Raw genomic sequence first — 115,043 nt, 5'->3', positions numbered from 1 at the left:
ATTGGAGACGGGGTGGGGTGGGGGGTGGACCCACTCCCCACACCAGTGCTGCCCAGAATGGCAGCCCCTGGCCCCAGGGTGGCCACCTGCATTGGGATGTGCAAGACACATGACTTTGAGGCTTGGAAGGGAGAAATATAAATACCTCATTAATATTTTAAGATCTTGATTACATGTTGTGATACTTGGAGCATAGTGGGTACATAAAACATATCATTACATTAATTTTAATAGTCCTTTCCGAAGTGGCTACTGGAAAATTCTAAATTGCACAGGTGGGTTTCTCTGGGACAGGCCCACTCAGGGTAAGAGCCAGTTGCCAAGAGACCCATCATTGAAGAGTGTTCTTCGTTTGGTAGCTTGGGGTCTGGAGGATGACTGCCCATCACCAGGACCCTGTGTAATGACTCGTGTCCCCCAACATTAAGACTCGCAGCTACGGGGGCCTCCTGCTCTAGGCAGGGGCTCTCCCTCCTGTTCTAAGCCACTTTCCTGCTGGTCAGTGTCTTGACTGCTCACCTGTTCAGAGACTGGACCCTCCACACCTTTCCAAGCCCTGAGATCGCTGTAGGTCAGTGAGCGTTTCAAGTACCATCCCGGGAAGCTTCCTGGGAGCTCTACAAGAACTGCCTGTGAAGGAAGCTCTGCCCTTGGGGGTTCCACTTGGAGTTTTCTTCTCCCCAGAGGACTTAATGAAACATTAGAAAGAAAGAAACCTTCACAAGTTTGAAGAACTGGACCTCCAAACCACCCACTTGCGCAGAAGCAGCTTGGAGCCTTCCAGTAAGTTCTGATTTCCAGGTGCTCTGTGTCTCCTCCTGACGTGGGGCCGTGGGACTCCAGAGGCAGTGGGCCAGCCGCATGAAGTTCAAACTTCTGAGGTTCTCTAATCTGAACAGAGAGACCCCCATCTCACAGGCCGGCTGTGAGAGTTCATTGGGATCATGTACAGGGATCACATGACTGGCTAAAGCCCCTTCAAGTCAGGGGCGGGTCACTGCCATCAGTTGCTAGGGAAGAGGAATGACTCTCAACTGATCCATCCTTAGGAGTGAGTTTTGCTGTTGTAATAAAGTACAAAATAACCATCACTTGGATGTTTGCTCCTGTCTCATCCAAGAGTCCACCGTAAGCAGACCACGGTGCTGATCAGTTTCCCTCACTGTTACAAGTAGCCTCAGTTAAACTCATTATAGAGAGGAAAGGCTAGGAGTCTGCAGTCCATGATGGCCTGGCCCTGACTGTGTGAGGCAGCACATCATGGCAGGGGCGCACCACACAGCAGAGCCGCTCCCCTCAGGGCAGCCAGGAATCAGAGGCAGGAAGAGGGGGACAGCAGGTCCCAGTGAGCTGACTTCTCCCACCCAGCCACGCCTCTCCAGTGGCACCACCCTGGGGACCGACTCTTTTAACATATGGGCCTCTGGGCACATTTAAGACCTAAACTCTTTCAAAAGCCAATGAGAAAGTAGAAGGAATGTTAAAGTCAGGACAGAGTGGCTGCCAATCGTCAGGGATGTGAAGGCCAGTGGTGGGGGGCGGGGGCCATGAGAAAGGCTGTTGGTGTGGAAGGTGGAGGTGACCATTCCATCACCAGGGAGGGGCAGGTCACTACCCTGTTCCTCAGTCATTTCTTTTCCTGCAGAAGGCGGGCGGGGGGGGTGGGATTTGAGAGAAAAGATGTAGCCATGAGGTGGTACCTGCACACAGAGTGGTGCTGGGAGGGACTTCCAGCTGCTGCCACTCAGAGGGAAAGTGGGCTAGGGTCCCAGGGCAGGAGGGAATAGAGAGGGGCAGGGATGTCAGGGTGGGGTCTTCCTCCAGGGGAGCAGGTGTTGGGTGCAGTTCCATCTGGCTGCACAGTAGGCGGGATCCAGATGGCCCGGATCTGATCAGGCTGATCTCCGTAACACGATCCAGGGACGGGAGACTGGGGAAAGGAGAGGAACTGACACCTTCCCCAAGTGCAGGAGGCGGACATGCTGGACCTCGGGCAGAGGGAGAGGCAAACGGGGGCATGCTCTGAACCAGGGCTGGCTCCCTGGTTTGGGCGGCTACATGCTGTAAGGAAGAAAGTGTCCCTGTTTGGGGAAACTCATGCTGCAATGCACAGGGAAGATGGGTGCGGTGGAGGGAAAGGGAGAGAGTGAAGGGAGGGGGGAGAAGTAGAGATACCAGCTTTCCATTACTGTAAAAACAAAAACAAACAAACAAAAACACCTGAAGAATCAGCTTATAAAGAGGGAAGGTTGCTTTGGGCTCCCAGTCTTGGAGGTTTCAGTCCTGACTGTCCTGCTGCTCTGGACCATGGCGGAGCCCGTGGTGGAGCATGGCTGCTCACCTCATGGCCAGGAGCAGAAGGGCAGGGAAGAGACGAGGGTCCTGCTCTTTCCGTGGAGGACAGGAAGTCCTCCCACCTGGCCTCACATCTTAAAGGCTCCAGCCTCCCCCCAAGTGCAGTCCAGGACTAAACCTTTAGCACATGGGCCTTTGGGGAAAATTCTGCTAACCCTCAGCAGCACGAGAGGCAGGAAATGGCGTCACATGTTAACAAGTGGTGAATCTTGGCAAAGATTCTTTGCATTGCTTTGGCAAGTTTTCTGTAACTTTGAAAATACTTCAATACATGACTTGGAGATAATATTTTAAAAACCTCTGGCTGATTTCTAGCCCCCTTACTTCTGTGAGCAGGCATGCCACGGACATCTTTCTCTGAGGACAACTGCCCCATTCTTTCCGGCCCCTGCATGTCTTCCTGTCTGTCCCCTATCGCTGGACACTGGGTTGCTGTCACTCCCCCACACTGCAGTGAGCAGCCGTGCATGTCTCCCCGTGCACAGAGCACACCTGTCCCTTCAGAGTGCTCCTCTACTGCAGCAAATACCCTCCTGGCGTCTCGCGCAGTGGCATTCACGAAGGCCAGGGTGGGCCAGTCTGTAGACCAAGTGCCCAAGCAGGACACCCCCCACTGCTCAAGCAATCTCAGGAGCCTCATCTCTAAGCATCAACAGTATCATCCTTGGAAAAAAGGAGGACAGTAAAACACGATATTCCTGAAACGCCCCTCTCCATTCCCAAGAAACCTGGCCAAGTGAGGAAAAACAAGAGCAAGCCTGCGCTGGAGTGTCCAGACACGGTCCCCTCCCAGGAATTAGGTGAACCAGGGCTGCCTGTAGAAAGCGGCTCTCTTGCCACAGTCCTTGGAGTGCTGGTCCTACAGGGGCAAACCAAGCTAGGCTGGGGTGTCACTGCTTCTGTAGCCTGACTCATAAACCCCTCTCCCTGGGGCAGCTAGGCAGGATACAATGCTGTGGACAGGGCATGCCCATCCAGCTGGCCCCAGACAGCCACGTGGGATGGCAAAGCAAGCACCAGAGGCACCGTGGGAAACAGGAGCGCCTGTCCAGCCATCGCCACTGGACTTTCTGGCAAAGCACCTGTCCAGCCCGTCACCATCAGATCTTCCCCAGAAGCATTTCTCCATAAACCTTACATCTCACAACCCATCTCCAGGTGACATTTTTGCTCTCACAGCAACTACCCTACAGATGTGGGCGGTACCACACGCCCATCTTCACACATTGGCCTGATTTAACCTTGCCTCTCCCTCCCTGGCGTGGCACCTTCAGAATTCAACCCCACATGTGTCCCCACACAGGCCAGCCACACCCTGTTGGCCATTCGCCAGTCTTCACCAAGTTTTGACTGTGTGATCAGCCTCAGGGACATCCTGAGGTCTGACTCCACTGACATGAGCAGGCCATGAGACGGTGAGGGGTCAGGGCAGGGAGACTGGCAAATGCTGCCAACGTAAGGGCCCCTGGGGGCATCACAGGTATTTCAGCAAAGTGAGGCTGGCCTTTTGCTAGCACGGGCAGCTGGTGGGATCCGGGAGCCCAGGACACAGTCATCAGAATCCTCCCAAATCACACTGTTCCAGTTCTTAGGGTACCATGTTTTCTCAAACAATGCCCCCCACATGAAAAGCTTGCAAGGCTGTGAATCTACTCCATGTTACACTTCAGAATCTGCAGCTGTGAGGGGTGCTCAAGGCACCCATAGGAAGACCCTCTGAGCAAGCCTAGAGGTGAGACCTGAACCCAGAGCTGTGACTGCTAAGGTCAACCTGTGTGGTCATAAACAGTACCCACAACTGCTGGTGGCCAGCTATTCCTGTCCCTCAGCCCAGATCTTTGCCTTGGATAGAGGAGCAAGGGTGGCACAAAATTCAACACCCACTATGAAGTGTAGACATGTAGACCAATAAAACCAGAGTTCAGAAATGAAACACCACTTTTATGACCAACTGATTTTTTTAATATTTATTTTTTAGTTTTCGGTGGACACAACATCTTTCATTTTTATTTTTATGTGGTGCTGAGGATGGAACCCAGCGCCCCGCACATGCCAGGCAAGCGCGCTACTGCTTGAGCCACATCCCCAGCCCCTGACCAACTGATTTTTGATAAAGGTGCCAAGGCAGTTCAACAGTTCAATGGGGAAAGGATGGACCCTTCAACTAATGGTGCTGGAATACTATGTCCATAAGGGGGAGAAAAAAGAATTTAGGCCTTTACCCCACACCATACACAACTTGAGATACATCATAAACCTCAATGCAGAAGCTGAAATTATAAAACTTCCAGGAAAAAGTTATAGAAAATCTTGATGCCCTTGGATCAAGTGGAGATTTCTTAGACATGATGCCGACACACAAATTATGAGTTAAAAGAACTGACAGAATCAGGCTGTACCGACATCAAAGTCTCTTGCCCCTCAAAAGATCCTGACAAGAAAACATCAACTTGTGGGCTGGGGCTAGGGCTCAGTGGTAGGGTGCTCACGTAGCATGAGTGAGGCACTGGGTTCCATCCTCAGCACCACATAAAAATAAAAGATAAAGGTATTATGTCCACCTACAACAACAACAACAACAACAAATATATATATATATATATATATATATATATATATATATATATATATATATATATAAATAAAATATCAATTTGGAAAAGGAAATCCTGAAGTATTAAAAGAGCCAGGCAAATGTTAACAAAAACTTGCTGCCTGAATATATAATGAACTCTTACCACTCAATAATGAAAAGAACTTCATCTCACTGGAAAAAAATGAAGATGATGGAAAACACTGTAAAGACACCAGGTGTTCTCTGATGGTGAGAACGTAATGAGTGCTATAATCGATATGACCATATGGTCTTCGCAACCGCTTTGAACGTTTTTAGTTGGATCCAAATATATCCATGATTCAAACTTATTTGGTTTCTACAGCCAACAGTTTGCCATATAGATACTTTACACAGTAGCATGAACCAGGAACCTGGTACACCTGAACTTAAAGGGAGGAAATCACAAATGGGGGGAGGTAATGTGCAACTACACCTGAAAGTCATTTCAGTATAACATCGTCATTATAATGATCTTGTTTAAAAAGACAAATGACTCAATTTAAAGATGGACAAAGGATTTGAATGTGTTTCTATAAAAAGATAATACAACTGGCCAATAAATACATGAGAAAATGCTTGACATCCTTAGCCATTGAGACTACTTCACTGCTCTAGCCTTGCTGAAATCATTTTTTTTTTTTGGGGGGGGGGGTTTGAACCCAGGGGCACTTAACCTCTGAGCCACATTCCCAGCCCCGCCTTTTATATTTAGAGAGCCTCTAAGTTGCTGAGGCTGGCCTTGAACTTACAATTCTCCTCTGTCTGCCTCCTCAGCAGCTGGGATTTCAGGTGTGGCTACTGCGCCCAATCTACCTTTGCTAAAATTCTTAAAATGTGATGGCTGACGGCAAGTCAAGGAGGTGGAGGAATGGGGACTCTCTCCTACGCTGTGGGAATGCAAAGTGGCCCAGCCCTTTGGAAGTTTATTGAAATGTTAAAAAATGGAGGTACTACAAGGCCCAGCAATTCAGCTCCTGGCTACAAAAGACAAACAAAAACAACTCTGTACCCAATGGCAGGAGGACACGGGAGGGAATCCCATGGTGAGCCAGGAAGCCAGCGAAGGGAGGGGCCACTTTCACAGCTCAGGAAGACCTGTCTCAGGGCTTCACTAGCCTCACCTGGATGTCCGGAGGACACGCCCCCGGTGACCTGACCACTTCCTACTAGGTGCTGCCTCTTAGAGCTTCCCTCACCTCCCACACTGGGGACCAAGCTGCCACACAGGGACCCTTGGGGTACAAACATCTGAACCATGGTGGCAGGACTGGATGCTCTGGCCATAGGAACTCCCAGTTCCCAGTCCAGGAGGCCCCGTAATCTCAAGTTGACCACATGGTCCTGCGGCAGTCAAGAAAAGGGCTTGTGTCCAAGAGCTGCTGGCTCAGCAACCTACTAGCCAATGCAGAAGGCTGATGTTGCCGCTGCTGGCCCCAGAACCAGTTTCTGACAGGGTCCACCCTGGCTCTGCCCCTCACACGACTCACACCCAAATCGTCATGACCAGTGGAATCTGACCATGTCCAGAACCTTCCCTGCGTGAAGTTCTGGAGAAGGGAGATTTTAGCTTCCAGCCTCTGCTGTGAGAATGGGGCTAGGTTTTGTCTTCCTCCAGGACATACTTCATATTCCTCGAACCTGTACTTCTTACTGTTCACTGAACTACATCCAATACATCATCTTCTGTGTCTGGCTTCTTCCACTGCGTGACTCCATCTGCAAGGTACCAGCAGCTCCTTCCTTTTTTTGGTACCAGGGATTGCACTCAGGGGGACTCGACCACGGAGCCACAGACCCAACTCTATTTTGTATTTTTATTTAAAAACAGGGTCTCACTGAGTTACTTAATGCCTTGCTGTTGCTAAGGCTGGCTTTGAACTCGCAATTCTCCTGCCTCATCCTCCCGAGCTGCTGAGATTACAGGCATGTGCCATGGTGTCTGGCATCTTTTTCCTTCTTAATGGCTGAGTAGTGGTCCCTTGTCGAGCTGTACCACCTGTGTCCATATGCACATCTTCTTTGGAGAAATGTTTGCTCAAATTCCTAGTCCATTTAAAAATTGGGCCATTTTTAATTTTTTCAGTTGTAAGGGCTCCTTATGCATTGTAACAAAATCCCTTGTGCTTTTTTAGTTGCTAGTTTTATAATATAGTTTGATTTGGGTTAAATCTTTTTTTTTTTTTTGTAGCTTTGAAACCAATTTGTCAAGTTTCATAAAAATTCTTGAATTCTTGGACTGGGGCTGTAGCTCAGTGGTAAAGCACTTGACTCATGTGTGAGGCACTGGGTTCAAACGTCAGCACCACATAAAAATAAATATATTGTGTGTTCACCTACAACTAAAAAATTTTTTAAAAAAATTCTTGAATTCTTTCCTGACAATGTATTTGGGGGGCACTAGGAATGTAGAGGTGCTGTTCTTTCCTAGCATGCACAGGCCCTGGGTTTGATCCCCAGCACTGCCAAAAACAAAACAAAAAATCCATATGTATTGATTAATCTGAAGAATATTGAGTTTTCCCATTTGTTACATTCATTAATATGGTATCTTTTCCAAACTTTTAGCATTTTATCCATAATTATCCTGTACAATTTTTGGTCAACTTAATTCTGGCTACTGTTTGTCTGTTACAGCTGAGGTTTTCCTTCTTTTGGAGATTCCTGGGTGGTTGTGCTGGCACATGAGAAAGCTATTGGTACTTCTATGATTACGCCTGCAACACGCACTGATCTACTTCTCAAAATGCAGAGGCTTTTACAAAGATGAGCATATCCGCAAACAATTTTTGCTTCCTTTTCAATCTTGATTCCTCAAGAAAATACAAATGGCCAATTACATTGTCGAAGGGGGAAAAAAAAGGTCCACATCAGTAGAGGGATCCACACGTTTCCTGCAACAACTCTTGCTGTGGCCTTGATCATTTCACAGCTATTCTTTGAGAAATGACAAGAAGCCACTTATTTCAGACGAGATCGGGCGCGTTCAGGGTGGTATGGCCGTAGACAAGAAGCCACTTATTTCAGAAATGCCTTTTGAATTTATTTTTTAATTGTAAAATATATGTAAAATTCTTTTTATGTATTTTTTATCATTTATGTATTTTTATCATTATTTTGTATCATTTTAACCATTTTGTAAGTGTACAGTTCAGTGGTACTAAATACACTCTCCTGGTTGTGCAGCCATCCTCACCACCCATCTCCAGAACTTTCTCATCTTTCCCAACTAACTCTGCCCCACTCAACACTGACCCCACTGACAACACTTCTCCCGGCCTGGAATCCACCACGCCGCTTTCTTTCTTTGGAGACAGGCCACTTTAAACTTCCTGAGTGGGGTCAGAATATCTCTCTCTCTGTGACTGGCTTACTTCACTCCACAATGTCCTCAAGGTCAGCCACGCTGCAGCAGATGTCAGAATGTCCTTCCTGTCCTAACACAGCTCACTCATCTTTCCCTGTAGCAGTGGCCACCAACCACCAACGTGAGTGTACAGCTCCCTCCAAGCCTCTGCTCTGGTCCTCCTGGCCACACTCCAGCGGTGGAACTGCGGGATAAGATGGCCATCCTCTGCTAAGAACCAGGCAGGCTTTTAAGTGACTTCTCAGTTTGCCAGGCTCAACAACCTCCACCAATATTTGCAAACTAACTGAACACACTTTAGGAGCCTGTTATTCTAAGTACGGACCCACCTGGTGGACAAACTAGTTCAGGGGCTCCAAGGCCTTGTCAGGCTGGGCCTCATGGGGTCCAGGGCTCTCTGCTTGGCCTCTGGGATGCCACACTTGCTCACTGGCTTCCTCCTTTCATTCCTCCCCAGGCTCCTTGTGAACCTTTTCACTCAAACAGTGAACAGCAGCGACTCCATTCCCTCCAGCTGCCAGACCTAAGCCCAAGACCCTGCCCCCAGCTCCTCCCTGGGCACCATCCCCTTGGGGATCTTTGCCTAGGGATCATGGTAGAAGTCCTCTTACAGTGAACCTCTCTTTGTCCTCCAAGACTAGTCTCTGTAAAGGGACAGTGATCCAGGTTGCCATCATGGCCTTGGGCCATAGAACCAAGTGATGTCACAAGGGTTGGCCATCAATAGCAATGTTCTAGACATCCAGTCTGGACACTGCTTGTCGTCCTGTGGCTAGAGTCGGGAGGGTGCAAAGCTGACGAAAAGAAGGTGGATACAGGAGTAAGCACGACCCTGCCAATGGCAGAGAGGGGTGAAAATGTGTTGTGGGTGGGAAGCAGGGCTTGGGGGCCATGTGGATCCCTGCTGCTCCCAGGATGGCCCAGGCAGCCCAGTGAGTGGGGGGTGGTCACAGAACTAGAAAATGGCTTTTCACTAAGGTGAGCCCCCTTCTCCCCCCATGCCAGCCCCAAGGACCTTCATGAGGCGTCCCCTCTTCAAAAGGCTCCCGCTGCAGCTTTCCTGGGCCAGCTCCCACCCACTCCGGAGGGAAGCCTTCCCTGGCCGCCCCATGACCAGGTGAGCGCTGGGCCTCTGGGCGGGCCCTGTGAATGCCTGTGTGTGTGTCTGCCCAGGCCCAGCAGCCAAGACGCCCCCTGAGACCCTGGGATGGGAGACAGAGGCGCTCTGCACACCATGTCCTCCCGCAAGAGTCACAGGGCAGCACAGAAGCACCCTCTCCACCCAGAAAGTAAAAACAAAGGTTGGGGCTCGGAACCCCGGGCGAGGGGAGGCCTTCGCAGCGCTGGCGCCCTGGGGTTGCTGACCGTGCCTCCAAGAAGGCTGCCCGGGAGGGGAAGCGTGGCAGTCCCGCCGCCTGGAGCCCAAGGGAGGGCCTACGGGCCTCAGGCGGCTTCCCCCTGGGCTCTGCCCTCGGGCCAGGGCGTCTGCCCACCCCGCCGCCCTGCCCTCTCCTGCCTCCCCGTGCGCCCCTGCCTTTCCTGTCCAGGCCCCATCGGCTGCCCTCCCCCCCCCTCCGACCCGCGATCTCTGCTCGCCACTGGGGGCCCAGGACACACCTTGGCCCGCCCGCAGGCCAAAACTACTGGACCTGGGAGCGCCACGGCCAGGTGCAGCTGCGGCTGGAGAAGAACTCGCTGGACTATGAGGCGCCGCTCACCGTGCACGACATGGTCATGGACACGGCCATCAAGTACGCCGACTACATCGCGCTGGGCTCCAAGCACAGGAACGGCTGGCACACGCTCACCTACATCGAGTACTACGAACAGTGCCGGCGCGCCGCCAAGGCCTTCCTCAAGGTAGGTCCCGCGCCGCGCCTGCGCGCCGCCCGCCTCTCTGCTGCGCCTGTGCACCGAACCCCTGCGCCTGCGCGCCGCTGCGTCCCTCCCGCGCCTGCGCGGCGTCTCTCTCCACCGCGTGCTGCTCCGAGGCCGCCTCAGAGCTCAGGATTGAGAGCCTAAGGCTTAGGATCTGGGTTCCAGGCCTAGTCCCCGTTAGCCCCTCTGTGCCTCGTTTTCCCCATGTGAAACCATGTGAAACTCAGGGATTGTCTATTAAAAAATAAACAAATATATGCAAGATATATTTACATATAAAATGTTTTATGTTATACATACATGAAATGCGTTTTATATCTTATGCAAAAAATAAACTCCACAACTAAAATAGTAAGAAGTTATACTCAGGTATAACTAATTAGAACAAATAAAAAGTTTTCATGTTTTATATATCATACATAAAATAATGTGCATATGTTGTATGTGTAGATATATAATATGGATATTTATATATTTATATGTATATATGTCTATTATACATTTACATATGTGAACATAATTTTATACATGTTTTATATATTATATGTGTATATTTGTTTTATATATTATGCATATATTTCTTTTTTAAAATATTTTTTAGTTGTCAATGTACCTTTATTTTATTTATATGTGGAGCTGAGAATCAAACCCAGTGCCTCATGTATGCTAGGCAAGTGATCTACCACTGAGCTACAACCCCCGCCCTATATGTATATTTCTATGTGTTTGTATTGTGTGTATGTGTGTGCATATTTATTTATTTATTTATTTATTATTTTTAGATGTAGATGGAAACAATACCTTTATTTTATTTGTTTGTTTTTATGTGATACATACATGAAATGCATTTTATATCTTATGCAAAAAATAAACTCCACAACTAGAATAGTGAGAAGTTATACTCCATTTATATTCCACTTGCCAGGGGTCAAACCCAGTGCCTCATGCATACTAGGGAAGCGCTCTACCATTGAGCCACAACCCAGGCCCCTTATTTATTTATTTTTAACAGTACTGGGATGTAGAATGCCCAAACCCAGGAGCATTCTACATTTTAAGACAGGGTCTTGGAGCTGGGGTCATAGCTCAGTGGTAGAGCACTTGCCTAGCATAGGTTTGATTCTCAGCACCACATAAAAAAAATAAATAAATAAAACAAAGGGATTGTGTCATCTATGACTAAAAATATTTAAAAATTAAAAAAAAAAAGACAGGGTCTCATTAAGTTGTCCAGGCTGGCCTCAAACTTACAATCTGTTTGCTTTAGCCTCCCAAGTAGCTGGGATTATGGACATGTATCACCAGGCCCAGCTGTATTAATATACATTATATGCAAAATATACTATGGTTTATGTATTATGCATATATAGCATATATCTTACACACATGAATGTTTTATATATTCCACTTATAAGTATATTTTAAATATGGGCTGTGGCTGTGGCTCAGTAGTAGAGCAGTTGCCTAGCATGTGTCAGGCACTGGGTTTGATTCTCAGCACCACATAAAAAATAAACAAATAAAGTAAAGGCATTCTGTCCATCTACAACCACCAGAATTTTTCTTTTAATAAATGAATACATATCTTAAATAGGTCTAATGTATTCAATATATCATATGTTTATATGTTGACATTATACATTTGATTCTTGTATACTAGATTAATATACACTGATGTTTCATGTATAAATATATGAAACACTCCAGAACCTAGTTCTTGGTGGGGGCTGGACTTGCACGCCTGGGTAGCTCCCCACACACTGGACTTGGCACTGCCATCAGCTGTCATTCTGAGGATGGTTGTTACTGGGTCTCTTCTCAGGTCTTTCCTGACTGTCCTTGTTCTTAAAACCCACCTCCCTATGCCCTCTGCGACATGGTTCCTTTGTCACTGCCCAGCCCTCATGGCCGCCGGATCCTGTGGTCATTTGTGTTTAGTTGGTCTGTCCCATGAGGATGAGAAGTGGGGACTGCCTTGCTCTGGCGCAGCTCCCTTCTGGTGTGTGTTGATGTATGAACACCCGTTTTTCAGGTTAAGAAAGGGACCCGAGTGATGCCCACTCAACACAATGAATAGCTGCAGTAGGTGACAGTGATCTGTGACCCAGAGGAAACTGGGGCAGAAAAGGGATTAGAAAGCGCCAAGGACGTGGTTGAAATTTTAAAATATGATGGCCATGGAGAGAGTCTCGGTGACAGAAGGTGACATTTCAGCAAAGACCACAGGAACTGGGGAAAAGAGCCACGGAGGAAGGAGCAAAAGCCCTGAGGCAGAACTGTGTCTGGCGTGTTGGAGGCTCAGCAAGGAGCCCCTGTTGGAGCAGAGGAAAGGGGAGGCAGGTGGGGGAGTAGGGCTGGTCCTTGGGGGCCTTGTGGGCTACAAAGAGGACTTGGACTTTAACGCCAGGAGGTGGAAGCTGTGGAGGGCTGGCTGGGAGACTTTGGGCAGAGAAGAGACAGAACTTGGCTCAGATGCCCACTGTACCCGCTCTGGCGGCTGTGGGGAGGAACGCAGGGAAAGCAGTCAAAGTGGAGATGAAGATACTTTGGCAGAGATGGAGGACAGGAGGAGTGATCAGATTTGAAGGTGGAACCAACAGAATTTTCCGTGGGTTGGGTGTGTCAGACAATGAAAGGCACTGAGAGTGACCAAGACGTCTCACCTGCGCATCATGGAGATGGAGCCAAGGTCGAATGAGACTGTGGAAGGGTGAGAGGAGGGAGCAGGCATGGGCGGGGAGACATCAGCATTGCCACTGTGCTGCGTGGGGTCTGGGCGAGGAAGCAAAGACAGGCTGCTGTATCCAGGAGTCTGGGGTGGAAAGGAGAGACCCTGCCCAGGTCCGATGGGACCACCTGCCCAGTCCCCAGCCAGGGAGTGGAGCCCCATGTGTGCCCTGTTGGATTGTCAGTCATGTGCGCAGGCAGAGCTTGACCGCCGGCCATCCACACCAACATTTTATCTGAGAAGGTCAAAACAATTCAAACCTAACAACCGGGAGCCACCAAAACCTCAGCCTGGGGGGGGGGGAGACTGAAATGACGACACTGTGTCACTGAGAAGTTGCGTTTGACATCGTAGGGAAATAGCTGAAGGCCAGGAGAAGGGCCAAGATGCGTGGTGTGTGGACACAGTCAAGTTAGAAGAGCAGAGCGCAGAGTGGCCTGGCTCCACAGGATTTTCAGCATAAAATGCCAGAGCATGTTGTCAGTATCTTCTTGAGCTTCCTTAATCTCTGGGCTGCTGGGCTTTGGGTCCAGAACATGCTCTGTGGTGGACACTTGTCTGGGCCGGCAGTATTCCCTCCTGCAAGTTGTGACAGCCAAAAATGCTTCCAGGTGTCACCAAATGTCCCAGGGGGCAGAATCACCCTGGTCATGACCCCCATGAGTATATGGAAGCTGGTCTGTCATGAAGGCTGTCTTAGGAAAAAAGGACCAATGTTCCTCCGAGTGGGGATCCCCAGATTCTGGGCTCCCAAGCTTCCGGGCAGGTTGGGCGTGGTGACAGCCAAGCCCATCTGTGCCTGACAAGCTGTCCCTCCTCCAGCTGGGCCTGGAGCGCTTCCACAGCGTGGGGATCATGGGGTTCAACTCTGCGGAGTGGGCCATCGCCAGCATCGGAGCCATCATGGCAGGGTAAGGGGTACTGGTCTCTCTCCTGAGCCATTAAGGAGGAAGGCCACCAGCCCTCCCCCTTGTAGATGGTGGGGGTCTCATGGCAGAGTCCCCAGGACAGGGAGAGCTGACCTCCACTCCAGCTTAGGCTGTGCTCAGTGGGATTTGTCTAAGTGCCAGTCTGGAGCTCAGCTCACCTTCCAGACACTCTCTCCCCAGCAAACTCACACACCGCCTGTGACGCCCCTCTCCCTCCCCTCCTCCAGGAAGCCTTCCCTACCTCCCAGTCCTCAGGATTCCCCCACACTGAGCCCTCCCTCCACTAATCCCGAACACTGGGGGAATCCCTTAAGGACAGGCCCAGGCTTGGGCCATCCTTGAGTCCCACCTTCAGGGTACATCATGGTGGTTGGGGTACCGGGGACTCCCAAGAACCTTCTAGTTCTCCAGAGCACTCCCCAGCAGGCCTTCAGCTCCTGGATTCTGCTTCCAGAGGTTTCTCTGTTGGCATCTTGTCCACCACCTCCCCAAAAGCTTGCCAGGTCATCGCTGAGAACACGGATATGGACATCTTTGTGGTGGACAATGACAGGCAGCTGCAGAAAGTCACCCAGGTTAGTGACACTCTGGCCTGCGAAAACCAGGAGGCACACCAGGGGGCACAGTGCAGGCAAAGGCACGGGCCTCACCCAGTAATGAGGGGAGTCCCCTGTGTGTCCCATGAGTGGACATGACGTGCCACTCACCATGGCATTGTATAAGTGTAGTCACTGCCTCTGGTTCCAGAGCATTGTCACTGCCCTGAAGGGACAGTCACTCCCCAGACCTGGAAGCCAGCCATCCACCTTGTGTTTAGGGATTTGCTTGTGCAGATTTGTCACCTAAATGATATCATGCAACCAAATCCACGGTGGGGGACCTGACTGTCCACAGTGCGAGGCTGAGCGGCAGCGAGGTGCTCTTAGGCAGGGGCTCTGAGACCTTGCTCCCTGCTCTGGGTATACACCCAAAAGATTGGAAAATAGGATCTTGAAGAGAGATCTGAACCCACCCCGAGTCACAGTGGCATGATTCATAGTATTCAGGAGGGGGAAGGAACCCAAGTGTCCATCAACAGATCAATGGACAAATTCAGAGTGTCCAGCCAGACCCTGGAGTACCACTCAGCCCTGAGAGAGGACAGGCTCTGACACACATTGCAGCACGGGTGGACCTTGAGGACCTTGCACTCAGCAAGAACAGAACCAGAAGGACACTGGGTGTGGCTTTACTTATGTGAAACATCTAGGATATACAGATCCATGTGAAAGGTGGCTTCGTGGTCACCAGGGCTGAGGAAGGGGAATGACTGCTAATGGGCATGGGGTTTCCTTTTTGGATGAAGGAATGTTCTGGAACCAGGTCATATACACAGCATTATGAATGTGCTCCTGACTTCGTCTGCTTTAGAATGGTTCAGGGTGGTACGATCACACGTTATTTTGCCACATTAAGGACATGGGGGACCCCCTCTTCACCTCTGGAAGAAGCCCCGGACAGCAGGAGCCTGGGGGCTACTTGCTTCCATGCCCTGCTGAGCGCAGTGTGCCTTCCAGATCCAGAGCTACCTGAAGCATCTGAAGGGCATCGTGCAGTACAAGGATGAGCTTCAAGTGGAGCAGGAGAATCTATATTCAGTACGCCCCAGCCGGGGAGGGCGGGCAGGCAGCCACAGCTGGCCAGGGACCAAGAGCCCCAGCCTCTGGCCTGGGGCCGAGGACACTGGGCTGTGGGAGACAGACTCCTTCCAGGGGCTGCCTCTGGCCCCAAGAGCCTAACCCACAGACCTCTCTGCAGTGGAAGGAGTTCCTGAACCTTGCAGGAGACATCTCAGATGAGAAACTTGACAGGGTCATCGACTCCCAAAAACCCAACCAGTGTTGCACCTTGGTCTACAGCATGGGGTCCACGAGCCTCTCAAAGATTGTGATGCTCAGCCATGACAATGTGAGTGATCTGCCTGGAGGGGGCTGGAACCTACCTGCCTGTCCCCAGCTGGCCATGTGGCTACTCCTGGGGATTGAGACTAAAACAGCCTGCAGGTGACTAGTCAGTTGCCCTTCAGATCACCTGGACCACGGCGGCCACCGTCCAGAGCCTCTGTTATAAGTGTCCCCCGGAAGGGCAGGAGGTCCTGGTGAGCTACTTGCCACTCAGCTACATCAAGGCCCAGATTTTCGACATGTGGGTGGCCATCTTGGTGGCGGGGACACTGTACTTTGCCCCACCAGAGGCTGGGAGAGTGGGTATGATTCCACGTCCCCCTGGAGCGGTGAGTGGCCTCCTCTCTCCCCCCTTTCTCTTCCCGCTTCTTCCCTCCCTCGAGGTCGGTGGCTAGGGAGGGCTCCCTGGGTGGGGGGCTCGGGCCAGAACAGAAATCCTCACCCTGCACCCCCTGGCTGTGCGGGCTTGGCCCTTCCCCTTTCTGGGCCTCAGTTTTTCCGTGTGCAAGGCACGGGGGGTGGAGCAGACGTCAACCAATGTCACTGAGCGTGACAACATGTGGCCACCACTTGGGCCAGAAGGGCAAGTGCAGGCAGCTGGACTGAAGCACCAGGAGTGGAGTGGACACGCCCTCAGGGCTCTGGGCATGTGAGCTGAGCCACACCGCGGGGTCCACCGCGCGCGAGAACAGCAGCCTAGAAAGGAAGGGAATTCTGTGGGGTGCCATGGCCAGGCCCATCATCCCAGCGGCCCGGGAGGCTGAGGCAGGAGGGTTGCAGGTTCAAAGCCAGCCTCAGCAACTTAGTGAGGCCCTAAGCAACTCAGGGAGACCCTGTCTCTAAATAAAATATAAAAAAAAAAGGGACTGGGATATGGCTCAGTGGGCAAGGGCCCCTGGGTTCAATCCCTGGTGCCTGGTACCAAAAAAAAAAAAAAAAAAAAGGAAGGGAATTCTGACACCTGGTGCAGTGTGCGCAGACCTTGAGGACAGTATGCTCAGTGAGAACCGGTCACAGAAGGACTCACCCTGCAGGACCCACCCACAGGAGGTCCCTGGAGTCTCCAGATCCACAGACAGGAAGCAGCACGGTGGGAGCCGGGGCTGGGGTGGGGTGTGGTGGTGAATGGGCAGTTTGGGGAGATGAGATCACTCTGGAGATGGATGGTGGGGACAGCTGCATGGGCATGTGACTGTGCTTTTGCCACTGAACCTAGACCTAGTTAATGAGGCTGGGCGAGGTGGCAAGTGCGTGTGGTCCCAGCTGCTCGGGAGGCTGAGGCAGGATTGCTTGAGCCCAGGAGTTCAAGGCCAGCCTGGGCAGCACGCTGAGAACCCCATTTCAAAAAAAAAAAGAAGGAGAAGAAAAAGAAAAACAGGTTAACATGGTGAATTTTGTACACTATTAAAAACAAAAGCACAGCAGGTCCCCAGCACAGGAGGTGAGACTCCCTTCCTGATGCGCCCGTGTGAACACAGAGGTGCACGTTGCCATCAAGCGTCACACTAACTGCCCTGGGACCACTGTCTGCAGACCTCCAGGGAAGGAGCGAGGAGTGGACAATTTCAGCTTTCTGGGCCAAGAGATCAATTAATGGTGTTTGTAGACTTAGGGAAAGAACACGTTTTCACAAATTTCTTGAGGGGAAAAAAGGCAAGTTTTTATGGACATGAACATTGGAATTTCATGTCGTTTTCATTGTCATGGAGCCCTGCTGGGGGTGTGCTAGGGATGGAGCCCAAGACTTGGCGCCCAGCCCCTGTGTGACAATTTTCTTTTAAAATTTAAAGAGTAATTAATTTTAAAGAATTAATTTAAAACCTTTAAAAGAGCCAGGTGCAGTGGTGCACGCCTGTAATCCCAGTGGCTTGGGAGGCTGAGACAGGAGGATCACAAGTTGAAAGCCAGCCTCAGCAATGGCGAGGCACTAAGCAACTCAGTGAGACCCTGTCTCCAAATAAAATATAAAATAGGGCTGGGATGTGGTTCAGGGGTTGAGTGCCCCTGAGTTCAATCTATGGGGCCAAACAAACAAAACGTTTAGATGATACACAGTTGTCAGTGTTTCTGGATTCAGCGTGACCATTCAATCCGTGGATCCCATCAGGGCAATCAGCATTCGTACCGCCTTATGCACTGACCATTTTTGTGTTGGGATCCTTAGGCAATTTTTTTGTTTGTTTGTTTTTGGTTTTGTACCAGGGATTGAACCCAGGGGCACTCAACCACTGAGCCACATCCCTAGACCCTTTTATTTTTTGAGACAGGGTCTTGCTAAGTTACTTAGGACCTCACTAAGTGCTGAGGGTGGACTCGAACTTGTGATCCTCCTGCCTCGGCCTCAAGAATCATTGAGATTGCAGGCACACGCCCCCGTGCCCAGCTCTTCTAGCAATATTTTAAAAGTACATACATAATGACCTGCACAGGTGCCAGTGACCCTGGGTTCATCTTAATCAGTGTCTTGCTCTCCATCCTTCTCTACTAATATTCTGGTTGAGGTCATGGCAGAATCTTTCTTGGTAAGAGAAGACTTTAGGGGCTTGGGGGTATAGCAGCGGTAGAGCGTTTGCCTCCCATGTGCAAGGCCCTGGGTTCAATCCTCAGCACCACATAAAAATAAATAAATTAATTAATTAAATAAAGTTATTTTTAAAAAGAGAGAGAGAAGACTTTAAAATGTTGCAAAATCAGTTTATCCCGCCTCCACTGCCCCCGCCCCCACCCTCCCCTGGCCTCGCTCTGTGTGTCGCGTGCTTGTCTCTCCCCGTCTCAGCCTGGCCCTCTCCTCTTGGCTTGCTCTAGCCCTGTGCCCGTCTCTGTCTGGAGCTCTGTGTCTTTCTCCCTCCCTCTCTGTTTCTGTCTCTCTTCCTAGCACCATCTCTGAATGTCTCTGTCTCTCTCTCTCTCTCTCCCTCCCTGCCTCTATCTCTTCACTCTCTCCATCTCCTCCTTTCCCCTTCCTTCCCTCCCTCCCTCCCTTTCTCTTCCCCCTTCTCCCCCCCCCCCTCGTCTGCCCTCACTGCCTCCCTATGACGGCCTTGGGCCTTCACAAGCCCTCCTGGCTGCATCTCCATCCCTATGCCAGGGCAGATGCTTCTGGAGCCCACTCCTGCTCTGGATGTGGCCACCACTCTGTCCCTATATCCTTCCAGCCCTACCCCAGCTCCTAGCCACCATCCTCAGGCCGAGAGTTCCAAATCTGTAGCCCTAGGGTGGATGGAGGGCTGGACGTGGGCAGTGCTGTCCAGTTGGGGAACCAGCATGGCGCCCCATCCTGTCCCATGCAGGGCTTCCTGATGGACATGCTGCAGGAGGTGCAGCCCACCACATTCTACGGCACCCCATGGATCTGGGAGAGGATGCTGGACAACCTCAAGACCAGCCAGCTGGACTCCTCCACCTTCCGCCGGAAGCTGGACTGCTGGGCCATGAAGCTGGGGCTCAACACCAACAAGAAGAGGATGTTTGAGTGAGGCTGGGCACCCGCAGGGACGTGGGGTGGGCGGCCGAGGCCACGCCAGGCTCCCGTGGGTGTGCTTCTCAAGGCAGGTCCATCCCCCGCTGTGCTTCCGCTTGGCCAAGATGCTGACGTTCAACAGAGCCAGGAAGTTCCTGGGCCTGAGTCACTGCGAGCAGTTCTTCAACATTGGCCTGGGGCTCCCCATGGCCACCCTGGACTTCTTCCTCAGCCTGAACATCCCCATCTTCGAGCTCTATGGCCTGTCCGAGGGCACGGGCATCCACACCCTCTCCAGCCACCAGGCCTTCCGGCTGCCAAGGTGGGTTCTGGCGAGGACCTGGATGCACCCGGGGCTTGTGCAGTTCCCGAGTATGGCTGTCACCCCAGCCAGCCTCCCATCTAAGGAACATATGTCCCGAAGTACATGACCAGTACCCTTTCTGGGTCCGGACCCGAAGCCCTTTGGGTTTGTTTTTGATTTGAAAATCATTATTATTGTTTTTACTAAAGGTAAAAATAGTCATCTTTGACTGGTGTCTCTATGAGCTGCTATTAAAAGTGACCTCCAAGCACAGTAACCCAGGACAACATCTCATAGTTCCTGTGGGTCAGGAATCTGGGAGCTGTTTCCTAGGTCCTGAGTTTGGGGACAGGCTGCTGGCCAGGGCCATCTCTCCCAAAGGCCACTGGAGCTGGAGGGTTCTCTGCTGAGATGACTCCCTTGCAGGCTGAAGCTGGAGGCCCCACCCAGCTTCTTGCTGGCTCTTATCAGGAGGCTTAGTTCCTTTGCTATGTGGCCCTCACCCCAGGGCTGCTTGAGGTTCCTCCTGTCATGGCAGCCAACTTACCTCAGAGCAAGAGATCAAGGTGAAAGGCATGATGTCCTCTGGGACTAGGGCTCTGAGAGTGGCCAGATTTAGCAAAAACAAAAAACAAAAAAACAGGACATCCAGTTAAGTTTGCACTTTAGATAAACAGTGAATCATTGTTTTAGTATATCCTATGTACTATATGGGCCATTCTTATACTAAAACCAAAATTTGCCTAACATTCAAATTTAAGCATGTGTCTTATATTTGATCTGACCTTAGAAGTGGCACTTGGTCAGTTCTGCCACATCTCTCCAGCCATGGGAGACACCAGACCTATCACCATGGGGGAGGGGTTTCACAAGGATGTGAACACCAGGAGGCACCGGGACCTTCAGTGTCCCAAAGGGGCTCACGGGGGAGGTTTAGCAGGGGATTTGGGCAGTAGTTGTTTCATGGCAGCTCCTGGGCTGGGCAGAACCCTATACTGCAGGACCCGTTCTGGGTGGGTGGCTGACAGGGGCCCTCCCAGCTGCAGGGCACTGAGGGTGGCAGGTCCTGACCTCAGTCGTCCGTCCGAGTGGAGGGGGACGCTCTGGCGCTCGGCCTGGAGCGGGTGCAGCGCAGCCTGCTGGCCGTCCCCCTGGAGCGGTGCAGTGCGGTCTGCTGGCTGTCCCCCACCCTGCCGCCTCAGCCTTCGTACCTTCACATTTTTTCTCGTTGGCTTGCAGGTGGCAGGCCTCTCACTGTGTCCTCAAGTGACCAAAAAAGAAAAAAAAAACAAGCAGGAGTGTTCTCTGCAGCCTCTTTAATAAGGGCACTAATCCCACCTTGGGCCCCGCAAGTCCTGATCTGACCCAGTCACCTCCCACCCCGTCTGCAGGGACCACCCCGGGGAGTCCGGGTTTTAGCATGTGAATTTTGCCAGAAAGGGCACAGCTGGGGCCTCAGCGATGAGCACCTGGCCACTGCTTGGCCCCAGCTGAGTGTCCAGCTGGGTCTCCTGGGAGAAAGCAGGGCAGGGATGGGGGTGCCCGCATGTCCTGGTAGGAACCTGGAGCTTGGGGAGGCGAAGGGCCAGGTCTCCAAGCAGCTGAGCAGCAGGAGAGCCCCCTCCTGCCCCAGTATTCTGGATCCTACTTCTCCTGCATGGAAACCCGCAGCAGCAGCTGGCCCGCCCTAGAGGCGTCTTGCTGTGTCCCCTGGGCTGGGGGCCATGAGATCACACTGGCAGTCTCCCTTCAACCTTGGCTCTGTGCCTTGTGGGACTCTAGGTCCCAGAGGAAGCCAGGAACCCTTAAAAGGGGCTGCGCACAGGGTGTGGCACCTGGCAGCGTCTGACCACCCCCCTCCCCTCCAGCTGTGGGAAGGGGCTCCCCAACACCCACACCAAGGTGAAGAAGGAGAACGAGAAGTGCATTGGGAACATCTGCATCTGGGGCCGGAACATCTTCATGGGGTATCTCAATGACAAGGAGGGCACCCAGAAGATGATGGACTGCTACGGCTGGATGAACACCAGGGACCTGGGCTGCTTGGACGTTAATGGCTTCCTTTATGTCTTGGGCAATGTCAAGGGTGAGGCAGGGTTGGGCCTGTGGGGCTGCCATGGATGGTGGTGCAGGTGGCATACAGCACAAGGCCACTTAGGGCCAATACTGGGCTTGGAGGCAGGGCCCCCCTTGTGTGCCTGGGCTGCTGTTCTGCAAGCCGGGGCTGCTGTGGGACGGTGTCTCCTACCTGATCTGCTGCATTGGCCTCCACGGTGGCCGACTGGATGTGGCTTTTCAGAGTTGACCCTCCTCCCTCCCACATGTAGACCTCATCACCCTGAGCTCAGGGGAGAAGATCAACCCCCGCCCCATCGAGGAGCGGGTGAAGATGCAGATCCCCATCGTGCGCCACGTCATGGTGGTGGGCCAGGACGCCCCGTACCTGTGTGCCCTCCTCACACTGAAGGTGCCTCGGACAGTCTGGGATGGCGGCTGGTTGGTGGGAACTGCTGTCCTGTTGCAGGAAGAGGAAATCGAGGCTCAGAGCTGGGGGGGTGACTTGTCAGTCCCCAGCACGGAGGGCCCCCCTGGCTCTGAGGGCAGCGGAGCCTGGTGTTTGTCCTATGGCCTTTCTCAGAGTGGGTGGAGGGCCACTGCTCAGGGATGCCTGGTCCAGGACCTCGGCCACACTCCGATTGTAGGGGAGAGTGGGCTCTGGGGACCGGAGGTGCTGGCCTCCACAGGGACAGGAACTCCCCAGGAGAGCAGCATCCCAGCCACGCCAGGCTCGCCCTCTCCAGGAGGGGAGCCCTGCACACAGGGGACATCCCCTCCCTCCTCCTGGAGGCAGCCAGGACCTGGGTCTGGGAGTGAGTGCTGTCGCAGTGGATGGGCTGGGTGGAACAGGACAGACGGTCTAGTGACCGGTGACCCACGGTGGCCAGCCCCTGGCCTGGTGTGGTGGTGGGTGTGGATGGTTGGGGGGCAGCCTGACCCCGGCCCCCTCCACAGTGCCAGATCAACTCAGAGACTGGAGAGCCCCGCACAGCACTGACCAGCGAAGCCGTGGCTTTCTGCCGGAAGCTCAAGAGCCAGTCCACCAGGCTGACGGACATCCTCCACAAACGCGACCCCGTTGTCATGGAGTTCATCAGCCAGGGGATTAAGGCTGTGAATGCAGGGGCGCCCTCAGAGAGTGCCAGGATCATCAAGTGGGCCATACTGGACACAGACTTCTCCGTGGGTGGCGGGGAGCTCGGTGAGCAGATGGTGGGCCGTGGTCCTGGTTGGTCACTGGCCTGCCAGCTCCTCAGACATGGGGGATAGGCCTTGACCAGCAAAACCTCCCCAGCCCCGTGCGTGTGTGGGATGCGATGAGGAGGCTCCTTTCCCCAGGGCTTCCTCTGGAATGGAAGAGGCGCTGCCCCCAACGCTGCACCCCACCCTGCATGTGTCCACATCTGATCCAGACTTTTGGTGCAGTCTCCACCTGAGAGTGTCCATGGAGTCTGGATTTTGTCCTTGAAGTGTGCCCCAGGGGTCATTTGCACCCTAGGACCTTGAACACTTTTGTCAGAATGCTCCAGATCTCAGGGTGGGGTCCCCACACCTGCCCCCGGTTCCCTTCCGATGGCTCCCAGTAGAGCCTCCAGCTCCCCAGGACCCGCCCTCTACACCCTGGAGCCGCTCGCCCTGCTGCGTGGGGGCCTCCCAGGGGCAGGTCCACTTCATACCTCTGCTCTGTCACAGGAATCACGGAAAGACTGAAGAGGGTGGCGGTGGCCAAGATGTACCAAGCGGAAATCAATGACTTCTATGAGGATTTGGGTTAATGACCAGGAGGCTCTGCTGGGCTGCCTTCTCCGCAGGTGGCCTGACCCCTGCCTCTCTCCCTCCTGTTGACAGTCCAGGGCTGATTCCCAGAGGAAGGGAAAGTGCCTGTAGTGAGGCCGGTTTGAAGGAAACTGGCTCTCTCTGGACAAGTGCTTTACAGTTTCATAATAAACTTGGTTCACTAGGGCGGCTCTCAGCTGGGACGATCCTGCCCCCGGGGCATCCTGGGTGGTGTCTGGGCACCTGTGTCTGTCAGCCTGGGGAGCTGATGGCCTGGAGTGCTCAGCAGGAGGAACTGCCCGCCCAGCTCTGAGATGTCTCAGTGCTGAGAGGGACCCTGGGCTCAACCAAGTCCTCACTCTGGCTTTGAGTGGAGGTCCTGGGAGACTCAAAACTGCTGCATTGGAGCCCACAGGCTTCTTGCTTTACTCCCAAAATGATTCATGTGAGAAGCCACTGAGGGGCAGCTAGAGACTGGCTCCTCCACAGACAGGGGCCACTGCTGTGTGCCAGTGCCCGAGGCACAGGTGCTGGGTGAGCCTAGGTGCAGGGAGGAGGGGACACCCAGGTTCACACACTGTACTCATGAGGAACACTTAGGGGACTCATGGTTCAAATGGTGCACATTAAACCCCACCTAGAACCCAACCATTAGAAGAGATGTGGAAATGAGCTCAGAGCCAGGCACGGTGGCCATGCCTGTCATCCCAGTGAGTTGGGAGGCTGAGACAGGAGGATTGCAAGGTTGAGGCCATCCTTAACAACTTAGTGTCAGCCTGTCTCAAAATGAAAAATAAGCAGGGCTGGGGGTGCCAACCTCAGGAGCTCAGATCCAAGACCCTCCCCCAAAGCTGCATTAGTCTTCGCAGGAAGGGCAGGGGCAGAGGAGGCTGCAGCCCTCATGTTGGGACTGCAACTTTTGGCTGTTGACTAGGAGAAAGGAGGACACATGCTCCTCGAGTGATCCAGGGCTCAGCTGTGTCCTGTCCTCCGGCTGCCACCTGCTGACAAGTGGTCTCCATCCATGGCTGCTACTGGGGGCGGGGTAGTGGCAGAGGGTATTGCCAGCAGTGCTGCTCCATCAACAGGCTGGCTGTCACCTGGACTCCTGCCAGGGGTGCCTTTGCCCCCATTTTCTTTTCCCGCCACCTCCACCTCCCTATTCACCTCCCCACCCAACCATGCGCCTCCATCCTCTGAAGTCAGGCTCCCCTTGCCACCCAGACCTTGCTGCCTGCTTCCAAGGGGACAGCCGAGCAGCAGCAAAGGCCACGTGCACCCTGGGGGGCTGCGTCTGCTTCTCCAGGATGCCAACCCGTCACACTGTCGACCCCACCTGCAGCCCACCAGGCTTGGTGCCAGCCTTCCCTCCCTCTCCTGGTAGTGGGTCTACAGGCACGGGGACAAGAGGACTGTGCACCTTGTCCCGGGACACCACATGCATGCAGAGGGCTGCTTTCTCATCTGACTTTATTTCACTTTTTTTTTTCTATAAAACTCCTCCATAATTTCACAATTTAACCAAAAAAAAAAAAAAAAAAGTTTAAAATTCAGGACAAACAATCCTGTAACTCATTACAAACACAATTCTCCTTATTCCTTTTTCCCAGGAGTTGGTCTCAGGCCGATTAAGTGTCCCAGTTCCTCAGTTCCTAGAGACATATTCTGGTAAAAACCCTTGCGGGTGAGAAAGGCTTGGACACCCTTCGCTGCCCGGCATCGGTTTACATTTTGCTCAGGAGAAAGTGAAACACAGGGATTTGCACCAGAGCAGGCGGCTTTAACATGAGACACATGGCAGTCACAGAGTGCCGGGCCCTTCCTATGGAAGCGTCCCCAGAGCCCAGCGGGGGTGGGGAGCAGCAGGAACCCTGTAGTCAGGTCCTGGCTGCCCGGCACCTCCATTGGTGGCCACAGGGCCAGTCCTGGGCCCATAGCAGCTCCAGGGGACAGTGGCGAGGCCTTCCGGTCAGAGGAGGTAACTGAGAAATGGGTCGAAGCTTCCGGAGGCCACGGAACTGCAGGAAGGACTGGACGCTGCTGCCGAGGGCAGGCAGGAGGGCTTCCCACATTGCTGTGAGGACCGGACAATCCCACCAAGGAGAAAGAACGGCCCCTTGGGCTGAGGGCCCACTGGTGACCTGCTGCTTCTGCACCGAGGACTGAACAGCTGCCATCTTCCCAGCAGCCTATGCAGGGCCGGTCTGTTCTGTCCATGTCTTGGAGTGTTCCCAGAGAAGGAGACGTCCCACTCTGGAGTACTGGTGGCCTGCCCTCCTCCTTTTGAAGGCAGTGGGCAGGAAAGTGAGCGCGGGAGAGTCGGTGCTGAGGCTTCCTCTGAGTTCCTGGCCTTTCCCCGAGAATCTGGGGCTCTCCCCAGCTGGAGCTGGGGTCCCCCCAGGGAGTGTTCAGGTCTGCTTGACAGGCAGACCCAGAGCGAGGACAAGACGAGGGACCCTGCCGCCTCCTGTGTCTGAACATCAGCAAGCATCTCGAGATGGAGACGCCCACCACGGGCTGGAGAACTGGGGGCCACCGCAGGCCCAGTCCTCCTTCCCACGCCGTGTCAGGGCGCGAACACTGGAACAGACTCTGAAGCTGGGGGTCGGGGTGTGGAGGAGCTCTGGATCAAGGTCTGGGAAAACCCAGAGTTGGCTGACTACAAGGGCTCCGGGCCTGGAAAGGCGGGCCGGGCAGAGCTGGACTGGCTCGGTCCTTGGAGAATCCCAGGTGCACAGTTCAGCCTCCAGGCGGCACCCAGGGTGAACCGTAGCCATGGAGGCGGAAGTCGCACGAGGAGAGGAGCCTGAGGCCTATGCCCGGTAGGGCCCACACCCCAGCCACAGGCTGAGTGCACACGCACCTCCAAACCACAGACTATCCCGTCTTATTTGGCAAAAGCTCATTTTTTTTTTTTTTTTCAGTTCGAAGACTTGATTAACAGAAGGGGAGGAAGAGAATCCTACAGGAGGAGCAGCCCAGAGGCTAAGCGTCTGTCTCTAGAGACTGGGTACCCACCTGAGGAGCTGCCAGGGAGGGGCAGCTCCCCCAGTGCCCTGAGGACTGGCCGCCCTGTGGTCATGTTCACTGGCTCTGGGAGCCCCGGTAGGGGGGCAGCGGCATCCTTGGACCCACAAAGTGGGGGTTCCTCTGTGCCCTGGGAGGCCAGCCGGCAAGAAGACCCACGGAGACATCTTAACCTATAAGCCCCACCTTACCCCCCCACCCCCCACGTGCACCGTGGCCACAGAAACGCACATTGGAAACTGCTTCTGGACACACAGCGCGCACATATATATACTATACATAGAGCTGCACAGCACGGAGGCCTGGCACAGTGAGGGCCCACACAGGACGCAACGCCGGCTGGCACAGAGGGCAGCGTGGCCCAGCCTGGTGCAGACACAGACAGAGCCTCCCCAGGTCCCAGGCAGGCTGCGGAGGTGGCCCCAGCTGCTCAGAGAGGCCCAGACAGAGAAAAGGCGGCACACAGCCCCCATGGAGCTGGGGACAGAGCCACCATTTGTTTAGGGGGCTGGTCCCTAGGTCGGATGAGGGGCCCTCAGTCATACACATTCCATGGAATTTTCTTCCTCTTTCGGGAGCGAGGCCCAGCGCTGCCTTCAACATAAACCGCATTCTGAGGGGAGCCCGGGTGATGGTGCACATGAGGCTGGGAGCCGCAGCACTGGCCCGACCCCTGGGCGCCAGGTTCCCAACAGGGTGGTGGGTGGCAGGCTGGAAGCCACCCAGAAAAGTGCAGCTGGCTGTGAGGGCTGAGGGCAGGGCGGTCACTAAGGCAGTGCTGCGGGCGGGCAAGTCAAGAGAGAGGAAGGCAGGCAGGGCCTGGACATGGCCTCCCAGGACCCTGGCGGTGGGGGCCTGGCACCTGGCCCAGGGTCATGTGGCCACGGCCTCCAGGTAGCTCTGCAGCTTGCGCACGGTCGTCTCGTCCAGAGAGAAGAGATCGAAGTCAAAGGTGGTATTGGTGACATTGAAGTGGCCAGTCTCCTCAATCAGGTTCACGATCTGCAAGGCAGAGGCAGGTGGCCTTGGGTCAGGAGGCTCAGGGTAGGGTGGCCCCATAGACCCCCAAGAAGGGAGGCTCCGGGGTAGGGTGCTCGTGCCCCACCCTCACCAGGCAGTACCTGCTGCAGCACATTGCGCTCCCGCAGTGCCATCAGCCTCCGGTGCAGCTCCACCAGCTCGTCTGTGTAGGCCTGGGAGGGCGGGAGCCTCAGCGCAGCCCCCCAGCCCGCCCGCCCCACCTGCAGCCCCTCCAGCACAGTGCCTGCCCCCTGGGGGGAAAGCACCTCCTTGGGACCTGGGGAAAGGCCACCCCCTCCCGAGGACAGTCCAGCTTTGGGGGCTCAAAGCCTCTAGGCTGTGCCGCCCACCCGGCCCACCCCGCCCGGCCACCTTGTCGTAGGCGCCTTTCTTGAGGATCTTCTCAGGCTTGCTGCAGGGCTCGGGGCTCCTCCGGCCTGATGCCTGCGGGGAACCCAACCAAGGTCCCTGTTGAGCTCATTCCTTCTTCTGACCAACCCCTCCAAACCCTCCCAGGAGGGCCACAGAGACCTCATGTGGGGCCTGGGGGTGAGGAGCTCACCTTGCTGTTGGGTGGGGGGGGCTTCTGCGGGGGTGGGGGCTCACGACCAGGCAAGCAGGAGTCAGCGCTATTGTCACTCTCACTGTCACTGAAACTCAACCTGAATGACAGACAAGATTGCACGTCAGGTGTAACGGCCACTGGCCTTAAGACAGTGCCCTGTACTCAGGCTGCGGTGTTGGCACCAGCCTGCGCTGGGCTCCAGGAGGCCGAATGGAGGAAGGGTGTGCCCATGTGAGGTCACCACTGCCAGACAGGGTGTGTCAGGAGTTGGCCCTTCAGCCCGGCTCTGCTCCTTTCCAGAAGGTCCCACCTGCCAGAGGATCTGCCCCATGCAGGGCCCTGATGCCCAGCGGGGCCACAAACATGGGGGTGTCTGGTGGTGATGAGAGGCCCTGGGGGGGAACTTCCACCTCTGCCTCAGTTTCCTCATCTGTAAAAGAGGCTGTGTGATCACATGGGAGGTAACGAGCACTCTACAGTGATGGCCACAGGCAGGCAAGAGGTGGCCTCCTGGGAGCCCCGTGGCCCTCACCCTCTCAGTGTGGGTAAAACACCCCAGCCCAGACCTGCAAGCTTTTCCCACATCTCTTCCAGTACAACAAGAGGGGTGCACAGAGGGACCCCCGAATGGCCCTGTGGGCGCCACCCATCCCACTGCCTGGATCCCTGTTCTGTCAGGGACTCTGTCAGGGCTGTGCAGGGAGCCCCCGACAGACATACTCAACACACTTCCTCTCTTGCCTCACATAGGCCCTGCCACTGGGCAATGTGCCCGAGGCTGTGCGGGCTGGAGCCAAGCAGGGTGCACTCCACCCCTCTGTGCCGTGATCTGCTCCTCCCGCTGTCCAGGAGCAGTCAGCTAGGCTCTGTTGGGCCCTGCTCTGAGGCTGAGAGCTGGAACCAGATCTCTCTTGTTGCCAAGGCAACGTGACAGCTTCCGCTTACTCCTTACTTCTGCTTCTTCCCATGTCCAACAGGTGGTGGCTGGACGCCATCACAGACCCAGGGTCTCTCCAAGGAGCACACTAGGACAGGTGGGGCCTTGCCAGCACCTGCTGCAGCTTCCCAGCCTGTGTGGGCCTTCCCTGACAAGCAAGCTGTCACCAGGGCCTTTCACAAATGCCCCTGGGAAGTGGACTCAAGTCAGAAGGGCTGCTTCTCATTGGGTCCCCACACTGTCGTAGGCCCCTCCAACAGGACTGTGTCTGTCTGTCTGAGCTCATGGCTCTGTGCCTGTGCAGAATCCACATTTGGCATCACCACACGAGGCAGAAGCCTGCTGCTTCTCCTGTCCTGGGAAAGTCACAGTTCTCCCTGCACCCAGGAACTGAGTCCCCTTTGGTGCCCAGGCCTGAATCTTTCTACTGGGCTCCTCTGTGCACATGGGATGGCAGGGAGCCTTGGCACATGGTGGACCTGTGTGAGCACCCTCCTGGCCCCAGCACTCCAGAAGGGGGTTTTAATCAACAGCACAGAGGGCTGCACGTGTCCATTAAGCCTTCTGTGGTTCATGAAGCCCACTGATGTAGACTGGCATCCACCTCTGATTTAAAGAGGGCCCAGTGGCCTCAGCTGATCCCAGCCCCTGCCATCCAGCTGGCACTCACTGCCCTGACAGGGCTCAGAGCCTCCCCTGATACCTAGGTCCTGAAGCCAAGGCCAGGATTTGCTCTAGGGCATTCCTGATCTGGAGGCTAGGAACACAGAGCTCCCCCACCCCAAGTGGACCTCTCCAAGCATCAGGGGCATCCAAAGGACATACTCATCCCTCACTGGGAGAAGGCCAGACACTGCCCTCCATGCAGGGCATCTCAGGTGGCCCTCACCCCACCACACATGTGGGGAGGGCTGAGGGGTCCTTGCAGAGGACCAGTGTGCTCCCCGCCCCATGCCTCCTATAGCACTGGTAGTTGGACAGCTGAAACGGAATCCTCCTTGCCAGGCAGCCACACCTTCAGCAACAGGGAAAGGCCCCCTAGGAAGGAGAGCAGGCCCAGGAGGCCCACAGCTCTGGTGATTAGGAGAGGACAGTTGACCCCAGGGCCGAGGCAGGATGAAGCTGCCCGGGGCCCAATGTCCAGCTGGCTAGGGTGTCTCCCCATGCTGGAACTTGACCCTGGCTTGGTCCTCCTGAGAGACCCCTCTGGTCCTAGCCCCCCTCTGGCCTGCCGGTTTTTGCCAGTGCCAGGAATGGACACCTGGGGCCACTGGCAGGAGAGAAGCAAAATGGGCCCTGATAGTCACTCTGGTCACCACCAGTGCCCAGTCACCTGGAATCCCGGCCTGGGTTTGCCTTGACGGTCGCCTCTTCGCCTGATGAAGAGTCATCCTCGTCGGACTCCTCAGACTGCAGGTCTTCCACCATCGAGCGTAGGGGTCCTGGGGAAGAACGAGGCGGGGAGGTCTCTACTGAGACCTCTTGACACTGACCCCCCCCCAAATGCACAGTCTCCTCTGGAGGTCCCTCCTGCTAGGAGGGCCTAACGGCCAATCCCTAAACACTGCTCCCCGCCCTTCAGTGTCCCATTCCTAAAGGACCCTCTGCCTCTTCCCAATCTCTCCCTACCTTCCTGGCCCTCCTCGCAGGTCTCGGGTCCCTGGCCTGCAGCAGGACCACAGGGCCCCTCCATCACGAAGCCACTGGATCAGATATTAGAGGCTCCCAAGAGCTCAGGACAAGCCAGCTTCACTGAGGAAAGCGCAGGAGCTAGAGCGTGGGCTTGAATGCTGTGCCAGGAACCAGAGACCCCTGTCCAGCCTGCGACCCTATTCAGGCCTACCCAGCCTCTCAGCAACCCTGTCTGTTGCTCCCAGCCCACCGTCCTCCCCTTTCTCCAGAGGCGCCTGGTTCCAGTCCCCTACAGACGGCATCTTGGTTTATATTCCTGTTGCCAAGGCAACAGAGGGACACAAAGCCCTCAATTACCTTGGTCACATGATGCCGCTTCAGTAGGTTCCCCTCCCTAACCAGCCGATAAGCGTGGGCTTCGAGGACCCCATCCCCCAACCTGTGCCTGAATTCCAGGTCAGACCCTACACTCCCCCCACTCCACCCCCACCAAGGGATTCCAGCTGGAGGGGAGGAGAGTCCAGTCTGCAGAAAGCATGAACCTCCGATGGGGGCGGGGACAGGATGGGCAAAAAACACAAAGCTGCCCACAAGGTACTTTTGCTTGGGAGGTCCCAGAGAGGAGGGTCCCCGGGAACCTTGAGGCCCCCATCAGAAGGAGCTACAGGCCTGAAGCCTGTGGAATGGACACCTGGGGCCACTGGCAGGAGAGAAGCAAAATGGGCCCCAAAAGGCCGCAGGTCTGCAGATTTACTTCTCTTTTGCTTTTACATACAAACTCCCCCCCACCACCAAAACTCAACAGACACGGGTCCCCAGGACCTGCTCAGACATTCCATACTAAGGAGCCGTGTCAGCCCAAGTCAGGCTGCACAGCCTCAGGCCCTGGCTTTCTGCATCCCCGGCCAGCCCCCAGTGTGACTGTGGCAGCAGCAGCTCCCACTATGTCCCGCCTCCCGCCTCTGCGGCCAACCCTCAGGCATGCAACAAGCCCCCTCAAAACTCAGTCTCGTGAGGGAGTGTCTCGAAGATCATCTTCTCTGATGACGAACCACATACCCAGCGGCCTACGCGTGGGGGCTGAAGTTTCTCTGCCCGCCCACCTCGGCCTCTGAGCCTCATCACACACCTTGGCTGTGGTTCTGAGAGGGCTCAAAATCGGAGTCTGAGCTGGAGTCCGAGCTGGAGCTGGAGTTGGACGGGCTGGACTGGGCGGACTTCACCCCCATGGTGGGGGCGGGCAGGAAAGGAAGAGGAAGAAAACAGTCATCTAGCAGGCCAGAGGGAAGAACGGGCACACATGCCCTCTGGCGGTGCAGATGCCAACAACCCCCCTCCCACGGTGTCCCCCAGGCACCCTGACCCTGCACAGGACCCACCAGCTCTGGTGCCAGAACACAGCTGTGTGGAGGGGCCGCCTTTCCACATGGAGGCTCCAGCAGCAGCAGCAGCAGCTGCAGCCCCCCAGGCAGCTTGTCCATTGGCCCAGGAGAACAGGAGCAGGTGCTGGTCGGTGCACAGTGGGGACAGGGAAGGTGACGAGGAGGCCTGGCTTCTCATTCAGACCCACAGCTATTCCCACCCCAGGGTTCCTGGGGCAGCACAAAGCCCCACCTCCCACCCAAGTGTCACCACCACCCTCCAGCCACACGCATGTGTGTGTGCACGCATAAGTGTGACAGACACAGTGGAAGCTGGCTCATGCTTCCTCCTCTTCCTGAAGCTGTGCACCCAGACTCAGCCACCAGGGGGCAGTCAAGCCAAAGCAAATGTGACAAGGCGCAGCAGGTCAAGTCCCAGCAAGAAGTCATAAGTGGCCAGGAGTCAATCACACAGACACCTGCATGGGGAAGGGGCCGATCCTGGGTCTGGTCCCTGCTCTGGGTGTGGGTTTCTGCAGATGGCTACCAAAGGTGTGTGTGGCAAAGCCTGGGCAGGAGACCAGGCCTGAAGCTTGGGAAGCTGCCCAGACCTTGGGGAGGCCACCTCAGACCCACCAAACTGCTGCTCAAACTGGGCGCCGGCCCTGCCCCTTGGGGGACCAGATAAAGGAATTAAGTACACGGAGCCCTCCCCTTGTGGAAAGGGGAGGGGAGGGCTGGAGGGGGAGAGGGGAGGGAACAGAGGCAGCCAGCTAGTCTGGATTCTGTCAGAGGGACTAGAGCCATCAGCCCTGAAAGAAGATGCAGGAAGAGGAGTCCCTGACTCATAGGGACCAGGACCTCTAGTGCCCAGGATCCCATGGGGTTCCAGGCCAGAGGGGAAGAAAGGGCACACATGCCCTCTGGCAGTGCAGATGCCAACAACCCCCCTCCCCCGGGGTCTTCTGTCCCCCATGGCATGTGGGACCAGGGTAGCCTTACCCTATGAAAGCGGCACCAGGAAGGCACTAGGTTTTTGTTGGCTTGGTGATCCAGAGTGCAATCAGGCTGCCTGGGGAGGGCACACCTCCTGAACTCTGTGTGCTCCAGGGTTTGCTGCAGCCTCTTCTGACCCAACCCAGCCTCTCCAAGCCTGCCACACCAGTGTCCCTATAGGCCCACCTTCCCCAAACTGACAAAGGGTGTTCTCTGGGACCCAGGGAATGGTGTGGCCCCAGGAACCCAGCAGAATAGTTTCCCATTGGCCACTGTTCATTGTAGGAACACTTGGGGGAAGTCCAACAGACCAGTTGGGTTCCCCCACAAAACCTGGTTCCAGGAACGCCCCTCCCAACCCTGGATGGGCCTAGAGCCACATGGATCCTCTTACATGTACACCCTCGTGTCTGTGGGGGCAGAGTAAGTGATGGATAAACAGATGGCCACTGCCTTGGGTCCCTGTTCCAACCAGCTGGCTTTTTTACTTGGGCCAAGGCAGCCCCCAGTTTTAAGTCTCAGTTTCCCTATCTGTAAAGGAGCTGTCCTGCCAACCTCTGCTGAGCACATGCAGGTAGGAGCCAATCGTTCTCTGGCCTTTGGGGCAGAGGGAGAGTGTGTGAGCAGGGCTGGGAACAGGCAGGGCAGCAGGCCGGCGCTGGCCCAGCCCCCTTGCACCCATGCCTGTCTATGGAGTGGTGTTGGGGGCCAGAAGTGGCGTCCAGCCCACAGGCTGCTCCAGTCAGTGGGGCCTGAAGAGGCGAGGACCCCAGAGCCCCTGCTCTGGCACTGTGTCCAGCAGAGTCAAGCCAGTGGAGCTCACAGCCATGCTTGCCATCTTTCTCCCACACGAATCCAAGGACAGGAAGAAAAGGAAGTGGAGATGATTTAAAAAGCCTAGAGTTGGTGTGGCTGACAACACTCCGGTAAGCCCAAAGTAGCTGGGCCATGTCAAGTGTCCAGGAGGGGCATGGCCTATCCTCTTCCCTTCAGAGCACAAATGGCCCCGAGTGGACAGGACTGACTGAATCATTCAGTCCTGCCCCAAGAGCCAAGGAGACCTCCAAGCAACCGCTAGAGGAACTGCGGAGCTGGGCCTAGGCACGTGCCCAGTGGGCTCTATGCAAGCCGAGTACCAGGACAGCGGGGCGAGGGGTGTCGAGGTATGGTGACTCCAACTTTCTGGCAGTGAGGCCACATGCAGCCTCCAGGCAGGGAAGGTCTGAGATAGTCAAGAAGAGGCTGTGTAACTGCCATTGGGAGGCTTTTCTTTGCATCTTCTGCCACAGAAGTCTGTGCTCTGCCCAAGCCCTAGGGCTGGGAAACATCAGAAATCACTGGGCACACTGTTGGTGGCCTAGGGGTCAGTCTGCAGGGACCTTGGATGGCTGAGGCACCACTCAGAGGTCACTTGTTACGTGGGCTGCTCACCAGTCAGAAGCCTCAAGTCTCCTGGGGCATCTCTGGCCTTGGGACCATAGTGCTCTCAGGCCACAGGCTCAACATCCAGCTCCCCACAAATGTCTGGTGGTTGCTGACGTCAGCATAGAAACCTAAGGTGAGGCTATTGACCAGGCAAGCCCTATGGAGCTCCAGCCCCCATCTCTTGACATATAAGCTGGGCTTTGGCTGCTTTCGCCTGGAAAGGCCTGGTTATGGGACTGGATCTCACCCAGCACCAGCTTCCTGACCATTTCCCTGGCATGGGCAGGAAGGGACTGAGACCTGCCCAGAGCTCTGGCTGCTCCACAGGATAGGGAGGAGGACAGAGAGGGCACTTGCAGGGCAGGGAGGGCAGGAAGGGTAGCCCTGAGGTGGTCCAGGGCCTCTGTGATGCCTGGGATCCTCCCATCCCAGGAGCACTGGTGGGTCACCAGCTGTTGAGAAGCTGGGTGCTCAGTCTTGCCAGCTTGGTGGGTGCCCAAGAAGCAGGGGTGTGTGCCATGACCCACAGGATGGACAGCAATGCCCAGCAGGTGCTGTTATCTCCAGTAAGGTGCTCTTGGAAGCCACACACTCACAAACCCAGCACTGCTAACATAAAGCCCCTCTGACCTCTTCTCCAGGAACCACCTCCCAAGTGCAGCTCCATGCAGCATCCCTGAAGGTAAAGCTCCCGCCTTAGCGTGAGTACCATTTGGAAACCAAAAAAGCCACTGGGGCCATGACCTGGGCACATTTTCATTCAGGTATGTCACATGGGGCCTCTGAAGACAAAGCCAATAGTGGAGGCTGATTCAAGATCCAGCCATGAGGCTGAGGGCTGGGCTCTAAGTCCTGTGGCACAATGTCCCTGCTAATGATCCTTAGAGGGTCTCCTGGACACACTGCTGCCAGACAAGCCCAGCACTTCATAGGGACAGATTGCTTGCTGAGAGCAAGCCAACTACGAGTAGCAGTGTCCCTGCTATGTATTGGTCAGCACAGGTGGGTGGGAAGGGACCAAAACTGGGTGCAGTTCAGTCACCATCACTGAACATCCAGGCAGGGACAGCAAGACTAAAATTCCTGGGGACGCCCAGTTAGCAGAGGGAGTGCATTCCTCACTGGGCTGGCCATGCAATGGCCGGGAAGGGAGGGTCGGTGAGACATGATTTTCTGCCTAGCTCCAAGGTGACCACCGGGGCCCTGGCCTGTGCAGGGGGCTACAGGAGGATGACAGAACTAAACCAAGGCATATGCTTTACCAGAGCTGCCCACAACCCCATCCAGGATCCACTAACTACCATCTTTATAGAGGCAGCTCTCCTAAGCAGGCCCAACTGCCTGACGGAGGGAAGACTGAGGCCCAAGCTGCGGAGGCTGGACCAGTGACACAGAGAAGGAAGAACTAATAGCCCACCAAGCCCTGGACTTTGGCTCCAGCCTGTTCCTCTGCCAGCATTCCAGCCACGGGCAGCCAGTGAGTGGCCCAGCGCCCCACCATCTGCCCCATGGGTGCCCTTTCCTGGCTGCCCCCAGCTGTGCAGATGCACAGACAAGATGAGGGGTGGAGAAGAGAGCGCTCACCTCTGACTTGAAAGAAGCCTCATCCTCCGAGTTGGACTCCTCCACCTCCAGGGCCTTCTTGGTCTCCCTGGACTCGCTCTCGGCCTTCATCTTCTCTCCTTTGGTACTGCTCTTATCCTTAGGCGGCTTCTTATCCGGGAAAGAGGAAGACGAGGTGCGGGGCGAAGTGCTGGGGGCACTCCGGGACCCCTTGGAGCTGCTCTTCTTCTGCTTTTTGGCACTGGGCTTTGGCGAGTCTGCGGCAGCCGGCCGCTTGCTGGAAGCCTTGGGCAGGACCGGGGGCTGGGGTGCCCCCTTGGGGGACATGCTCTCCAGCTTGGTCTCCTTCAGGGCCATCTTGGGCTCCTTGAATGCAGCCTTGGGAGGCGGGGCCTTCTCTTCCTTGGGCAGCCGGCCCTCACCCAGCTTCCGAGCAGCCTCCTTGGCGCCCTTGGCCTGCTCACGCTCCAGCTCCTTGGAAGAGCTCTTGCTCTCCGAGTCCTTGCGGGGTCGTTCTCTGTGCTCCTTGGTCACCTTATGCGTCTTGGGGGCCTTGCTGCTTTCTTTGTTGGCGTCCTGCAATGCCAAGAGCAGGGAAGGCACAGGGCAGAGACAGACATGGTCAGCCGGCATCTCGGGGCCACCCGGCTCCGCCACCCCCAACCCCTACAAAGTATGATCCACCTGATTGAGACTCAGCTAGAGAAAATCTTCCATAAAGCGAAAAAGTAAGGCAGCAGGTGAGTTTTTTAAATGGAGCTGTCCCTTTAAACTACTGGGAAGTGTCAGCAGGTCCCGGGCGACTGCAGGCTAAGATCCCTTGGAACTGAGCTGACTTCCCTGAGGGATTCAAGAAGAAGAGCACAGTGAGTCAGATGCAAGCAGGGCCACCTTGGCCGCCCCGCCAATGCCTGTAAGCTGCCCCTGGCCCAGGAGGTCCGAGGCTCGCCTGGCGCCAGAGGCTCCAGTGGCCTAGGGAGCAGGCCCTGCCCATCTTCTCTGGCCTGCAGGGCGCATCCTGTGTATTCCCTGTTGGTGGCTCTCGGCCTTCCTCCCGGGGCCCTGTGGGACCCTCTCCTGCAGGTCTCCCAATCCTCAACTCTCCAGCCTTGCTCCCGCCAGTCCTCAATGCATGCCCGGGGCAGAGCCATTTATCTGATTTAGGCAATAAACACTTATTGAGCACCTGCTGGGTTCCTGGGTACTGCACAGAACAAACAGCATCCAGGTCTCTCAGAATTGAACTGCCTGAGCTGTTCTCCTAAAACAGGGAGGACGTTTCCAGGTCTCTGTCTGGGTTAATTCAAGCATTTAGGCAGGGGACTTGGATTTGGACAGATCAGTGAGATCTATGAAACTCTGGGGACAGAGGTGGAACACAGGCAAAGCTGCCCTGCCCAAGCCCCCAGGGAGCCTGGGCAGGATGTTACCTCTGTTATATCTCAGGGCAAGGGCACAGGCCTGGTAAACGGGGAGCACTCTCAGTCAAGGGGGACACTATGGCCAGTGCCTGTGACTGATAGCATGGTCGATCACTAGGCTGAGCTCTTTGTATGTGTGTATTTTCCCCATGTTCCTTCCCCAACACAGCCAGTGAAGAAGGCAGAAACCCCATCTTCCCTATCAACCCTCCATAATCACCCCATATGTCCCAGGATCTTGGATGGGTGCCTTTGTTGTGGGCTGATGCAGGCTCCAGCCCTCAGGTGGAAAGGTGCACGGTGGGCCCCAGAGTTCTCCAGATGAACACTTCTCATAGGTGAAGAGACCAACAGCAGCCAGACCCGAGGGCGGCCCATAGCACCCTTGGAGGCTCCCATGAGTCAGCCAAGAGCATCATGGAGGAGGGAGGTGGGCACACAGAGTAGACAGCTGGCCAGGTAAACACTCTGCCACCTGCTCTCAGAGCCACCTGTGTATCCAGGGACAGACAGAGCTGCCTCCACATCTCTGATCTGTGCAGCGTGCTGTGTCTTCTTGCAAGTCCACAACCCAAACGATGTCAAAGGGTTAGAGACATTTCCTGGAGAAGGGCAGGTCATGTGACTGAGTCCAGCTCTGACATCCCACGGTAGTGGGAAGGGATGCACATACCACAAGCTGCCAGAGCCAGCTGGGACCATGGGCACTCCCAAGGGGCATACCCCTTCGGGCTGGCACATGGAAGGGGACTCCAATACCCACAAGCTGCTAGGGAGGCAAAAAATAAAGGAAGGCACATAAAATCCCCGCCTCTTCTCAAAGAGAGTACACATGCCAGGCCATAGGAGCTGGGCCGGTGTGACAGAAGGAGAGCAAACCTCAGGAGCATGTTGATGGCATCTAAAGTGGCTCCCAATGTGTGCCACCAGGGTCTTCTGAGAGGGAAGAGCCTACACAGGTACCTGTGACCCTGGGTTCTCTGAATTCATGTTGGATTTTGAAAACACGTGAAGGTAGAGATGAAGATCATGTAGCCTCCTTCCCAAAGATGCCCATGACCTCAAAATGGTTAAAACTGACTTTTAGTGAAAGATCAACCGGGCAATTGCCTGACACCCAATAAGGCACCACGGGAGCCCCTTTGTCTTCAGGTGAGCAGGTCTGGTGTCCAGAGCTCCTCCTAGTGTGAGCCCAGCAGGCGGTCCAAAGGGCTCTTCAGAGGCTCACTCCTGCCCACCTTGCCACCTGGGGGAGAGGAGGCAGTGGGACTACCAGAGACTGACTCAGCCCTAGGAGCAACAACGGGATCGCCAGCAGTACCCTGGCATGGGGGATTCTGATGGGTGAGGCCTAGGGCCCTTCAGCCTCAAGCACGCGGCTGGCCACCTGTCTCCCTAGGCCCAGGTAGCAGAGAACCAATGTGGGGGCAAACAGATGCCCAAATGAAGGGAGAGGCTTCTCATAGGCCTGTGCCTGTAAGGATGGCACACAGATGATGGTTCAGAAGCTGGGACCATGCTGGTAAAACCAGGGCTTCTTGGAGAGTTGTCAATGGAGAAGAGCCCTGGTGGACCCTGTGCTGCATTGGAACACCACACAGAGGCTCTGAGAGGCAGAGGACAGAGCTAGAGTGCCTGCCTATTGCTCTGAGCCCAGCAGACACACCCTTGGGCTGCAGGATCCCAGGGGTCCAGCAAGAGATGTGGCCCTGCCCCCTGGGAAGGCATTTCTTCATAGGGCTTTAGGTGGCCTTTGTAGCACCCACGCATAAGCAATAGCAACTTCTTCCCTTCCTAGATGTCATGGACTTCCAAGAATTGTGGGGTGTCTGGAACAGAAGCTGCTGAGATCCCTAGTAGGGAATGGTCTGTCTGGGCCAGAGGGTGGAGGGGAGATTCCCCAGGGCCACATTCCACACTCAAGATGCTGACAAATCTGATGATTTCCGAGACCTACTGGCCTTGTGGAAAGAGCCAGAGTGACCCTGTCTGGGTGGTGACTGCCCCAGCAGTGCTCATAGGTAAGACGAGAAGACTTCCTAAGAGCTCTACTCATCCCACAGGGGTGCCCCAGGCTCACAGCACCCCACATTAAGTGAAGCAAGAAGAATGCCAAGAAGATAAGTGCACAGTGGAGTGGGTCAGACACATGCCAACCAGCAGCTGCCCTGAGAGCCACACAGAGCTTGGATTCCCAAGAAGGCTGAATGGAGCAGGTGGTCGCAGAGGAACACAATGCAGGCTCAAGGGTTTATATGCATTTATAAGCACATCACAATATCATCCAAAGCATTTTATAGCTTGTTCTTCAGGCAGCCTGAGTGCCACCTGCCCACCTGGGCCAAGATAAGATGATAGACATTTCTTCTTCAGAGGATTTCAGCTCAATCACCTACATCATGCCCCCACTGGCCACCCCCACGCAAGCTTTTCTCTGTGGCAAGCCGCTGCTGAGAAGCGAAGCCAGGAACAGCCGAGGGTGGGAACCTCACTCAGGAGACCGGAGAAGGTAGGCAGCCACAGCCTGCAATGGAAACTCTCTGTCCAACAATGGCCTTTGAACTGAGCAGTCATAAGGCCCAGCGCTGGCTCAACAGGGAAAGGAGGGTGCTAGGTAGGGCCTACAGCCTCAAGAGGAACAGGTGAAGGGCCCTTGATGACCTGCCCTATTCCTTGTGATCCTAGGGAAGCGGCAGTGAGCAGCAAGGTGGAGCAGAGAGCTCAAGGTGCAAGATGCCAGGGAGAGGCCAGGTGCACAAGGCCCAGCACGGCAGAGGGGGTGCCTGGCTGGGACCTGCCATGGCTGGGCCCAGCGCTCTCACGTGACTGGGCCTTCCACCTCACTAACCTTGGAGCCGTGGGATGGTTTGGTCTTCTTGGGGTCAGAGAAGGCAGAGAGTGGAATTGTGGGTAACATGGGGTAGTCAGGGCTGGGCCTGGACACCGTTTCTGCTCCTTCGGGCATTACCATCACCTAGTGACAAAGAAGAGACAGATGTTATCAATGAGCAAGGGGCGGTGGCAGCTGAAGGCCAAGGAGCTTGGTTTGTGGGGAGGGAAGAGGTGGAGCTAGAGCCACTTTCCCAAAAGAATTGTGGAAGGGCCGGGTGCCAAGGGGAGGGTGAAGCAGGCTCAGTGTGCAGAGCAAAGAGAAGCCTAGGATCCCAGGATGGCTGGGCCCAGCAGGGGTCACTCGGCCCCAGGCACAACGAACAGGAAGGCCAAGCCAAGAAGACTTGCAGAGTGTGCCAAGAAGCCCTGAAGGCGGCTGTGGCCAAAGCCGAGGCTAAGCACTGAGATTCAGAGCCCACAGGCACAGCCAGGAGAGGGAGAAGGCAGGTGGACACCAGGGCAAATGGCCCTACAGCAGTGAGTAGCTTCTGAGGAATCTGCCGGATGCGATGTCAGCAGATCACACATGTCCTAGGGGATGAGTCTTCCTCCCGCCACCTGCAGCAACTGAAGCTGACTTAATCAGAGCCTGCGGCCGCAGGGGTCTACAAAGCTGCCCCATACACAGCTGGGAGGAGGGAAGTGCCATCCTGCCCTTGCTTAGAAGGCTACAGAAGAGGAAGGGCTCAGGTCTTTCCAGGAAAGTTGCTACCTGCCTGGCAGCAACTAGGACACCTGCTGCAGGGCCACAGTACTTGGGTAGGTCTCCAACACCAACACTACAGGTTTACACGGCGACGGGGCCAGCCACTCAGAGAAAGCCTTCTAGATGGCAGCAAGATGGAACAAAATAAAAGGCACTTTTTAAAAGGCCTTAATTCAGGAGAAGCACCACTAACAAGCCTGAGCACCTGGGATTCCTTACAAGCCAACCCTTTCATCTGCAGACACCACGGGACACTGGGCTCAGAGAGGGCAGTAGAGCCTTGGGGCTATCTCTCCCGTGAGCTGCTCATCAGAGCCCCCTGCCCACAACACTTGGGCATGCTGCCAAGGACACATCTGCCCCCAGCCGTGCCCTACCAGCCCAGTTCCCTGAAAGCATGCCACGTAGGATCCTCTGTGCCTTGGCTGGCAGCTCCACACATGCACAGCTTCACAGAGGACAGAAGCCCGCCCCAATCACAGATGGCTCCTGGAGCTTTGGCTGGCGCACTCCCAGACCTTTTTCCTTCTACTCCTGTGGGAATTCACCTTCCCTCCCTTCAAGTTAACTAGACCAAACCCTCCAAGGAGAGCTTTCTCTGCCCTCCGTGTGTCTCTTTGCTAACCAAGATCCTAAGAACAAAGGAGAGGCGCGTGGCTCAGCCGGCTCTGCTATTTCCTCCACAGGGTGCTGCTGCGAGTTCCTGGCTCCCTGACAGAAACACAGGCCCTTGGCCAATGGGCAGAAGACAGGAGACAGCTCTAGGGGTATGGGGCTGGCTCTGACTTGCTAGGCAGTGGGAAGCCCTGCTCCAGTTGCTTCCAAGGACAGCCTGAGTTCCAGATCACCAAGTGAGACCCGGTGAAGAGGGAGTACAGACGGCAGCTTGGCTCCTTCCTCCAGCTCTCCCAGCACCAGCAGCTGCACAGACAGGGCTGGGGCCATTGCTGTGGGGTGGCAAACACTGTCCCTGAGGACACTAAGGAGACTGGAAGGCCTAGCACAGGGGCACAGTTACCTGGTCCTGGAAATCACCTGGGAGGGCCACCGTCCCATAACCAGGCTGCTCCTAAGGCTAGAAAGCGCTGCTCAGCCGTCAGCCCAGGAAGACCAGGAAGTTTCAGACTGGCCAGCCAGCTCCCCTGGGCAGCCCTCTCCAAGACACAGCACCTGGCGGAGACCACTATGTGGACCTTGGCCCAAGTGCCTCTCTGGGGTCCAGCAGGTGCCTTGGGCCACTTGCTGCATCCAGAATGGCCCTTGGCAGACTGAGCCAGACCTCCTCTCCCCTGCTGGCTCACCTGCTCCTCCCCGCCCTGTTTTTTATGTGTTGAGGTGATGCCCTCAGAGTCTCCACTCTTCAGAGCACAGGAAATGCCTCTTGCAGAGGCAAAGAGGCCTAGGGACGCTGACTACTTCCCATAGAAATGTGACTATGGGCTTTCAGGGGACGCCCACAAATGCATTGTGGAAACACTGTGGAAAATACACAGCCACAAAAAGGTGGTGGACAGCAGAGTGGGGAGGTCTCTGGGACCAGCCCTCCCCACACCTGGTCCCCCTCTGCATAAGCCCTCCTGCATCCTGCAGCCTCCCCAGGCCCTTGCCAGCCAGAGCAGAAACACAAGCAAAGCTGTTACTAAGAACACAGCAGGACTCAGGGCTTCCTCAGCCTTCCTCAGCATTACTTTTATTTAAGAAGAAAAAGTTCCTAAAGACCCAATTGTATAGAACAAGAAGGCAGGAGTTATGCCCAAGCCCAAAGACACACGCACACACACACACACACACACACACCATGGGTGCCCCACACAAACACCCCCCCACACACACATGACACATACACATCCTGTAAAAACACCATCAGAACACACCTAGGCAGGCACACACCACAACCCCCCCGACCACACCACATATATTCTATACCATCAACACACCAGACATACTTCCCAACACATGCACACATGTGTGTGGCCCAACCATAGCGTGGAAACAGGGTGGCTGGCATCTCAGCATGCTTGGTGACCCTGGGTCACCAAAAATGGCTTTGATGTCCCATGACCAAGCCTCAGCCTATACTGGCCTCCACAGATGGGGCAGCCAGCAGCCACGTGGCCTGTCCTCCTCCTCAGCCATCAGCACCCTATGCCCTGCCCATCTCCAAAGGCTGTAGAGGCACCTGGAGGACTGTGCTCAGGCCACCACGTGGAATTCCAAGACAGAAGTGGCAGGCAGTGTGCACTGACAGAGTGCCTCCCGAATGGCCTGGTGCCCAGCAACAGCCCTGCTCCGTCAGCTAAAGGGTGGCACAGGCCTGGCCACGTGGACAGACCGGCCTTGCACCCAGCTTCACACCACATGCAGGAAGATGCCAATTACCCACAGCCACCCAGGAGACACCAGGACAGCCGGTGCCTCAACTCCTCATCTACAGCTGCCAACGCCCAGCACTGGCTGGGGAGCCCCCGGGGCCGTACAGCTGGGCCAGGCAACAGCTGTGTGACGAGTACTCACACAGCCCAGCCCAGGAGCCAGCAGAGCACCCTGGGCACGCGCAGCAGCTACTGGGCCAGACAGGTGGCCCGCAGCAGGTCACACTCACCCCGCCAGCCATCAGGAGCTTGTACCGGAACTCGGTGGTGGGGTTGTTGAAGGTGAGCTTCTCGCAGCGCAGGTGGTTCACAGGTGGGTTGCCCTCCAGGTTCAGGAACAGGTCGTAGGTGAAGCACACCTTCCTCGGCTCCTCCTTGAACAAAGGAAACAAGGAAGTCCGTGTGAGGGGCGGGTGGCAGGCTGTGGCTGCAGGACAGGGACGGCTGCCAGCTGCCAGCCCTGCTTGCTCCTTCATCCAGTTCTGTTTTTCTTGCCCCCAGATCCTCCTCTGCTGCTTCTCCTCTTCCATCACTCAAATAAGCTAACTTACCACTCAGTGGACAGAGCAAAGGAGGCCTCAGGAAACAACAGTCATCAGTCACAGTGTTCCCTGGCACTTACAAGAAATGCTGCTGTTGCATGCAGCCTCACGAGAACAAGCTCCCTTCAGCCTCTCTGTGTGGCTGGCAAATGGGGAAACTGAGATTCAAAAACACACAGCTTGCCAGGGGCAGTGCTGAGGCCTGACCCTAGCCAGGAAGGAGCCCAAGACACAGGCTACAGCCCAGAGCAACTGGTGGGCACAGGTTAGTAAAGAGGAGTGTGAGAACTCTCTGGTTCCCAGGAGGCTTTGTCCACACCACCCTGCACTGGCCACCCAAAAGGATGGGAACATGATTCTGGCATCACCCCCGGCACGGAATAGTACCCAGCGTGAAGCAGGCTCTCAACAGACTTGTGAATGAAGAGTTCACGAGAGGCATCCATGAAGAAGGGACAGACCGAGGGATCTGACGCCAACAAAGAAAGATGAGGGGGTTCCTGGGAAGGAAGCTCTTTCAGTAGCCCTGGCGCAGCCTGGGGATGGCTTTTCCACAAACATGACAGAACAAGTCATTTTCCTGCTCTTTTTCTCAAGTCCCACCCCACCCCACCCCAAATTACAAAACCTTAAGGCCCCACAAAACCTAGATCTGTCCCTGCTGCAAAGACATCTGACTGGTTAGAAAAATGGGTGACTGGGGAGTGTGGGAGAAGCTGTGAGGCCAGGTGGGGAATCCCTTTACCAGCCACCCCTCAGCATCCATGCAGGATCAGCTCCAGCACCAGCACGGAAACCAGAGTCCATGGAGATTCAAGCCCCTCATAAAAGATGGTCCAGTGATGGCATGGAACCTACGCACACCCTCCCCTATGCTTTACATCCTCTCTAGATGACTTCTGCTACCCAATGCATGCCATGTAAAATTATGTGTAAGTAGATGCTATACTATATTGTTTAGGAATAACAACAAGGAAAAAAGTCTGTACATGTTCACTACAGACCCAAGTTTTATTTTTTTCTGAGTATTCCCAGGTCTGTAGATGCAGAATCTGCAGGTGCAGAACCCAAGGATTCAGAACCTGCAGATATGGAAGGGTGAGCAGTGGGTATGCCTGTACTGTGAACAAGGGTGCCAAGAAACACTTCAACAGGGACAAAACAGTCTCTTCAACAAATGGTGCTCAGTTCATCACTGTGTATCCACAAGCAAAAGAATGAAACTGGATCCTTATCTCACACCATATATAAAAAAATAACTAAAAAATGGACCAGAGACCTAAATCTAAGAGCTAAAACTCTCAAAAGGAAAACAGGGTACAAACAATGACGCTGAATAAGGCAATTTTTCTTACACATGACACCAAAAGTACAGGCAACAAACAATAAAAAAAGACAAATTAAAGTTCATCAAAATTAAAAATTTTGTGTTACAAAGAACACTATTCAAGAGGATGAAAAGAACCCACAGCCGGGCATGGTGGCACACACCTGTAATCCTAGCAACTTGAGAGGCTGAAGCAGGGGGATCACAAGTTTGAGACAAGTCTCAGCAACTCAGTGAAACCCTAAGCAACTTATCGAGGCCCTATTTCAAAATAAGAAATAAAAAGGGCTGGGGACGTGACTCAGTGGTAAAGCACCCCTGAGCTAAATCCCCAGCACACACACAAAAAAAGAGAATCAAGAGAATGGAAGAACGTATTTGTAAATCATTAATCTGATAAGGGCTCAATGTTCAGAATATGTTAAAAAAAAAAATCTTACAACTCAATAATAAGAAGACAACACAGTTTAAAAATGGACAAAGAATGTGAACAGATATTTCTCCACAGATACACAAATGACCAATGAGCCCATGAAAAGAAGTGCATCAGGAATCATTAGCAAAATGCAAATCGAAACACAATGAAATACTACTTCATACCCACTAGGACAGCTAAAACACACAGGACACCAGGAAAAATGAGTGCATTGCTGGTGGGAATGTGAAATGGTGCTGCCACTTTGGATAAACGGTCTGGCAGGTCCTCAAATGCCAAGTATGAAGTAATCAGGGACCCAGACCATCTAGGTATACAAGCAAGAGAAATGAAAACAGTGTAGTCACACAAACACGTGCACACCTATGTCCACAGCAGCAATACTCTCCCTACACCAAAAAAGAAATGACCCAAATGGCCATCAAAAAAGATGAAAGGATGAACTGTGGTTCCTTCACACCAGGGGGCATTTTCAGCCTTAAAAGGGAACCAAGTACTGACATGCACCACATGCATGTCCCTTGAAAACCGTGTGCCTAGGAAAGAAGCCAGACACAGGAGAGCACATAGACTGACTCCGTTTACATGACGCGTCCAGCGTAAGCAAGTCTAGCAAGACAGAGGACACCATGGTTGCCAGAGGCTCAGGGAGCAGGCACATAGGAAATGAATGCTAATGAGGACCAGGTTTCCTTTTGGGGTGACAGAAATACTCTGGAATTTAAAAACTGCGATGATTACACACTGTGAATATATTAAACTCAAAGATTGCAGACACTTTAAAGGAATTATTTTTTTATGGGGCATGAGCTTCATCCCAGTCTATTAAAATACTGTACAACACAGAGAAAAATTTCTGGGCACAGGGGAAGAATGTTGCGTTCAGGAAGTCCAAGGAGACTTTCCGGCTGTCAGTTGAAGGCAAACTCATCCCAGCAGCTTCTGGGTCCTTCTTCCATTCAGCCTCTTCCTCTGGCAGCCCAAGCTCACGGGCTCAACCACTTTCTTATGTTGGTGAAAGAGAAGGGGACAGAGACAGGAGCTTGGGCTGCAACCTGGCTGAGTCTCCTAGGCCACTCAGTGGTGGGTGGTTCACAGTTCATGTACACTCTAGCTCTGCAAGCCCTGGGACCAGCAATGCCTGAGTTAGGAATAACTGGCAATGTGCGCATTTCAACCAAGAGGGGAACTGCAGATGACACCATCCTAATGGATGGAAGATAGAAGGAGCCTCCAGGAGCAGTGGGTACAGTGAGGAGGCAGACAAGTGAAGGGCTTTCTCAAGATGACGCTGAGTGAGGCTGACTCTAGCCTGGTCTGGGAAGAGACCCCCTATTTTCAGAAGAGTGGGTTTCAACCCAGCCCAGTCCACACCAAACTTGGAAATGTCCTTCCAAGGACATTTTGGGGTAAGGTAACAGAAGGAAGTTGGCCTAGGGAGGCCCAAAACCAAAACAAAATCACAAGGTTTCTCACTATCTCCCCTCCTGCTGGAATGCAAAAGGGGAGGCAGAGGTGTGGCAGTCTCCACAGGGATGTTGCTGGAGAACCTCAGGCAGGTGAGCACTGGCACCTCCCCACCTCTGGCCCCACAAGAAAACCAGCTGCAGGTTAAGCCCAACACGCACTTGCCATGGGGAGCTGGCTGTGACCCTAGCTAAGAAACCAGAAAGTCACCAAGTCCTTCCTTCCTCTACAAAGGTGGGCAGTAATTTCCCACCATATAGGAACCTCTCCTCTATTCCCTCCAGGCATCCAGCTATGGCACTCCACAATAACCAAATGGATGGCACACTGGGAAATGTATGAAGGGCATGAGGGCTCTTTGGAAGCTAGGACAGGCTTGGAGGAGGGCTGGCATTGGCAAGATCACCAAGAGCAAGACAAGAAGGGAGAAGCTCCCGGACAGACCAGCAAGGAGTATGCAGGGCCTAATGAAGAAAAGAGTGTCACAGGCCACAGAACCCTGATCAGGACCCCAAGAGTCCCATATGGTTGGGGCTGAAAGGGGAAGTTGAAGGAGGCAGCAGCAGTATCCCCTGGAGGGAAGGACCTCGGCTCTCTGCAGAGAGGGAGCTGTCCCCAGAGGAGCGAGGGCATGAGCTCAGGAAGGACAGTCAGCATCATGTCTTGGAAGTCACACCCCCTGGCCTATGTGCCAAGGACAGGTTACAGGACATCAGTGCCAGGCCAGGGGCTGGCATGACTCTGACAGGCCAGAGTGTGTGTGGCAACCAGCACTCATCCCACCTTTCCCAGAAAGAACAGCACCAGGTAGACAGAGAGAAGACCAGGCGGTGGAGGCAAGGGAGGCGAGCCATGCGGATATGTTCCAGCAAAGGGAGGGACAGGGAGGGAAGTGGGAGGGCAGGGGCCCCACTGCTGGGCCACTCCTGAGTGAGCAACCAGGGTCTGACTGTCCACTTGGTCAGTTTCACAAACAGAGCGCCAGGTGGGATCTGCCCATGGGAAGATGATGTCCCCAGTCTGGGGACCCAACAGGCAGCACAGCTGAATACCCCCAGGTTGCAGAGTCAGCAACAGCCAGACAGTGCCAAACTCTTCTGAACAAGGGACCCAGTTTCTTCAGCCAAGTAACTTGCTGCAAAGGGAAAGAATGGAGGGAGGAAGGAGTAGGGGGAAAAGAACAGATTAAAAGGATTCTAAGATCACAATGTGGAGTCCTACCAAGATCCTGAACCCAAATGGAAAGAAGCAAACATTTTAAACACTGACTTATTAAAGGATCAAGGAATTGTTAATGATAAACTAAACTAATTAATAACAATTAAAGAAGGGCTTAAGTGCACCCTACTAGACCGTGCACCATCAATAGCAGGCTGGCTCTGCTGTGTCCCTGACACCTAGCCCCCGAGCTAGCTCTCACATCTGATGAACACCCAACCCACATCCATCTAAACATGTCATGGGCTACGGCAGTGTCCTCAGAAGTGATGGGGCCTGAGGAGGCAAGGTGTCTCATCTGTGAGTCAGAGTGGGAGGGTGAAGGTCCTGGCAGTGTGGTGCTGCTAGGACATTGTCCACCTCGGTCAGGTAATGATGGTGGAGACTCCACTGTGGCTTCTGAGCACGTAATGTATGCAAACACTTCCACACGCAGGTGTCCTACTGTCACTATTCCACAGATGAAGAAATGAAAAGTGGCAGAGCCAGGCCTAGAGCCCGGGGACAGGCTTCCTTGTACCCATTCAAGGCAAACCAGAAGGCAGGGATGGCAAGGACCAGCCAGGTAATGTTCTTATGGACCCCTGGAGAACACAGTGGTAGACCAAGCAGGCTGCCACCATGAGCCACTGCACACTAACAGTGGCCAGTGGGACTCCCTCTGGACCAGACCTCAGGCCTGGGCTCAGGATCTGAGGACAGTCACAAAACTGCCCCCCAAAACATGGCCTCCTGAGAGAGGTCAAGACGTGCCAGCACTCTAGGATGGGGGCCAAGCAGCATGCTGAATGAGGAAGGGTGAGGCCAAGGTAGTCAATCAGTGACCCCAGAGGTACTGCCCTTTGTCACTGTAGCTGGACCCCCAACCTGGTCTCCCCTCTAAACAATGGCAGCCACCCACTCCTGAGGCCACAGGTCGTGAGCCAGCATCTCTCCAACCTCAGCAAATGGCCAAGATGCAGCTGAACTGGCCAAACCAGTGCTGGCGCCAAAACCCACAGTGCGCACCCGTCCACAGCATCTGGGGCTGGGCTGGGGAACTGATGCATGAGCCTACTAGCCTCCTGAGAAGGTCATGGGGGCCCAAGTGCCAGGATGACCCTAGCAAGGCCCCTGGCCTGTGGCTAGGTGACGACATAAAGTCCGCAATGCTGTGTCCTCCCTGTGAAGGACTCCATATTGGTTCCTCTTCTCAGCTGGCCCTGGGGGCACCCAGACTTGCTCCCCCATGCAGGGTATAAGAGCAGAGAAGCTGGCCTCCTGTGAGGTCTCCCAGTTCCTGAGGCTGGGCTGGCTCCTGGCTACCTCTGCCCTGCCAATGCACGCCTCTGGGCCATCTGAGCTTCCCCGAGAGTTCCGTAGACACTCATGAAGCCTACCAAGACAGCTAAACTTGAATGTGACCACAGCCCCAGACCTAAGTGCCAGCTGGAAGGAAATGCCCAGGAATATCACCACAGTGGCTGACACGCCTCACAACACCCCTATGGGATGAATAATCCAGCTTCTCTGAGAACTCTGTGCAAAGAAAGAGCACACACACACCAGGAAAGCAGGAAAGCCTCCCAAGGCAACAACTGGGGCAATGAAAGGAGCTTACTCAAGAACAACAAGAATAATATGGGGCTGTGGGTGTGGCTCAGTGGCAGAGCAAGTGCTTGTCATGCGCAAGGCCCTGGGTTCCATCTCTAAGAACTAAAAAATTCAAAAGTAAATGAACACACACAGCAGATGACAGGGGAGACTGTCATTATTGGGTATGTGAAGGGAAACAACTGCTGACTTGTTGATTTCTAGGTATGATATCATTTATGTCTTTTTTTAAAGACTGTTACAGACACCAAATTGTGTACAGATTACAAGATAAGATGATGTCTAGGACCTGCGCCCAAACAATCCTGGGGGTAGCGGTGAGAAAACCTTGCACACAGCTCAGTAACTGCTGACGTTGGATGCAGATGGAGTTGCTCAACTGCTTAGCCATTGTAACTCTATATATTTAAATTTTTCTACATTAAAAAATATTAAGTATATATGCTTGGCTCTGCCCCCAGCCTGCCTTACAGCTCAGCTCTGAATTTTAATTCAGCACCATCTGTGTCCTATTGGCCTGCCTCCATCCTGCTGCTGAATGGAAGGCAGGGCTCAGGGCAAGCCCCTCTACCAACAGGGGTCTTCCAAGGCCACCAGGCAAGTACCTCACTTTCTGCTGTACCACAGGATTTACACAGCACCTGGTTTTAGCCTCATAAACACTGAGACTGACTCACTGTTCTAGCCATCCATCAGGAGAGGACACTGAGACTTATTGCCATTTGAGCATGTGTTGAAGCCACATGGAATCAATAAAGGCAAACACGCTAATCCACGCATCAAAAGCCTCCCATGGGCCCTGCCAGGTCTTTGAACCAAGTTCTCCCAATGCTGGGTTCCTGGGTTCCCTGGCCCAGGCCCACAGCAAATGAAGGGGGCTGTTCTCACTGCAGCAGGAGAAAAGTGTCGGCAGTTCATTAAGAAAGCAAGGGAAGGAACAGAAAAAGAAGTCCAAGAAACAAATGCCACCAAACCTGAAATCCCAGGAGGCAGTATGACCCAGTCATGTAAGCATGTAAACAGAAGGAGGGGCAGTGAGGCACTCCCACAATAGTGAGACATCTGTACGTCCCTCAGTGTAACAGCATCAAAGAACATGAAAAGTTAGATAGATTATGGCTACCTACACTGCAGGGTACACCACCTGGACACCAGAGAGAACAAGGCAGAGTTACACGTGCAGGCTCAGGAAGGTTCAGAGACAGTAAGTTTAAAAATGCAGCGCGCATACAGACACACACACACACACACACACATTTGGAAGCACACACAACTGACGGCTTATCAGGATTATTTCAAGGCAGTAAGCTGGAGAAAAGACTGTCATTCCTCACAACCTCCATATATCACCTTTGAAACCTATCCGAATTATGAACTCCACCATGGAGCTCGCTGCTCTGCTGCCACTTGACAGAACTGATGCTTACAGCAAACAGACAAAGAAGGCAGACCTGAGCCACAGGAGCTCCTCCATGGATTGTGTCACCCTGAGCAGGTTATTCCTTCTGCTTGTGCCTCAGTTTCCCCGCCTGCAAAGTGGAAATAAGGGAACCCACTTCACATACAGGTGCTCAAAATGCTGCGTATTGGTACATACTCCATGGAGAGAGTCCCCCGGGGTGCCAGAAGAGAATGACCTGCAAAACAGTGAGCAAAAAGTCCACTGCAAGACATGCAAAAGAGTCTAGAACCTGGACAGTCCACTGCTGACCTCGTGAGAAAGCAAGCAAACTGAGCAGAGCTGGGAGGGAGTTCGGCTGTGTCTGTTGTACCCTGGACGTGCTCCCAGGCCCAGAAGCAATCAGACACAAGAAGGCAGCAGGGCAACCATGCCATGGCAGAGCACATTTCTGGGAACAGCCAAGCATGCTTAGGCTTGGGGTGGGCTTCAAAATCTGGAGCCCCAACTCATGGTTTCTCCCAGGCTAACTCCAAAGAGGGAAGGAAGAAGCCTGCAATTTACATGCATGTGTAGAAGGGCAATGTGAGAAAGAAACTTGGGCTGGCACCCAGGGAGAGGGGGAGGGGGCCCAGGAAGAGCCCTGGGAAGCCAGCAGCAGCAATGCAGCTAGACTGAGAGCAGCCTGCAGCCCTGAACCTCAGTATCCCTCTCTACAAGAGGCCACCCCACCTGTGCCACAGGATGGCCATAAGACAAGGAGATACAGGCCACAAACATATGGTGGGGAGTCAGCCCCTCTGCCCACAGCTCCTCCCAGGGTGCCCTGGGTTGGTGCTCATGTGCCCCACCCTACTCCCAGGCTGCTTTCAGGCAGAGTACAGCTCAAGGCCTTGTCCATGCTTGGCATGCCTGCTCGTAGCACCTAAGCCCCCTGTGGGCAGCTGCAGCTCAAGGGCCTGCGCCTTGCACTTCCTGTTTTCTGCATGAAGCTGGTGAAGGCTGCCTTCAGGCATGTGCCCAGGTGAATTTCCCACTCCATGTGGTATCCTAGCTTTCTCAAGAGAACCAGGAAGACACACTGGTGTGGGCAAGCCATGTGCCTGGGAGGGGACCACCACACACAGGGCACACTGCCGGCCCTGCTGTGTCTCCTCTTGTGCACTGCAAGGGCGCCTTGGCCCTTTCAAGGGGTTTTTCTCCCCCCACTCCAGACCCTGCCCTCCTGGAAGTACAGATGCATCCTGGATCCCACCCGGGGGAAGGGAATGATGCAACATGGAAAGACAATCGAGTAGGTCGGCCTGCATTCATGTGGCTTGTCACAACTCAGCAGCCCCCTGACCTTTCTCTGTGTCTGCCACACAATACCCCTTCTGTTCTGGCTCCCTCAGCAACCCAAAGGCAAGCCCTTCCCGCTCAGCAGCATCAACCAGTCAATTGTCCCTGGCAGAGAGCTCTGTGGGCTCAAGGAGGGGCTGCCCGCCTCCTGAACTCTGCAGAGTCCCCAGGAGCCTAGGAGCCTGGGAGCCTGGGAGCCTGGGAAGGGAGCACAGGAGTAGGCGGCTTCCATGCTGCTGATCTAGGGTGATGGTGGAGGGTACACCGAATGAGGAGAACCTGGGTCCCCACTGATGTCACTCTGGACAAGCTCTCTCCAAGGTTCCATTTAAATCAAGGGCAAGAACAAAAGTCTAACAAGCCCTGGCCTGAGAAGAGATTTGTATCCATGAGTCTCTGCCATTCCAAAAAGGGTGGAGAGAGGTGCAGAGCATCTGATGGCCCTGGCAAGTCACCTACCATACCGCCAAGGCAGCTTCCCACAGCTCCCCAATGCAAGTCAGCTAGGACACGTGGAGAAGAGGCCTCCAAGGGTGCTAGGGCTCTGAAGCAACACAATTTAACTCACTTTAAAAAGCCTTTCTGCATGAAGCCATGCACACCTCCTCATCCATTATGCCAAATGCCCTTCCTGTGCTTCAGAGAACTGTGTTTGAGGAAGGCCACAGAGAGTTCATGACAGTCATGGCTGGCTTTGTGAGAGGAGGGGGTAGAAAAGAGAATATTTAATGTTAGCTGTGATGACCCAAATGAAATTCCTTTACATTTCAATGTTTTCAATGTTGGACTGTCCCTTAAAGTCACTGTGTATGCGTACCATGTCTCTCTTCCTCCCAAATGTGCCCCCAAATCACAGGGATAGCTGGCAGTGAAGGGAGACTCAGACTGTGGGAAGGAATCCAGCATCAGAAGTAGGGCAAGGCTGTGCCCACAGGGCTGCGTGGCCCTTGACAGGTGCTATGGGAGTGGCAGCACCCAGGTCAGAGCTCACTTAAGGAACTTGAGCACTTGGGAGGGGGCTGTGCCCTGCATCAGCTGAGAAAGGACAGTCAGTGTCTCTGAACTGGAACAACCTCTTTCCCACCTGCAACTAACTATCTTACCTCTTAGCTTTGTCAAAGTTTCCAAGCTGGAACAAGAAATTAAGTGGCAACCAACTCTCATTTGGAAAAGCAACAGATTTAAGAGGATTCCCTGGGGATATTCAGTCACAAAAAATGCACTGAAATCCAATGGCTGGTCTTAGCTAACAACTCAAAACACAAGACCCAGCTGTGCTGAAAGTGCACCTGCTGTGACACAAGCAGGTGAAGGGTCGGGTCATGGAGTGACACAGCCCAGAGGCCTCAGGAGCTGCCCCAACCAAAGTAATGAAGGAAGGAGAGGGCACTGGGTAGGCCTCAGGCTTGGGACAGGCAGCAACAACTGGCTCCTTCCCACACATGCCCCTAGAACCAAGCTACATTCCTGGGAACCTCCAGGTCATCCCTGGAGATCCCTCCCTGTGGACACTTCAGCACCCACCTTCTCCGGGCCTGACCCGGCTCTCTAATCAAACCAGGACATAGACAAGTACTTCCTATTTGGCAGCCACTGACTTCCTTCTGGGAAAGACTAAGCCAGCTCTGCTCTATAATGACTGATGCTACAGACTGAGGGATGATGGGAACCTCATGGGATTCTGAAGCCACTGCCACTAGATCTTATGCAAAGAGGCAGATGAACCCAGAGGATTCAGAAGACTCAATCATTTATTGAGGGTCTAGAAGCAAGTATCATCTTGTCACCCCTAGCACAACATACTCCAGGGGTCCTCAGTGTGCACAGCCCTGCCCAGCTCTCCAGCTGTCCACCTCCCTCTGCACCCACACATTTGCATCCCAATCATCCTGGCTTTGCCCTTTATATTAGCTGCTCCTTTGCCCAAAAAGTTTCCTGTCCTCACTGACTCTGTGTCACCTGCAGGCCTCTGCATCAATCTCATCTCCTACAGGAAATTCTTCCCTTTCTACCCAGGTCCCCCAGTGCTTGAAACACCCTAAACTTTGGCCTCATGGAGCTGAGGATACATTCTGATGTTGTTGCTTCCATGAATATGTGGTTCTCCCTTGCCCTTTCAGGCTGTGAACACCAAAAGAAATGGGGCCACAACCCCTCTGGATATCAGGCCCCAGACTTAGTAAACATTTGTTGTGTAAATAAATCAATAAAACTCCAGCAAATAAAGAAGAAAAGCAATTCCTCCTCTTCCTCCTCACTGTAAATTGAGAATTTTTTAAGCCCTCAATTGCAAAGAATACACAATCACTGGAGCTGTTCCCTCAGCCTCCAGGCACAGCAGCTCTGCATGGACTACCAGGACGGGCTAGAAGAAACCAGTTGGGTCTGGCACAGGGTTTTTAGATACACTACCAGAACACAATCCATGAAAGAAAAAATAACCATAAGTTGACTATCAAAATATAAAACCTGCTCAGCAAGACGTAAGAGAATGAAGAGAAGAGCCACAGACTCGGAAAAAATATTTGTAAATTATATACCACATCGAGAACCTGTACCCAGAGTATATAAACAACTCTTGAAACTCAACAATAAAAAACTAAGTCAATTTTAAGAGAGAAGAAAAAAGGCAAAATTCTGAACAGATATTGCACTGAAGAAAATATCTGAATAGCAAATAAGTCCATAAAAGCCATGGGGGAGAGGCGACTCAGTTAAGGTGCCCAATTCAGGTCCATAGCACCTGGGCAGCCACAATCAAAGACACAGTGAGTGTCCATGAAGTGCACAGCCTGGGCCTCTGATGCCACAGAATGGAAACGGGAGTGGCTACTGTGGATGCCTGGCAGTTAGCCAGCTCAACAAAGCCATCAACAGACCTAGGAATCCCACTGGATTAGAGTGGCAATGGGCTGACAAAGCACAACTCTGAATACACTCCACGCAGAACTATGCATGTGAGATGGAGGAACTGTGTGTCATGGGGACTGTGTCCCAGGAGAGCTGTTTAGAGACCACTATATACCCACTAGAAAGGGACAGATGGGAGGGGGAGGAAGGAGAGGGAGGGAAGGAGAAAATGGCAAAATGGCTGGACAACACCTTGACACGTGACCCAGCAATCCCCATTCCTGGGTATTTACTCAAATAAACTGAAAACTTATGTTGACACCAAAGTTGGTATGCAAGTGTTCATGGCAACTTTATTGATGATTACCCAAATCTGGAAACAACCCGACACCCCTCCCAGGTGAAGGGACAAACTGCAACACACACTACAACAGAATGCTACTCCGCAAAAGAGAAACAAACTATTCATTCCTGCCACAATTCTGAGGAACTGCAAGTACATTTTGCTAAATGACAGAAACCAGACACAAAGGGCTACATGTTGTCTGATTCTATTTATATGGCAATTGGAAAAGGCAAGCCACAGGGATGAAAAGAGATGTGGGGCTGGGGGCTGGCTTCAAAGGGACAGCATGTGGTAGTCTAGGGGCAGAACTGTTTTGCATGGAACTGTTGTAGCCGGGCATCGCTCTATACATGTCAAAACCCAAAGTGGATTCCACTGAACACAAACTGGAAAAAATAATAGTTGATAATAACCAGAGCGGGATGGGAGGGGACCCGAGATGGAATGCAGACTCACTGATGAATGCATAGCTGCTACAAATGGATGACAAAACACACTGAGGAAGATTCAGGAAAGAGGTAAAACCTCTGACTAGGCTCTGGGAGGTGAAGACAGAACTGCACACAAACACTGTATTCTGCTTGGTGTCTCTCACAGGAGGCCAGCTAGCAATTTTGAAGCTGTATTCCAGGTTCAGCAGCGTTAAAGAAGTAAATACAGCACAAATAATGAGCCGGTTCCTTCCTTTAGAAACAGCAGTGACCAAGAAGCCACCAGGAAAGGGCAATGAATTCCACAGAGCTGGAGTGCAGCTGGAAACATTGGTATGACCAGGCAGAGTTAAAGAAATAAACATGGATGTCAAGGGGAATTTGTTTATATACAATGCCTTTCCCAGCTGTCCTGCAAGAGGCCCAAACACAGTGACATTCCAGTAGCAATGAGCACACTTAGCTCCCAGAATTTGGCTTTTAAATCCCATTCTCCAATTAAAGGAACTAGGACTTTTCAAAGCCATGACTGGCTCTAGAGCTGGGGTAGGGAAACCCTAGGGGACCCAAATGTACAGAAGCACCCAGAAAACCACAGCAACATGATAAAAAGACTCAGAGCACACATGGACAGAGCTCCCACTGGCCAAGAGGACAGCATTTAGGACAACTCAATAAACAAGAGGACTGGATTATAAGCCACAGAAAAAGCAACTATCCAGTTAGAAATTGAGAAGGAAGATTGAAAACCCTGAAATTAAACAACCACTGAGTTAAACAAGAATCACTAGAAAAATTATAAAAATTTGCCTCTTTGGGGTTTTTGCCTTGATTTTGTGGAGCCAGGAACTGAACCTAGAGCCTTGCCCCTGCTAGGCAAGTGCTCTACCAGTGAGCTACAACCAGTGAGCCACAACCAGCCCCAGAAAATACTTTGGGATAAAGAAAACAAAACAATGCACCAAAGCTTACAGAACTCAATACAAGCATTGCTCAGAGGAAGTTCAAAGGTGTGAATGCCTACATTAAAAAACAATCAGCCACTAACTGTCCACCTTAAAGAACTAGAAAAAGAAGTAAACCCCAAACTAAGCCCAAAGCCAGAAGAGCAGACAAGAACAGAGATAAATAAAACAGAGAACAAGAAACAACAGAGTGAATCAAATTATTTGGTTCTTTGGAGAGATCAACTAAATGGACAAACATTTAGCTAAACTAAGGAAAAAGCAAGAACACACAAATAACCAAAATCAGAAATAAAATTAACAACTACCAAGCTGACAGAAAGTGAAAGAATCTAAGAGGACACTCCAAACAATCATACCGCCACAAATGTGAAAATCTAGAGAAAATGGACATATTCCTACAAATGAATTACCAAAATTGAATCAAGAAGCAGCAGAAATTCCCAACAGATCTATAACAAGAGAATGAATCAGTCATCAAAAACTTCCCTGAAAGTCCAAAACCAGATGGCTTCCCTGTGGACTCCACCAAATATTCAAAGAAGAAAGAGGCCTGCGTTGGAGCTCAGGGCTCAGTGCCCACTGAGCACGTATAAGGCCAGGGCTCCATCCCCAGCTCCAAATAAAAAATAAAAACAAAATGAATAATGACCACCAACGTACTCAACTCTACCAAAAGGAGAAGAGGAGGGAACCCTGCCTAACACATTCTATGAGGTCAGTATGAGGTCAGTATGAGCTCAGCATTACTACCCTGATACTAAAGCACAAAGATGCCACAGGAGAACCACAGACCAATATTCCTTATGAAGAGACACAAAAAATCCTCAAGGAAACACCAGCAAACCAACCTAATAGCACATGAAAAAGACAGTGCATCAAACAAAAAGGGACTGTCCCAGGAATGCAAGGACGGTTCAACATAAAAATCAATCGACATAATTCAGCACATTACTAGCAGGAAAGAAAATACCCACAATTTTCTCAATAGAAGCAGAAAAGGCATTTGAAAGGATTTAACACCTGTTCATGATTTTTTTAAATTTATTTTTTAATTATAGATGGACACAATGCCTTTATATATTTTTACATGGTGCTAAGGATCAAACCCAGTGCCTCACACATGCAAGACCAGCGCTCTACCACTGAGCCACAACCCCAGCCCCACCTGTTCATGATTAAAAAAAAAAAGTACACAAGGAATAGTCTCATAAAAGAAATGTGTTTGGTCTCTGCCCCCAGTCCTGGCACAGAGCTCCCAAAACCCTTGTAACTTCCTGGGTGATGGGTATAGGGGGGACAGAAGCAGGTTTGTTGTGGGGAAACCCATAGGTTTGGTGTCAGAAATGTGAGTAGAGAAAAAAAGTGTTGCTGTTGTTTTTCTCTCCTCTTAGAAGGTACTTCCTTAATCCAATAAAGGGCATTTATGGAAAACCCCACACATGACATCACAGTTAACTGTAAGACTGGAGACTCTCACCTAAGGTCAGAAGCCCACCAGGAAGTTCCTCTTACCAGCGCCACTTGACACTGCTGGAAGCCCTGACTAGCGCAATCAAACAGAAACAGAAACAAAAGTCAACCACACTGAAAAGGAAGAGGTAAAACTAGCTCCACTCACAGAGGCATGACTCCATTACAGAAAGTCCTAAAAAGACAAAGACTACTAAAGGTAACAAACAAATTCAATGAAGATGCAGGGTGAAAGGCCAACATGCAAAAAATCAGTGGTGTTTTTATCCACCAGCAACGCGTGAACAAAAAACAAATCAGGACAATTCCATTTACTTAGCATTCTAAAGAATAAAATACCTAGGAATAAATTTAACCAAGAAAGGGCTGGGGATGTGGCTCAAGTGGTAGCACGCTCGCCTGGCGTGCGTGCGGCCCGGGTTCGATCCTCAGCACCACATACAAACAAAGATGTTGTGTCCGCCAAATACTAAAAAAAATAAATATTAAAAAAAAAAAAAAATTAACCAAGAAGGTAAAAGACTCTCCAAAACACAAAACCTTGCCGAAAGAAATTAAAGGCCTAATTAAATGAAATGACATACAATATTCACAGAACTGGAAGACTTAATATTGCTAAGATGGTAACAATCTCCAGAGTCAATGCAATCCCTATCAAAATTCCAATGGAATTATTTGCAAAAATGGGAAAGCCAAATCTCAAATAATCATAAGGAAAGATGCTATGGAATGAATGTAGTTTGTCCCCCACCCAAAATTCAAGCTGAAACTTGACTTCCATTGTGACATTGTTGGACGTGGAACATTTAGGAGGTGACCTGGTCATCAGCAAGGAGTAAAGCTTTTCTCATGGACTAAGTTAATGCTGGCTCTTGTGGGACTGGATTAGTTACTACAAAAGCAAACTTTTATAAAATGAGGTCACCCTGCCTGTTCTGTCTCTTCCACACATACCCTAGTATCCTTCTGACTTCTGCCACATTGTGAAGCAGCAAGACGCCCTCATCATATGCAGCTGCCCCTTCTTGGATTTCCCAGACTCCCAAACCAGACGCCAAAATAAACCTCTTTTCGTTATAAATGTCCCAGTCCCAGGCATTCTATTAGAGTATAGAAAATAGAGTAGGACAAACAGCAAAGAGCCCAGAATAAACAAAATCATACTGAAGCAGAGGAGGAAAATCTGACAGAGTTAGGAAAAAACTCATACTTTTTCCAATTTTGAAACTTCCTAGAAAACAACAGTAATCAAAACAGTATGGTCCTAGTATAATGACAGCCATATAAACTAATACTATGGAATTAAGAGTCCAGTTTTAAACCCAAATTCTATGGCCACTTTATTTTCAACAAGGATGCTAAGATCACTCAATGGGAAAAGAATAATCTCTTCAATAAATGGTGTGGGTCATCTGGAAAAAAACTGCATAAAAGAATGAAGCTGGACCCCCTACCTCACTCCACACACACACAAAAGTTAACTTAGGGAAGACCAACTACATAAAGATAAAAACTAAAACTACACTGGAGGCTGGGATGTAGCTCAGTGATAGAGCATGTGCTTAGCGTGTCCAAGGCCCTGGTGTGCTCCCCAGCTCCAAACAACAAAGCAAACACCATAAAACTAGTATAAGTGAACATGAGGAGTGATTCTTGATGACCTCAGAGTTGGTATTGGAGGCACAGGCTTGATACTAATAGTGCAAGCAACAATAATGACAAAATAGATAACCGTACTTCATAAAAACTTAATTTGGTACATAAAACAACCTTATCAAGAATGTGAAGACAACCTACAGAAGGAGGGGAAATATTTGCCAATCACAAGTTCCACAATGCAATAAGAAAAGAACAATTTGAAAATGGGCAGATGTACACAGACATTTCCCCAAAGAAGATATACAAATATCCAAGGAGCCCATGAAAAGATGTTGAACGTAACAGCCACTAGGATGGCTATCATGTGAAAGAGAAAACAAGCACTGCTAAGGACAGGGGAGAAGGAAGCATCATACACTGCTGGTGGAAATGTAAGATGTACACTCACTGTGGAAGACTTTGGCAGTTCCTCAAAACTTTAAACAGAACTACCACATGACCCAGAAGTTCCACTCCCAAAAGACTGGAGAACTGGTCCTCAGACACGTGTATCTACACACTTGTCAGAGCAGCTAGCTGTATTCACAGCAGCTCAGAAACGGCCAAGTGTCTATCCATAGACGAAGGGGTAAACAAGTTGTAGGATAGTCAGTTCACATTATTCATAGACTCCATACTTGTTAAGTCACCTACTCACTAAAGTTTATTTGTAAACCCAAAATACTCAAGGCTTTCATAGTTATTTGTAAATATATGCAGAACAGTAAAAACTCCAAACTGCCCAATGGACTCATTCCCAGGGGACATGGGACGAGGTGGTGCTGTCCACTTGCTGCAGCTCGCCCTGTGAACACTGTGCCACATTCTCCACATTTTTGTACTCCCCCACCCCACTTTGGCTGTTTAAAAGGAGCTCTAAGCATACTGCTACAGCACTGTCCAGTGTTCCTGAGGCAAGAAGAGAAAACGTTTGTGTTCAATGATGAGCTTCACTCAGGCAGGACTTATAATGCTGATGGCCATGAGTTTAGCATCAATGAATCAACAATATAAAATAGGGTGTCTTTAAACAGAAACACACATAACAAAGTTATGTATTCATCAGTTGATAGAAGGTTGTGACTAGAAGAACTTATACATGAAACGGGGCGGTATTTGCCAACTCAGTGTTTATTCTCAAATAATGAGAATTGGCTATGGTGCACTCAGCCAGGAAAGCAATGGTGTACAGGTTGAGCATTCCTAACTTGAAAGTGAAAACACTTTGAATTTTGGATTTTCACATTATAGATGCTCTATGGGTAAAGTCTATACAAATAACCCATAATCCCCAAAACTCCAAAATCTGAAAAACTTGTAGTCCTCAACCTGTCCTGGTATAGGCCACAACCTGGATAAGCCTCAAAAGCAGGCTGCGTGAAAGCAGTCACCAGGTGCAAAAGGTCCCATGTTACATGATTCTACTTACCTGAAATGTCCACACCCCACAAATCCATAGACCAGAAAGCAGATTAGCAGTTGCCAGGAGAGGACAAAGGGGAAATGGAGAGTGAAAGTTCCTGAGTACCCTCCTCAAGTGATGAAAAACTTTTGAAACTAGAGGAGAGGTGGTAAATGCCCCTAAACTGAACGCGTTAAAATGGTTAGAATGCACTTCATGCAAACGTCACCTCAATTTTGAAGAATTCCTTGGGACACACATGCATGACTTATGCTATCAGATGAAGGCCTCCTTGAGAGAAAGGGAACTCTTTACAAATAAGTTGCTCCTACCAATTGGTTACAAAAAAAAAAAAAAAAAAAAAAATGCAGCCCCCATTAAAACCTAGTGTTCAACACCATGTAAAGCATAATTCCTTCACTTTACAGACTAAGCCATATTCAAAGGCAAACACACAAGCGAAAAGCTCACCGTGCACCATACAAGCTGATGTCTGAGAAAGAACCTTTTCTGTTCTGGTTATAGACCCCTCCAGAGAAGTCAAATAGCATCTTTTGGTCCCTAGGACCTCCACCTCCTCAGGCCTTCAAAAGCCCCCAGGCTCTTCTCCCCTTGCACTCTGCTGCCTGGCCATCCACAATAACAGCGGCTAGTGCATGTGGAATGGCCACTGGGCTAAGGCTTCACCTGCTGCCCTACCTGAGTCTTCCAAGTTGATACAGGCAGGATCTCCACCTTACGGAAACAGAAACTGAGGTTTAGAGAGGTCCCCTGCACCAGTGGTGACAGAAACACTTCCTGGAAGTTGAACCCTTGTGTACCTGCTTCCAACCTACACCATTAGCTGGTCTCCCCACCCAGGGTGGCCACACGACCATCCCCATGCTAAACTTGGTCACCTTCCCCTTGATTTCTGACCTTACATTCAACTTATCCTTTTGGGTATTTTAATAGTTCACTAAATATACAATTACTATATTATTCCTTTCATTCTTATTTAGATTACATTTAATTTTCATACACGTCTAACTTGTATTATCTGTTGAATGCTTACAATAAACATCATAAAATACTCAAAGACACAATCTATGCCTCCTGAAACAATCTGTGAATCCCCAGTGTAATTCACGGTGTGGAAACACACAGAACACTGAGTTTTGAAGAATGAGTTTTGAAGAATGGCACATATTTTGTAAGTGAATAAATGACAGTAAGACTTCCATTTCATTACTTCTGTATGCTACTGTATGCATCCACATGCTCCCATTTAAGATAGCTAATACAGAGGTATGCCTCATGCAAGGTATCTGACATGTGCTGACACCCTTGTAAAAGATATCTAACAAGCCTTCAATAAAAGCTATTTGAGCACAATAGATTCGAGTGAAATATCATAATATTTCTGACTTGCTGCTGAACGAATAACCAATAGATTACTACCAGATGCAAGCCTGGCTCCCTGAAGACAGAAAAATCAGCACACATCCATTCACCACAGCCTTGGTTCAAACAGCTCTCCATACCTAGATAAACTGTTTTTGCAATCAACTGATACTCAGTTTTTCACAACTGTCTGATCTTTACAAAATTTGAGAAGCAGGGACCCACATTTAGGTAATAAAGGCAATGTAATACAAAGAATAATACTGTCTCTGTCACCTAAGTGTAAGTAAAAACCCAAATTTATTGACAACAGTCATCCTAGGTCACGTCTGTCTCAGTTATTTAAGCAACAGGTGTGTGTCTGCTCGTAGCTGACTCTGAGTCCAGTCCTGCCAACCCCTGTGGCCTTCACCAAGAGACTTATCCAAGAGCTCCCCCTTCCACAGCTTTGGGTGGGGGGTCCCCTCCTCCTCCCTCTTCCACGGCCTGGGTGGCTCCTTCCCTCGGGGGCTCATCTGGAGGCACTAGCTGGTGCACCACACACACACACGCCACCACAGTGGAGATCAGGGTCTGCGTGCCTGCACTGTCTGTGGTGGGGTCACCTCCTGGACTGCCTTAGTCCAGGACCCTCTAAAAAGAACACAGAATTCCCAATGAGCAGGGTCAGAGCATGAGCAGGCAGTCAGCCCTTGTTCTGAGACCGTGCTGAGAGACACATGGCAATTGTCTGAAGAGGAGGCAGTGGACCCAGGCGCAGCCACCATAGCCTCTGCAGGAGTTGTTCAGACCAACATCTGGCATGGGAATGCAGCCTCTTCTCTTTCATTGAAACAGAAAAACTGGCCCTCCTCCAACGGGGTTCAAATGAAACCACATACTGAGATCTAAAAAATCCACTACACCTAAAACAGGAGAATTTTACTATATGTAAATTATACCTTGATAAACCAGATTTTTTAAAAATACCTTGACCTGAAGCCAAGAGTTGCTGGGGATTGCTGGAGGCCACAGAGCAGGGAGCAGCACACCCGCTCCTTCCAGATGGAAACTGGGATGTGGTACTGTGTTGGGGAAGCACCTCAGGGCCTTTCAAAGAACAAGACAATGGGTGCTGCAGAAGAACATGGAGTCCTGTACCACCCATTCAAGCACATAAGACACACCTGAAATAAGGCCCTGAGGATCTTGAAAGAGCAGTCAGGAATCCAGACAACCCCTTCAGAGAGGGCCCCTTGTCTTCTTGAATCCCCAGCACAGAGGAGGATAATGAGCCCAGTAGGGGCAGTCCTATGTCCAAAGGACTGCCCAGTCCCTTTCCCCATCAGGGGCAGAAAGTAAGGGGGATAGAACCACAGAGAACTCAGGACAAAAACAGCCCTGAAATCTGGAGATCAGACCCAGGCAAGCACTGCTCAGGTGTGGGCTACAGGATAAGGCAGGTGTGTGACCTGAGCTCCCTCAGGTTCCTGCTACGTGTGCGTTGCTCCAACGCTGGGGGGCCTGGCTGCCAGCTGGCCTGAGATTCCCCACACAGGGTGAGGATGGGAAGCAGGGTCTGAATGAACAGTACTGCCAAGGACCTGCCCATCCTGCCTCCAAGCCCACTCCCAGTCTGCGGGAGGGAGGTCCTGGAAGTCCACATACAGCTGCTCCATGCTGCTGGGGGCCAGGCGATAGCACAGGCCGCTCCCAAAGGCCGGGAATACAATTTTTCCTCTGTGGGTTGCCCACCCACCTGCAGACGCAAGGCTGAACAAGATGTCCATGAGTGTGGGATGACAACTCAACTCTAAGGATGCTCTGGAACATGGACCAAAACAAAGAAAAGGAGCAGGAGTGGCCTCCTCTCAAGTACCAAGCATCGAGGTGCTGAAGTGCTCTCCCCCAGTGAGGTGAACTTCCTTCCACTGTCCCTACTACTGCATGTGCTAAAGAGCAGAGGACACCAGGCCAAGTCTGCTGGGGCCTCCATCCTCAGCAGATGGCAACCTCAGAAATGAGAACACCAAACTGACTATGTCCTGTGGCAAGCACGAACCTTGACCAGTTCCTGGTGGGCAGCCATACGAGAAGGAAAGCAGCAGACTCCTGCCAGGAGTAGGGAGGTAAAGGAGACTGCAGCTTTCTGGGTCACAAGTGTGAAGCACTCCTCTCTGCTTACAAAGGGCTCTGATTGGCTCATCAAGAAGCTGGGGACGCTGGGCCCATGAGGCAACTAAGACCTGTCTACCTTCCTTCAGTTGGTACCACACAGACACCACATACGTTCTCCCTCCCACAGAGATCAGCAGCCCAGGCACAGCAACAGGCCTACAGTAAACTGTAGAGGCCACACCAAGGGCCAAGAGGATTCTAGCAGGGGCCTCTGCGCTAGCACTGAGTGTCCTGCTCTAGAAGAGACGGCTTGGCCAGGACTCTCCAGCCTAGCAGAGATGACATTCTCAGGACACAGGGTCCCCTGGGCCAGGTGAAAGAGCTCCAGGAATCAGCGTCCACCTCAGCAGCCCTAACTGGCTACATGTTCAGCCCTCAGTAGGGAGAGGAAGGTCAAGGTGCCAGGAACCATAAGTGTCAGAAACACAAAAGCCCACAGACCCATGGGACTCCAACTGCTTCTGACCTCAAAGGTACTCTTAGTCAAACCAGGGAAGTTTTGACCAGTCCCAGAGATTCTGTCCCCTGCCACACCCTGAAGAATGCCAAGATAAGAGCACTCAGCAGAAGGACTCCGGCCTTCAACTACCCTAAAAGTGGCTAATGGGGTTGCTCCTCCTCCACACATTCACTGAGGGGTCTTGAGAGGCTGGGTGCAGGTCTGCCAGGGGACTTGCCCCTGGGACCTAAGGAGTCTACCTGCAGACTGGCTCAGCTCTGCTGCCATGAGGTCTGGTCACCAGCTTCTGTGGTCTCCATCCCACAAATGTCACAGAACGAGCCAGGTGTCTGTGAACAGCCTTTCAGATTTCAGGAGGCCTTGTACCTGAAACCTGGCTGAGTCACACCTGCCACTGGGCTCCAGTGGGGTGGCACACCTAAGTGTCACCTGAGAGCGCCATAAGGCCAGGGAGTCTGTAAAACAGTGTGATTCCTGACTCCTGTTTCCCAGTGGGTATAAACAAAGGAACTCTTTACAGCAAAGTGGGCGGTACCCAACAGCCAGAGACCTACTCCTTGAAAGACAGTCTAGTTGCAATTTGCAGAAGAGCAGCCAGAATGGCCTGAGCCAGGAAATGCCACCACTGGCCCCTTGGTGGCACCTGTGAGCATCAAAAGCAGGCTGCAGGGCAGCCTCTTTTTTCAATTACAGAGCAAAAAAAAAAGTTTAGAAACTACAGACTGGGAAAATAAAAGCCCTAAAATTGCATAGCATAGTGTAGAGATGGTAGTCTATGGTTTATTACACATTGAAAAACAACTAGAAGAGCTTGAAGGTTCCCAACACACAGAAATAACATCCAAGGAGAAGAAAATGCTAATTTTCCTATTTAGTCACTATACATTGTAGACATGTCTCAAATTTTAACACTGTACCCCACAAATAAAAGCACATTTATGTCAACTTAAAAATAATTTTAAAATATACTGGGGAAAAAAATCTCCTGGAATCCTCCCATCCATATTACCCTTGCTGTCACTGATGACACATGTAAGTCCTCTCTATACCTATTACACTTGTAACTTACTTCATTCATGAACAGTATTAACAACTCCTTCCCCTGAGGGTCATCAAGGTCCTACTCAGAAGAGGCATATAACTACCCCACCTAGTCGCTGCTGTGACATCGAGACTACTTCCAGCTCTCTCTCACCACATATGGCCCAGTGAATGACCCTCAAGGACCCTCACAGAACCCGCCCATCAGGACATGTCATGCTTTCTCAACTTCCAAGGAGGCCATCTGGGGCCCCAGGAAAACTGCGGAACTCCACACCAGCATATGCTCACTGGCAGTCCCTGCAATGCATATTATCTGCACAAGCTACTTCTGTCTCCTCCCTGTGAGCTGCCTATGGTACCCGCTGCCTAGGGGTCTCTAATGGGATGCACATCCTGCTCATTGCTCTGGAAGATCCTACCTTGTTTTTGAAGTACACCTCGATGGGCATGATGAAGCCAGCGTACCCCGACTCCTCCACTTTGTAGGGGGGCTCCTTGCACACTAAAAAGAAAGGGAAAACCATCCATCAGCCTCCTGCTCTTCCAAAGGCCCAGCAAGCAGCAGTAGCAGCTCCCCCACTCTGCTGTCCTCCCTCCTTCTGAAGGCAGCTTTTCAGGAGGGCGTGCTCCCCTAGGGAAGTCAGGAAAATTGCATGCCAAAAGGTGCCTGGGAAATAAAAGGGGGCAGAGCTGGACAGGAGAAAGGTGAATGGACCACTGGAACATCCAGCAGACAGAGTAGGAAGGGGCACAAGACTCTGTCTTCTAGGCACTTCTTCCTGCCAGAGAAGGCTGCACAAGTTCAATTGACTCAGGTATGAAAGACCTGGAGCCTCAGCCTCAGACCCGACAGTCCTGACCTCCTCATCACTGGCTACACCATGTGCACACACCCCACTCTGTGCCAGGGACAGGCACACAGGATATGCAGGAAGGATCTCAGAGGGTTCTGCTCCTGGGTTCTACATTAGCACCAAATGAGAACAGTCCAAGCCATTTGAACAGCCAGCCTAATTAACCCAAAAATTAAAAAAAAAAGGGAAGAAACAAACAGTAAAATATATATAAAATTATATATGCCTATAATTTCATTCAAAGTAAACCATTCATGTTTAAAATAAATAAAATCTTAAAAACATGGTAAATTTAAAAAATTTTTAAAAAAAATCCATGTTTCCACATTTCTACAGACATTACATATATTCCACATTTATACAGACCATGAATATACTATTCCCCTGCTTTTAACTAAAATCAGGACATAAAGATCAAATCCCTTATTCTCCATCCCTCCCTCTCCAGAGGCTACCATTCCTGGGAGAAAGGAAGAATCCTGCCAATTGCTTGTGAGGTTTTTTAACCACTTCCCTGAGGTTGGAAAGATATGTGAAGTTTGCATACTGAATGACATATCTCAGTGAGTTTGGGGTAAGTCTATAAAGCCACCATCATTACCAAGGCCAGAGGCATTCCTTCACCTCCCAGAGCTTCCTCCTGCCCTTTGATTGTTTTTCTCTTCCTAAGAATATTTAATGAAGACCTACTCTCTGAGCAATGTTAAGCACACAATACAGTACCAACAACAATCAGATTCTACTAATCTAAAGATTGCTTTAGTTGACCACCACCACCCTATACCCTGTCCCCAGCCCTGGGCAGCCACCACCCCAATCGGCTTCTCCGAGTTGGACTACTGTAGATGCCACATATAAGTGATATCACATAGTGTTTACCTTTCTCTGTCTGACATACTTCATTTTAAAATATCAATTGTTAAAAAAAAAACAAACTTACAAATTCTGGGGCCCACTAAAGAATTAACTTACATATCTGCATAAGTAAGTTAATTCTTTAGTGGGCCCCAGAATTTGCTAGAAAACAGTGAAACATAATGAAACATGACTCTTATATTTAAACCTTAATTAGCTGGGTGTGGTGGTGCACACCTACAATTTCAGGTACTAGAGAGACTGGGGCAGGAGGATCACAAGTTAAAGGCAACGTGGGCAACTGAGCAAGAACTCGTCTCAAAATAAATAAAAAGGGCTGAAGATAAAGCTCAGGGGTAGAGCTCCCCTGGGTTCAATTCCCAATGCAAGAGGGGGAAAAAAAAAAAAGGACTTTTCTTTCAAAAAAAAAAAAAAAGAAAAGGCTCTTAAATATCAACCTTGTATGTATATATAGAAACAAACTTGGCAAGCAGGGAGGGCAAGCCTAGAGTGACTAGGGACCCTTGAAGGTAGGACTAAACAGCCAGCCTCGCATGGAACCCAGTCTGCAAACTACAGGGAGGGAAAGGCAAACTATAGGGAGCCTGTGGCTCCTGAAGCCTGGAGCTGCAAAAACTGGCACAGGGGTCAGTGATACCAAGGCTCCTTCTTACCCACCTCCACTGTCCCCCTGATGCAGCCCCCGGTTCCCTCAGGGCCCAGCTCCACACCAATGCCATCACTCTCCAATCCCCTGGCTGCCACTGCTTCCCCTCCAGCTGCCTGCCCTGTCCCTACAATAGTCCTACCACTCACCTCCATGCAGTAACCTTCTAAAGTCTATAGCAACCACCTCTGCCAGGCACTCTAGCCACTTCACTGACACCAGGCTCTGCAGGTAAACCACTGCTGCTACCAACTGCAGTAACTACACCTGGCTCACTCCTCCATTCCTTCAGTCCACTGCTCATGGTCTGACAGTGTCAGGGACTTAGAGGACAACAGAAGCCACAATGAGCCCCTTGTTGTCACTTTCAAACTGGGTAAGGCAGGAGCAGTCCTGCCTGCTGGACAATCTGGATCAGTAGGGAGAATCTTCAGCCTGGGGAGAATTGTCCCAGATGGCTTACAACTAAATCTCCATTCCAGCCTGTCTCTTTTGGCTCCTTGGAGAGGTTGCTGGAGATGTTGGACAGGGAACTCAGATATTGCCCACCCACACAGACTTATGATGCATCCCTAAATCTGCACCTCTCCTCCAGTGCCCCACAGTCAGGGACCCAGGTTGCCCAACACTCACCCAAGGACCTGAAGGAAACTGGCTCCTCTCCCAAGGCTCACCTGTCACCAATGGCTATCAAACGGGCCTTCAAACTTATAAACTGCCCAAGAATGCAGCCCCTGGCCCACATGCTATACCTCTCAACAAGGAATACTTCCTAACACCTCACCAGCCACCTAGCCCTAAGTTTACTTCTACACCATTCCTGCGTGGGCAGCCAGAAAGATCTAGACTTTTTTTTTTTTTAGTTTGGAGGGGGCCACGGTGTCCCCCAAGCTGACTTCAAACTCTTGAGTTCAGCTCAAGCAATCCCCTGACTCAGTCTCCCGAGTGGCTGATGTGACAGACACATGCCATCTTGCCCACCTTAAAAACAAGATATATTCAAAGGGGCAAATTAAAAAATAGGATTGGGCTCTTAAGAAGATATTACAGGGGTTGTAGCTCAGTGGTAGAGCACTTTGCCTAGCATGTGTGGGGCACTGGGTTCCATCCTCAGCACCATATAAAAGTAAATAAAGGTATTGTGTCCATCTATAACTAAAAAAAAAAAAAAAAGAATATTACAAATATACACTGTTTTTCAATTCAATTGGATGAATAGAAATTAAAGGAAAGAAGAAGGGCAAAAAGACACATTTTGTTAAAAAAGTGAGACATGAAGAAATAATTCAGCAGATTAAATGATCCCGCTGACAGCGGCTGCCATTTCTATGCATCAACTATGCAGTGCTCACCTCAGCTCACTTACTGCTCACAATGATCTTAAAAGAAGATGCAATTTTTCTCATTTTACAGATGAAAGATTTAAGCCCAGGAAAGTTAAATGATGAGCATCCAAAAAGAAGAAAAAGGAGGAAATACACAGATGGAAGGAAACTGTCCCAGGTGTAGATAACTTTCCAGAACTAAAATAAAGACACCAAAATGTCATAATACACTGAACAACAGTAACAAAAATCCCAGCAACATTGTCACATGAAACATCCTAAATGCTTCTGGAAAGAAAAACAGGACATAGCAGCAGCACCCAGACGCACAGCCTCAGACTCTTCAGAGGGATGAAGGACGCTTTCAGAGTTCTAAACCATATAATTCTAGTAATTCTCATCCAGCATGTGACACCCAACCCCACCATCACTCTGCTGTAAGAGGAGAAGGACTCAAAGAGGTCCCTGCCCACATAGCTTTCCTAGGGAACTTCTTAAGTAATGAGCCTCTTGGGACAGCACTTGAGAAACTGCACTAGTAAAAGGAGAAAATAACCAAAACAAAGACGAACAAATCAAATCCCCCCAAGGAGCGCAGTGAAGAAAAGGGCCAGCGTGAGAGCCAGAGAGAAGCCAATCTGATTAGAGGTGGAAGGCAAAGGGAAGCACACGGAATGCTCAGAGTAAAGAAAAAGACCAAAGCAACACTCCACCAGACAAAGACAAGTGACATGGTCAAGACAGGAGAAAAGGAAGATGTGCGAAAGACACAAAACAAAAAGCAGCTGCAAACAGTTACTCAAAAAATCATAGCCCCAAGTTTTACCCAAAATGCTGAAAAGAACTGATTCTGACCTTGAGGGCTTTAGAGTTAGAAATTAGGGACACGGTGAAGAGGAAAGAAACCCTGACATCTCACCAGTCACCCAGGTCAGCGCTGCTTCATTTTTCAGAGACACTCTCCCGTCAGGGAATGAGGATCTGAGTTTCAGTTCAACAAACTTAACCACATCAAGAGCTACCCTCAACAGAAGGGTGAAGGAAGCTCAAGAAAAGGCAGGGCCCCTGATCAGGTCCTTTTCATTCACTCATTCATTCAATAAGTACTTGGTACGGGACCACAGCATCCTTGCAATCACCGGGGACAGAGAAACAAACAAAATAGATAGAACTTCTACTTGCAGGTGGGGGAGGAGATAAATAAATATGTTAAGATGGTGCTAAGAAGAAAAATGAAACAAGCTCAGCAACATGAGGCTATGTAGATGTGTTGGGGAAAGAGACTACAATTCAGACTCAGCAGGGAGAGGATGTCCCAAAAGGACCACGGGTTCCATCTGTGGAAGAGCCCAAAGGTAAGCACGGCCAGGCTCATCTCATCATGCAAAGTCACAAAAGAAGCTGCTGGGAAAAGGAGTGGAAAAGCACATCCTGAGCATGGGCAAGGCCCTGGGTTCTATTCCCAGCGTGAAAAACAAACAAAAAAAAGCCATAAAAAGAATGAAAAGCAAATCATTTAACTATAAACAATGTAGAAAGGACGGTGGAGAAATAGAGGTATTTTGGGATAAGTTCCAATCTTTCATGCTGGTAAATCAATAAACATCATTTACATTTGAAAAACAAATCAACCTAGAAATAGTTAGCAAATCAGCTGGTGTTAAGAACACACTCTAGGGCTGGGATTGTGGCTTAGTGGTAGAACACAGGGCGGGACCCAGGTTCGATCCTCAGCACCACATAAGAATAAAGGCATTGTGTTGTGTCCATCTACATCTAAAAAATCTCTCTCTCTCCTTTAAAAAAAAAAAAGAACACACTCTGGAAAAGGTTAGAAAGATTGCCGGTAGGGTAGGGTGGTAAGATTGGGGGAGGAGATGGGAATCTACCACTCTCTACCTCAACCATTTCTGCCCTATTCAATTGTTATAATGAATGTGTATTTGATGTGAAAGATACTTTTTAAATATATGAAATACCATTCCAGAGGATGGAATCCTCTAAGAAATTCACCCACCACTCTTAAGAGTTGATCTACTTTTCATTGAAAACTGGAAAGATGTACTCTGACACAATTTCTCTCAGTGCAACAGAGTGAACTGGGTATTTAGTCTTTGATAGACTTGATGACCTCAGCAGTTCTCTTGAGATACATTCGAAGCAGCTGCCCTGTACTAGACACCCAGACAGACTGCAACAAACAGGTATCAGCCACTAATAGAAAGGTAGCCACAAACTGACACTGTAGGGGAATGAGCGTCACCCACCACTCCATCTTTCAGGGACCTGAGAATGTGCCCTCAAGCAGGTGCCTGGCCTGCTCTGTTCCATCCTTTTCCACGTCTTCCTCCCAGGAATCCTGAGAGGCCCCAGGCTGCAGGTCTGTCACGAGGAACACAAGGTGTGACACCAGGCATGGAGTAAAAGCATGATGAATGCAAATCGTTATTACGTGACTTCTAGGAACTGCTTGGGCATGCATGGTGGGAACTGAAGAGAAAACAGCTTCTAAGCAGATGCAAACCATCATCCTGGGTTGGTCCCCATGCTCCAAGCACAGGAAGAAGGGGAGAGGACAGACAAGGGAGAGGGAGAAGGAGAATGCAGTGGATACTGCCAGAGTTGAGAAAGGGAGGCAGCTTCAGCTTATGCTCTACCAGCATCACAGGTGACATCTGGACAAATGTCTGGCCATGCCAGTAATTAAACCAGCAGTGGCTGGTTGCGGCCCAAGGGCAGTTTGCTAACCTCCTCCCACCCACTTTAAAGCATGAGCAGCTGACCTGGCCCTTTAAAACTGTGTCACCATCTATAAAAGCACAACGTGGTAAGAACAAGCCTGGACCCTGTCTATGGACAGCCCAGCAGGAAGTGCTATGCAAATGGCTTTTTTTTTTTTTTTTTTTTTTTGTAGCTGTAGATGGACAGAATGCCTTTATTTTACTTGTTTATTTTTTATGTGATGCTGAGGATCGAACCCAGGACTTTGCACATGCTAGGCAAGAGGTCTACCACTGAGCCCCAGCCCCAGCCTATGGCTCATATTCTTTTTATTAAAAAGTGCTGAGTATTTGCTGTTGTCAGTAACCCTATCTGCCATCTTCTAAAAGGCTAGGAATAAAGAAAAAGGGAGAAGGTGAAGACAAAGCAAAAATGAGGAGGGAAAGGAGTGGCTGAATACTGAAGAAACTATAAGAAAAAGAAATGGCTGCTGTTAGCGATGTCAAGTGCATATCCTTTCAAAGTGCAGTTTCTACTTCTTTGGCATTTCACTCCCTGCTCAACAGCTAGCCTCTTACAGGCAAGCTTTCTAAACCACTCCTGTGGCCCTGGAACACCTGCACTGCAGGTGGAGGGGTCAGGGGTGGCCCTGCAGCAGCTCCACACCCCCCAGCACAGCAGTTCCCCTTGAACACACCTGTTCAAGGAATATTTATTGGGGGCTGGGGTGTGGCTCAGTGGGAGAGCACTTGCCTAGCATGCACAAGGCCCTAGGTTCATCCCCAGCACTGGAGGGAAAAAAGTATTGTACCCCCCATAATGTGCCAGGCCTTGAGCCTCACATTGGGAACTCAATGATGAGAAAACCAGCTCTAGCCCCCCAAAACACTCAGAAGAGACCAACCTTGTCCCCAGATTTCCCACCAAAGCCTTGCCTAGGGTCCTTTCTAAGAAAGCCATCTCTGATCATAAAGAGGGTTAATTCCCAATTCTGTTCCTTCAGACCATGTCCTGTAGAAAAGCCAGGGCCACCCTGCCACAGGTGGAGACATGGGTGGGGTACACAAAAGGGGCACTCATGTTTAACAAGCAGCAGCCTATGTGGGACTGGGTAGGGGAGCCAAAACAGGTGACAGGAACTCCTTTTCTTTTTTCTACTCCACATACTATGAACTCTTAGAATGGCACCTTAATCCAACTCAGGCCCAGTGAGCAATGTCCTGAGTACTCACCACCTGGCTGCCATCTAAATGATGACAACAGTCACCACTTTCTTTCCATTCCCCTGTGACTGACTCCACAGTTGGAGAAGAGTCTGGTGCACTGTGTGGAGGAGGAGGGTGAGGACCACCTCAACATCAGCCTGGCTGGGCAGCTCCCCAACCCCAGCACTTGCTACAGAACACTTTCCCTCCATCTTGACACAACACATGGGCGTGTGGGTCCCACTTCCAGGAGGCAGGGACAGATCTTTGGAGAAGGACCGCTGGGTAGGTTAGCATTCCTAACTCAAGGCTGGGGCTACTCACCACGTTTGGGCTTGGGGAAGCTGTCGTGCAGCCGGAAGATCACCTTCTCCACAAAGTGCTGGATTTCACATTGCTCTGGGCCACGAACAAACACCATCCAGTCGTGGGTGAACCCCTCCGTGGTGGGCTTCTTGCGCAGTTGGGCACGGTGCCCCAGCTCTAACTTGACCTGAACGGTGCACTGGGGGCGGGAGAGAGATTGGAACAGGTCAGTACAAAGCTCAAAGCAAGGCACTATGCAGAACTGTCCTGCCCCCTCACCCACAGGCACACTCAGTAAAAGCCTCCAAGCAGAGAGACAGGCTTCCAAGCTAGGGAGGGGAATATGGATGCTTCGATGCTTCTAGGGCACCAGCACTGAGCTGAGGGCCCCACAAGTTCTGGCTCCTCAGCAAGTGGCACAGGGCCTGTGTGTCCTTCATCTGCCTTTACGTCCTCTGCTCCACCTGCACAGCCTCGTCTCTGGTCTTCCTGTCAGCCCAGTTGACTCCTGCCTCTAGGCCCTGGCACCTGCAGGAGCTCTTCCTCTAGACTTACTACCCTAGCTCCTTTTCATCACTCAAGGCTCAGCTGTCACTTCTGCAGGGAAGCTTCCCTAACGGCCCAAGCCAATAGCACTTTGACATTCTACATCACTTATTTGGGGGGGGGGGGGGGGGGGGAGTGCTGAGGATTTAATCCAGAGGCTTCACCACAGAGACACAGACACATTCCCAGCCCTTTTTATTTTTGAGCCAGGGCCTCACTAAGTTGCTAAGGCTGGTCTCGAATTTGCGATCCTCCTGCCTCAGCCTCCTGAGCTAAGATTACAGGAGTGTGCCACCATGCCCTGCTCCCTATTTCATTCTTCTCAAGGGCACTTTTGACCATCAGAAACCATCTTGCTGATTGCTGTCCACCTGCTCTCCCCTACCATCAGCTCCTCCCAAGTGAGATATCACTGAATACAGATGTGCAACCCGGACTGCAATTCTGTGGATGAGGAAACTGAGACTCTGACAGTAAGGTGCTAAGTGGCACTTGCAAGGTAAGGAGCAGCCTCAGATTTGAGGCTGGGTCTGTGTAGCCAAGGGCCACTCCCTTGACTACTCTGCTATCCTGCCTCCCTGGCCAGGGCACAGCACGCACACTTTCATTTTCATACACTTCTGTATGAGGGCAGGGGCCTTTCTTGCTCCCCTAAGTCATCTCTAAACACTGTTTTTTGGTTTCAAAAGAACCAAGGACAGTTCCTAGTAGGCAGGAGGAAGCAAGTGTACAGCCACCTGCTGAAAGGACCCAGGTGGACTGGCTGCTGGCAGCGGAGCTCCCTGCCGTTCACATGCCTGGCATTGTTTCCTGAACTACAAGGCAGATGAGGCCAGTCCCCCTCCACTGAACACAAAGCCACAATCCTTGAAAGCACTCTTAATGCCTAGGCTGATTACCAGTGGAACCTACTATAAACATCCACTCTAGTTTGCAAAAACCTCCCCAGACTTTTATTAGACACAACCCTGACACCTAGTATCAAATACAAGAATGTTACAGAATGAAGCAGAGGCCAAGTGGACACTTGTTTGTAAGTACCAAGATAAGCAGGAGAGACATGAAGGGCGAGTCCCAAGCTGCCTGTGTGACACTCCCACTCACTGGGCTCTACCAGCCTCCCAGATGGAGCCACCCTCCCCTGCCCTGGACTCCAGAACTCCCATATCACCTTTCACCTTCTTTGTAAGTGACTGTGTGCAATCCGAGGTACCTGCCTCTGTTCAGACCTCACCACTGGCTGAGTGAGCCTGCCCCCACCCGGCTGGTCTCCTCCCCTCTGCCCTCATTCCACAGTTTGCCACCCCCATCAGAATGGAGTGCAAGCTCTGGGCACTCCTCCTACCTTCCACCTGTTCCTTTCCATATGTCTAAAAAGTGCTCATCTTTTTCACACTTTAATACTACTTTTGAAGTCAGAATCCAAGGCAGTCCAGATGTGTAAATTTCAGGTTTTGAGGGCCTCCCACTCTGTATGCATGTTCACACATGCGCATTCCTGGGCACACACACACATAAGCTGTTACAATAGTCAGTGGTGTGTCTTAAAGAATCCCAGGACTGAGAAAACACAGGAAATGCACACTCTTGTGTTCCAGCTCCATCACAGGGCTGGCCAGCCCCAAACACTCCAGGAATACCCACCCATCTGTGTGCATTTCTTCCACCCCACAGCCTTAAACTCATTTCTCTGCTGGTCAAAATTCTACTCATCCCTTAAGTCCCAACTCAAAGACTATTTCCTCCAGGGCCCCTTTGATCACTGTGCCAGACCAATCATCAATGAAGTCTGTGGCCAATTCTTTCTGGGTTGTTTCCTGCTGTCCCCCTCATGCCCCTGAGAAGTCTCTGACAAGAGGGACATCTTGTTCATCCTTGTCGCCTCTATCCTGGAAGCACAGTACCCAGTGCATCAACAACATTGGATTAATTTAGCCAGAGGACCTTCTACATCCAACAGTTCTGAGGAGCACCATCCAAGAAGGAAGGGCCAAGAGGCAGATGAGGACGGGTGGCTCCAGTGTGTGCAGAGCTGGCAAGAGACTTGTGGTTCCAGGCACTTGGCAGCCTGGTGTAAGAAACAGGGCAATTTTTTGTCAATTTAAAAAATTAATTAATTTTTAAAAAAAGAAATGAGGCAGAAGGAGTTCCCCTGGCTCAGGGTGATGGTCCCTTTGGGGCTTCCAGAAAGAGAGCAGTAACTCACTTAGGACACTGGAGGGAGGGGCTGGGACAGAGTGGAGTCCAGATTGGACACAACAGGGATGATAACAGACTATATAAATGGATGATGGATATGGGGAATGGTATCTGAGTAAAATCCTCCGGTGATCTGTGTATAGCCAGGGCTACAGGAAAGAAAGGGAAAGAAGCAAACAAGGGCCACGGCAGCCTGCTAGGAGGCAACCAGAGAGGCCAGAAAGAGGAAAACAGAACCTGAAAAGGGAAACCGGCAAGAGCCCAGGGTGAAGAGATTCAGTACTCCTGGGACACACACAGAGGGCCGGTGACTAAGTAGAGAGACGAATGGGAGGTCAGCGCACTCACACTGCCCAGGCACCTGGGGAACACACAAGGCAAAACACTCCAGCAAAAGCCAGAGATGAGGAATAACCATCTGGACAATAAGTAACACTCAAACCAACCACAAGCATCTGTGTGAATAGTGCTAAGTATGGAGAATGTTCAACCCAAGCAGCATCCGCATGACCCCTAGTGGGCTGTAATCATCGTGTGCACCTCACACCCACTGACCTCTGCCTCTCTACCCAACCTGCTTCCACACTGAGAATGGCTGTGAAGGTCACAGGTGAAAACGATAACAACACTATATGGAGAATGGATTCTGCTTTCCTCAAGTTCACTCCTGCGTGATGACAGTCTCCTCGGAATCAGTTATGCACCAATCCAGCTACTCAGCCCTCGGCTGGCTTCCCAGCATTTTTGATGACATGAAGTTCCCACCCAGGGCATGCCAGCAGCAGAGCAGTTATTGTGAAAGAATGGACCACAGCTCCATCAGAGAGGGGGAGAGTGTAGGCGCCAAAACTGCGCTGCAGTGGCCAAAGTAAACAGGAAGGTTCCGAGGCAGTGATGGGTAATCTTCGCAGCCGGTTGGCAGTGCCCAAAGCACCACCCAGCGACATCTATGCCCCAGGGGCTGGCACCAACTGTAGACTGAACACCCTTGGTTAAGGGCATGTCAGAGACTTGGTGGACAGATTCAAGGCTCCCTGGCCCAACCTCCTGCACACTCCCCTGAATGCTGGAATCTGCTAAGAAATAAAGAGAGTGGGATAACACAGATTCTGTTCCACTGTTTTAAAAAAAGGAAGCATTGATTCAGTAAAACATTAGAGCCACATTCACTGGAGCCAGCAAGCTGAGCCCTGGCCAACTATCCTGATGGGTCAAGTCATAATTTATTACCACCATTAAGCCAATTCCAGAGTCAACTGTTAACATCCCCTCCTTCCTCTACTCTACCTGGACTCCCTCCATGGCCATCAGAACCAAAGATTTGAAGCAAACTAACCAGCTGGTTCTCAAGGAGGGTGGCCTGGCTGAGAGGCCAGCTGCTCAGGTTAAGCTCCAGACTCTCCTGGAATGAGGGAACCTCACCTGCCGGCAGCTGTCCCCCACCCCCCACCCCTAGTATCCCACACAGATGTCTCAACATCTATGTCCCCCACAGGCATCAGGACAACCTGCTACCTGGAGCCCACTTTTGGAACTCTCAGAATGGAGGGCAACCCCAAGGGGCTCAACCTGTGACTGCCACTTCCTGCATATTTGGGACTCACCTCGATGCCCACTCCCCAACAAAAGCCCGGAACAAAGGGAAACTTCCAGGTCTGCCCTGGAAAGTGTTAACCATTTTACTCCTGGAAAATCACCCAGAAGACAGCCAATGGACAGGGCGGCCCAAGGGCTCGGGGGCCATCTGGGGACAGTTAAGCTTGGGCAGGAAGCCTCAACTGGGACACTTCCCTCCATCCAGGCCAGCTGGCAGAGGGCACTTAGAACCAAAGGGCCAGTATCCTAAATCCAGCAAACCAGGCACACAGATCCTAGAGGGCCGCTTCTAAGGCCTCCTTCCACTGAAGAGAACAGCTCTTCCCAGGTGTGCACTGAAAAGCCCCCACTCCCAATTCCTGGCAAAGAGGAAGAACCTTATTCTGACAGCTCCAGATTCTAGGTCCTTTCTTCTGATTTGGTCAGCCAGCCAGCTTCTCATGGGCCCTGCCCTGTGTCTGGGACCCAGAAGGCAGGTCTTTAGCAGTGAGTGTATAAGGTTTCCTCTGATTTTCTGGTGGGAATTCTTTCCAACAAATGCCCCTTCCTCTGAGAATCTGGTATAAGTACACCCAGAATTTGACAACTGCACCTAATCCAGGTGCACCAATTTGCTCCCCTCCCAGGAGACAGTGCTAAGTCTTATCCCTCTTCAGTATCAACTGGTTGTGCAGAGGTGCTGGCCGAGTGCTCTGAATACACATGCTGATGGGGCCAGGTAATGGAGCTTGGGCAATTCCAGAGAATGGTAAAACAAGACCAAATAAGTCACACTTTGCAGAACCTTCTCCCTCCAGGTCCAGCTGGGGGCTCTCAGGGTAGCCACTGAATTAAAACAAGAAGGGGAAACAATGGATTGTCCCCTGTGACAATCCTCATAAGTGGAGGAATGCCTGCCCAGAGGTGGGGACAAAGCCAATCACTGTACCAATGGCCAGTGGCCAGCACCTCCAGTCCTTTTCTGGCTCTATCTACCCTGGTTCTCTGACCCAGGGCAAAAAGTTAATGACAAAGGAATATGAAGGGTTTGATGAATTTCTCTCTAAACACTCAGGTGTACAGACCACGTGGATATGCAAATACCCACAATACTCAGTGTTCAGGTTCCTGGTAAGACAGAACTGCACCTGTCAGGGACCAGACATTAAAGTACAAGGTGCCCAATGATGTGTAGACACAGCACCAGGTGTCTCCTGGGAACAAGGGGAACAGTCTTCAGTGATATTTTCTGAATGTGCAAAATCCCAATCAAGGCATCTGTTGCCAGAGTAGGAAGGCCTGGTTGCAAACAGACTGATTCCTGGCTACTCTGATTTAACCAACACTTGGCAAAAGAGAGTGAAACCTTGTGTTGGACGCAAAGGGAAAAAGACACTGGTGCCTGCCCTCAAGTATTTTACAATGTAACAACTTTGAGAACAAAACTTGGCAAGGAGACTTTCCAACCTTTAGGACTGGGAGTAGAAGGAAAACCAGTCACTCTGCAGTTATTACTGTGGGTAATCCTGAGTTTTTCTAGAAGCGGTTTGGGGATAAGAGCAGAGGTACCAGGACCTTGACCCATCTGAGGACCTTCTTAGGTCTGCATTTCCACACCTGCACAATGGCTGGCTAGGGAGCTGCTTGTGGCACCAACATCAAAAACAAACCTCCCTCTGGGAAGAGTGTTATCATAAGGCAGTCCTCTCCAATCCACACTGTGAAGCCCCCACATGCAAAGAATCAGCAAGCAGCAATTCCATCTTCTGATGTGACTGAGCTGTCACCAACTCAGAAGCCAGGCCACTGTGAAGGGCTGGTCCTCTGTGAATGAGAGGCTCCCTGGTCCTTTTGAACAAGAGACCAAATGGCTGCTGACACTACTTCCCATCTCCCTGGTCCCCATTGACCCACTCCTCTATCCTTCCCCAATGTTTTCAGCATCTACTTAGTCTCCATTCCACATCACACCCCAGCCTCAGAGATAAACCCACTTCTCCCAGACCAGACCCCTAAGTAAGCTGAGCAAAGATTTCACTCATACCTCTACAAAGAAAATACAAATGCCACGACAGCACCAGGGCAAGTGTGGAGCGGGGAGAGCAGAAGAGTCATACATGTGGGTGCAGGTTAGGGCAAAGAGAACCAGAAAGACCTTTTCCTGCCCATGGGGAAAAGATGCCAATGAGGAGAAGTTGGGACAACAGAGCAAAATGGGAAATCCCCCTTCGTAGCTGAACCTGAAAGGCCTATGGGAAGGTCAGGTCAGGAAAGAATCAAAACCTCCAGAAGCCAGGGAGCACTGTTTCCCACTATAGGGAGGCACTACAGGTCTGAGGAATGGGGACAGGCAAGACCCCACAGATTCACACTCACCTACTTGGTAAGTGACAGCATTCTCCTGCCTCCCCAGGGGTCTTACTGTCACCAAGAGATAGTGATGGAGCTCTCCAGTCTCTCTAAAATCTGCATGAAAGCATGGTGGGAAAGGCCAACTAGACTTCAGACCCTCATCCTTCCCTCAGGGGCTGGTTTCACTTATAAATACTTCTGCAACCATCAAGACCAGTGCTGCCCGATGGAACTTTCTACACTGATGGAAATGTCCTCTCTAGGCAGCCACACAAAACAGCTGGCAACTCAGTTGTAGTTACTGAGCACTCAAAAGGGTGACTGGGGTGACTGAGGGACTGAATTTTTTAAGCTACATAGCTACAGGTTAAATTTAAAATAGCTACAGGTGCTAGTGACTGGCATCCTGGACAGTACACAGAACCAGCTCTTGAAGGCCTGTACCACCTGAGTGGGACCTATATCTTCCTGTCACAAAGCAAGAATAATATCACCTCTTTCCACAGTCCCACTTACATGACAGCCACCAGACATCTAGGATCCAGCCCATCAAAAGGGGAATGGCCTAAGACCTGGACTAAGGAGTAGGGACAGAGGCCATACTCTATGCCTTTTGTGGTGCCAAGAGACATTCCCAAGGGTGGGATTCATTGACATCAGACGTTGAAGGGACATTCCATTTGGTTAATTCACTAAGAATTACAGGCAGCAGGCTCTATGTCTCCAAAGGAAATCATCTGACAGCACACTGCAAATCCACCAGCCAGGTGCCATGCCTTCTCCTCACTTCCTGATAGAGTAACACCAAAGCTAGAAGGGAAGCCACAGTGAGTGGGTGCCAGGATATCATTGAGATGCCACCTGCCTCAATGATCCTATGCCACAGGCAACAGGACCGGGAGGGGGAAGATCCCTTGCCCACAGTCCCCAACACCACACAGCGCCTCACCAGACAGAGCCGCCTCTGTGGCGCCAGCAGCCAGGGACGCCCCAACCTGCCCTTGCTAACGGCAGAGATTTCAGCTGCCACCCCCACAGCCCCACAATGCCTTTCCTGGCTCTGCGCCCCTAAAAGCCAGGGCAGCAGCAGAGGATGAAGAAGTGATCCCGGGTTGGGAGCAGGAATGACACTGGGTTTGAGAACAGAAGGAACTCGGATGATGAAGAAGAGATACAGTGCTGGGTAAGGGGGGACACTGGGGATCAGAAAGGCCTCAGGTTTACAAGAACCAACAGGATGGGCAGCAGAATGGTTTCCAGATGGAAGGGGGAGCTGCCACCAGGAGTTTGAGAAGCATGGGGAATCCACCTGGGGTTTGGACAGAGGCTCTCAGATGTGGGGGGAAGAGACAAAAATGAGGTGGAGAGGGGGAAAGGGTAGTGGCTAAAAAGTAAGCAGGTCAGGGGGCTTGGGTAGAATGGGAGACCCTGAATGTAAGGAGGGGGGCTAGGGTTCTGGGGAGACTGGGACTGAGAAGCCAGGCCAGTGGCGGGGAGAGGAGCCAGACTGAGGCAAGAGAGCTGGACAGGGATTAAATGTGGGAAGCACAATTGAAAGTCGCGGGGCAAGAGCAATGGTCTGAAGGGTTGGGGTGGTAGGTAGTCAGGTCCGAGAAGAAACTGCTCTGGCCCTGGTCTCAGCGAAGCAGGACTGAAGGCAAGAAACGGTTCTTCAGGCCCTGGGGCCCAGGGAGAATGAACATAGCCTAAAACCAGATGGGGGCCCAGGCGGTATGGGGGGTCAAAGTAAGCTGAGGACACAAGTCCAAAGAGAAGGGACACTCTAAACAGGCCTGAGTCCTTGTGGCAAAAGACGGAAGGCTGGGGTCGCGGGAAGATGAGGGGGGTCAGCAGAGGGTGCAAGGGGAAAGGGATACTCAGGAAAGGTAGCAGTGGATGAGAGGGGAGGGCAGGGACCGTGGCCTAGGAGGGAAGGAGGGGTGAGGGCAGTTCTGGGGACACTCAAATCTGAGTTAAGGCTGAAGGGAGAACAGGCAGCAGGTTGCAGGGAGCGGGTCAAGGAGTCTGAGTCCAGAGAGAAAAGGAGACATGGGCTGGTCCCGGACCCGAAATGAGAAAAGGATCGGGCAAAATATGGGGAGAGTCCCCAAAGAGGCCCGAGGGGGCTCCTGCGCCGGCACAGGGCCCCCGGAGCCGTCTGTGAGGACGCTGGGCCGAACGGGGGTCCCCAGAGGCACCAAGAGGGCTCTGAGTCCGCGGGGTTCGGAGGGGCAGCACGAAGGGTCCCGGGCCAGGCTGGGGCTCCTGGAGCATCCCGAGAGTCTGGGTCGCACTAGAGTTCCGAGGGGCGTCCCAGGCGGCGCGGGGCCAGGCCGGGCCCGGCCGGGGCCCCGGGGGGCTTCTGGGCCGCCGGGGCCGGGCGGGGGGCGCAGTGGGGGAGGGGCGCGCCCGCCCCACATAAAGGCCCGGGCAGCGGCGGGCGCGCACAAAGCGGGGCGCGCGGGCGCGGGGCGCGCGGGGAGGCCGGGACCGAGGAGGGCCGGGCGGGCGGAGGGAAGGAGGGAGGGGTCCGGGCGGCGGCGCGGCCGCTCCTCACCTGATTGTCCATGGCTGGCGCCCCGCCCCGCCCCCGGGCCCCGCGTCGCTCGCCGCCGCCGCCGCTCAACGCCGCCCCGCCGCACTCATTGTCTGTCAGGCGCCGCCGCTCCGGGCCGCCCGCCCGCCCGCCAGCCCCGCGGAACCGGAAACCACCGCCAGCCCGGGCCGCTCATCGACCGCGGGCCCCCGCCGCCGACTCGGGCCCGCCGCCCCGACGGACAGCCACCTGGGCCAATCCACGGGACCGACCGCCGCTAGTACGGCGGGACTTCCGGCCTGGTGGGGGCCTGCCGGGCTGCGGTCGGAGGGACGAAGCCCTCAGCCAATGGGAGGCCGGGACCAGAGGGGCGGGAGGAGGGAGGGAGGGAGGCGCGAGGCGAACGCGGCCGAGGGGAGCGCGAGGTGTGCGCCGCACGTGGAGGGGGGCGGGGGCGGGACGGGCGCGTCGCGCCTGCGCAAAGCGGCCAGGCAGCCGGGCGGGAGCGTCTCTCCCGCGTCCCCCAGGTTGCAGCTTGGCCCTCTGGGGAGTGAACCCCGGGGGCATTTGTCTTGCGGCTGCGAATAGCTACTGTGTGATGGAATGAGCTCTACAACTAGGGATTCATTTTCAACCTTGAATCTGCGTGTGCTCGCCTCGTCCTGAATCTGTCTCTGCATCTGTAAAATGGGGACAAGAATAGCAACGGCCGATTCTGCTCGGACCGATTGGTAGGATACATATTTGACATCGTGCTTCGCTAAAATAATCAAAAGAGCCTCCTTCTCTCAGTTGGGGGGAATAAGTTCTGGTATCTTTTGCACAGCAAGGGGACCATAGTTAATAATGATGTGTGTTTGTTTTATGTATTTATTTAGAGACTGGGATCTCGCTACATTGCCAAGGCTGGGTCTCAAATTTCCGTGCCCTAGACATCCTCCTGCCCCAGCCTCCTGAGTGGCTGGAACTACAGGCACATGCCACCATGCCCAGCAAATAATGACATATATTTCTAAATTGCGAAGAGTGTTTTTTTGTTTTTTATTTTTTGTTTTGGTACTGGGGATTGAACCCAGGGGTGCTTTGCCACTGAGCTACATCCCCGGCCCTTTTTATTTACTTATTTTTGAGACATGTCATTAGGTTTCCCAGCTGGCCTTGAACTTGCGATTCTCCTTCCTCAGCCTTCTGAATTGCTAGGATTACAGGCTTGTGGCACTGCGACAATAAGAGTGGATTTTAACGTTTTCATGACAAAAACAATAAATATGAGATGACAGATATAGTGATTACCCCAAGTTTCTCATTAACAGTGTATACTTGTATGGAAGCATCACCTTGTGCTGGTGAGTATATACAAATGTGTCAGTAAAAATTTTAAGTCTTTGCAGAGGGTGGGGGGCTGGGGTTGTAGTTCAGTGGTATGTGTGAGGCTCTGGATTCCATTCTCACCACCACATATAAATAAATAAAATAAAGGTCTCAACAACTAAAATGTATATCTATATTTTTAAAAAATTGTTAAAGTCTAATGCATGAAATTTTAAATAAAATTGTTCTCTCCAACTTGTGGTTTTAATTTTTAGGATCACAAATTTTCACAGGGACTTGTCAGCGGTTTTTAGGTTAGAAACGGACATACCTGGTCTTTCTCAGGATTGGTGAGTCACCAGTCTTTGGAACCTTAGGACTTCTACGTGCAATTAGGGGATCCCTGTGTATGTATTTTAAATAATTTCTTATAGTTAAAAATCAGGTGGTTTTGGTTTGTTCAGGGAGGTTTGCCCTCCAATTCTCATTTAAGTATCAGGTAAGCCTTTGTTAGGTGGGACAAGTGCTTTGTCCTGAAGACCAGCAACAACAAAAAACAGTGGAATGGAAGTTTGTCTAAGAAGGCCAGATTGCTGTTATGATAGCACTACCATTCTTTTGAATTTAGGGTAGGTCAGGCTGAAAACAAAAATAAAGTGAAGGTGATGCTGAGAAAATAAGCAGCAACTTTAATGTTGGTACAACTCTTTATTTTCATCGTTATACCTGAATACTGTAAGTAGATCAGTAGGTGGTCCCCAAATCTGCAGTGTCAGTCCCACCTGGGAACTCTGTTAGGAATACAGATCCTGACTCCCTCTCCCCTTAATAGAATCAGAAGCTCAGTGCTTGCCCAGCACTCAGTAGTTAAGCAGCGCTGCAGATGGCTGAGGTGGCTGGTCTTTCAGAACACCACCCAACCCCAGGAAAAGGAACAGAAGTGGGGAGAGAGTAGCCATCTGTCTCTGAAGGAAGCTTTCAGGGGAGAACCTTTGAGCTACAATTGTTACCAAGATGAGCTTCAGAAAGCCCTCTCCCTACTCAGCTGGGAAATTATCCTTCCATCATGTTCTGAACTATAACTTTCAAAATGCATCCCCGGGGGCTCCTGCTGGTGGAGCTGGATGCCTTGGAGAGTCAAAAAGGATAATGAGGAAGCAACCCAGGTGTTAAATGGAGAGACACAATGCAGTCCACCATTCAGTGGAATATCATTCAACCTTAAAAGGAAGGAAATTCCAACACCTGCTACAATGTGGATGAACCTTGAGGGCTCCAAGCTTCATGAAACAAGCCAGTCACAGAAGGACAATACTGTACGGTTCCATTCATAGGAGGTCCCTAGAGTTTTCACATCCATAGAGACTGGAAGTAGCACAGTGGGTGCAGGCAGCTGGGGAAGAGATGGAGGAATGGGGATGGAGTTTCAGTCTGGGAAGATGGAAAGTTCTGGAGGTGGATGGAGATGATGATTGCACAGCCATGGAGATGTGCTGAACGCCACAGAACTGGACATTTGAAAATGATTTAAAGGTTAAAAAATATAGAGAGAGATATAGATATATATGGAATGACTACTCGGCCCTATAAACATATAACTTATCCATGAGTCCATATTGGAGCAACAAAACTCATTCACAACCTTAGAAGGTGACCTTCATCTCCACTTCTCCACTTCTGATAATCTGAAACCAGCCCCTGTGGATGCCTGCTAGATGCCAAGAAGGAGAAATAAATTTTCAACAGAAGAGCCATGCTGTTGTCATCCTAGTTCAGTGAACATTGTTAGCAACACAATCTATTTTGTTCATGCATCTGCACTTTGGGCAACATGGATAGCTAGAACAACCCCTGAGGTTGGAGAATCACCCTCCAACACGGCTCACTCATCCACAACTGCCAAAGTTAGTGCTGGGTTTCTCCTCAGGGTGGCTTGGGCTTCCTTGTGGCATGGCGGCTGAATCTCAAGAATAAACGTCCCAAGAGAATCAGGCAAAAGTTGCATGGCCTTGTATAAACTAGCCTTGAAAGTTACATGGAGTCACTTCCGCTATAGTCCAGGCACACCCAGGTTCAAGGGGGAAGGAACAGAGACCCATCTGTTCACTGGAGGAGTGTAAAAGTTACATTATAAGAAGAGCATGTGGGGCAGGAAGAGTGGCACACACCTGTCATCCCAGTGACTTGGGAGGCTGGAACAGAAGGATCCCAAGTCCCAGGCTAGCCTGGGCAACTTGGTGAGACTGTCTCAAAATAAAAATTGCTGAGGAGTTCAGTGGTACGGCACCTCTGGATTCAACTCCCAGTACCACAAAAAAGAAGAAAGAGGAGGAGGAGGAAGAGAAAAAAAAAAGATGGAGGAGGAGGAAGAGAAAGGGTAGAAGGGGAACAGGCATGTGGGGTAGAGGTACTGTTGTAGCCATTTTGGAAAATGTACATTTTTCCAAAACATTATCTCCAAAACCCTTACCCTGAGTAATTACAGATGATGATTACAAATGTTATTTAATTTGCCCTTAAATAAAGTGAAGCCCTTAGTCTGCAGCATTATCTGCAAGGTCAAGGACCAGAAGGGTAGCCTGGTGTGGACACCCCTCTCTTACGTCTTCCCTCACTGCCTGCTGCCTGCTCTCTCCTGGACACACTGAGCAGCCTCTGCCTGGAACCATCTCCCCTAAGAGGCCACTTGGCTCCCCACTTTACCTCCTCCAAATCTTTGCTCAAATTACCTTCTCAGCGGGATCTCTTCTGACTACCTTATTTAATCCTGTCACTCCGCCTTAGTCCCCCAATGCTCTTCCTCCTTTTTTAGTTTTTTCCCTGTTTCCCTTACAACCTACTGATACACACGCAGTTGCTTATTAAATTTTGTCCATCTCCCCCAGCTCGAATGGCAGCTCCCAGAGAACAATAGTTTTTTTTTTTCTTTTTCGTGATATATTCTAAGCATAGTGCCTGGCACATAATAGGTGTTCGATAAATATTTGTCGCAAAAATGAAATGATACTGAATAGTGAAATGCTTAGCTTCTTGTCATTTTTTTCTAGTCCCCCTGATTTCTTCTAAGAGAATGTGTTAGCTTGATGCTTATTCAACTTTGACATCTCCCTAGCAACTTTTTAAAAATGCAAATTTGTGAGAGAAATAAATGAGCATTATTTTTTTAAGTCACCTGTCTTGATGACAAAGAAAACAGCCCTGGGGGTCAGAGCCCACCCTTGTAGGTGATAGTTTCTAGTGCAAGGTTTCCCAACCTTACCTGACATTGAAATCTCCTGGGGACCTTTAAAATATACCCAGGCTCTGCCCCCAAGAACTCTGGCTTCCTTCTTGGGGAGCCGCAGAGACCACCCCTCTGCTTTCCTCCCCCCTCAGTGGGGGATTCTAGAGCCCCTGGTTTGAGCAGCACTGAGCTACCTTTACTAACACTTCTTGTGTTACTGTATCTAGTTTTGTGGATACTTTGGACCTATAACAAATCACTTACCAGAGGATACAATGTTTCCTATTTTAACATATCAATGTAAGCAAAGAGAATAGATTTTTTTTTAAAACAGAAAAAATGATTATTTGAGGATCTGTAATTGGTGCTGTTAAATCTGTTTAACGGCAGCATCTTACATGCTATCTCAATGTCACAAAAAATGAAACAGATATAGACAGGGCATTCCACTCCCGCCCCCCAGGCCCCACACAGAGGAGCAGTTTGCCTGCCTTTTGACATCTGCTCCGTGCGCAGCCCGGCTCCATCCAGTCTCTGCCGCCCTCTAGTGATCCGGTTTGTTTGCACCAAGGGGAGGACCTGAAGGTTCACCTGCATCTCCCCTTGTAGATGGTCCAGCCCTTGGGGACATTTTTGGACCCTCTTTCAGGCTTAGCCTGTGCTCTCTGCACCTCACAGTTTGGCAGCCAGCCACAAAAGTACACACAGCCACCTGTCACAATGTCAAAGGTGACACCAGGGTGACCATCTCCAGCAGCGCCTCGTGGCCAGCCAGCAGAGACTTGCTGGAGTGTGGGTCTTTAAGGCAGAGAAATTCTTGATTGTCACACTGAGGCCTTGGACATCCAGAAGCAATGGGGAACCCGGAATGGTTTGGGAGTGAACCGAAAATCTGTAACAAGAAGACCTGCTCAAAAGCAGCAGCACCCTGAACATTTGGATCTCCCCTCTTAAACCACCCCCTTTTCTGATAATGGTCTCTTGATTTGGGAGCTCCCTCCTCCCAGGGCCAGTGTAAGCATTTAAGGCACCTCTGAGTGAAGTTTTGGACAATGCCAGCTAATGGCAGGTCACAGGGCTTCAGAGAGGACTGCTGCCCCCAGCTGCCCCCTCCCCCACTCTCAGACCACACACCCTGTGGAACTACCCTGTCCCCACTCCCAGTGAGGAAGTCCACCTCTGGCCTGAGTAATCCAAAGGCATGCATCCCTCTAGCTACTGGGACTGGTTTAAAGATGGGCCCATGACCTAAACTTGTCCATGAATGACTCTGGGAGTTTCTTAAATTCTCAATAGAGGTCAAATTTACCTGACATTACATTTAACCATTAACCACGTTAAAGTGCCAATCAGGGTGGTGTTTAGAACTGTCATGATGTTGTGCAAACATCACCCCTGTTTCTGAGATGTGTTCATCACCCCAAAAGGAAACCATGCCCATCGAGCCATTAGTGACTCACACCCCTCCCTGTTTTTGGCAACCACAGAATGCTGTCTCTGTGGATCTGCCTGCTGCGCACATGAAAGTAAGCAGACTCAGTAGGTGCCCTTTTATGTCATCTGTTGGTAAGCACTGTTTGGATTTCACACCATGGCCACATAAGCCAGGAAAGAAAGGAAAGAGAAATGGGGGAGAAGCTTCTCCTACCACTTCACCCCCCCCCCAGCCACCCTGAGAGATTTCTGAACTGAGGTTCTTAATTTTGGGGGGTGGGTGGTTTACTGGGAATTGAACCCCAGGGGGTGCTTTATCACTGAGCTACACCCCAAATCCCTTTTTATTTTTATTTTTAGATAGAGTCTTGCTAAGTTGCCCAGGCTGGCCTTGAACTTGTGAGCCTCCTGCCTCAGTCTCCCAAGTTCTGGGGATTATGGGTGTACCCCAGAAGTTTTTAACTTATAGGGGATCAAAGAGCCCTTTAGGGAATTTCATGGAAGCACATCTCCTATGCCCCCAAACATACCCAGACACACAGCATTTTGTAGATAATGTCACAATTTTACAGAAACTCCTCCTTCTAGTACCTCAATCAGCCACAAATGAAGATCCTCTGGTTTCTAAAACTAAACAGAAAGAAGGACCCAGAAGCAGGAGACCCAGAATCCAGGTTCAATTCTACTGATGACAGTGATACAAAGAGTTTTGGGGAAAGGCTAACCTAGCTGTGTGGTCTTCGGCAGGTCACTTGCCCTCTCTGGGCCACAACTATAATATGTGAGTGTTCATGTCTATCTGAAGGTATGCACTCCAGAGGCCTAGGTGATTTGCCCCAACACTAATCTTTTGCAGACAATGTGAAATGGTCATGGACACTGAAACCCATTCAGGGCTCTCAACTTAAGAACCTCCAACCAATGTGTTCCTCCTCATTTACTAAGTTTAGGCAACAGTTCGCTTTCTGTTGCTCTTGCTTGCAAGTTCACTCACTCCACAGGGGGATGCTTGCCATCCCCTGGGCACCCTGCCTGAGCACCCATTTGAGAGGACGGCTCTCCAGCCCATCACTCCCTGGAACATCGCTGATTCACCTTCTCTGTAACACCCATTGGTGTCTCTAAGTGCCTTGGTCCTGTGTCTTCTTGTTTGTCTAACATCTGTCTCCTTCCTTGGGTTAGGGACTTCAATGTCAGCTGTCTTGCAAAGAGCCTAGTGTCTGGCCTGTAGCTGGAACTCCATGTGTACATTTGTTAAAGGGATGAATGAATGAATGAATGAACAGGAGGAAGATGCATGGGAAGGGGAGTGGATAACTTAGGCAGATTAATGAATAAACAAATGGTTGGCTAAACTGAATGGATGGAAGGATGGATAGAAGGATGGATGGATGGATGGATGGATGGATGGGTGGATAGATGGATAGATTAAAGGATGGGCAGATGGATGGGTGTTTGCAAGACATGTACTAAGCATGTCACATACGTCAACTTGTTTTATGCACGTAGAAATTCCTATGAAGAAAGAAACACTATTTATGGACAAGAGGCTTGAACTTCAAAAGTAGGATAAATCACATCCTGAAGATTATACAGCCAGAAATGGTCAAGTGGGAATTCAAGCTTAGGTCTGTCTGGCCCCAGGCCATAGGCTCTTAACCACCCTGAAAAGCATCCTCCTACCCCACCACGCGGTACCAGCTGCCCAGCTCTTCTCTGATGCGCCACACTCCACGGTGCTTGGTTTGTCCAGTGTGGGCTTCCATTTCCCTCAGCTGTTTGCCATTCATGACTTGCTCCCCATGAATTCAGAGGCACGTGTGGGAGGTCTGTGAGGTCTCTGCATGCACTTGTGGGTATAGAATTGGGTGTCTGGGTTGGGTGCAGTGGTGTACATCAAATCCCAGCAACTCCGGAGGCTGGGGCCGAAGGATCACAAGTTCCTTGCCAACCTCAGCAACATAGTGAGACCCTGAGCAATTTAGGGAGACTTTGTCTCAAAGTTAAAAATAAAAAGGACTGGGGATGTGTCTCAGTGATAAAAGCACCCCTGTGTTCAATCCCCAGCACCAAGAAAGAAAAAAGATTAGGTACCCACAAGTCATATGTGTTCTCTGGGATGCTCCCAAGTACCAGGGACATTGTCATCCAATGTCCAACCACAGACCCAGATCACCAATACATACAAGATGCCAGACAGCAAGCCTCAGCCTGGGGTCATGCCAAGCAGGTGACACATCACCCAGTCATCCCAGCAACTGGTGACTCGACCCCACCAGATCATGTGACATCTGCGGACAGAGAGGTGGAAGAGAAAGAGGCCGGGGCAGGTCATGGCAGCGGGAGGTGCAGGCAGTCCTCCCCAGGTCAGTAGACTGCTGCTCAGGACCACTAGGGAGCTCATCCCCTGCCTCGGGGCAGGGAAGTGCAGGACAAGGGGCCTGGGAAAGGGAAAGGTGAGGAACCCTGCAGGTGGCCACAGCCTCAGCAGCTCTTGTCATCGCCCTGGACTTCTACATAGGGCAGCCCCATGGGCCAAGTGTCCCGCGGCCAGTAGCGGACTTTGAGGGTTTGGCCTGGCATCTCGTAGCTGGCGTCCACCAAGGCCATGGTGACCAGGCCGTAAGGGAAGGTGATGCTGATGAGCACGTGCCTGTGGGGTGCAGGGAGAAGGTGCTGAGGGCACTAGATGTCCCCGGGCCACCGCCTCCTCTCCTTACTTCTCGCGGATCTCGCTTTCCCAAGGGGCCTTCTGGGTCCAGTCCCCAGCCGCCGGCTCCCCCACTCCCAAGCCCTGGCGTCTGGGGGGGTCTCCTCCCACTCGGCCCCCACCCGTTTCCCCAGCTCCTTGCTCTAAGCCTGCGCTGAGGCTCTCTGGTGGTGGGCTCCCAGGTTCCAGGGCAGGTGCTCACCAGATGCTGTGCAGGTAGAAGAAATGAATCCGCTGCCAGAAGCTGCAAAGGAAGCGGTCGCTGATCCAGCTGGTCACAGCACAGGCCCATAAAACCACGGACACCTCAATCAGGTGCCGAAGCTCCTTATTGCTGGTCCTGGGGGGAGGGGAGGAAGGGAGATGAGGCTGGGCTCAGGCGGCAGAGCCAAGGGGCTGATGCAGAATTCCTCCATCCCAGATGAGGCTGGAGCTGGGAAGAGGGAAGGGGAGGGGTTGAGGGTTCAAGTTGGTGCTTGCTCTAGTTTGGATCTGGAATATTCCCCACAGACCTGGGTGTCAGAGGCTTGGTCCCCGCTTGGTCCTGTTGGGAGGAGCAGAAGCTTTTAGAGAAGGGCCTGGAGGGAGGAGGTCCGGCCACTGGTGATATGCCCTTGCAGCAAATCATGGCCCCCGGATCTCTTCCTCTTGCCTTTGCCTCTGGCCACAAGGAGAATGGCTCATTGCCACTCCAAGTGCCCCTGCCATGACGTGGGCCTCACCACAGACCCAAGAGCCACAGGGCCAACTGATCATGGCTGAAACCGCCACAGCCGTGAGCCAAGCGTGCCCCTCCTCTGTGTCAGTTGATGCATGTCAGGTGAGTGCTCCAGCAGCAGAGAACTGCTGAGAATTGACAGGACCCAGGGGCAGGTGTTAACCCAGTCCTCGCAGCACCTTTGTAAATGAGGAAACTGCGGTACAGGTGGTGACATCAAGTCCCACCATGGTTACATGGCTGAGATGTGGCAGGGCTGGGATCCAATCCAAGTTGGTCAGATTGTGTAATCTGTGTTCCTATGGAGCAAGTCCTTCTATGTTTGTGTATTTGGGGTTATAAGCGTGTGTCCCTCTGGGTCAGTGCATGAAGACATGTGTCTGTGTATTGCAGGAGTGTGTCTATGTGTGTCACAGTGAGTGTGTGTCTGGGGTGGGGTGCACTCTCTGGAGGCCACGTCTGTGTTTCCCAGCAACAGAGCAACCCCAGGGCTCCTTGGCAAAGAGCGTGACCCGGATAAATGAGACAGCAGCTCCTTTTTGGTTAAAAGCTTAGACTGTGTTCACTCACCTAGAACTGAGCAGCCTGAACATCAAAATGCACGGTGAGAAAGAACTGGAGAGGTCAGCCTAAACCCTGTAATCTGGTTAACAGCATTATATCAACATCGATTTCTTCCTTTTGAGATATACTTGTGTTGCATAAACTGTTCCCTTTGGGGAAAACTGGGGAAGAGTACATGATAATTCTGTGCTATATCGGCAACTTTCTGTAAATCAGTAATTATTTAAAAATTTAAAAGTTTTTTAAAACAGTCTAATGACTGTCATGCATTAAAACATGTCAGAGATATAAAAACCTTTATGTTCATAATAAAAAATGTGCTTCGTGGGTCTCTACTAGAGACTCCTAGGGCACCAATTCATTACTCTGGAAGTCGATAGATAAAAGGAAAAAGTCGATTATCTATGCAACTTGTTCACCTGGATTTCAAGGTTGATTGGCAAAAGTCCTTCTGGGTGGAAAAACTCCAGGTAATGCCGGCAGAAAGGACAACAGAAGGTGCAAGCCACCCTTTCACTGCCGCTGGCCAGGTCATGGCCCCCAGCAACTTGGCTCAAGCTGCTGGAAGTTGGTGGAGAAGCATCTGCAAAGGGACCTGGTGAAACCAGCCAAATCCTCTAGCCAGCCTAACCCTCCAAGGGGCCCGTCCATGGGGGACATCCAAACACTGCAGGGCTCTGGGGATGGACAGGAACCACCGGTGCCACTGTGAAATATTCTGGCCAAAACACAGGAAGAACAGACCTAGATCCAACTATTAATTTGCAGGAAATACAGGATACGAGAAAACTTAAAGATGCTAGAGGAAACGGTTGGCCAAATCCAGAACATAAATTGTGCTACAGACAAATAATTCTCTTAAAAAAAAAAAAAATCAAAGGCACGAAGAAAGGGGGATGGGAGAAGAGACCTTATGAAATAAAGGGGAGCTGCGAGACCACGGTGAGGTCTTTATTTAAACACAACCAGGCACCTCTCAGAAACTGAGGCCATGTCCACACACAATGTTAGGTGCTGTCTTAAAGGAGCACCATTAACTTTGTACAGAGTGAGCGTGCCCTATACCTCCCATCTGTCTTTTGAGCCTGTCCCTTTCCTTCTCTATCTATCCCTGTGCATCTGGGGGATGTGTTGGGCTGTCCACCTGTGCAGACCAAAGCCAGGGGCTCCCTTGTCCGTGAACTTCCAGTTCACTCAGCCATTAGTTTCCAGTTGGCTAGACCAAAGTCTTCTACTTGGATTGGCCAGTGGTTTCTACCTGGATTAGCTAATGGCTTCCAGTTGGGTTGGTCAATGTGGAGCCCTGGCAGGGGCAGGAAATCAAAGGGGAAAAAGGAGGGTACTGTTAGGAGATTCACTTCTTCCATCAGGGTTGCCTCAGGCTGGATGCAACCAGCAACTAGAGATCAGAGTCCTGCTAAGCCTCCTCTCTCCTGGGGCTTCTTGGATCCTGTGGCCTCTTCCTCCTTCCTCCCCTCCCATGGCCCCTTGCCTCGGGTCTCCAGCTAGACCTAGAATCCCACTCTTATCAGCACAGAGGTGCTCAACAACCCCCAGTGGTTTTCCTATACGCTGACTTCTGTGTTGTGAATAATCTTTATTCAATCTTCCACAAATATCCCTGTTTGAGAAACCCTTCTCTATCCTGCTAAGACCCAATGTGGGTTAAAAACCATAATTATCAGGGGAGTTAGATCCTGAAAAGTTTAGAGTTGAAATATATATATGAAATTTAGGGGAAAAAAATGTAACCCATCAAGAGCAAAATGTCAATGGTTGCTGGGCTGGTTAATGGGTGAGTGGAGGTTATGGGCTGTTCTCTCCTCTCAGATGCGTGTTTTAGGGGTTCACTGTAAAGAGGACAAGATCTTAGGTTTGGGTCCTGGCCCTGCCACTTGCTAGTAGGTGATGTTAGGGAAGGGGCCTCCCCTCCAGGGCCTGGAGTCAAGGAGTCAGTGCCCAGAGCGCGTGAGTTCTCGGGGTGACGGGCGGGGACACGAGTGTCTGCAGCCTCCACTTACTTCCGGTACTCGCGGTACACGATGTACAGGATGTGTATGGCGATGCTGTTGAGGGCGTATGCATTGACCGTGGGCTTCAGGAAGGACAGGAAGGTGCTGATCATGGTGGTGGCAATGACCAGGCAGGTGAAGTGGGACCTGGAGGGAAAGGGGCTCAGCTGTGAGTGAGTGGAGGCCCTGGAGGGTCAAGCATGGTTAACTTATGGTGGCCAGAGAGGGTAAGGAAGGAGAAAGGCTCTGGGAAGCCCAGGTAGGCCCAGGATGTGTCCTGAGCTTGGGCTCAGGAGAGTCAGGTGAAGGGTCCCAGGGAGGCCAAGCTGGGCCCAGGGCTGGGTAGGAGGATGAGAGGGTCTCAGGAGTCCAGGAAATTTAGTCAAGGCTCCAGAGGCCGGTGAGTTCCGCAAGAGACTCAAGGGAACCCAGTAGGCTTGGAGGAAGATCCATGAGCCGCCGTGAATTAAGGAGAGGTCAGACAAAAGATCTCAGGGTCCCTGGAGGGACTGTGATGATAGGGTGTCTGGGGTGGTGAGAGGGTGGTGTCCTAGAAGCCTTAGATGGGTCACACAGGATCAGGGGAGGTTTGGAAGGGCCTCCAGTCAAGTCGGAGGGTCCCAGGGGCCCGGGAGGATAGATGAAAGATTCCAAGGAGTCCAGGTGAAAGACTCGGGGGAGGGATCCTGGGGCCCAGGAAGGCTTAGGCCCGGGTCCTGGGATCTCCAGGTGGCTCAGACAGTTTGGAGAAGGTCCCAGGCTATCCAGGTGGGATCAGGGGAGGGGGCACTGGAAGTCCAGGTAAGTGAGACAGGGTGGGGAGAGAACCCCAGGGGGTCTGGCCAGGGATTCTAAGGCCCCCAAATGGCTCAGGGAAGGATCCAGGGTGGGGGGCAGGTGAGGATCCACAGAGGTCCACAGGGTCCACAGAGAGTTCAAGCCCCACCCGGTCCAGACAGATAGCCCCTGCCCCACCTGTTCCTTGCGAGGAAGGTGGGGAAGTAGCAGCGGGGCATCCAGATGCTGTAGCTACTGGCCAGTAGCCACAGGATGGCGATCTCATCCAGCAGCTGGCCCAGGAAGCTGAGCGTCATGTGGAAGTACATGGAGAACAGGCCTGGGGAGGCAGAGGCAAGGGGAGGTGTCAGGGGTGACCGGTGCCCACGCCCACCTCCTCTCCATGGCAGAGCCACACCTACCAATGATCATGAAGAGGACAAAGGTACCATAGATGCAGCGGGAGCGCTTCTGGGCGTAGGGGTGCATGAGGAACATCAGGAGTGGCCCAAAGATCAGGAAGGAGATGTTGCTGAACTGGAACAGAGATGTGGGAGGGGGCTTGTCAGGGCAGGAGACGGCAGGGGCTTCCTGACTGAGTCCGATCCCTCAGTCACCAGCCGATGGATCATCTGCAACCTTCTGGGCAATTCATCAGCCCGAGACTTGTCAATCATTCACCTGTCACCCCTCCAGCTGTTTCTCTTCCTTCCTGCCTGCCTTTCTTCCTCCCCTCTCTCTTTCCCTCTCTCTGTCTGTCATGGTTCTAGGGATGGAACCCAGGGCCCAGGCAGGCTAGGCAAATGCTCCACCAGTGAGCCACACCCGCTGTCCTCAGCTGATGTGGACGGAGCATTGGTCAGCAGTAGACCCAGTACTCTACCCGTTACTCTAGGGGTTCATCCATTCACTCAAGAGTGCGACAAAGACGATATACTGACCTTCTATGTATATTCTCCCCCTTTTCTTTTTAGAAGAAAACTCCATGTCCATAGGTTCTGTAACTATGGATTGAACCAACTTCAGATTGAAAATACTCAGGAAAAGAAAATAATTGCCTCTGTCCTGAACACGTACAGATTTTTATTCTGGTCATTTTTCCCTCAGCAACACAGTGTAAGTACTATGTCCACAGGATCAGTTACATTATATCAGGTGTGATAAGCTATCTGGAGATGATTTAAAGTCTATAGGAGGATTGTGTAAGTTCTATGCAAATAATAATGCCATTTAATATCAGGGACTTGAGCATTTGTGGGTTTCAGTACCTGCGGGGGTTCCTGGAACCCGTGGATAAAAGGGACCATCATAGTATCTTCCAGGTTTTAGCTGAGCACACAGCTACTCGATGGGAGAAGACAGTTTCCACCTGCCTCACAACTCCTGTGACTTGGTGACCCAGTCTGGCTACTGGGATAAGAACATAAAGGACATCTCTGCCTCCTGGTCAGTACTTAAGAAGCTACTTAAGGCTTGCCCTATATTGTCTCCCTTTCCCGTGAATTGAAATGTTGACATGGTGGTCATATGTTAGCTTCATAGACAAAGAAAGACGACACAGCACCCTAATGACTGCCTCCTAACTGTGTGAAGCAAAGGTGGGGCTGTGCGGCTTCTAAGGTTAGATCATAAAAGGAGCTGTGGCTTCCACCTGACTCTCTTTATATTAAAGCATGAGACTGTGGGCCCCTGAGCCACCCAGCAAGAAGCCTGGCTACCCTTGAAGCCACTATGTTGAGAGACCACACAGGATAGAGAGAGATGCTGGAGAACATCTGTTCCAGCCCCAGATGTTTGATTCTCCCCAAATCAGTTGCAGCACAATTCAATGAACCTTCAGATGATTCTAGCTGCACCCCAGCCTTCCAGCGATGCTAAGTAGAGATGAGCTGTCCCTGCTGAGCCCGACCTAGACCACAGATGAATTCATGAGTAAAAGTTGTCCTTGTTTCAGGTCACCAAATTTGAGGACAACTTGTTATGCAGTATTAGCTAGCTGAGACAAAAAGGAAATATTACTGAGGGTCACGATGGCCAGGAAAAGCTTCCTTGGGGAAGAGGAGGAAAAATAGAGACCAGGAAATACGGCTGCACCTGTTCAGAGCCCCAGGAGGGCATGGCTTTGCATTTGAAGGTTATCTGTGGCTTAATAACGGGTCTCCCCAGGACTAGGCAGCTACTATGTTTCAGGTCCCAGGCAAAGTTCCTTATTTCCAGAATTTTCTTCTTATCCTCAAAACAGCATTATAGAGAAGATATTGATTCTCAGAGTGGTCAAATCATCCAGCCCCATCATTGGACTAGTAAGTGAAAAATCCAGAATTTGAGACCAGAGTCCAAGAACGTGTGAATTTCTTACAAGTTGGAGCAGAGTTCCGTTTCTCAGAGCAGCAGAAACTATTTACCAGGTTCCAACTGATAACCAACAATAAGACCACCAAGAACGCAGCAGCTGGGGTGGAAGGTGGGATCGGGTAGTTCAGCCACCCTCCTCCCTCCTTCCTCACTAACCAAACTGGTTTGGTTCAGTATTAGGAGGACACATCATTCTGGGGAGACAAACCCCAGACCTGGGAGGGAACAACAATCAGTGCAAGCAGATCTGGTTCTCCCCTTTCTGTGATAGCAGAATTCTTTCCCAGACTCCCTTGCGGCTCCACGTGGCCATGTCCTAAGTTCTGGCCAATGAGAGTGAGCATGATAGTGGCTTCCAGGTTGCATTCTTTTTTTTTTTTTTTTTTTTTTTAAATATTTATTTATTTATTTTTTAGTTTTTGGCAGACACAACATCTTTGCTTGTATGTGGTGCTGAGGATCGAACCCGGGCCGCACGCATGCCAGACGAGCACGCTACCGCTTGAGCCACATCTCCAGCCCCCCAGGTTGCATTCTTAAAGTGAAAGTATGTGACCAGTCCTTACCCACTTTCTGCTGGGATGCAGGTGTGACGGCATAGTTTCTTGGGCCAAGCAGGTGAGGGCAATGGCCTAGAGATGGCAAAGTGACTCTAGGGATATCCCTGGGTCCCTGGCATCAGGGGGCTTTCCCACCAGCCCTGAAAGCTTATGGATCAGACATTATCTACAGGAGAAATAGCGGGGCACAGCATCACGTGCTTGTCATCCTGGCAACTCTCTGCAGGCTGAGGCAGGACCATCTCAAGTTCAAGACCAGCCTCAGCATCTTGGCAACTTGATGATACACTGTCTCAAAACTAAAAACAAAAATGATGGAGGTTGTAAGTCAGTGGTCAAGTGCCCCTGAATTCAGTTCCTGATACCCTGCCGAGAGAGAGAGAGAGAGAGAGAGAGAGAGAGAGAGAGAGAGAAATATACTCCTATCTTTATTGAACCACTGTTATTTTATTATTTTATCTTTGCCACAATTTAACCTATATTTTAAGTTATACGCTTCCTCATTTTTTTTTTTTTATTGAATAAGCCCAAATTTTGCTCAGCCTTCAGGAGGACGTGGCCTTCAAGGGGTCAGGTCTGAGTCCCAAGGCATGAATCATCCTCATTGTGAGGCATTGGTTAAGGAACGGATGTGTAATAAAATTCTGGCCAAGGAGTCATGAAGGAAAGTCTGATGGGGAACTTCTGGGAAGTTCTCTTTATTAAAGCTTGAACCATTAATAGAACCTTTGCACAGTGTTGTGGTGTTTAAGATGGCAGTTATATTGCAACTATGAGGAAGCAAGGCGAGAATAAAACCTAATTAATAGTCAAGGACAGCAGTTCTCAAACTCGTTGGTCTCAAGACCGTTTTACATTCTTAAATAGAAAGAAAAAGCTCCCAGAGATTTTACTTATATGAATTCCATCAATTGAGATTTACTGTGTTGGAACTTGAAATCAAAACATTCTAGAGATACGGGACTGCATAAGCACACACTGCCTTGGCACCAGAGAGGGTGGGGTCATTATGCATCATGTAGCCTCTGGAAGATTCCGTTGTGCCTGCAGAAGAGAATTGGGGCCAAAAAGGCAAATACCATCTTCACATGATTAGTAAAGCAACTGTGACCTTGAGGAACCCCCACAAGGTCTTGGGAATGCCCCGGGTCCGGGACAATGCTCTGAGGACTACACAGGAACAGAACAGAAAGACGGGGAGAACCCAGCCGTTTGGTGGTAAGCCTGTTCCACTTCCATAAAAATTAAGAGGTTGTCCTTTCTGTGTAAGTGATTTTCAGTTGGCTGTTTTGTTGAAATCAATGCTTCGCAACGTAGAGACCTAACATAGGACTGGATCCCTGCTCCCTTGTTCCCTAGGTGGGTGGTGCCTTTGAAAGGTGACATAAACCCATTAAACTTCATCTCCAATTTGTGAAACACACACAATGCTACCTCCTCTCAGCGCTGTTGACTGTCCCAGGTGTCATTAGCTACAAGTGCAGTTAAGGTCATCAGACCTTCACACCAGATTTCAATGGCTCCAGGCCCCGATCTGCTGACGCAGGATTTTGACTCCCCACAGAGACTCCCCCGTACGCCTCAGCCACAGCAGGCAACTCGGGAGCTCGGGGCTGCTTTTCCTCTGCAGCCTCCGACTTGAGGACAGCCAGCTTGCTCTCTCAGGGGCAGCCTTCCCTCCCTGAAAGACCCTTCCTCTTATCAGGCTCCTCCGTCATCTGCACCTCATCTTAGCAAGGGAGAAACAGCACCCTGCTAACTGGGCCCCTGCTCCTCTCGGAGTCCCGGCCGCAGGGACGCTGCCTCACCAAGTCAGAACACCGAGGTGAGCGTCCATGGGCTGGGCCTGACGCTTCCCAGAGGAGGAGTCCTCCTGGGCAGCGAGTGGCTGTCCTCAGGGGGATCGTGGAATCAGTGCCAACACCACACTTGGGGGAACTAGCCTGGGCTCTGTGAGGCAGCTGTCCCCAGGCCACGTCGACACCCGCCTCGGTTCTCACCCTGGGCCTTGTCTGCCGGAGGACAAGCCATGCCCATCTCCAGGTCAGTTCCTAAGGCCTACCCAGCACAGAGGTCCTCTGAATGACCAGATATCTGTGTCAGCAGGTCCCCACCTCACTGGAAGAGACCCCTAATTCTCCCCGGGCCGATTAGGTTTTCTGACTTGAGAATTAAAATGTGAAGCTCTGCAGCTTAGGAGTCACCAACATGGAGTCAACCATTGACAAGAATCTAAAGACCTTATGCATGTGAGGCCAGCTCTCTACCAACTGAGCTGTCCCCAACCCACCACCTGTGGCCATGAGGCACCAAGGCTGAGAACAAGTGCAGATATCCCAGGACACTACGTGCCCTCCTCCTGAGCCCTCCAAAGCTGCCCCGGCCGTGGACTTCTCACTCCTTCTTTTTCTAAGATATCCTGGTGTCTTTCCATTGCATTCTTGTCACTGCAAGTTTTGGTTCTAAATTTTTGTTTTCTTTTGATTTCTTGCTTAAACGAGCATCCCATTATTGGGATCTAACAGTCATCACCACCAGTGTGTTAGCTTGGGTTCTTTGGTAGCAAGCAACAGAAAATGATTGTGGAAACTCATATTATACATATAACATACAGGGCTGGGCTGGGCTCAGTGGCAGAGCGCTCGCCTAGCACGTGTGAGGACCCGGGTTCCGTCCTCAGCACCACATAAAGGTAAATGAATAAAGGCATTGTGTCCATCTACAACTAAAAAAAAAAAATTATATTTATTGATATTATTAATATCAATATTAATATTAATAAATAAATAAGTATAACATACAGTTACTAAATATTGACCTAGAGATGGCAAGTATGCAATAAATATTATTTACTGAACATTTATGAAATATATATGTGCCTATATGGAGACGTTCAGATTATTTTTCAATTTTATGGTGGTGCCAATGCCACACACACTCAGTGGCAATCACACTTCACATCTGATGTGGCGAGTGGTCAACGGCCACAGCTCTGGTGAGCCTCACCCACGAGGGCCAGCCACCGGCTGCAGCAGAGGGTGCCGCCCAGGTGCCAGGTCTGACCATCCAGGTGTATGAAACGGGTTTTCCACTAGGGATATTTTCAACCCACCAGCGGTTGGTCAGGCTGGGAGCCGGTCATAGGTCACGGAGTGCGCGCCATTTCACCCACTCATTGGCTCATCGGCTCCGTCACTCCAGGGGCCTCACTCATCAAAGGGACGGCTGAGCCGCTCTGAGCCTCTGTGGGCACTCGGGACGAGAACTGTGCTCGCTCCCAGGTCCAGGTCTGAGATTCGAACTCCAGGCTGAAGCCTGGACCGCATCCCACCCTTGGCCAGAGGGAGAGGGACACTCTGTGTACACAGCCACCAGGACCATTCCCGGCGGGGGAGGGGCATCTGGCTGTTGAAAGGAAAGCGGAGAGATGGGTACGAGCCTTGGCTGGAATGTGGATTGTCCCCCCTGAAACTCTTTTTTTTTTTTTTTTGTACTGGGGATCAAACCCAGGGGGGCTCTACCACAGAGCTGCATCCCCAGCCCCCACCTTTTTTATGGAGACAGGGTCTCCCTAAATTGCTGAGGCTGGACTTTGAACTTGCCATCCTCCTGCCTCAGCCTCCCAAGTAGCTAGGGTGACAGTCGTGGACCACTGCGCCCAGCCTCACACGGGAATTTTGCTGCCACAATGAGATACTAAGAGAGGACCAGCCTCTGGCTGTCGTGGGGTTAACAGATAAGGGTTATCTAGGAGGGTCTGCCATGAGAGTCACACATTCCCAGTCTCACCATGTGGGACCGCCAGCAAGGAGGCCAGTGCCCGCTGCCGCCCCTTGACCTGGGACCAGAACTGTGAGCCCTAATAAACCTCCTTCCTTTAAAACTTACCCAGTCTGTGGCTTTGTGATATTAACAACAGAAAACGGACTAAGACGTACTGAACGGGAAAATCCATCAGCTGCACGACAGGCCGGCCTGCATTTCTTCCTTCCTTTCTGTGTGCGAGTGTGGTGCTGGGGGTGGAAGCCCGGGCCCTACACATAGGCAAGGGCCCACCATGGAGCCACCCCCAGCCCTGGCCTGCATCCCCCTCTCCTCAGGGGTCCAGCCCCATCTGTGCTGATGCACACGCATTCCTGACGCCCCAGCGCCAACCCCAGCCACGGGGCATGTGAGTCAACTCACCCGGGAGATGCTCACCAGACCAGTCCCCCGAACCCCAGCACCTCTATTAAAACACACCTGCAGCTCCCGGAGGAAAACCCAGCCTCTTAAACCTGGCTAATAAACTCCTCCCCAGCTCACCACAGCTCTGTAGCCCAGGCTGAGGGGACCGTGAGGTGGCTGCACAGGGGCAGGGCGTGCTCCTGCCTCCCTGCCCCCAGGGCTTTGCACATGCTGTCTGCATTGCCTGGGACACTCTGGCTGCCGGCTCACCACTGCCAGGACTGTGACTGAGCATGTGGAGTCAGTACCAGGCAGTGTGTGGACGGGACGGCGGGATGGAAGGGCCCAGCTGGCTCCAGGGTCTCTGATAACAGCAGTGACGCCCGGGTCCCCCTCCCAGCCTCCAGGGCTAGCTCCCACGTTTCCCTAAACCTGGTCCCACCCGGGGCCGGGTGAGGCTGGAGCTGCCTCAGTCTGGGATCCTGTCCAAAGCCAGCTCAGCCCCAGCTAGGACTCTCGTGGGCTGGGCTCCCTGGGTGAGGCCCGGAGCCGGCGTCACCTCCTTCCTTCAGTCATTTGACAACCATTCCTTGGGCTCCCAACCACGAACTCGAGGATCTTAACCGTGCCCCAAAACAAAATCCCTGCCTTTGTGGTGTTTGTCCAGTGCCCACGGTTCTATGCCTCCACTCATCCTTGGATCTCCCAGATCTCCAAGCACCAAGGGAAGGGTCGGAGAACTAAATGTCAGGCTGGGGAGCTTGCTGTTGGCCACATCCCCGCACCTGCCTCTAGGGCAATGCCTGGCACATAGTAGGAGCTCAGTCAATTGTTGTAGAAAACAATGCTTGTGCCAGGCGCAGTGGTGCAAACCTATGATCCTGGGGATTGGGGAGGCTGAGGCAGGAGGATCTCTTGAGTTCAAGGCCAGACTCAGCAGCTTAGCAAGACCCTGCCTCAAAATAAAAAAATAAAAAGGGCTGGGGGTGTGGCTCAGTTGTCAAGCACCCCAGGGTCAGTCCCCAGGAAAGGGAGAAGGCAGGCAGGGGAGGAAAACGATTGTGCAGGAGGGACACAGGGCACCGAGACAGCTCTGGAATCCCCCTGTGCCCTTGTACCGCGGGAACCTGGCAGGGGAAGACAAAGGTGGCAAAGGCAGGAAGGAGCCTGAGGGGTGAGGAGGACGGAGAGCGGGGGAGGCAGGACCGGCCAGAGGGAAGGAACCCACGGCCCCCTTGGAAGGACTCGGGTTCGGGGCCCTTCCCTGTCACCCGCCCCCAGTGCAGTCCAGTCCCCCCAACTCCCTCCTCTCAGGGCCACGTTCCACTTCAGCTTTTCCATTAACTAATTTCTTGACTTATTTCTTGCCTCGGCCTCCCCCACTGGACTGAGGACAGGGGACACCTGTTTTATCCCTGTGTCCCTAGCAGGTGTCACGCGGCACAGCCAGTGCTGAGTCTGGCTGCGCGGTAGCACCTGACAACGCCACCTCACTCCTCATCGCTGAACCCAACCCGCCGCCCGCGCCCAGCTACCACCTGCCGAGGTCGGTCACCTGCGTCCACTGGACACCTGCCCACGAGTGCTGGTCCTGGGCAGGGTGAAGAGAAGCAGCGCCAGCCACAGCGCAAGACTGGCTTGGGAATCAGACGCCCGCCATTCGCTGCTAAGCACTGGGGAACCAGGGCCCTCAGCGCTGTGGGGAGGTGAGAGGCTCTGGGACCAGGCTGTCTTGGCATGCTGTGTGACCCTGAGGAAGGAGCTTGCCCTTTCTGAGTCTTGTTTCTCCATCCGTTGGGGGACATAAGGGTAACTACTACATAGGGTTTTTATGAGGATTATATGAAGCGCTGTGTATTCAATAAAATTAATAAATGTCAAGTCGACAAACAAATAACATTTTTGCCTTTCTGTGCTGTTTGCTTCTGATGTTAATAGTTTCAATACATTCAATGCTTAGAAGTCTCAGGAGCTGTGAGGTTTTGTTATTTATTTGTTTATTTATTTTGTACTAGGAATTGAGCTCAGGGCCACTCGATCACTGAGCCACATCCCCAGCCCTATGTCGTATTTTATTTAGAGACAGGGTCTCACTGAGCTGCATAGCGCCTCACTTTTGCTGAGGTTGGCTTCAAACTCACGATCCTCCTGCCTCAGCCTCCTGAGCCGCTGGGATTACAGGCGTGCGCCACCATTTTTAAAAAGAGACAAAGATCATGTGCTATGAATCCACTCTGAAAGAAATCAATTCGGTGGTTTCTAGCCCACTTCAAGTTCCATAACCACCACCTCTACCCAATTCCAGAGGAGCTTGTCCCCGGGCCTGCACCCACAGACCCACATCCTGTCCCTGGGCTCCCCTGTCCTGGACGTCTCCTGTCCCTGGGTCACACACTGAGCACCAGGTCCTGGGCCCATCAGCTCTGCGGTTGTCACCTTGCTCCTGCTGGTGGCAGAGGGACCTCCAGGTGTGTGGCCTGAGCTGAGACCGTGGGCGCCCAGCGGGTGTGTGCTGAGTAGGACGGGAGAGGGCGGTGAGCCTCCCGGCACAGCAGCCACCAGGGTGGGGTTCACCTCTGAACCTCCAGAATGCAGGGCAGCGCCTGGCACAGGCCACGTGCCCTGGCCATCCTTGTGGGAACAAAATGGAGAGCGGCTGTCCCACGGTGGCTCTCCCCGGCCCACCCATCGTCCAAAGGAGGAAAGAGGGCCCCAGGGACCATCAGGTCTGCACCCAAGTTGCATCAAGAGTAACCAGTGTTACACGTTTACTATTCTATTTGTGGTGTCTTCCCTGCCTGAGGACAAGGACTCCACCCTCCAGAGGCACCAGGTCATCATTTGCTAGTCAGTGGGGAAGAAGGCAGAAGAGGAAGGTACCACCGGATCTGTAGTGCGCTCGTGGCTTACAGCTCCCTGCCCAGGGCACAACCGAGGCTCAGAGAGGGATGGCTGCCCCCTGGGTCACACAGCACTCAAAGAAGAGCCGGGGCTGGCCACACTGCAGAGGCCAGCTGCAGGAGGGCTCAGGGAGGAGGTGGGCAGGGTGCTGGAGAAGGGGGCAGAGCAGCCAGCACCCCTTCCACACTGCCCCTGCTCTGGTCTCTCTTCATGGTCTCGGGTTCCTCCTGCTCCTCTTACCGCCCGCCTTTCCCTAGACACCTTGGCTCTGTACAGAGTGAAGAGAGTCTTCTGAAGAGGACGAGCGGCAGAACCCGAGGGGGGAACTCATCTCTGCAGCCTCCAGGACCCAGGGCCCTTGAACCTTCCACCTGTACCATTCAGAAATCTGAACTCTCCCAAGCGCTCAGTCGCCCGGCAGGAGGTCAGCAGGCCAAGAGGGACAGGTGCCAACTCATGTGACCCTGCCCTTGACTTCTGCCCTGCCCTGGCACCACTCCAGCCAGCACCCCCGACCTCTGCTCCTTCTCTTCCTGCCCACAGTGGAACCCAAGCTGCTGACCTCTCACCTCTCGGCTGATCAGTGCCCTGGTGGCCTCCCTCCTCAGCCTGGCGCTGCTGACTTGGCCCAGAAACCTCCCCATCCTTCCTCCCACCCTTCGGTCCCTTTGTGATAGGCACCTGTGCTCTGGCCTCAAACCGCCTGCTACTTTCCAACAGGATGTGCTTTCTTGCCTCGGGGACTCTGCCTGTGTCATGCCCCTTGCCCAGGAGCCTGCCAGCACATTCCTGAGACCTGGAGCACACTGCACCCTTGACCTCTCCTCCCCAAGAGGCCCCACCCCCACGGCTCCCCCCCCACTTCCGCTCCTTCCTCCGAAGGCCTCACACTCACCAGGGGGGCAGGAATGCACCTCTAATTCTGGACACACCCCACACACGAGCACGGAGCACTGGGCCTCCTGAAACCTAAGGGTCATCCAGCTCTCGTTGGTGTCGAGCATTTTGTTGAAGGAATGAGCTCCATGATGAGCACGGGACACAGCAGGAAAACTGTGGGAGCCAAGCGCGGTGGCCCATCCCAGCCGCTGAGGCAGGACGGCAGGAGGCTGAGGCAGGACGATCAAAAGTTTGAGGCCAGCCTCAGCAACTTAGTGAGGCCCTGTCTCAAAATAAAAAATAAAAAGGGCTGGGGATGTGGCTCCGTGGTTAAGAGCCCCTGGGTTCAATCCCTGGTACCAAATAAAATCTGTTCGTTGCGGGTGGGGAGGGGTGTGGATCCCGGTGGAGCGCTTGCCTGGCTGCCCGGCCCTGGCAGCTCGGCTTCCTCTTCCTCCTCGCATTCCAGCCACAGAAACCCTTTCTCCTTTCCCCATCTCCCAGCTCCTCTTCGACTTCCAGAACCCTGCACATCCTCTGCTCTCCCTGTCCAGACTTCTCCCGCGCTCAGTGAGCTCCGACTCGTCCTTCAAGACCCAGTTCCTGTGTGCCCTTTTCCATGAAGCCTCCCAACACCTGGGCTGACTCCTTGGCTATTTTCTTCTTCTATGACCTTGACCGTGAGCATTTGGGCTCTGCCTCCTAACCCGACTCGGAGCTCTCTGCAAGCAGAGAAAGATTCCTCTTTAGAGTCACATTCTCAACATGAATCGTGATTCATAAGCAGGTCGTGATGAGAGCAATGGGAACAGATTTCTTAAACGTTTTCTGCTACTTGCTTAGTCTTTCACTTAACATCCCTGGATCAAAAGCAGGCTCTGAGACGGCTGCACAGAATGTCACCGGGATGTCTTCAGCCCCACAGACTGGCCCCGAGGCTGCAGCTCCACTGGGTGTCTTCACTTATCACAATTACAAATGACTCGGGGTCGACTCTGTGTATAAATCCTGTTGTCTTCTGGGATGATTTCTTTGGCACAAATTCCCAGAGGTGCAATGACTAGGTCGGAACAGGCATCATTTGTAAATTCATCCCTAGGCACAAGTCACCAAAGCGCACCCAGGGAATAGCAGCAAGAGGGTGGGCCACATCACGAGGAAGAACTTGTTCGTTTTATTCTATCTTAGTTTATTCTGTTGTTTTGAACAGGACCTCACTTGTTGCCCAGGCTGGCCTTGAACTCCTGGGCTCAAGCGATCCTCCCTCCTCAGCCTTCTGAGGAGCTAGTACAACACAGTCACCACTCCTGAGTTAAACTCCTTATTTGTTTTTTTTTTTAACATTATTGTATTTTTATACCTTTATTTAATTTGTTTATTTTTTTTGTGATGCTGAGGGTCCAACCCAGTGCCTTACACGTGCCAGGCAAGCACTCCACCACTGAGCTGCACCCCAACCCTCTTATACTCATTCTTAATCTGTAATTCAGAGCAAAGAATACCGTCATCTTACTGTCCTCCATTTGAATGGGTTTTTTGGCATAAGTGTGTCAGGGGTGGGCAGACCCTGACCATGAGCCTAATTGAGCCCCTTGCCTTGTATCAGGGGACTGGCAAGCTACGAAATATCGCTTCCCTTTTCAAATGGTGAAAATTATTTTGCAACATGTGAAAATCACAGGAAATCCGTATTGCAGCATCCGTAAATAAAGCTTTATTGGAACACTGTCACCCAGTCACTTACAGATCACCCAGGAGGCTTTGAAACCTTTGGCAAAGCTGAAGAGTTGGGACACGAACCACATGTGTCATACAGCTGAAAGTATTTACTGGCTGTAAATAGGTCTGTGCAGAACAAGTTTGTCACTCCACCCCAGCCCACCCTTGAATGATACGATGATCCCTCAGCTGTGTCCAGGAGGAGAAAACTTTGAAGAAACACTTCTGTGTGTGTGTGTGTGTGTGTGTGTGTGTGTGTGTGTGTGCTGGGGATGGAGCCCAGGGCCTCATACATGCTAGGCACATGCTCTACCACTGAGCTGCACCCCCAGCCCCTTTTATTTTGTGTTGAGGTGTGCTTAGTTGCTGAAACTGGCCTCAAGCTTGTGATCCTCCTGCCTCAGCCTCCAGAGTCACTAGGATGACAAGTGTACCCCACTGAGCAGCTGAGGAAACCCCTCTAACCCAGCTGGGATTCCAATCCTCGACCGCTAACTCTTTTGATCTTTCAGTATCAAAAACAGGGTTAATCCCAGGAAAACCGAGGTGAGTTGGTCTCCCTGGGCTGGGCAGACACTCTTCTCCTTCGGGAAGCCTTTCTTAACCCCAGCCCCCACCACGAGGCCTCCTGGGCACCTTCACAGTGGTCTCTGAGCCCTGCACAGAAGAGACCCAAGTACACTCGCACCAGGGAACAGAGAAGGTCAGTTCCTACAGGTGCAGGTCCCAGACAAGACTCTTTCCCAATCTCTGTCATGACTTGGGAACGCTGAGACCTGCCGTGGCCTCTCTGGGTGTCCAGGGGTGGGCTAAAGGAGGACTGCAAGGCTCAACCCTCCCGACTCCGGGGGCACCCCTGTGGGGATGGGCCCCACAGAGAACATTTGGGGCCTTCCAGGAAATACAGACAGGAGAGTCCCAGAACCCCACTCCTCTCCCTAGCCTCTGATGAGCGGCACATTTGTCCCCTTCCCAGGATACAGATGGGACAACCGAGGACCAGAAGGGCCTCCCCAGCCCGGGCGGAGCGAGCTCCAGGAGGTCAGGAGGAGCCCCGGGTCTCACCTCCGGCTCCTGGAAGCCACTAGTCCGAAGCCAACACGGTCAGAACCAGCCTGGGCAGCCTAAACGGAGTGCCCCGCATTTTTTAGTTCCAAGAAGTCCCCTAGAGTTGCCAAGTCCAGGCTCACCCCGGCTGTAAGAGCCAGCCGAGCCCAAGCAGGGTTTGAGCCTCTGAGCAGCGCTTCCTCGGGGGAAGGTGGGATGAACTCTGGGCTAGCCCACGTCCTGGTCACCACGAAGACTCAGGAGGTTCCTCAGGCAAAACGTCCGGACAGCATCTGGCACACAGCAAGTGCCCAGTGAAGCCCGTGTTCACAGGGTGCAGAGCCAAGCACCGTCTGCATGCCCACCAGCCCAGCGGCAGCAGCCCAGGCTCCAGAACGCCCGGCCCCCTCGGCCCCAGGCCCTGCTCAGGAAGAGCTCAGCACAGGTGTCTTTCCATGACTGCCCCCGTCTCTCAAGCTTTGGTTCAAGGTCATTGTCATTTACCCGTCCATGATTCTTAAGCACTTCCAATGTTGTGCCATAGCACAGTCTGTGGGGCTGGTGACTGAACAACTCACTATGCCCGAAACCGAGGGGGTTTCTAGAAGGTGAAACTTTCAGTGCTAAAAATAGGATGATCCCAGGAATATAAATGATTTGTCTGAGCTGGAAGAGCCATGAGAACAAGCCAGCCATGAAGCCTTTCCTGATCCACCTTGACTGACTCAGAGGCCTCCTCTGGGTATCCTCACAGCTGCCTCTGTGCCCCCCCATCACAGCACCATCCTTCTGGGTTGCAGACGCCTGAAGTCATCTCTGTGCTCTCTGCTCAGAGCAGAGGCCTGCTCCCTGCCTGGCTCTGCTGCGTTTCCTATCACGGAGATTGATGCCAAATAAAGACAAAATAAATGAATGAAAGCCGACACTCCCTGCCTAAGCGATGAGAAGACCGAGCCACAGACAGGCGAACTGCTCGAGCAAGATTCCCCAGAGAGGATGTGGAGCAGCCAGGTTTTGAACTCGCACCTCAGGAGGCTCCCACCCGCCCACCTGGCGCCATCCGACCTCACCGTGTTGTAGAACTCGGCCACCAGCTGTGAGTACTGGAAGTTGCTCTCACACCAGTCCACCTCAGAGCTCTGGTACGCCAAGATGCTGGGCATCCTGACCCAGCCACTGCCACCTGCTCACTGCGCCTGGCAGAGACGGGCGGCAGAGCCAGGGAGCCCGGGAGGGCCCGGCCCAGGTGAGGCGGGAGAGGACGGCTCCGTGCCCCGCGGCAGGCCGAGAGGAAGAACCTGCTGAGCAGCTCCCTGGTTGCGCCAGGGCAGCCTGGCTGATGCTGCGCAGAGACAGTGGTGGCCTTGGGCACCAACCACAGAGCTGGTGCTGCTCGGGGGGGGGGGGGGGGGGGGGGGGGGGGCGCAGGTGAGCAGGGAGGAGGCCTCCCATCCCGGCTCCTGAGGAGCAGAAGTTGGGGGCCATGGGCTGTTCTAGAATGGTAACAAGGACGAGAGTTCGCCGTGGTGGGTGCGCCACACTCTCCGTTTCACAGATGAGCAAGCTGAGGCGGAGGGAAAAGCCACTTGGTGGCAAAAACCAGGCTGGTTCTGAACCTCAGGCCCCCTAACCATTAGGCTTTACTGCCTGGGCGCCGTTCGAAGCCCTGCACAGGGGCAGCGGCTGGACACCCCCTCCAATGGGCTTGGCTCAGAGGAACAGAGCCCTGGTTTAGGAGACGCATTCCTACCATCTCCCCTTCAGGGACCTCTGTTTTCTTATCTGTGCTGTGGGAAGTTGGGCGGGATGGAAGCCATTTCTCCCGGTGGTCAAGGCCTCTCGCGCACTGGGTGGGGTGGCCCACACCCGTAGTCCCCACTCCGAGGAGATGAGGCAGGAGGATTGCAAGTTTGAGGCCTGCCTGAGCAGCCTCGATCTCACTGGTCTTACAATCACAAAAAGTGGAGTGGTGGTGGGTGCTGCTATCTGATCCCCAGCTTGCCCCCTGGGACAGGAAGGTGACGTTCATGGATGCGATTGTTACAGAGACAGCAGGTCCAGGGCTGAGCTCCCTGTCGGGATCAGAAGAGCAAGAAAATAATAATGGTGGGCTGGGGCTGGGGCTCTGGCAGAGCGCTCGCCTCCCACGGGTGAAGCACTGGGTTCGACTCTCAGCACCACATGAAAATAGAGAAAAGGAAAATAAATAAAGCAAAGGTATTGTGTTCATCTACAACTAAAAAATTTTTTAAATGATAATGGTGTTTCATACTATAGGTGACCTTGAGCTTTAAGGCAAGCCTATGGGATGGTGATCTTGATGGTGATGAGGACTGGCACTCCCTTACCAACTTCATACCTCCACCAGGCTCTTTTCTAGGTGTTCAGCATTCAGTATTATCTCATTTAATGTTCTTTTCCTTGCAGGAGGTAACAGGGATTGAACTCAGGGGCATTCAACCACCAAGCCACATCCTCAGCCCTTTTTTGTATTTTGTTTAGAGAGAGGGTTGCACAGAGTTGCTTGGCACCTTGCTGTTGCTGAGGCTGGCTTTGAATTTGTGATCCTCCTGCCTCAGCTTCCTGAGCCGCTGAGATTACAGGCATGTGCCACCAAGCTGGCTTATTTAACATTCTTAACACCCCTGAGACAGTAACTGCATTTTCTTCTGATTGTAATAAGGAAACAGATGATCAGGACTAAAGCAACTCACTCCAGGTCAAATATCTAGAAAGTGACAGAAGGAGGCTAGCCACGTCGCCTCTCAGCCTGCTTCCTCGCCTGTGAAATGGGAACAGTGCTTGTTGCTCCTTCCCAGGTTCCTTGTGAATGTACAGTGGCCAGCTACAGTGTTTCTCCAGCAAGAGAACTTGGCAACACAGGGCAGCGCATGCAGCTGCAGGCAGGCAGTGACTCCTTCGGAACTCTCCCTAATTGCAGGGGTGCCCCAGAGCTGGTGACTGATGCTGCATTTGGAGGGGGGCGGGGGGGGGGGTTGAAGCCAGGGATTGAACTCAGGGGCACTTGATCACTGAGCCACATCCCCAGCCCTATTTTGTATCTTAGAGACAGGGTCTCACTGAGTTGCTTAGGGCCTCGGTATTGCTGAGGCTGGCTTTGAACTCATGATCCTCCTGCCTCAGCCTCCTGAGCCACTGGGATTACAGGCGTCACCACCGCGCCTGGCTTGTCTGACGCTTCTGGACACACAGCCTCTCTGTTGGACAAAAAGCCCCTCAGCTCCTGGGGACCAGCTAGACTGTGCCACAGGAGGTGCCTCCTTTGGCCTCACCCTTTACACAGGCGGTCCTTCCCAGCAGATGGCGTCTCCTTTCCCTTTGTTAAATAAAAGTATTAAGCCTCATAATTGTGGTGTTGGTTACACAAATCTGTACGCGTGATGAAATCGCATCAACACCCTCAGCCAGGCTTGTAGAGCTGTTGAAATCTGAATGCAGGCTCCAGATCATATCAGTGCCTGGTTTTGAAATGATATTGTTCTGTCACATGTCACCACTGGAGAAGCCACACACAGGGTACTGGGACTGCTCTGCTCTACTTTTTTTCTTTTTGGTGCTGGGGATTGAACCCAGGCCCCACCTGCACTAAGCATGTGCTCTACCACCGAGTGGCACCCCAGCTCCTGCACTATCATTACACCTTCCTGCAAGACTGTCATTATTCCAAAATAAAAAGATTTTTTTTGGAGTTGTCAATAGACCTTTATTTTATTTATTTTTATATGTGGTGCTGAGGATCGAACCCAGTGCCTCACACATGCTAGGCAAACGCTCTACCACTGAGCCCCAGCCCAACCCTAAACAGATTTTTTAAAAGTAGTTGATTTGGGGCTGGGGGCGTGGCTGGGTGGTAGAGCCCTATGCCTATCATGCTTGAGGCCCTGGGTTCAGAAAAAAAGGTTGATTTATATTCCCTTCCTTCTTTCTGTACTGGGATTGAACTCGGCAACACTACCACTGAGCCATATCCCCAGCCCCATTTTTTTAATATTTATTTTTTAGATCTAGATGGACACAGTATCTTCATTTTTTATGTGGTGCTGAGATCAAACCCAGGGCCTCACGCATACTAGGCAAGTGCTCTACCTCTGAGCCCCAGCCCCCAGCCCCTTTTATTTTATCTTGAGGCAGGGTCTTGCTGAGTTGTTGGGCTGACCTGGAACTTACCATCCTCCTGCCTCCTGAGTCTCCGCATGACAAGCGTGGATGTGTGTTTAGTCAACGTGGGAATGGAGAAACGAAATGTCACCTCTTTGCACAATGGAACATCACTCAGCCTTTACAATTAGGACAAAAATCCTGGCACCTGTCCCAACAGAAGAACCTTGAGAACATTATGCTATAATGCTGTGTTTTCCTGTTTGGAAATCTGAACGATTCGAATGAAAATAACGGTACACGCAACCGGTCATGTGAACAGGGACCACACACAAGCAGAGGACTCGAGAATGTCACCATCTGAGCAGCCCTGGCAACTGCAAGCATGTCCTTGTCCAGAAAGGAGGACTCAGGACAGGAAGGACCAAGGCTGTCTCTAGCCCAGTGTGGGGCCCGTGCCAGTCCTCCCAGCTGCTCAGGAGGCTGAGGCAGGAGGACCGTGTGAACCCAGGCGTTTGAGGCCAGCCTGGACAACCTGGCAAGGCCGCTCAAGAGGGAAAAAATGTGCCATCTAAGATCTCCAGTGAGTCTAGATTTGATCTGGA

The 115,043-nt window shown here is 51.9% G+C and overlaps 3 protein-coding genes across 3 annotated transcripts; 1 reads left to right on the top strand and 2 right to left on the bottom strand.

Moving 5' to 3' along the window:
- Positions 1–9,445: 9,445 nt before the first annotated feature.
- On the top strand, positions 9,446–23,411 carry Acsbg2 (acyl-CoA synthetase bubblegum family member 2). The gene is made up of 13 exons (XM_071605371.1): positions 9,446–9,453; positions 9,947–10,196; positions 13,765–13,853; positions 14,326–14,446; positions 15,428–15,508; positions 15,669–15,818; positions 15,937–16,143; positions 19,105–19,286; positions 19,363–19,596; positions 21,447–21,664; positions 21,906–22,045; positions 22,591–22,837; positions 23,329–23,411. Exons 1-13 carry the CDS (start codon positions 9,446–9,448, stop codon positions 23,409–23,411), a joined length of 2,010 nt encoding a protein of 669 aa, XP_071461472.1.
- A 1,454-nt stretch (positions 23,412–24,865) lies between these two features.
- On the bottom strand, positions 24,866–84,086 carry Mllt1 (MLLT1 super elongation complex subunit). Its single transcript, XM_027952424.2, has 12 exons — positions 83,964–84,086; positions 74,753–74,933; positions 67,221–67,303; positions 43,560–43,703; positions 40,208–40,333; positions 35,960–36,514; positions 31,723–31,810; positions 30,295–30,403; positions 28,022–28,121; positions 27,832–27,903; positions 27,561–27,632; positions 24,866–27,441 (listed from the first exon to the last, which is right to left on the bottom strand). The coding sequence occupies exons 1-12, from the start codon at positions 83,973–83,975 to the stop codon at positions 27,313–27,315; spliced, it is 1,671 nt and encodes a 556-aa protein (XP_027808225.1). The 5' UTR covers positions 83,976–84,086; the 3' UTR covers positions 24,866–27,312.
- Positions 84,087–92,394: 8,308 nt separating this feature from the next.
- Acer1 (alkaline ceramidase 1) lies at positions 92,395–111,482 on the bottom strand. Its single transcript, XM_027952779.2, has 6 exons — positions 111,390–111,482; positions 97,114–97,228; positions 96,890–97,031; positions 95,924–96,061; positions 92,823–92,960; positions 92,395–92,563 (listed from the first exon to the last, which is right to left on the bottom strand). Exons 1-6 carry the CDS (start codon positions 111,480–111,482, stop codon positions 92,395–92,397), a joined length of 795 nt encoding a protein of 264 aa, XP_027808580.1.
- Between the last annotated feature and the right edge of the window lie 3,561 nt (positions 111,483–115,043).

Source organism: Marmota flaviventris, chromosome 1 (genome assembly GCF_047511675.1).
Source record: "Marmota flaviventris isolate mMarFla1 chromosome 1, mMarFla1.hap1, whole genome shotgun sequence".
Taxonomy (NCBI): Eukaryota; Metazoa; Chordata; class Mammalia; order Rodentia; family Sciuridae; genus Marmota; species Marmota flaviventris.
Note: the sequence above shows the minus strand (reverse complement) of the source record. Positions and strands in the feature narration are given on the sequence as shown.

Excerpts from the sequence above, each read along its gene's own strand:
- Acsbg2 (XM_071605371.1), top strand. Across the intron at positions 13,854-14,325 it reads ATCGGAGCCATCATGGCAGG|AGGTTTCTCTGTTGGCATCT; the intron begins GTAAGGGGTACT and ends TTCTGCTTCCAG. Across the intron at positions 15,509-15,668 it reads AGCAGGAGAATCTATATTCA|TGGAAGGAGTTCCTGAACCT; the intron begins GTACGCCCCAGC and ends ACCTCTCTGCAG.
- Mllt1 (XM_027952424.2), bottom strand. Across the intron at positions 67,304-74,752 it reads CTTCCCCAAGCCCAAACGTG|TGTGCAAGGAGCCCCCCTAC; the intron begins GTGAGTAGCCCC and ends CTTTCTTTTTAG. Across the intron at positions 27,442-27,560 it reads AGCGCAATGTGCTGCAGCAG|ATCGTGAACCTGATTGAGGA; the intron begins GTACTGCCTGGT and ends TCTGCCTTGCAG.
- Acer1 (XM_027952779.2), bottom strand. The coding sequence starts at position 111,482 with ATGCCCAGCATCTTGGCGTACCAGAGCTCTGAGGTGGACTGGTGTGAG. Across the intron at positions 97,229-111,389 it reads TGGCCGAGTTCTACAACACG|TTCAGCAACATCTCCTTCCT; the intron begins GTGAGGTCGGAT and ends TCTCTGTTCCAG. Across the intron at positions 97,032-97,113 it reads TGTCCTCTTCATGATCATTG|GCCTGTTCTCCATGTACTTC; the intron begins GTAGGTGTGGCT and ends CTGCCTCCCCAG.